This window comes from Xenopus laevis, chromosome 8S (assembly GCF_017654675.1).
Source record: "Xenopus laevis strain J_2021 chromosome 8S, Xenopus_laevis_v10.1, whole genome shotgun sequence".
In the NCBI taxonomy this organism is placed as follows: Eukaryota; Metazoa; Chordata; class Amphibia; order Anura; family Pipidae; genus Xenopus; species Xenopus laevis.
In genome coordinates, this window is record NC_054386.1 from 36056364 (window position 1) to 36178259 (window position 121896).

Here is a 121896-nt window from a genome sequence, read left to right on the forward strand (position 1 = left end):
CACATAGAACTTAACATCCTCTTCCAGAACCTGAAGGATATGGTAGGACAGGTGCTGGTCCTTCAGGCTAAGGAATGCATATTGTCCTACGTCTTCTGATACCCTGCCATGCTCATGTACGTATAGATATCATGACTAATGTGAGTGCCCCACGAGGGCCTGGGCCAAGAGGTTTTTTCCCTGTGTCCTGCGGCCCAGTCTGACCCTGGCTAGACCATGCACTGAATAAAATTTTTTTTATCTGACTGGGTCTAATCACATATCAGCTGGGCTGAGGATCTGATAGAGTCATGAATGCGGTCAGTGGCAGACAGCACTTCTTGATCTTCCAGCGTGATGACCTGTATAACGGCCAAGCAGGCCAAACAAGCTGGTCATTACATGGATGGGTAGTTTAACATAGCTGACTCCAGTTTCCTTTCTACCCAATGCTTCATGCATTTTGTGTGTCTCAAATACCAGAGCATCCAATGTCCCTACATGTAAATGTGACTATTTAACTTTTTAAACTACCCTATTCTTCCATCAACAACAAGCAGGAGGCGACAGTGGTTATGAAAACGAAACACGTAGAGAACTTACTCCCAGAATTCAGTAATGGGCGAGACCTTGTCGGACAGTTCGTTGCAGGTCAAGTTGCCAAAGGTGGAATTGGTGGTGCCGTTGGTGCAGTCTTCTTGCCTGAAGATTTCCACACAATCTGGTGAATTCCAGGTGTTGTTGCAGTGCGACCAGGGCAGGACGGCGGAGAAGGACTTCACAAGGTAATAGACGCCCCATGTCAGAATCAGAATGTAATAGGTGTTACAGAAGAACACGATCACCACCGAGGCAAAGCCAATACCTACAATCCAGAAACACAAGTCGAGAACCAGTACAGAATGCCTACCTTGGAACGTTGTGATGCTTACGCATCCTCTGCCTATGATTAAGTGTCCGTTAACAAGAATTGCATAAGGCTGCCTCTGTTTGCCGATACCAAATAAATGACTGCTCATTGAGTACTTGCTCCAACATACACGGTTCATTCCACTCCCCAAGCTGAAGGCTCATGAGAGAGCACTTTTGGTGAGTTATGGATACAATTGGTTAATTTATAATCATGACCTCATAAAAAAGAAAGCATATAGTTTTTGGCAATAAATGTCACTTCGTGCTGTTCCTATCACTGGGACGTCGCCCAGAACATGCGGGAACACTGAATGTAGTATGACCATTTGTAACACTGAAAATTCCTTGCCTCCTTCCCTTTTTTAGAGGCCTCTAAAATGCAACATATCTATATTAGAGACAGCACTTCTAAAAGGAAAGCTACAAAGGCAGTTTATTGCCAATAGATCAACCACATTAGTGCAAGCTAGAATGCTTTATTTATTCTGTATAATGCTTTACCATACCTGCATAAACAGTTACAGAAACTCTCTCTGTTTATTTAGGATAGCAGCTGCCATATTGGCTTGGTGTGACATCACTTCCTGTCTGAGTCTCTAATAGCTCTAGGCTCAGATTACAGCAGGGAGGGTAGGAGGGAGGAAGGTGAAAGGAGGGAGAGAGTGTCGCAAACTGAGCATGCTCAAGCCCAAGCCCTGGAGGTTTAAGCTGAAAACAGGAAGTCTAATACAGAAGCCCGTGTGCACACAGTAGAAGGAAAGAAATGCTGTGTTTCTTTTGACAGATGATTCAGAGCAACATTACTTTGAGGGGTTATTTATATAGACCTTTTTGATAAAGCTTGCTTACTTTTAACCTTTCCTTCTCCTATAAGCTCATCTAGCTTTTTGCATTACTACCCCTTTAATACTTAACTTAGTCATCAGTAGGATCTGCTGTTCAGCACCACTGACCAAGGTGAACTAGGTATTTTTTTGCAGTTAGTGCACTCCTTATTTCAGGAACATCAAAGGTAATGAGAAAAAAACTATTATGGACATTCAATTAGCCAGAGTGTGCTGGAGGCTTAAATAGCACAACCATGTTAGACATGGGCTGGAATCTAAATTCCTGCTTGACTTGGCAATGAACACTTGAATCAGGTGAATTGGTTTAGGGTCAAGAGGCAGCATGTTGCTTGGCACAAATAGAAGCTCTGAAGCTCTTATCACCCAGTGGGAAACAGGGAGTAAATATGCACACAAACTAGACCTGGTGACACTTCAAATCTGTAAGTAAAGTGATGATCTTACCTTGGAAGAGCGGGGCTATGTTCCACACAGCAATGCTCCCTGCTTTCATGAACTGTCCCAGAGCGATCTCCAGGAAGAAAATGGGGATACCTCCCAGGATAGCGATCACAAGGTAGGGAATGAGGAAGACTCCTGAAAGAAAAAAATAAGTCATGTTACAGGTCTCATCCCCGCAACAAAAACCCAAAACATGACCAGACACAAGGTGCATAATTTGTAGGCCCTGCTGTGGGAAGATGTGAGCAAGGGCCTCCCTGAAGTGATACCTTTCTACCACAGGTATGGGATCCGTTATCCGGAAACCTGTGGCTACATATTACGGGAATGCCATCTCCTATAGACTCCATTTTAATAAAATATTTTACATTTTTAAAATGAATTCCTTCTTCTCTGTATAAAACAGTACCTTGCTCTTGGTCCCAACTAAGATATAATTAATCCTTACTGGAGGCAAAACAATCCTGTTGAGTTTAAGTAATGTTTACATGGTTTTTCTGTAGATTTAAAGGTATTGCGATCCAAATTACAGAAAGACATCTTATCCAGAAAACCCCAGGTCCCAAGCATTCTGGATTACAGGTCCCATACCTGTAGCACTGTTCTCACGGCTATGGTCTGAGGGTGGGTGGCCTGTTAGGGGGTACCACAAATCTGTATCTTTATTTATCCAAATAAAAATGTAATTTACACTGGACGAATGTGGATGGGATAGCAGCTATAGCCAAACAAGAAGGTGACTTTATGACAAGATGGGTAACAATGTGCAGCCATTCAGCTGTCGCTGAAGTACAACTTACAGATCCCGAGAAGGGCTGAAACCATACCTCCCAACATTTTGTAAATAAGAGGGACAAAAGAGGGACAAAAAAGTTGGTGCGCGTAGCGTGGCAAATTTTTAGATCATGCCCATTTTTGTGACCACACCCCCTAATAACCATGTTCATTTTACAAAATTTGGCAGGTTATGTTTTTTTCAGTTATTACAGTTTTGATAAGGTGAATTGCCCTTTAAGCTGTGAGTCTAGCTTCTCCCACGGGACCTCTTATCTTATATTGTTACAATTACTTTACATTATTATTATTAAATGTACTGTATCTTGGTTGTTCTGTGCTCTTTGCCAAAAGCCAAGTAAGTTAGAAACATTGTTTCTTTTTCTGGCTGTTCAGTGCAGAGAAAAGCTGGACTTTTCAGTACAAATGAGGGACTGCAGGTTGAGCTATCAAAAGAGAGACTGTCCCTCTAAAACGGGACAGTTGGGAGGTATGGCTGAAACTGCAACTACTACAGACAGACTTGCCCAGGCCCAAGCCATGAATCGCTTACACAGGCAGCACTGCAATTCCAGCTATTTCAGTCATGCATAGGCTTCTGACATAACAGACTCCATGGTACGAATAACAAACTGCTACTGAGTTGGTCCTGTGCAGTTACAGTATGTATCCCCAGCCCTGCATTGTGCATCCGATGAAGCTGCAAATAGGGTGCTTTTAGACATTGGGGATTTTCTCAACCTAGTAGATTTAGTATAATACCTGAAAGATGCTAAATTCAGTTTTGAATTGGATTAGGCCATACAAGCATAGCAAGCAATGTACTGCCATATTTCTGCTGTTTTACAATGCAATGTGCACAAGATGTCTTCATGGGAGCGAAGGAACAAAGTGCAGCAGAAAATCATGGTTCTTATGGCAAAGCTATATATACAGTGGAATGAAAAGTCACACTGGAGACTTCAGCCCATCTGACCCAAACAGGGCAATTAAGAGCTACATGGATGGGCCTCCTTAACAAGCCAAAGCCTGAATACAGATGTGAAAAATAAAAAATCAGATGGCACAAACTTCAGCAGTTGTGCTACAAATTCAGTGATTTGTTTGAGATCTCCACACGATGTTTTGGAGGTACAACCTTCTTTCTCAAGTGCTCTCAGAAAGGAGGTTGTACCTCCGAAACGTTGTGTGGAGATTTCAAATAAACCACTGAATTTGTAGCACGATCGCTGAAGTGTGTGCCATCTGATTTTTTATTTTTGACATGGAATATTGAAACCTATTTATGCAGCATGGTTTCCGGATACAGCACCACAACATTCAAATCACAGTCTTTTGAACTATTGTATCCTGAATACAGATGCTAAATTAAAGGTGGCCTTAAGGTCTTAAAGCATTTAAATGTATGGATAAAACCTTGCAATTTGTGAAGCAAATTACACCCAAGCGCATAAGCGTCATGTGGGTGCCAAATGGCGCAGTATGAGTGTTCTCTTAGTCAAGCGCCAATTCATTTACACTTGATAGCAGGGTGTTAATGGAATTAGCCAGGTGGTGAAAGGCAGGTGTTATATGCAGGGCTCCCTTGCTCCTAGTGATGTGTCATTATGCCTTAGTTCTTTCATTAAGGCAACAAACCCAGTGCTATTTGTAGCATGCAAAATTGCTCCCTTTTAGCCCCTTGTGCCACGACATAAGTGAGGGTATTTGCTCAGCTGCAATAAGCAAGCACTCTATACTTTAGGTTGGGCTTGTGGGCCTATCAAATAGCTAAACATGAAGATGAAAACATTGAGAAGCCGTGGATTATGCTAGACTACAGATTTCCCTGGAAGGTTGCACAACAGGCAATAGAGATAAACCATTCCTTGTCCTCAATTATCAACAGTCTGGAGGGCAAAGTGCAGTGAAGGTCAGGTACACAGAAGGACTCTCTGGTGAAGGGCTGGTCTTTTTCCAGCCCTGTTGCCTACTAAATCTCTATATGGAACTAAACTGAAGAAGAAGTTTCATTCATTTACACGTCCACAATTATGCAGCTGTTGCAGCCTCTTGCATGGTGACATAAGTGCCAGAGACATGGAGAAATGTAATGTATGCTTGCTGTATTGCTTCCCCTCTCCTGCATTGCTAACTGAGCCTCTGTCTCATTGGTTCCTGAACTGTTTGCTACAGAACCCCCCAGTGTATCTGAGTGTGCACAAGTTGGGTAACCCAGAAAAAAAAATGTCCATACAGGATTGGGCCTCCAACTGTAAGGGTCCCTTGAGCTTTAAGCATTGCTGGCAGCCATTGTAGGGCAGTGTCCCTCAAGGTGACTTTACCGGTTATTAAACCCTTATCTCTCTCCTTTTATCACAAGCATGTCTTAGTTGTAAGACTGGTTAATGATTACATATGCGTCCTAGCAGACCGTGAGGCTGGATACGTGATTCTCACCAATAGATTCATGGATTCTTGTAGTGACAGTAAAAACAATGTGCTTCTGTTGGGTTGCGCAAATACATTAGTGTTGTTTTGTTTTATGATGTCATAGGGACTCAGTGTGCTTTTTAATCTCAAGGACACACGTTAATATTGCAATATATCTTTCTAGTACCCTGTCCATGAAAAATGGGGCCTAAGATTGATGAAGCACTGGAGCAGGGCCGGACTGGCAATCTGTGGGTTCTGGCAAATGCCAGAGGGGCTGCTATAAGGTCCCATAGAAAGTCAGTATTTAGTGGACTGGTGGGGAGCTGTTTTGGCCTCTATGTGGGCTGATTGGGCCTCTGTGTACTTGAAATGCCAGGGCCTATTTTAATTCTCAGTCCGGACCACTGGAGGGTTGCACCATCAGTGCATTTCCACCTGAAGGAGACCCATCTCCATTACCTCCGATATGCTCAAATGGGACGCCTGATAGGAAACACTGCAGGGGTCAATTAGGAACTCGAGTGCAAAGTATTATTCACATAGGAACTTGAACCTACAAACACTCCATGCACCCTTTACCTGGTGCCAGTGTGGCCATTCAGCCCACTTTGACTAACTGCTTGCAAGGTACATAAATAAATGAAAGGAAGCCCTGAGATTAACACTAGCCTTGATGTTACCTCCAGGGTACCCATAGCATGTGAAATTTACATGTGAAACTGCCATCAGCCTAGCAAACTGCTCACAAGCCTGCCACATAAACCATGACGTGGAATAACTGTTGCTGAGCATACTTTACCAAACACAGACAGCAATTTGACCCTGTTTTGGTGAACCACATGCAAGTCATGATGCACTCTATGATACTGGAACTCTGGGGGAAAAAAATTGTTTTGTGGGGAAAAAATGTTGATTTGAAGGCAATCACTATTGGAAATAGCTCTCAATTTTCTGGCCTAGTACATTCAAGAATTCCTCTGCAGCAAATTCCACTTCCCTGGCATCAGGATAAGTGAAGAGTTAATGGTTACTTTCTGGAATCCCATGTGGAAAATGAAGGATAACTTATACAGCTCCTAAGTAGCTAAAGAGGTGGGGCAATGAGAGAGCGGTGGGTATTCCCAGAACACACACTCATACGCAGGGGAGTCCAGTAACTGAGCACTGGCCATAAAGCTCACGCTCTATTTATGTTGTGGTTCATTATTTTGGGTGCTGCACATCAGTGATCTGCTCAGCTATTTACCCCCCCCCTGCACTCCAGCCAGTTCCTGTCTGACACCGATACTGTTGGACACAGAGTCCAGGAGCAAAGTGCAGCTTCCAAGAAAGTGGAGCTAACAGCTCATTCTGCTACAGCATCTTAACCCCCACACTCCCAGGGTCACTTGGACTTCCAAGCAAATATATATATATATATATATATATATATATTTATATATAAACGTGCAGCTATGAGCTTTCTTTATATATATATATATATATATATATATATATATATATATATATATATATATATATATATATATATATATATATATATATATATATATATATATATAGACATTACTGAGCACCATTTATAAGGATTTAATTTTTGTGTACATGCCCTTGTATGATACAAAGGCATCATGGGATAACATACAAATCAATTTAAAAAAAGACTATGTAAGACTTATGTAAACTGCAGGATCCAACCATATCCCAAATCCTAAAGAATTCCCATCGGTCGCAATTTTAGCACGGATACAAAATTCTTTCTCAATTGCCCAGGAAGTGTTTAATGAAATTAATGAATAATTATGAATCAAAACAGATCAAGTGTATGTTAGAGGGTGTTAGAGCTCTGTGGCAGTGTTATGCTCTAACATCTTGTTAATTCCTGGAATAAATAAGCACTATGTTGAATTTAACACAAAGCAATTTGATTGGAGGGGAGAAATACTAATAGTATCAGAGGTGGCAAGTGCTTATTTGTGCTGGAATGCAGTGCAAATTACAAGATAGGTTATCAGAAAATGAAAAAAGTAGATGGCTTTTGTTTGCCATCACCCTGTTGCACGCCTACACATGAGAGTAGTTGTAGAAGGACTACAACTCCCAGCCTACTCTGCAAACAGCTGCTTTACTGGACACTAGTGCTAAACCAGTGATTGTGATCCTATCTAGAGATGTTCATTAAAGATGGCCATGTGGTGAAAAGCAGATTAGCAGATAGGTCGATTTCTCCCAGAGCTGGTTGGGCAAACTATCGGATCTACTTCACCAGCATGGCCCAGTGCTTTTCTTTCCACCCTTCTCTGTCTATGTCTGAATGTGGCTCAGTCAAATATCAGATAGGGAAGAAGCCCATATATTATAAGCTGCTGGTTTCTAGGATCTATCACCAGTGGCGGATTAATAACATGTGAGGCCCCTAGGATATATCCGCACAGGTCCCCCTTCTAGGCTACAGCAGGATTTAGATGCATACATATCCAGACACACATTCACTCAAGGTCTCTCTCCCAGCAGATGCACCCAACCAGACCCAGTAGCACAAATAAAATAAATAAGAAATGAAAAAAACTACATGAGTCCTTGATCACATAGCCTATGCATTATCCAGCCCCTATCACTTTCATGGCACAATAAAGCAGATGCAAATGGTGCATAGATAAATGGTTTCTCCTTTTTAGAGGTCAGCCTGAGCACACACCCCCCTCGCTAACTCCAAGCTGAACCTGCTTGCCTACGTGCAAAAAGCACAGCAAGCAAGCGTATGAGGAAGTGGAGTTTTCTCAGGAAGGGCAACCCATGCATGCAATGACCTCTCCATCCAAGTGGTTGGTATATTAGGTTCAACCCACCTCCTCCATTCTTGTAGCACAGGTATGGGAACCTCCACACGTTGCCGAGACCCACAGCGAAGCCCACACAGGACATCATAAAATCCATCTGGCTGGTCCATGTATCACGTTCTGGGATGCCTTCCTTGGGAGGGAAGACCATCTCTCCTTTGGTTGATCCATTCTGGCACAAATCTGTCTCCTGTGCAGTACCATTTGGTATGAGTTGGTCCTTCTTCTCATCTATGGACACTTTATAGCTACCGTTCTCCAAAGACAAACGCCTCTTCTCCATGGTCTTTAAAATCTCTTCTAATTGTTCAAATAAAATCAAAACTACCCCCTCTTTCCCCTCTCTCTTTTTAAAAAAATAAAAAAAACTTCTGCTCTATTTACAAAAATATCTCCTGTTTCCTTTAAACCCTCAGTCCCCAGTAACCCTCAATGAATAAATAATAATACTATGGATAAAAAGGAGACTAAATTCAGTTTGGCGAACTCCACACAAAAGGAAAGAAAGGGAAAAAAGCAAAAAAAAAAAAAAATTCAGAAACCGTCCACAAAGCACTTAAAGGTGAGCCGGAAGAATCTCATGGGTTACTGCTGATGATGGAGGAGGTTGAAGGAATGATAGGGGAGCACGGTAGTGCCAATGCCCCCCAAGGAGTGGTTAGGAGCACCAAGTGTGCTGTGTCCTAGGTCTGTGGGTCCTGCACTAGCTCCACAAGCTTTAAATCAAGGACCAGGATGAAGTCACAAAGCTTTCCACCCTCTTCTCTCCCCTCCTTCAATGCTTTCTCCCCCCCCCCTAACTGCCTCTTGCACCTATCTCTCCCTCTCCTGGCATTTGCCCTCTCCTGAGTTCTGCACCTTAAAGTCAAATGTGTATCAGTGAGCGTAAATGCCTCCTTCTCTGTTTCTGTTCCACGCCTCTTTTGCCTCTGTGTCTGCCTCCCCTCCCTCCTTCTCAGTCATTCAGCCAGCTGAGTAAATCCCCTTTTCTGTCGTAGCATTCTGTCACTGACACAAGGAGCAGACCTCACATGGCTGCTATTTTGGGATATTCATGATAGGAGTGGGATTCGTCCTGAGAAGGAAGGGGGAGGGTAAAGCAGCATTTGCTAACATAGCCTCTGAAATCAGTACCATTAGAGTGCAAGCTCTTCTGCCCAGATAAGGTCCAACCTTCCGAATCCACGTGTGCTTAGCATAATCATCAGAAAAACAAAAGTCATCTTTAAGCATGAGATATGCCTTATTTAAAGGCAGCAATGTCCATAAGGACAGCTGGTGCTCTGTAGGGCTGCATTGGCTTTAACCCTTTCCAAGCTAACGCATCTCGGACAGCACAAGATGAATATTGAAGCACAAGCATTACTTCTTTGTGCATTGAATTGCTGATTCCCCCAAAGAACCTGGCTATGCAAAAAAAATGCAATTTTAGTGTTATTTTTTAACCCTGTTCTCCTCCCGTGCAACAGAGCAGCACAGATAACAGGAGTTATTTATTAAAGGGGTTGGTTCACCTTTAAGTTAACTTTTAGTATGTTATAGAATGACTAATTATAAGCAACCCTTCATGTGTTCAGTATTTGTTTTCTATATTAGTTATTTATCTTCTTCTTTTCTTTCCAGCTTTCAACTGGGGGTCACTGACCCAATCTAAAAAAAAGTAAATGCTCTGTAAGGCTACACATTTATCGTTATTGCAGCTTTTAATAACTTATCTTTCTATTCAGGCCTCTGCTATTGATATTCCTACCTCTGGTTTAAATTGATGCATGGAAGCTATAGCTTTTTGGATCCTAGCAACCAGATGGCTGAAACTGCAAACTGGGGAGCCACTGAAAAAAAGCAGAACTCAAAAACCACAAATAATAAAAAAAATTAAAACCAATTGCAAATTGTCTCAGAATAGCACTCTCCTTGTCATACTAAAAGTTCATTTAAGGTTGAACAACCCCCCCCCCCTTAAAATTGTACCTATGTGGAAATGGTCCTTTTATCTTTAAATATCTGCTAAATTAGGAGAAAAGAGGAGCAGATTCAGGGAGGGCTGACCCAACTATTAAATGTTATGAATATTGAAGACCCAGTTGAGTTTTAGTCCATGCAGGACTTCTTCCCTCTGGGTTTGAGATTCTAAAAAAAAGAATTGCTATAATGAGCCAGAAATTCTCTTTCCACCTTTGTGGATATGAATTATATACTCCAGACCTGGAGCAATAACCATTTGTTAGCCTAGAATCTACAAACTTCTTTTTGTTGAAATTTGTATGTGTCGGGAGGGGGGTAACGTGCAAGTATAATAAGGGCCTGCATTGATCCAGATGACTTCTATTTTCCTTGTAGAAGTCAGGTTTGATTTTTTCCTTCCAGTCACTGGGCAAATACGTTATCATTGTTAAGCTTGGCTCACGGGACAGAAAGCTTGCAGTGGCTATGTGCCGGTCTGCATGTGTTTGCCTGTGTCTGTGTGCACTCATTTCTGCTCCTGTGCCTCCCCCATGCACTCAGCTGCACTTTCTCCAGTTCCTTGTGCTCATTGGTGAGTCACTAACAATTAAGCAAATAGGATTCTTATGAATGCCAATGGACAGAAATCCGAAAGCAGCTCCATTGTGACATCACTGCACAGTGGCTCTAGTCTAGAAGGACATGAATTAAACATGGACACCCAAAACCACCAACCAAGGACAGAATTCCTGAGCAGGAGTAAAAGAATTGGCTGTTGTGTGAGCCAAGGGGGAGGCAGTCTGGCAATCAGATAATTGATCCTTTGATGCAAGAGAGAAAGAGAGGGCAGAGAAGCTGCATCATCATCGTCGTCATCGTCAGCGAAAGAAGCAAAGTCACTGCACTGCCACCTGCAAGGGAGGCCTGACATCAGCAGGCCAGAGAAGCATTCATACAGAACAAGGAATCTGATAGGCCACTGTGATGATCCAACATCACTTCGTACAACCCAGTCTGTCCTACCCAGCCCATCTATGCCAGGCTGATGAACAACTCTCAATGCAGAGGAACTGCGAATAATGGACTCAATTTATAAGCTGCTTCTGGAGATATAACTAAACTTATTTTTAGAACTCTTAAGATGCTTATAGCTAAGGAACTGCTCCTTTCGCAGTACAGTGGCAGGACAGAAGCCATCAGGGTGCTCTACAGAAAGGATGGGTCAGTCAGCAGCCTCTTTCATAGTGGGAGAATCAGTGTCATGTGTCTGCGATGTGCCAATCACTACAAACCAGTGATCTCTGGTACTGCACAGTACATTTAAAGCCACGTTGGAGCAACCTAGTTGACTTTGGCCTTAAAGGCATACTGTCATGGGAAAACATATTTTTTAAAATGCATCTGTTAATAGTGCTGCTCCAGCAGACTTTTGCACTGAAATCGTTTTTTTCAAAAGAGCAAACAGATTTTTTTATAATTAATTTTGAAACTGACATGGGGCTAGACATATTGTCAGTTTCCCATGTGCCCCCAGTCATGTGACTTGTGCTCTGATAAACTTCAGTAACTCTTTTCTGCTGCACTGCAAGTTGGAGTGATATCATCCCCTACCTTCACTCCCAGCAGCCCATCAGCAGAACAATGGGAAGGTAACTAGATAGTTTCCTGGTAGATATAAGAACAGCACTCAATGGTAAAAACCAATGTCCCACTGAGACACCTTCAGTTACATTGAGTAGGAGAAACAACAGCCTGCCAGAAAGCAATTCCATAGTGCAGCATGGCTCTTTCTGAAAGCACATGACCAGGCAAAATGACCTGAGATGGCTGCCTACAAACCAATATATAATACTTTTTTGGGTTAGGAATGAAATTTTACATGGTAGAGTGAGTTACTTGCAGTGTAATTTAGAAATAAAAATGACACCATAACAATTATGACAGTATACATCATGCTTGAGTACATTTGTAAAAATCGTCAGGGCATATTCAAATTTGCTTCCATTTTAGTGCTTTAATCTTGGCATGTGTGAATGAGCCATTGTACCTTCTAAATGGCAAATAAGGCAGTAATGCTACCAATTGAGCCACTGTACCGCCCTTCCACAGTAAGATCCAAACAATTCGGTCAGGTGCACCCCAATTCATAGGACATATCCTCCACTATACACCAAAACAATGCACTGTTGTGACCCTTGCAGCAGGATGTTCCATTTCCAAAAGCAACCGTTTGCCAAATGGGAAACTGAGGTATTGCAACCCTTATATACATGTCATGGGCCCTTTAAGGCACATTTTAGCAATCAAATATGAATCATGGGTATTAAAAGTATACCCTTCAGAGTAAAATGGGAATGCATTGTAGCCTATGAGGTGTTACAACATATATGATTGCCTGGCAACACTAAACAAGCATTCTACTATTCAACGACTGCCAGTGTTGGACTGGGATGCCAGTAACCCACCAGAAAACCTTAGACCATGGGCCAACTGTCCAAACTATTATTCCACCTCTTCTCACTCAACCTCTTTATTCTCTTAGTCTTTTATCTCTACTTACTATACTCTATTCTTCCATTATTGAGCCCCTTAAGAAATAGGGGATGAAATAGGCCAAATGGTTGGAAGCAACAGTGGCCACTGACACCTGAAGCTTTCCTGGTATCCTGGTGGGCTAGTCCAACACTGACCACTGGTGATGAACAGTATGGCAGCTTCCACTAATTAATTTGTATAAAACATATGCAGAGAAATATGGTATGCTGTGCATAGTAAGCCAGACCAGTATATTTTATATATTTTATAACATCTGTCGCAAAACGTACATTTTGGATTACAATAAATAAAGGCAAGTGATATTTGCAGATTGCTTTGTGCAGTGTAATAACATACTTCTCTGCTGGGTTTCTGTATCCCTGTTTTATCTGTATCTCTGTTTTAGGGTTGTAGCCTGCCCCCTCCTGGTTGCTTTTATCATTGTCAGTCTAACGAGGACAGTTGCACAGTTGGACCAGCAGCATGGAAGCAGCAGAGGCCAGAAAACAACAATATCTACTTGTATATAAGAAGGGGTTTTGGCTTTCTCTTACGATCACCATAAATATTTGCAAAATCACAGGGAAAAAAAAGCAAGACACAGTATATGATACATTACAGGCAGCCATGTAGATACAGATAAACCATGGAACCTCATGCCTATTTTTTAAAGGGGAAATATACCCTACATCTGAGTAATGTTTCACTACTAATTTGGTTGATTGTAAAATCTATGGTGCCATAATGCATGTTGTGTAGCAACAGAGGCCATGGTACAGTACATTTCCGTAAAGAATGTTTGATATTACACAATAGCATAGACAGGTCTGGCCAGATTACATCTTATTTTGGTATCTAGGCAGTGCTGTGTGTATGTGCATGATATAATAACAGAAATCAGATTTCTAACCCAAATTATAGGGTAAAACAGTAATTCTTGTAAATAGATTTAATCTTTAGGACTTTTATAGGACAGTATCAGCTAAGAGTTAATATAGTCAGTAGGGCTTAGGTCAGAGATTCTTAGCATGTGAGTCAGGACCCAAAAATGGCTCCCCGGGGACGATTCCCACTACTAGTGCAGATTGCTTTCTTTGGTTGTAAATAGTAAAGAAAACATTTTGTGGACAGAAGCAGGGATAAAAAATTATCCATGGTCAGACTTTGCCCCGCTGACCAGACCCACTTCCACTACCAACCCCATTGCCACTCTGGTAGTCTCTCCCTGACTGTGGCCACTAGGGAACAGATACAAGCGGACAAGTGGTCTTTGTGGCACTGAGAGTAGGACTCCAAGACTGAGGCAGGGGGCCTTGGGGGTACATGTGGGCCCCTGAGAGCAGAAAGTCTGGTCTTTTCATTAAGTAGTAGTAAGAGTGGTAACAAGTTGACAGGGGTGTTTTAAGCACCACTGTTCTCCCACAGAGAGCAGTAGGGGGCAGATGCCCCCTGTGCACCACTATTCTGTAGATTTCATGTGCTTTGTCAACCGCTTTTATTTATGCAAGACTGTGAGTGACAAAATCTCTCTAAAATGGTTCTCCATGGGAAATAATGTCAAATAGGTGGTAAAACCTACAAATCACAAAGTTGCCTGAAATTTCCTCCAGAGGCAACTTCGAACAACTTCAGAAGAACGAAGCGATGCATCTGTTTTACTGCCGGCGATTTCAATTATTTTCAATGGAGAGGCATTTTCGGGAGATTTGTTTACCACAGTCGTGCATTTTTATTGTGGACGGCAAAGCTCCCGGTCAGCCACTGCCCTTATAAAGGGTAGAGGTTGCAGGGCTAAACTTGATCAACCCATATCCGTAGCAACAAATGCAATATGGCTGTACCCTGCATATAATCTTACCTCCTCCATTTTATAGCACAGATAAGGGAACCTCCATATGTTTCCCAAGCCAACACAGCATCCCACTAAGGACATCATGAAGTCCAAAGACTTTTCCCATGTTTGCCTTGTATCAAGCAGTGTGCTGCTACTGAGCAGCTCTTTGACATCCATTACCAAGTTGGTTCTGCCATCTTCCATGCCAAACACACTTCCTCTATGCTGGTCCTCCACCTTGTGGCTTATTGACTTTCTACCATTGGTTTCCTTCTCCTCGTGATTCCTTTCCTTAAATACGGAGGTAAATGGCTAGTTCTTGGTCCTGAGAGTCCAAAAGAACCTTGTCTATAACATCCCCTACAGGGTATGCTCACAGAACTACTACTGGTACAAATACTCCAACTACTCAAACACACTGACTGTGATACGACTGCCACCTGTCAAGCTCAGTGTAGGCAAGAAGCCTACAATCCGGCCACCAGTGGAACTGGGGTCTTACAGGTACAGCACTGGAAGTCATGCCAAGCACAAGATGTACTGCTAGTACTACTGTGTATATCTTGGGTATACTAGGATAACATCGTACCAGACAGGATTCAGCTTTCCATAAAACATTTAAAGAGTTGCTGGGGTGGGGAGCCACCTTTAATTAGGTATAAGCTCAGATATTGGTGTATTGGGGCTTAGAAACCCCCTTGGGCCATTATATCATATATTTTTTGTAATAGCAGATGTGGATTTCTACTAAAAGTAAAAAAAAAAAGCTATTTGTAGTATAATGGCAATGGCTGAGATCTATAAATGAACAGGGCTACCATTATGCATTGCACCATGGGTATACAAAGCATGGGTGAAGGACAAGGTGCAAAAAGCATAAAATGGGTGCATTGTGTTCTGCACACTTACGCCCTGCCCTTTTCTGCCAAAGCACAGTCATTCATGGGCTCCCCGTGAGTACAGTGCTGCCTACATGGCCACTATCAATAATTATTAGGGATGCACGAATCCAGGATTCGGTTTGAGATTCGGCCTTTTTCAGCAGGATTCCGATTTGGCCGAATCCTTCTGCCTGGCCGAACCGAATTTGCATATGAAATTAGGGGCGTGTAGGGAAATTACGTGACTTTTAGTCACAAAAGAAGATTTTTTCCACTTTTTCCTTTCCTGACCATAATTTGCATATGCAAATTAGGATTCAGTTCGGTATTCAGCCGAATCTTTCACCAAGGATTCAGGAATTCGGCCAAATCCCAAATATTGGATTCGGTGCATCCCTAATAATTATTGGGCCCCATACTACCACAATGACAGGGCCTACTGCCCAGCGCTCCCCAATTATGGCCTGGGCCCCAGATAAAATACATGGTCATGACCTTGTTATATTCTAGCCATTCCCCAGTTATGCCAAAACACCAACCGTGATCCAGATAAACCCTGTTGCTTTCACAAAAAGACCTTTCCTCTTTTCGTTGGGGCACCTTCTGCCATGGGTCCCTTGACTACAGTTAAGTCAACCAGCTGGATGACAGGGTACACTGAGCATTCATTATTACTATACACCAGTGGAATATGCCATATTGCAGTTCAGCTGAATCGTCAGATACAGGTAGAATTCTATTGTTTCTACCTGTTTATCTGACAATTCAGCTCTACACGTGTGTATGGAAACAAACTATCTTTCCTGAAAGATCTTTTCCAGGAAGGATTGTTATATTAACATCTATGGGGTAGCTTTATAAAGGAGTGGAATTAGAGATCTCCACAGTCCGCAGAGTGAAATACCGCCTCTCTACATTCATTTCTATGGGATTTTTAAAAGTGTATTTATCAAAGGGTGATAGTGAAAGTTCACCATTTGATAAAAACGCCTTTAAAAATCCCATAGAAATGAATGAAGAGAGGCAGCATTTCTGTGGACTGTGGAGATCTCTAACTTCACTCTTTGATAAATCTACCCCCCTTGGCAACCTTAAGCCAGTTAGGGTTAAATTTGAGGCGAGTGTTTATTTGTACATTGAGTACCCCAAGAACTATAATAGGGTGATTGTCTAAGGGGTTGTTCGGTTGTTCAGCTTTTAGAGAGTGATTTTCGGAGAAAATTTGCAAATGGTTTTATTTTTTATCAATTGTGGTTTTTGAATTATTTTTCTTCTTATTCAGCAGCTCTCCGGTTTGCAATTCCAGCAATCTGGTTGATAAGGTTCAAATTACCCTAGCAACCATGCATTGATTTGAATAAGAGTCTGGGATATGAATAGGAGAGGCCTGAATAGAAAGCTAAGAAAGAAAATTTAACAATAACTATAAATGTGTAACCTTTCAGAGCATTAGTTGTTCAGATGGGGTCAGTGACCCCCATTTGAAAGATAGAGTCAGAAGAAGAAGGCAAATAATTAAAAAACTATAAAAAAGAAAAAATTAAGATCAATTGACAAGTTGCACAGAATTTTACAACATACAAAAAGTTAACCTTTTTTTAAAGGGGGGAATCACCCCTTTAACAATCACCCTGCTATAGTTCTTGGGGTACTCAGGGCCAAAATAAACACGCACCCCAGATTTTACCCTAACTGGCCTTCAGGGCAGGCCCATTAGCTCATAAAAAGGTTACAATTGTATAGAAACATTGGGGTAACAGTCACCCTGCTATAGTTACAGGGGTACCCAGGGCACAAATAAGCACACACTCCAAAACTCCGCCTAACTGACCTGGAGGGCAGGCCCATTGGCTCATAACAAGGTTACAGATATATAGAAAAATTGGGGTAACAGTGACCCTGCTATAGTTCCAGGGATACCAATGGCACAAATAAACACTCCCCCCCAAATCTCCACCTCACTGGCCTCCAGACTGGGCCCCCTAAGCTCATAACAAGGTTACAGATATATAGAAACATTGATGCCCTATGGGTATTTTAGACCAATGCAGTCCTGTCAGGTATAACTGTGTTGGAAAAAATACCCATTTATGTATACTTCATCTGAACTGGAAATCAAGCCAGTTGAAAGGTGGCATTGCTGGGGAATGAATTTAAAGGATAAAGGCCCTACCAACAGATGTGACAGCCACAGGCCCACACTTCTTAATCAAGATGGAAGGGAAAAAACTGTAAGTGGAAACACATTTATAGAACTGCAGCTATCTAAGGCTAGGGCCACATGGCGCGATTTTGCCGCGATTCTGCGCTGGGCGAGTTGCGAGTCGCTGCGGTTTTTAAGCCGAAATAGCTTTGTTAACTTTGGCTGTCGCCCGGAAACGCCCAGCGAGGCAACTTCGGGCGACAATAGAAAACGAATCGCCGCGTGTGAATTAGCGCAGCGATTTCGCCGCGATTTGCATTGACGCCAGCGCCAAAGTTAACAAAGCTATTTCGGCTTAAAAACCGCAGCGACTCGCAACTCGCAACTCGCCCAGCGCAGAATCGCGGCAAAATCGCGCCGTGTGGCCCGAGCCTTAGATGCCTGGGTGCCTAGAGAAATAACAGTTAGGGTATCTGCGTATTCTGCCTGATATAATCTGGGAATAAACTTACCTCCACCATTTTTATAGCACAGATAGGGGAACCTCCAGACATTTCCCAAACCGACAGCGAACCCCACACAGGACATAATGAAATCCAAAGGCATTGACCAGGTTTCCCTCTCTGGAGGAAGCACTTTCTTACTGGGTGGCTTTTCCACATCCAGTTGCCAGTTGGTGCTGCTATTGTCCTTCATGCTGTTGGTGCCAGGGACTCTTCCTTCATTCTTGCCCTCCATCGTCACCTTGTAACTTATTGTTTCCACCGCTGGTGTCTTTCTCCCCATGATAGCAACACAAGATAAGGTTGATATTTTGATCTAGAACCTTTTCTACTAGAGCAGGCTTAGTACTAGAACTCCAGCTACTCGAACAAACAGGCTACAATATGATTGCCAGCTCCAATGCAGCCCCAGGGTAGCTAGATTGTAGGCTAACAGGTAGCACTAGAAGTCATGCCAAGCACAAAATAGCTTGGAGTCTTGGATACACTGGGAGAGGAGGATTCCAGGCAGTAATTCTGTCCATTCAACTTTCCTTGCAGCATTTAAAGGGCTGTTGGAGGGGTGGGCATTAAGACATAACTCCTCCCATTAGTCACTCCTGCACTCTCCTGAATACATTAATCTAATCCAAAGACCCCAACCATTGTATCTGGCTGATTAAGGTCATTAACAGAATCACAGTTATTATTTGATCTCAAAAAGCCCTGGGGGACAATATGGCACATCGTTTCATAGTAGATGTGGATTTCCGCTAAAGGGAATGGCACATAGGGCTCTTTTAGGCACTTTAAGGCTAATACCAGATGGGGGTCTGACATCGCCTTGCTGAAATATGCAGGCTAAAAAACAAACACCTATGCAGGCATTAGCCCGGTGAAATTTGGGGTGACTGCTTATTTGTGCCCTGGAGACCCCTGGACACATTTTTTGTAACCCCAATGATTCTATATATATGCATTCCTGTAACCTTGTTATGAGCTAAAGGAGTCCTGTCCAGACTGAAGGCCAATTAGGTGGAGATTTGGCGTGGGTGCTTATTTGTGCCCTGAAAACCCTGGAACTATAGCAGGGTGAGTGTTACCCCAGTGTTTATATACTGTATATCTGTAACATTGTTATGAGCTAAGGGAGCCCAACTTGAAGGCCAGTTAAATTTGGGGTAAGTGCTTATTTATGTCTGAAACCTTGTTATGACTTAGGAGGGTCCAGCCTGAAGGCCAGTTAGAGTAATATTTGGGGTGAGTGCTTATTTGTGCCCTGGGTACCCCTGGAACTATAGCAGGGTGACTGTTACCGCAGTGTTCCTATATATCTGTAACCTTGTTATGAGCTAAGGGGGCCCAGCCTGAAGGTCAGTTAGGGGAAGATTTGGGTTGAGTGCTTCTTTGTGCTTGGGTACCCCTTGAACTATAGCAGGGTGACTGTTACCCCAATGTTTCTATAGATCTGTAACCTTGTTATGAGCTAAGGGGGCCAGCCTGAAGGCCAGTTAGGGTGAGATTATGGGTGAGTGCTTATTTGTGTCGTGAATACCACTGGAACTATAGAAGGGTGATTGTTACCCCAATGTTTCTATATATATATGAAACCTTGTTATGAGCGAAGGGACCCAGTCTGAAGACCAGTTAGGGGGAGATTTGGGGTGAGTGCTTATTTGTGCTCTGGGTACCCCTGGAACTGCAGGGTGTCTGTTACCCCAATGTTTCTATATAGCTGAAACCTTGTTATGAGCAAAGGGTGTCCAGGCCAGTTAGGGTGATGTTTGAGGGTGAGGGTGTTTAATTTTACTTATTACAGTCAAGAGAAAGCTAATGAAATATTGAAAAACTTAATACAGTGACATCCGAAAAGATCTGCTGTAAGCATTCTTACTTGGAACATGGGATAAATGAAAGACACGCTATACTGAAATGAGATGCAAGTCAGGGGAAATAGCAAACCTGTATCTGTACAGGGAAAGGTATTTGAAGGAGTAAGTGTTATTTGTCAGCAACTGTGAAGGCAATATTTATCAGGCAAGTGACGAGTGCCAGAAAAATACATAATGCAGCTTTCAATATCTAAAATTCCAATCTATGATTGTTGACTGATTTTATTTAGTGAGTGGGGTAACTACTAAACCCCTTGGATCCAGGTGCAAAATCGAATACAGGGTCTCGTAAGTAGAAAAATGAAATAGAGGCCTGGGATTCAAACTGAACTAAGCACCTGTCATGGAGATCCACATCTGCTTTTTACAGAGAGATTAGTTTGCCACTCTACTAAATATGCTGTTTTATTTGGGGACTTTATAATTCCAATGCTGTAGCAATATGGGAGTAGAAACATGACCAGTGTAGGACTGGGCTGGTGGGACACTGGGGAAAAAACCTGGTGGGCCCCACCAACCCAGACTCGCTTCAGCTTCCTACCTGTTTGCTGCACTGGCGCTCTCCCTTACTTCTTCCCAATCGTGGCACAAGGGAGCAGGTACTCGTGGGGGGATTGCCGTGCTGTGAGTAGGACTCCAGGACTGAGGGTATGTGGAGACCCCCTGATGTGGCAGCCCCGGTGGGACCCAGTCCAATGTTGAACATCAGAATCATGTTCACTGTGTAAAAGGGACTTCACAATAGCTGAATTTATGGAAACTGCACTGCCCATCCCTGGGAGATAATTAATTCTCACTGTATGGTAAAGGCATGCCAACCCCTATTTTAACTTGTAGCAGTCCTTAGCCAGGTTGAAAGGAGGACACAATGGGCATGAAGTGAATATAAACCCCTGGCTGTGCAGAGAAAGGTTAACACAACCCCTTTGATCTTTATACAGAGCAATTTCCTATTACTAGTTAGAACACCTGCCTTCTAGTGCTTTACATAGGCTGAATATAAAGCAGAGCTATTTGCCTTTGTTCCTTCACATGAGCTATACTGGATGCTAAATAAAGCACCGGCACATTCATGGCCGGTGCTATAAACTCAAATACTCCCAGAGGCAAATATTCCCTATTATGAGGCTCATCTCTTCTACTAACCTGTTTATAATAAACAGTTTCAAGGTCATTGATACCTATCTCAAGGCAAATACCTCCCATACAGCACTGATTCTCATTTTAAAAGTAGACCCGATACAACTTTAACCTTAGGTTTACAGATGTTGCAGAACTACAATCTCTACAATCCTCTGTCAGGGCTGGAACTAGGAGTAGGCAGAAGACGAGGCATGTGCCTATGGTGCAATGGTAGAGGGGCTCCAGGCACATATCTCTTCTGTCACCTTCCCATAGTTCCTTCCTTCTGCTGCCTTCTCCTAGATGCTCCGCATGTTCAGTGCGTGCTCTCTTCTGTGCTCGTATGCACGAGGAGGGGGAAGTAGTTGGCCAGGTTGTCTAGGGCACCCGGTCAATTTGGCCCAGAGCTGTCCTCTATATAGGGTTGGACTGGGCTTATAGAACACCGGGAAAAACCTGGTGAGCCCCACTGACCCAGGCTCACTCCTGCGGAAGCCCTTTGTGCTGCCGCCTGACCTTCCCTCTGTCCTGATTGTGGTCGCAAAACAAAAGACGAAGGTACACACTGGGGAAGAGGAGGGTTGCTGCGCTAGGTGGACCTCACAGCTGGGATAGGAGGCGGCAGCCTTGGTGGGCCCTGGATCCCCTAGTCCAACAGTTTCCACTGTCTGGGCCTGCTGATGCCACTCATGTAGAGACAGAATGTTCTAAATGTAATAGGATAAGTCCTTTTAATTCATTGAATGATTAAAGGAAATTTACAATAGTTCATGTTTGCTTTTATCCCTTCAATGCTGATTATAGGGGCTATAACTTTGCAACCATGCTAGAGATGGCTGCAACCTCTGCAATAACGAGTACAGTAGTTTCTGGGCTAGGTGCAGGCTGTGCACCTGTGACACCCATCCCCCTGGAAACATTTTTTGTGCCCCAGCATCTGGCAGGTCCCAAGGGAGTGCGGCCCCTGGTATACCCCCATTAGTTCTGCACCTGATCCTATGATAGGCCTCAACTCCACTAACAAACATCTATCAAACTCCCATAGTTAAGATTTATTTAGGAAAGTTTGCTACATAATAGTATAATGGATTTAAAAGATGAGTGGAGGAAGGAGGTGTTAAAATTGAGAAGGAAAATTACATTAAGGGTAGCTTTAGCCAGCCATTGTTCTAGCAGAGCACCAGGCTCAGACAGAAGTACAAAAGGGATTGTGACAAAGCTGATGTTATATCGGAGGAGACACAGACAGGACAATGACTGTGACAGAAAGGATAAGATTAAGGCACAAACTTGTTGATTGGATAAACCGACAAAGGGACAGCAAATTTGCTTTGATTTCATTAGTGGATGAGACAGAGACACTAGCCTGACTCAATTGGGCGACAAATTAATTAGATATTATATTGAAAGCTCTATTTCTCAAGATCCTCTTTACCTCCTGCACAGAATTTGTATGTCATTTCTGTGATGTATACAATATCACCCCACCTTGGGATGGACAATATTTGGCTGATATGAACATAATGCAGGCCATCAGGACAAGGACTACATCAACCGATAGATGCTGTCCTCAACCCAACGGGAAAATCAAACCTGCCCAATGGATAACTGGACTATTTTCTGACAGATAATGGTCAGGCAGGCCCTTTTGCTGTCATCATACACAGGCCAAAAAGCTGCTGACCAGGCCTGGTAATCTCACATGCCCCCATAGGAAACAGTGAAACGTCACTGCGACATTCAGCATTGGCAGATTTCAGTAGGAAAACACAAAAGTATGCATTTCTGCTTCATAATCCACCCCACCTGTGCACTGCAGAACTAGCCAGCACTAGAAAACCCCTTGTGTGACCTAACTGCTCTGCCACCCCATCACTCTTCTCCCCCACCTTTGCTGGCATGGATCACTTGGCACAAACATGGGATGCCCATAGTGCGCTGCCTTGTTTGTAATGAGCAATAAAAGAATTCCAGGCTAGCATAGAATTTGCTGTCTATGCCCAGTCTGACTCGGGGTCGGACTGGGCCGGTGGAACACCAGATAAAAATCCGGTGGGCCATCAACCCAGACCTGCGTCCGTCTGCTGCCCACACAGGTCCGCGCTGCCCTTTGATCTCCCCCAGTCCTAACAGAAAGAACAAGTACACACAGTACCGAAGGAAGGGTTTGCGGATGGGGCAGGGGGCTCAGAGTGGTGGTGGGGGCCCCTGCGTCTGAATCCCCAGTGGGCCTCAGACCCTGCAGTCTAACACTGGTCTGACTGTTGCCATTTTATCATTCTAAAAACTTTTCCTGCTACTAAACCTCCATTACACCCCTTAAAACAGTTCTGCTAAATTCACTGACACTGATAAACCAAACAAGCCCACTGTACCTTAGCAACATGACATTCCGTGTACCGGCTTTAGCCCCACACAGCCCAACACTGATTCAATGGTTATCATTTGGACATTTCTTCATTGATCTTGTGCTTCATAATCTCAAACTCAGATTGTACATCTCTGATACAACGTGTGTTAGAAAACTAAGATAACATGATGGGGGCATAACAGAACTCCAACAACAATGTAAATAAATCAATACCAGACGGGACGGGTGGTATTAATGATCTTTACAAGGAGACATAATTCCTCAGTCACTAAGCATGGCACAAGAGCAGCCATGAGAAATCCACAAATGTAAACGTGGGGTTCCTGTGTGAAAGTGAACTGGATTTACATCCTCTCAGCAATGAATGAACCTCATATAGTTTCAACTCATAGGCCACATTCCCTGTGAATACAAGAGACAATGGAGTAAAACAATATTAATGTATAAAAGATCTTTCATATGATAATCAGTGTGTATGTGTGTGTGTGGCGGTGTCGGTTAAAAGCTTTGGCTATTGGTTGTCTTGTCTATCAGGCAGGACTGGAAATTGTGAAGGTGCCCGAACATCGTAACTTTAATGCTGAATCATCAGACAGAGCTAAAGAATTCTTTTTGTTTTTACCTGCATGATTCGGCTCTTAACGTTAGTAGAGCGGAAGAAAGATCTTTCGTATGGCCAATGGTTGTGGGAAAGTTCGTAATTGCGTATATGGACTTTAGGATTTCAATGACACATAAGAACCCATTTACTTACTCTTACAAAGGGAAATTTTCGGACACCACATTTCCCCTCCATCCCCCATTAACATACAGTTTTCCCCCCCAGAATGCATGAACAACTTTGCATTTATTTTAACGTGTCTGCATTTTAAGTTGCAAGTGAATGTTAAGGGGTAATTTACCAGACTTTTCGGTGCAATTCACAACCGAGTCACACCCAATTGTCAATTTTGACGCATCAGCCACATAGGGTTGCCACCTGGCAGGTATTTTACCGGCCTGGCCTGTAAAAATGATGGCTGATCCCAATGTTATAAATAGGGGAAAAAGATAAATATATAGGAAAGCTGGTATTTTTTTCCAGAAAAGGTGGCAACCCTAGCCACAGATAGGGTTGCCACCTGGCCTGTATTGCACTGACCTGGCCAGTAAAAATGATGGCTGATCTCAATGTTATTAATATGAAAAAAAGATAAATATATAGGAAGGCCGGTGTTGTCCACTTGAGCTCGGCAAAGGCTCTGAGGGGGGATTAGTTGCGATAACTTATGAAACAAATCGCATTGATCACCATACCGTTACCGTCCCGCGAATCATTGCATCAACTTTTGCATTAACCTGAGGTCTCTAAGTCGCCGTGATCAGTTGCGTTTTTTTAATAGTTGCAGCTACAAATCACCAAATGTGTCTTCACCTTAAAAATACCTATAATTGGACAAATTTACCATTCCACAACCCTAACAGGACAGATGTTCCAAAGCACACAGGTATTCCTTCTGTAACTGAGAAAGCCCACACAACTGTAAAACTGGGCTCCTTGGAAGGAATCTTCTGCAGGGGCCTTATAATGTAATGGTTGATCCCAATGTTATTAATAGGAAAAAAATATAAATATATAGGAAGGCCAGCATTTTTTTACAGAAAAGGTGGCAACCCTACTTCCAGTCAACATAGGGGCTGCCGAAAGCCAAACAGCCCTTATCGGGCACCCCCTTAGACACCTTTTTTATGCCTGTGCTGCTTTGTTTGAATGTGGCTCACAGGTATAAACGATTGGGGACCGCACCCTAGAGGGACTATTCCACTGTCTGGGAGCCTGGGCTTTATTAGCCTGGTTGATATCCCTCCTAAACTGTGTGTTGTGGGAATTTTTGGGACGCTTTGTTGCCTGCTGGGAGTGCAGTTTCCAGCAGAAGGAAAGAGACGCAAGTGTTTAATAATACGCCTTTCAAGCATAAATGTCGCTATAACGGTTCCAAAAATACATATATTTTAAGATATATTTCTTGTGTTCCTGAGTGCAGTCAGGGCCGCCATTAGAAATCAACATACAACAACATTTTCGGGGCCCCCTGAGCACAGCCCACCCCAGCTCCCAAGCCCCACGCTAGACCCACCCCATACCACAGTTAAAAGTCCACACATACATCAGCACAAAAATGGTAAAACTCCCCCCTACACAAGTTATAAAAAGCCATTGATGGTCAGGGCCCCCTACAAGTTAAAAAAAAACAATTGGTGACCAGGGTCCCACTATTAAAGTTTTTTTTAAAAAAAAATCATTGGGTCAGGGCCCCCCCATAAGTTAAAAAAAATGTTGGCGCCAGGACCTCCCATAATTTTTGGCAGGGACATATAACAAAAAATTCATTTCATACTTACCGTAATTTTTGTTTCCTGGTTACTATGGGCAGCACTCACACTTTTGGGTATTCCCTGCCCCCGCTTTCAATAGGACAGAACTATCAATTAACTAATTAATTAACTATGCTTATATATACCCCTCCTTACCCTCAGACTGGTGTCTTTTAAGTCCGAGCTTTAGGAATTTCTTTGGGAGGGTTCAGCGTGAGTGCTGCCCATAGTAACCAGGAAACAAAAATTACGGTAAGTATGAAATGAATTTTTTGTTTTCCCTGGTTACTATGGCAGCACTCACACTTTTGGGTCAGTACCTTAGCAGTCAGACAGGGTGGGAAATTATATAATACCAATAGTCAAGGCAGAGTATCGGTTTTATTTTGCAGTTTTTACTGCTTCCAATACTTTTTTACCAAATAAAGAATCATTTGGAGAAAATAAATCAACATGATAATGCTTCAAAAACGTATTAGCTGAAGACCATGATGCAGACTTGCATACTTGCTCCAACGTGATTTCTGCCTGAAAGGCCCAAGAAGAACTCAATGCCCTCGTGGAGTGTGCCTTCACCCCTTTTGGAGCTTTATGACCTACTGCCTCGTAGGCCATGTGAATACATTTAACTATCCATCTACTTAACGTAGACACGGAAGCTGCTTGTCCTTTTCTGTTCCCTTCTGGGACTACAAATAATTTGTTAGATTTTCTCCATTCCCTCGATCTCTTCAAATAAGTCGAAATACATCTGACTAAATCTAGAGTACTCCATATTTCCTCTTGACTTGAAGCAGGCTCCGAAAAGAAGCTTGGTAAAATTGACTCATGATTCAAATGAAAAGTAGAAACCACTTTAGGAAGATATTCTGGAACCGGCCTTAAAACCACTTGATGTGGTTGAATGAGTGTGAAGGGTGGTTCTGCTGATAGTGCCTGTAAATCACTCACCCTCCTTGAAGAGCTTATCGCCGTAAGAAAAAGAGTTTTCAATGTAAGATTTACTTCTGAAATTTCTTCTATTGGTTCAAACGGTTTCGTTGTAAGAGCCTGTAAAACTAAAGGCAAATCCCATGTGGCCGACAATACTCTTACTGGAGGTCTTAAATGCATTACTCCTGCCATAAATTTTATTATACTATCTTCCTTGGACCATTGCACTCCAGTTAAGGCTGAGATTGCTGACACCTGTAGTTTAAGTGTCCTTAAACCGAGCCCCTTATCGAAACCTGCTTGTAAGAAATCCAGGATTTGGGCCGTCGTCAACTGTTCGGCATCATAACCCTTTGATAATAGCCATTGTGAGAACACTTGCCAGACTCTATCGTAAGTTCTATTTGTTGAGAATTTTCTGGCTGACATCATGGTACTTATCACCAAATCTGAAAATCCCTCTTTACTCAACCTCTTCCTTTCAACCTCCAAGCTTTGAGGCACAATTTTCTTGGGCAAGGATGCCTCAATGGCCCCTGCATCAACAGATCTGCTCTCTGCTGCAGTTGAAAAGGTTTCTCTACTGACATCGACTTCAGTAACGGGTACCAAAATCTCCTTGGCCAGTCTGGGATGATGGCTATCACATTTGCCCTGTCCGCCCTGATTTTCCTCAATACTTGAGGAATTAACGGTATGGGAGGAAATATGTAAAGAAGATCCTTGCTCCATGATTGTTGGAAAGCATCTGTCTGCTACTGCCTGGGGACATTGATACCTGGAAAAGAATTTCTCGACTTTCCGATTGATTGGACTTGCCATTAAATCTACCATCGGTTTGCCCCATCTCTTCACAATTTGAGAGAAAACTTGTTGGTGTAGTTCCCACTCGTGTCTGTCTATCCTCGAGCGGCTGAGGAAGTCCGCAATCACATTCTCCTTCCCCGGGAGATATAGAGCTGTTATATCTTGCAAATTCTCCTCTGCCCAACACATTATGGGATGCAGCTCTGCCATGAGACTCTTGCTGTGTGTTCCTCCTTGTCTCTTTATATAAGCAACAGCTGCCCTGTTGTCTATTTTCACTAACAGCGATGTTCCTCTCAATAGGTGTTTGCACCTCCGAATCGCTCTCCACACTGCTCTCAATTCTAACACATTGGCAGGCAGTGTCTTCTCTCTGTCCGACCATCGATCTTGTAGATATGTATCCTCTATATGTGCCCCCCAGCCCCAAGGGCTGGAATCTGTAGTTAGAATTTTCCATTTGATTTCTTTTAGCACCTGACCTTGTGCTAACTTCTTTTCGCTTAACCACCACTTCATTTCTTCTTTTACTTGAGTCTGAACCAGTATCTTCTGATTCCAATCCTGTAATCTTGTATTCCACTGGTCCAAAAACATTTTCTGTAGGGGTCTGACATGCCATCTCACCCATTTCAACATTGGAAAAGTTGAGGTCAGAAGACCCAAAACGCTTGTTATCTCTCTGGCTGAACAGGATGATTTTCTTATTAGATTCCAAATAGCTAACTTGATCTTCTCTTTCTTTTCCTCTGGAAGAACTACTAATGCTTGGTTTGTCAGAAACCTGGCTCCCAGATATACCAAATCCTGAGTAGGTGTCAACTGGCTTTTTTCTAGATTGAGAATCCAGCCATGTGTCTGTAAAAACTGTATGACATAATCCCTCTGCCGAAGTAACATTTCGGGATCTCGAGACTTCATTAGGATATCGTCTAAATAATGGAATATTTGTATTCCCAGTTTTCTGATTTCTGCAATGAGGGACTGAAGAATCTTTGAAAAAACTCGAGGTGAAGTCGCTAATCCAAACGGGAGGCATATGAATTGATAATGATTTTCTTGGTCTATCACAAACCTCAGAAATTTCTGATGTGAAGTTACTATGGGGACATGGAAATACGCATCCTTTAAGTCTAAGGATAGTAGCCAATCTCCGACTTGAATTTCCTTCACAATTGAAAAAATTGATTCCATTCTGAATCTTCTTATTCTCAAAAATACATTTACCGGCCTTAGGTCCAGTACTGGTCGGAAATCCCCCGTCTTTTTGCGTAGCATGAATAGAGTTGAATAAATTCCTTCTCCCTGAAATTGTTGTGGGACTGGTCGAATAGCTCCGTCTTGTAATAGCTGGAGTATATAATTGTTCATCATCTCCCTCTGTTCCCTGTGCCTGGGAATCCTCGACATTACAAAATGATAGTGAATTGGAGTTTTTTCGAATTCTAGATAATATCCTTGATTTATGACCTGCAACACCCACTGATCTTTTATTGACTTCACCCAAACTTCTGCAAATTGATTTAATCTTCTGGGTATTTTTGAGTTTTGGGCTGTCAAACCTTCAAAATTTTCTAGCTGGTTTGGAAACGACTCCTCTACCTCTCTGCGCCTTAAATAGAGAGTATTGCCCTCCTCTCCAATGGCTACTTTGTTCATTTCCTCTTGTCGATCTTGATTGAATGTGTTCTCTACTGGAAGTTTTATCTCGAAAGGAAGATCTACTTGATCTAAAATCTAAATGTCGAAAAGATCTATTTTCCTGTGGCAAGAACACACTCTTTCCCCCTGTTACAGACTTTATAATTTCATCCAGCTTTGACACAAAAAGCATCTGCCCTTCAAAAGGCAAATTACACAAATTCACCTTTGACGCTTTGTCTGCATTCCAGGATCTCAGCCATAAAGCCCTTCTTGCGGCCACTGATAAAGCCATAGTTCTAGAAGAGGATCTAACTAGATCCACCGAAGCCTCCGTGACAAAATCTGTAGATAGCTTCAATTCATCTAGTGCATCAATAATACTTCTTCTATCAAGGCCTTCCTTTAAAGCCGTCTCGATATTATGTAACCATAATTTCATAGCTCTTGACACCGAAGTCAAAGCAAGAGCTGGCCTACAAGTAGCTCCTAAGGCCAAGTGAGTCTTCTTTAATGAGGATTCCATTTTTTTATCCATGGGATTCATAAATGAAACTACGTCTTCTACAGGTAATAAAGTCTTTCTCGATATTCGCGACACAGCTGCATCAACCTTAGGCAGCTTGTTCCAAATTAGTTCTTCTGCTGCAAAAGGATATAATTTCTGTACTTTCTGTGGAATCGGAATTCTTGCATCTGTCTTACTCCATTCTTTCACTATAACTTCCTAAATTACTTCATGAAGAGGAAAAGTTGCTTTGTCTTTCTTCAAAAATTTAAAAGGATTTGAAGAAACTGGCTGTTTTTCTGTCGTTTCTGGAAGTTCCAATTGTTCTCTTACTGCTCTTGTTAAAGGTTCTACCAGCGTAAACTCAAAAGCTGAACTACTCCCATCTTCCATAAGCTCTTCATCATCTGAATCTATTGGTGATTGGAAGCCTGAAGAAAAGATTGTAGTTGGCAACTGTGAAGAATGCCCAAAAGTATCTTCTTCTCTGACTCTTCTAGTGGCCAGTTTGACTCCCTCTGTCACAGCCTCTCTAATCCATTTCATCACATCTGCCGTATCCGCCGCAGCGTCTCCCGCCAATCTTCTGGTACAGCGATCACACAATTTTGAGTATTTAAGTGCTGGATTGTCGCAAGCCACACAGACTCTATGCTTCTCTTTAGAGATCGCTTTTCTGGGGATAGGCACACTGAAAAATAACATAATAATTATGTTAATAACCCATAAGCACTCTTTTATCCAAACACTTACCAAATAGTGACTCACCTCCTAATATCACTGGCAGCATTTTCTGGGCTACTAGGCACTTGCGGTAAAGAAGTAATTTCTAAAAAAAAATCTAGATTAACTAACAGCATAGAAAAAAACAAAAAAACAATTCTCATGCACAACAAACTCCTTTAACCCTTTAACTGCAAAGAACGTAGCTCCTACGTTCTTTGAAAAAAGGCTTTAAGTGCCAAGAACGTAGGAGCTACGTTCTTTACTAAAACAGCTCTCTCTCTGCACACACTGCAAAATCAGCGTGCAGAGAGGAGCAGCTAGCAGCAGAACCCCCTAGGCAACGAGCTTACCTGAAAAAGATCGGCGATCCTCCACTCCAGAGTCGCAGAGAGACGCAGCAACAGCAGCAACCGATTCAGCAGCTTCCATGTCCCAAGCATCAGCACAGCACATGTTCCTGCTCCGCCCACGCACTTCCTGGTGCTGTGACTCAGCGTGTTTCAACTGAAAAGCACTGAAAAGGACTCCTCTTCATCTAGATTTGGTAAGTGCCCCTTATTTTACTTATTTACAGGTATTTACAGGTATTTACAGACATTTACAGGCATTTACATATACACAGTACACATACTAGTAAAAGTAGTTTTTTTTTTTTTTTTGATTTTCTGATTTTTTTGATTTTTCAAACTTTTGCACATATATTACATACTCAAATACATATATGCAAATATTTATACACTTTTTAGAGCTGTACATCCATGCATACACAAACACACACTTATAGGGGTTTTTTTTTTGTTTTTTTAGTTCATTTTCTAAGTTTCCCTTATGTTATTTCCCTAAAAACTTTAGATTTCACAGCATGACTACTGGATCAAGCATTCTGACCTCTAACCACGCTGTCGGATCAGTTATTTTGTTATTTCGTTGATTTTCCTAATTGTATTTGCTTTTTTGTGATTTTTATTGCAGTTTTATGCTTGCATTGTTTTTCCTTATGTAATGTTTTAGCCTCATTTACACTTTGATAATTTGGGATAGAAACATATTTTTAGCAACTCTGTGTTCGTCAGAATGTGTACTTTCCAAAAATATATGGTTTTGGGGGGTCTTTGTACTGTTAGGGGGTCTTACGGCACATTATATTCAGTCAGAGTGCTATGTTCACAGGAGGCGAATTGACGGCTGAGAAAATTCTTATGCACTGTTTTTATTTGGGGTCCGCACGTGCCCACCTGCTTTGGTTTATCTATGCATATTGGGCATCAAACTGTTCAGTAGACCCTTAGTGTCAATATTTATGGTGTTTTCTAATTGTATGTAAGAAATTGGGTGAGATAAATGCGACCAACTGCAATATTTTTAGGCGATTTTCAGAAATGTCATAAAAACCGCTGCCTTTAGCATAGTATTGCAGTATGTAAGTTTGGAGTAGAAAGACAATTATAGCAAATTTTTATTTAGCAGAATGTGTACTTTCCAAAAATATATGGTTTTGGGGGGTCTTCGTACTGTTAGGGGGTCTTACGGCACATTACATGGAGTCAGAGTGCTATCTTCACAGAAGGCGAATTGACAGCCGAGAAAATTCTTAAGCACTATTTTCATTTGGGGTCCGCACGTGCCCACCTGCTTTGGTATATCTATGCATATTGGGCATCAAACTGTTCAGTAGACCCTTGGTGTCAATATTTATGGTGTTTTCTAATTGTATGTAAGAAATTGGGTGAGATAAATGCGACCAACTGCAATATTTTTAGGCGATTTTCAGAAATGTCATAAAAACCGCTGCCTTTAGCATAGTATTGCAGTATGTAAGTTTGGAGTAGAAAGACAATTATAGCAAATTTTTATTTAGCAGAATGTGTACTTTCCAAAAATATATGGTTTTGGGGGGTCTTCGTACTGTTAGGGGGTCTTACGGCACATTACATGGAGTCAGAGTGCTATCTTCACAGAAGGCGAATTGACAGCCGAGAAAATTCTTAAGCACTATTTTCATTTGGGGTCCGCACGTGCCCACCTGCTTTGGTATATCTATGCATATTGGGCATCAAACTGTTCAGTAGACCCTTGGTGTCAATATTTAGGGTGTTTTCTAATTGTATCTAAGAAATTGGGTGAGGTAAATGCGACCAACTGCAATATTTTTTGGTGATTTTCAGAAATATCATATAAACCACTGCCTTTAGCGTTGCTTTGCAGTATGTACATTTGGAGCAGAAAGATAGTTTTAGCAAATTTTTATTCGGCACAAGGTGTACTTTCCAAAAATATATGGTTTTGGGGGGTCTTTGTACTGTTAGGGGGTCTTACGGCACATTATATGGAGTCAGAGTGCTATCTTCACAGAAGGCGAATTGACAGAGAGGAAATTCTTAAGCACGATTTTCATTTGGGGTCCGCACGTGCCCACCTGCTTTGGTATATTTATGCATATTGGGCATCAAACTGTTCAGTAGACCCTTAGCGTCAATATTTATGGTGTTTTCTAATTGTATATAAGAAATTGGGTGAGATAAATGCGACCAACTGCAATATTTCTAGGAGATTTTCAGAAATATCATAAAAACCACTGCCTTTAGCGTTGCTTTGCAGTATGTACGTTTGGAGTAGAAAGACAGTTTTAGCAAATTTTTATTCGGCAGAAGGTGTACTTTCCAAAAATATATGGTTTTCTGGGGTGAACCTAGTTTTTTGTACCTTTGCCTGTTGCAAAATGCTGTATATGTGCTGGTTATGCAGTATCTGGAATTACAGAACTCGTATGGGGTGTCTTCTTTCTGGGGCCCCTATACGCCACATACTTAGGGGTACCTATGCATATTGGGTATCAAACTGTTCAGCGTACCCCAGACTTTCATGTTTAGGGAGTTTTATATTGCTATATATTGATATGTAGGAGATACAATGCTTTAGAGTTGGAGTATTGAGGAGATTTTTGTATATGTCATAAAAATTGCGAAATGTAGGAAAGCTTTGCGGCTTGGTACTTTGGAGTAGAAAATCGTGCCTACCCATTTTAGATTTGTCAGAATGTGTACTTTCCAAAAACATATGGTTTTCTGGGGTGAACATAAATTTTTGTACTTTTGCCCCTTGAAAAATGCTGTAAATGTGCTGATTTTGCAGTATTTGGAATTACAGAACTGTCTTCGTTCTATGGCCCCTATATGCCATATACTTATGTGTACCTATGCATATTGGGCATCAAATTGTTCAGCAGACCCTTGGCTTTCATATTTAGGGTGCTTTTTCTTGGTATATAATGATATGTGGGAGATACGATGCTTCAGGGTTGCAATATTGAGGTGATTTTCTGTAATGTCATAAAAATTGCCAAATGTAGGAAAGCTTTACGGCTTGGTACTTTGGAGTAGAAAGATGTGCATACCCATATTAGATTCGTCGGAATGTGTACTTTCCAAAAACATATGGTTTTCTGGGGTGAACATACATTTTTGTACTTTTGCCCCTTGAAAAATGCTGTAAATGTGCTTATTTTGCAGTATCTGGAATTCCAGAACTGATAACTCGTATGGGGTGTCTTCGTTCTGGGGCCCCTATACTCCACATACTTAGGTGCACCTATGCATATTGGGCATCAAACTGTTCAGCGGACCCTGGGCTTTCATGTTTAGGGAGTTTTATCTTGGTATATAATGATATGTGGGAGATACGATGCTTCAGAGTTGCAATATTGATGTGATTTTCGGCAATGTCATAAAAATTTCGAAATGTAGGAAAGCTTTGTGGATTGGTACTTTGGAGTAGAAAGACGTGCATACCCATATTAGATTCGTCAGAATGTGTACTTTCCAAAAACATATGGTTTTCTGGGGTGAACATACATTTTTGTACTTTTGCCCCTTGAAAAATGCTGTAAATGTGCTTATTTTGCAGTATCTGGAATTCCAGAACTGATAACTCGTATGGGGTGTCTTCGTTCTGGGGCCCCTATACTCCACATACTTAGGTGCACCTATGCATATTGGGCATCAAACTGTTCAGCGGACCCTGGGCTTTCATGTTTAGGGAGTTTTATCTTGGTATGTAATGATATGTGGGAGATACGATGCTTCAGAGTTGCAATATTGAGGTGATTTCTGTAATGTCATAAAAATTGCCAAATGTAGGAAAGCTTTGCGGCTTGGTACTTTGGAGTAGAAAGACGTGCATACCCATATTAGATTCGTCAGAATGTGTACTTTCCAAAAACATATGGTTTTCTGGGGTGAACATACATTTTTGTACTTTTGCCCCTTGAAAAATGATGTAAATGTGCGGATTTTGCAGTATCTGGAATTCCAGAACTGATAACTCATATGGGGTGTCTTCGTTCTGGGGCCCCTATACTCCACATATTTAGGTGCACCTATGCATATTGGGCATCAAACTGTTCAGCGGACCCTGGGCTTTCATATTTGGGGTGTTGTATCTTGGTATATAATGATATGTGGGAGATACAATGCTGTAGACTGGACACTTTGAGGTAATTTTTCAAAAATGTAACACATTTTTATAAAAACTGCTAACTTTAGGAAAGAATTGCAACTTGGTAGTTTGGAGTACAAATATATATTTACCCATTTTGAACTCGTTGGAATCTGTTCTTTCCAATGAGGGGTAGTTTTTTTAGGGTAAACCTACTGTAAGTGGAATGTTTGGCCTTGAAATCAGATGTATGCTGTTTTGTGGAGCGGTGCTTTGGAAATTTGGTAGTTTACTGCTTCAGAGTTTTCAACTATCGAAGTGAGAAATCTCCATAAAATTATATATATTTGGTATTGGTTTGTTCGGGAGACACAGAACTTTCCAAATCTGCCATGTTCTCATGCATAAAATAAATTATGCTTCTGATATATGCGTTTGTATCATGTGAAACTGTTTTTTTTTGGTTTTTTTATACACTTAGAAGCCCATATCTTTTTACAGGACTGGAATGACAACTAAATTCTAGCATATTTTGAAAGCTTAGGTTGTCCTGAAAAAAACAATATCTTGTTTTCATGGGTAAACTAAAAGACCCCCCCAGGAAAGTCCCCTAAAGTGAAAGAGCAAAAAATGTTCAAAAACGGTCTGGCAATAGAAGTTCCAACTTGGCCAAATTGGCTGGCAGCGAAAGGGTTAAACTACCTGAATAGAAGAAACAACACGATTATTCTTTATCCAATTTCAAAGAAACGATCTGATTCAAAGAAACGATCTGCACAAACGAATTTTCTGCGCCAAACCAGCGCCAACCGCGTCGCAACACAATGACGTCACATGCGGAAGTGCGCCTTTGCAACTGTGCGCACCTAGTTCCCTTCTGAAACGTCACTTCCGTCTGTTGGAACACAAGCCGCAACTTACGCTCACAGAAAGAATCCTAATAGTGCCACCCATAACCTGGTCTGGGACACAGGCAATAATACACACTGAACCCCCGGGCTGCCTAATAACGGGGATTTCGCTGGCTGATCTCCTCTGGGAGGAGACGCTCTGCACAGCCCAACCAGGAAGAGAGGCAAAACTTCCCAGGTAAAGGTCCCAAAACTGGGTCCACGTGAGCCACAAAAGAAAAATCCTTATCCCTAAAAAGGGCTTCAAGAAAGCGAGGACAGAAAAAAGACACCAGTCTGAGGGTAAGGAGGGGTATATATAAGCATAGTTAATTAATTAGTTAATTGATAGTTCTGTCCTATTGAAAGCGGGGGCGGGGAATACCCAAAAGTGTGAGTGCTGCCATAGTAACCAGGGAAAAAGTATTAAAATAATACATTGGTGGCCAGGGGTTTAATAAATAAAAAAAACACACATTGGTGTTCAGTAGAACTGAACTCGTGGCTTCAGGACTTCAACTTCGGCTCCTTTCATGACTTCGGGTCTTTTCGCGGCTTCAGGGCTTCAAGTTCAGCTCTTTTCGTGACTTTAAGTTTGGCTCTTTCGTGGCTTCGGTCTTTTCGGGACTTTCGACTTTTTGGGACTTCGTGGGTTCAGGATTTTGGAAGGGGCAGCACGGCTTCGGCACTGTCAAGGGGGCTCTGGCTATTTTGAAAAGTGCAGCACGGCCGTGCCCCCTTTTAAGCTTGGGCCCGGTACAAGAGTACCCCCTGATGGCAGCCCTGACTGCAGTCACCATCAAGCACCCCAAAAATGAGCGGCATAGTGCAGTTACATTTTCAGCATATATTTTTGGGTCAGTTTTCTTCCTTTCTCAGACCCATAGCCACATGCTACGAGTGTCACACAGTCGTCTTGTTCTAGACTGAAAGTAGTGATGTGTTCAAACTGTGCTAAAGTGCAGGAAGCTGCCATGTGACTCAGAATCAGGTATCACATTCACTCAACCTCTAGACCGCAAGCTCTATAGCTGGTCTGTGGCTGCTCAGAGCAGAGAAGGAACAGGACATACTGTTGTGTGCATATGTATTCCTAGGCAGTGTGCCCTTAGGATAAATGTACTGCATCTGAACACTCCGCCAAGAAACGTTCCTGATATGATTTTTCTTATATAGGCATCAATTACAGTGCTCATAATCCAAAGGAAACAAAAGAGTAATAGGGGCAAGAGCAGCTGCTGGCTGAAAATTTGAGTGAGCACGGTACTAAGGTACTTGTGTCTATACGTGCTACTATGTGCAATGTCGGACTGGGGGGCCCAGGGCCCACAGCCTTAGGGCTCCCCACACCATCCCCCGTGTCCCCCAGCCACAGAGCCCCCTCTCCCCCCCAAGCCACACCATTCCAGCCACAAATCACACCTTCCCCCGAGTACCTTTTCCTGCGTGACGCGGCCGGGGTCAGGGAGGGAGGTAAGCAGCAGCTGTACAGGGAGCTAATATGGGCCGGCAGCGCCCAAAAGAGGCCCAGTGTGTTTTTTCCCGGTGTTCCGATGGCCCAGTCCAACCCTGACTATGTGCAACTTCTCACAAGTGCCAATGTACCCTCCAATCTGCCCTGATGAACTGCAGGCACTTCTTCAAGTTGAACGCAATTTTTTGTTGAAGGTATGGTTCACCTTAGAATAGCCAGTTCTAAACCACTTTTCAATTGGTCTTCATTATTTATTTTTAGAGTTTTTGAATGATATGCCTTCTTCTTCTGACTCTCCCCAGCTTTCAAAAAGAGGGTCACCCCATGTAAAAAACAAATGCTCTGTAAGGCTACAAATTTATTGTGATACTAAACTCTATAATTAATATAGGTATGGGTATATAGAATTTTAATTAAAAGTAGGGAGGGGTGTGTGTATGGATGCTGGGTTTTCATTTGGAGGGGTTGAACTTGATGGACTTTGTCTTTTTTCAACCCAATTTAACTATGTAACTATGTAACTATGTAACTATGTTATTGGCATGGGCAGATCTTCATTAAGGCTTGGGGAGGCTAAGCCTCCCCAAACCTGTATGTCGAAAAACAAGCCCCTTTAAAAGAAATCAAAAAAGTTATATATATATAAAAAAAAAAGAATCAAGTACGTGAGCTGAGCATTGCTCTTACTTGTGCTGGTTTGGGGGAGGGGCGGGGTTGCTGCTGATTAATACCTGTAAAAAGAGCATTGCCGATCATTTCACGTGTGGCTCGTGAGTGATGACGTCATTGCGCGAGATTTCCTATTGCAAATCCCGTGAGATTTCTTAAAGAAACATTTAGAAGCCAATGGAAGTGCCATAGCACTGTGTAGCACTACCGGTTGGGGAGTAGGTGTGAAACCAAGTTAAACTTGGTGTTGTGTTCTGTGGCCAGAGCTAAAAGCAAACAGACACAGCAGCTGCTAATCCTCCTCCACCTGCCTGCTGTCTGGTTTGTAGGCATTGTTTGATATTCAAGTATAAAGCTCTGCAAAGTAAATTACCAAAGTATCTTATATATTACATTACATTTTATGACATGCTTTTTCTGGTTTAGGCTTTCAATGATTATTGGTATAAAAAAATGAGCCAGGGACCCCTAATGTAAAACAGTGCTGCAGGTAGTGTACTTGCTGGGAGTTTCTGTATAATGCAGTGTGCTTGTGGTTCTTATTATTTAGGGTAGTAACTAAAAGAAGTGTGTAAGGGCCCAAATAAGATGCAGTAGAACTCAGTTTGAACAGAGAATAAAGCTGGCCATAGACGCAAAGATCCGATCGTACGAATCGTGGATTCGTATGATTTTCGGACCATGTGTGGAGAGTCCCGTCATTTTTCGTCCGTCGGAGATCGGTCGTTTGGTCGATCGGACAGGTTAGAAAATTTCTGTCGCCTGCTGATAATATCTCTGCGTGTATTGCCGATCGTACGATTTTCAGAGGGAGACTATCACTAGTGTTGTCAGACATAACGATCGTACGATTGCTGTCAGGGGCAGAACATCAGCTGATCTGTTCTTATTTGATCGGAATGGTAAAGACTTTGATCTGAATGGTTAGTGGAGGGTCGGGAGATGGGAAAGTCCGATCGTACGTTGATTCGTACGATCGGATCTTTGCGTCTATGGCCAGCTTAAGGGATGTTGCTGGAGGCAGTATATCTTTAGCTCTTAAAGTTGGCAAAGGTGCCTACATCTAGGGGCACATGCAATAATAGGGATGAAATAGGAGGCAGATTATGAGGGAGTGTCTATTGTAAATGGAATTTAGCAATAATCAATATCTAGGGGCCCCTTTTTGAAAGAAGGTAGCATTAAACAGTGTGCTACAGCATATATATTCTTGTGTGTATTTTTATGTGTAACTGGTACTTTGGACATCTTATAAAATGCCCTACAATGTCAGAAAATGTATGAAGGGACTTCAGAATTCCCCACTCTTCCTTGCATAATCAACAAGGCCCCTCTTGTATGGCCCCTGCACATGAAAGTCTGCCTACTGTGTCTGTTTACCATGTGTAAAATGTAAAAGGTATCACTACAGAGATGAACTGTCCCCTGCATTGTTTACACCTCAAATTCAGACTCTAATCCCCTGTATTGTTCACACCTGTGACACATCTATTGTTCACACCCCTAAAACCCTGTACTGTTCACACCTCAGACCCAGACTGAAACTGCCCACATTGTTCACCTGTTCATTCACAAAACGTGTCACTGAATGTAGTACATTTTAGAGTGGTCCTGATGAATTTCCATGTCTCCTGCTCTGTTCCACTGATGCTCCATGTGTGTGGCAAAAAGGTGCATTTCTTAGAGTAAAAGTCATAATTGCACAAATATAGTGCACTTTAAAGGAGAGCTAAAGCCTATCTGAAGACATATTCTAGAAATGTTGTACATTGTTTTGTGCTTCTGTACCAGCCCAAGGCAACCACAGCCCTTTAGCAGTAAAGATCTGTGTCTCCAAAGATGCCCCAGTAGCTCCCCATCTTCTTTTCTGCTGATTCACTGCACATGCTCTGTGTTGCTGTCACTTACTGAGCTTAGGGACCCACTCACAATATACAGTACACATAGAATAGAAATGTCACAATATAAGGATGATTAGTAATTAATACAGATAATTACTACGTGGCAGAACAGAAACCAGCGCAATAAGCATCACAATTTAATAATCAGCCTTGTAGAATCGGCTTATATTAGACAACCCTCATTTTTGCTTGATAATTAGTGACGAGCCCTAAGCTTAGCTTCTCAACAGCTGCTCAGAGCCCACTGAGCATGTGAGTGTCACAGACACTTTCCAAGATGGTGACCCCCTGTGACAAGTTTGAAGTCCTGGATCATTGCTGCTATTGACAAGCTGAAACTTTAGGCTGGAGCAATAAGTTCAGTATATAAAATATGGCATTTTATCCTTATTCATCTTTAGGGTTTAGTTCTCCTTTAATTGTATCTTAAAAGTAAAAATGCGAGCAATCATCATAAAGTATGCAATATTACATATATGTAATGTACATGCATATTAGATATGCAATGTGTTAGAAATCACCCCAGTGAACATCATCATTTACTTTAGATTCCATTCCCCATTGTGGTATACCTGCTGCACACATCCACCAATGCCCCAGCGATCCTAGACTGGGATCCTGGATACTACACGTGCACAGTAAAGATCAAACCTAAATTTTAAAGTTGCAAATTAGTGTGCATGCACTCTAGCCAGAGAGTGCAAAGGATCTCTGGGGCATCGGGCAAGATGGTGGTGCAGCAGGAGCAGCACCCTGGGCTGGTGCACTTTTCAGCACACAGAAACACTGTCCCAAGAAGGTTAGCAGCGATAGGGTGTCTAATTGGAACCACCCAGTGAATTTCCCTTTCCTTGTCCTTTAATTTTGCACCTGTTTATATTCATTACATCCCTACAAATAGGAGCTCTGGCATAAGGACTGAGGTTAGCAGTTATAATTACTGGGGTGATGCCTAACACATTGGCTAGATATTGGAATATTGGTTGAATTTGTTTCCATTCAGCCAAAATTGCATTAGTGAGGTTGGGGTGGAAACCTGGTTTACAGCCAGGGTTCCAGTTAATATTACAGGACTTCAGTTGGGTTGAGGTTAGGGCTTTGTGCAGTCAGGTTCTCCCACTCCCTGCTCAGCAAACCCATTCTGTTCGGACCTGGCTTTTTGCATGGGGGAATTATTGATTCCATCTTCACCAAACTTTCTAGTTTATACATAGTTTTAGCTATATCATGTGTATATTCTATAGGTTCCTTAAATTACCAATTATGACGTTTTTGGTATTGATTTTTCAACACAAATTCAACATAGTTACATAGTTAAATTGGGTTGAAAAAAGACAAAGTCCATCAAGTCCAACCCCTCCAAATGAAAACCCAGCATCCATACACACACCCCTCCCTACTTTTAATTTAATTCTATGTACCCATACCTATACTAACTATAGAGTTTAGTATCACAATAGCCTTTGATATTATGTCTGTCTAAAAAATCATCCAAGCCATTCTTAAAGGCATTAACTGAATCAGCATCACAACATCACTCGGCAGTGTATTCCACAACCTCACTGTCCTGACTGTGAAGAACCCCCTACATGATTTTTTTTTACACAAAAGAAAGTGTATGATTTCTGCTGGTTTCAACACGTGTGTACAGGGTTGGACTGGGGGGCCAGCTGGGGCTGCTGCTTTAGGGCCGCCACTGCTTGTGTGCGCATGCTTTGCTTTTTTGCTGCGGCTCCCCCCAGCTGCGCGTGTGCACATGCGAGCATATCCGCAAGCGCACACATATACTTTGCTTTTTTGCCGCGGCAGGAAGAGAAGCAGAGACACAGGGAGCGGATCTGGGCCGGCAGGGTCAACCAGGTTTTTTCCCAGTATCCCGTCGGCCCAGTCTGACCCTGCTTGTGTATTTTGTAGAGATTTATACTTCTAAGAAATATTAATCAGACTCAGCCTATCTACTTTGAAGTTTGAATACACCAATATAAATTAGTTGCTTCTAGAATATTGTTTTTAATATATTTGTATGCATTTTCATGCCGGGTTCCACTTCATGTGTTTGCACCCGGCCAAAGCAGTGTGCAGACACACCAGAAAGCAGATCTGAAAAGAAGGGTTGTTTTTCTGCCTGCACTTTTTCTGTGAATTACAACATTTGTCAATACCACATAATATGCAACTGAATCAGCTGTTTCTCCACCAGTGAAAAATTGCTAGTGAAGAAACTGTTCATGTGACACCCTTAGCCTTCCCAAACAAAAAAGTCACCCTCCGCCTATGGTTATTGGCACTTCTGCATACACGCTGCAATCTTTAAAAGCCTTTAGTTCCCCTTGATGGCTGAATTTTTTCTATTTCAATATGATGCTCATATCTTCAAGTCAAGTACAAAAGTGCACAGGGGAGCACTTTCTGCACATAAAGAACTACTTTATACGAGCCTTTTCGTTCCCCATCAGTGGTGGTAGTATTTGATTTTTTTTCAATATGTTGATAATACCTGTGATACAAGTAAGAAGGCAGGGTGCTCCCATGATAGGAGGGGGGACCTAATGTATTGGGGCATTGTAATAAAGATCTTCCAGGAGCTCCCATATGCCTGAATCATTTTGATTGCATGCTCTTGTGAGCTGTTTCATTCTGCAACTGCAGTGATAAGTCCGATGTGGTTATATTATCATTGTATATCTCTGCTTGAGTTGGTGCCGCTATAGAAAATATATGTGTCTGATTTTGTTTATACAACATTTAGTCAAAGAAAAGCATAAATTGGAATAACAATGTTCTGTTCAGGTGTGAGAAAGACAATTTACAATGTTATTGTTTTAGGTTTTTATCCCCCAACAAAAAAGAGATTGTATTTTTTCTGGGCATGGCTATACCACTGTGTTGAAATGCAGTAGCTGTGTCTGTTTGCGAGTATCCCTCCGTACCCCAGACTGATGCAGCAAAAATGCTACTGGCACATTCAAGCTGGTGAAATGTTCTGACATTCCCTCTAATGTCTACAAACCGCCCCCACCCACCCATCCCCTGGACAAAAACACTGCGCTTTTCTGTCTTTTTTTTTTCTTCAAACGTGAGAAGAATTTTACAGAATTGATGAAAACAGTTGAATTATGATTCATCTTGAGCAATTTCTAGTGAGCACATGCTGCTCCCTGCTGGATATAGTGCAAAACCACAGAAGATTGATTTTGAAGGAGTAGTTTAACCAGTGTCGTTTAGATTTTCTTGGAACAAGCTCTCTATGGAGTCCAACATACATCACTTAACGTCTCTCCAGGACATAAAATGAGCAAACACAACAAACTGTAACACTAAGTGGACTTCAGGCTGGATCCCCCTACTACTTCTTTGGAGCTTCACCGGCAGGGGTCAGCCTAACAACTTGGGAATACTGGGTAAAAACGGATATAAATATTGAAAACATTAGTGTAAATTAACAAATACAGTAAACACAGGTTGTCCCTTCAGGGTGGGGTGGGGAGTAAGGCTAGATAAGAATGGGGAAAGAGTAGGGCAAGATGAGAATGGGAAAGAAGTAAAGCTAGATGAAAATGGGCAAAGAGTAAGGCTTGATAAGCATGGGCAAATAGAAGGGAATGGGAAGTATGGGAAAGAAATAAGGCAAGATGAGTATGGGCAAGGAGTTGGGCAAGGTGAGTATGGGCAAGGAGTAAGGCTAGATGAGAACAGACAAAGAGTAAAGCTAGATGAGAATAAGCAAAGAGTAAGGCTAGATAAGTATGGACAAAAAGTAGGGAATGGAGACAATGGGAATAGGGCAAGATGGGTATGGGTAAGGAGCAAGGCTAGGTGAGAATGGGCAAGGAGCAAGGCTAGGTGAGTATGGGTAAGGTGTAGGACAAGTTTGCCCATGGATTCCAGATGCCCTCTGTGCAAGGTTTTAAGCCTGAACTCATGGGGCAAGATGGCATCACTGGGTGTGGCGAAAAAATTGGCATGCCCCAGAATTTGAAGTTTCTTTCTTCTAACTTAACTGCTGGAAAGCCAAAAATGTCATGTTTCCCTCTTTTTCTTCCCAAAAATAAAATGATGCCACTTCCCTGCCAGTGTCTGTTGGCACAGAAATAGCAAGGCATACATAAAAGTCAGGCTTGCATTTTCCACTGGAAATGAATCAACGCAAGGTTTTTGTAAATATTAATGTGATGTAAAATATACATTATTACACAGGCTTGGGATGCTACTGCCTCTGCTGATTTATTCATACTGAGCTGGCATCCATTCACACACATACACTGGCACTATTTCTCCCTCCTGACTCTCAGAGCCGCCACTGACGTCAGCACAGCTCCTGACCTGTTTTACTGCTCAAGCTTCTTTCTGCCATCCGCCAGTCTCATTCATCTTCTAATGCACCGGCTCATGTTTTATCCTTAGAAGCTGAAAGATGAGAGAAAGAGACAACCTGTGCCAATTAAGGCAAATCTCTTAACTAAATATTTTGCTTTTTGGTGGAATTACAGACACACATAATAAAATAAAAGGGGAACTGTTGTAAGAAAAAAATGTATTTGCAACATCAAAGGTACAGAATGTCTTAAATAAAATGTTGCCTAAGTAAAGAACATATAATTGTATTCAACTTTCTTGTATACCAGTGGCATAAGATGAGTCATCCAGGGCCCCTCCAGTAAAACATTTTTGGGAACGCTATGGGGATCACCTCTGCCACTGATCTCCAGCAGTTGTCCCTACCCCTTAATCTCTCCAAGTCTGTCATCAGGGTGATAGAGGGGACTAATGGCAGAGGGGAGGCGCCAATGTGAAAAGAGACAATCTGTGGAAATGGCCGGGCTTGAGCAGGGAAGTATCATGGCTGGGGTTCTGATATAATTTTGCAGTGGCCAGGGCAGATGAAGTGTGTAACCGTGCAGGTAACAGCGCCAGAATTACTGATGATTACAGGACACAGCATTGGAAAGGGCAAATATTTCAATTGTATATATATATATATATATATACTGTATACTATAGTGTAAAGCTGCCTAGAATAACACTGTTTCTTATTAAGCAACAATTTGGGTTTATGGTCCCTTTAAAATGACCCTAATGCCTATGAGCAGCCTTTGAAAGTGGAATGTTTCATTATTTGGGACTTACCTTATTCTTCACCTATAGTAACCCTCTTCTGGTTTCTGCCAGGAAAAGGCATTCCCGGGAAAGTGTCCATCTAGATGCACCAAGGCTTTGGATAAGGCTGTGAGAGCAATAATAGAGCTGTTGACTTCAAAGGGTTCTGTGATATACACACACCCTGTTGCAGTTTTTATGCCTTGAATCCCTTTGCCAGATATGAAACATACACTATAGGGCTAATTAGTAATCAGCAAAGATGGTGCATGCTGCAGGCTACATTAGTATGCATCAGACCCAAACCAAACATTCATATATCACATGGATTTCATACTGGAAGTGCCTGGTATTAGAGAGGAGGTAGCAACCTGGCCAGGGCTTACAAAGGGTCCACAGTGACAGGCATAATGTGTGCAGAGGGGAGTGGGTACTATTTTCTTTATAGTAGTCCTGTTTTGCTTTATGTCAGGGAGAAGATCTGTGCCCAATTAAATATTGTCTCCTTGCCATTTGTGTCCCATCCAGCAGCTTACTGGCCAGTGACCTGGGCCAAAAAAAAAATCTCAATCAATGTTCCACTTAGTCAGATCTCGGGAAGCTGGAAAACCCCACAGGGAAAATGATTCACTGTCCTCTACATAGGCTAACAATGTGATAGTTGGATAGGGGCAGAAACCTAGTGGTGTAATTAGTGTAAGCCCCCCCAGGTACAACAAAAGATCTTCGCCAGGGGTACAGCAATCCCAGAGCTGCCAGAGGATCCAGGCCCCCAAGCAAGTCTGGACTGGGATTCAAAATAGGCCCAGGCATTTCAATTACACAGAGGCCCAAACAGCCCCCACCAGCCCACTAAATAGTGACTGTCTATGGCAACTTACAGCAGTCCCTCTGGCATTTGCCAGAAACCACAAACTGCCTGCCCTCAAGTAAGTACAGGGTTGATCCTCCAGCAGCAGGGCTGCCAGAAGCACTAATGGGTATGGTCTTAAGCCAGAACTTTTTGCCCCTCTGCCCGGGGGAAACATAAATGATCCTTCCATTCATTTGTGCAAGTTGGGATCAATTTGCACCAAATTTCCATGTGAAAATAATAGGTTTACTTTCTAAAATCATGACAATATCAGGTGTTGAGGGCCACACGGCATGGAGAATCCACTGCCCAATTGCTCCTTTTCACGTCTTCTGGCACAGCGGAGTGAAATGTAAATTGTTGCCTTTTTGCTCCAAAATCCACTGCGTCTGTCTGCACTCGAGCGGAGGTAATAATTCCGGGTGCAGTGGAGCAGTGGGGCAACCGGATAGCATTAGGGGCCTCTTTACAAACAATCGAATTTCTGTTTTTTTCACAATCACATTTTTTTCCCCTCTAAAAACAAACCTTTTTTAATTTCTCTTAAACTTCCAGATTAATAAAGCATAAAAACAATGAAAAAACTCTAATGCACAACATTGACAAGTAAAAGCAGTCAAAGTTCTACTGAAGTCAACAGGAGCTACGCTGATCTGACTGTACCTTTTTTAATCCATGCAGACCTTTCAGAGGTTTTCAGGTTAATTTTGGCTAGAAACATTTTTTTAGAGGTTTTGGAATTTTTTTGCAGCTCGTTTAGACTTCTTTTTTCCCCGTTCGTGCTTTTTCTATTGGGATCTTGTAATATCTTTCATGGTATTTGCGGTTTTAGAGACAATGTGCTTTTTCATGGTTTCAAAAATCTCTAAAAGTACACAAGTTGGAATTTTTATATGACCGAGGTATGGGCGATGTTTAGGATTTTAGGGTTTAAGATGACATTGGGATACTTTCCCCCAGTTGTCATATAAAATGTATGGAATGGCATAGAGATGCTCAAATGAGACAGAGAGATGAAGCATGTTGATCAGTGCAACCAATCATTAGCTGGCATGCCATCAGTGACCTCTCATCTCTTCCCCCCCCCCTACCATGAGGCTGTCACTCACTACACGCTGCTACTACATTAAGGGTAGGGACACACTGGGCGATTTGGGGAGATTTAGTCGCCTGGCGACTAATCGCAGCGACTTTTCTCCCCGAATGCCTCCCCTCACTCTGCGCCTGGATAAAATGAAAAGTCGCCGGCGCTAATCACACACGGCGATTCGTTTTCCGAAATCGCCCGAAGTTGCCTCACGAGGAAACTTCGGGCGACTTCGGAAAACAAATCGCCGCGTGTGATTAGCGCAGGCGATTTTTCATTTTATCCAGGCGCAGAGTGAGGGGAGGCATTCGGGGAAGATTGGTCGTGGAAAGTCGCGGCGATTAGTCGCCAGGCGACTAAATCTCCCCAAATCGCCCAGTGTGTCCCTACCCTAAAAGAATCCCATCTCCGCACGAGAACTCTGTCTGCCGCAGCTATTTCCCTCCAGAGATTTTATCTCTTGGAATGGAATTCCCTGTTCCTCTTTCAGCACACACAAATACAGCATTTCCCTTTCACTTCAGAGGGCTTCCTCGGCACAGGGACAAGTGAGATGCTGCCTCTGAACTGGAAATGTACACCTGGCAATTAGATCTTGGCAATATATTAGCTCCATTATACTCTTACAAAAATTATATATAGGGAAACTGAAAAGGAAAGAATGCGAAAAAGTGGATCCAGAGGAAGGCAAGCCTAAAGGTGGCCATAGATGTTACAATTATGATCTTTCCTTGAAAGATCGTTAGTTTCAATAGACACGTGTAGAGCTGAATTGTTAGATATACAAATAGAAACAATAGAATTCTACCTGTATCTGACAATTCAGCACTAACAATGGCTGATGTTTGAGTGGCTTCAAATGCGCCTGATTAAAATGTTATGGCCAGCCTGATGAACGAGCCGACCGATATCTAAGTCTTCTGCCGATATCGGTAGGCTCGTCTCCCACCATACACACACCGAATATTGTATGAAAATTTGTTTGGTACGATATTATCGGTGTGTCTATGGCCACCTGGGAAATTATTTAATTTTAAACTTTTTTTCATTTTTATGGATATCCATGACCAGCAAGGATGGATGCTTACCATAAAGCTGCTTAAGGTTCTTTAGCATATAGCCAGGGCAAACTACCCTACCAAGAGTCTGTTGGTGGACATGGAGCTGTGCCTATAATATACGGCACCAGAAGTATTTGAGGAAATTTTTCCAGCAAGCAGAGTGATCATTCCCATATAGCCAGTGAGCTCCTAAGAGAGGGTTTTTTTTCCCTAGCAATGTCCTTATAAGGATTAGCCCCCTTTAAGGGAGATGGATGATAAAGGGGTGGGGAGAAGAGATGACAGAAGAGGGAGAGAGGGTAAGACAGAAGAGGGGAGAGAGCTACAGTTTGCTGCCCTGAACTGTAGGGGAAGAGAATGTTTTAAATAGCATGGAATATCTGCGCTCACAGTCACACAGCACTGCATCACTACAGAACAGCAACGTATCCTGCAGGCACGCAAGGTTAATGCACTACTGATCACAGGCAGGTAACATATTCTTTTATTATTGTTATTATTATTGACATGTATTTTTAGAGTGTCAACATAGTCAAGGCAGTGCTTTTCTTATGGTTTTATAATGATTTTATTAGAGCAAAAAGCAAGACTGTAATGAGAGGGAAAGTGAAACTGCCTGGGTATGTTATTACCCCTAAAACACAGTAAAAGCACATCTGTTGCTGCCCTGCAAATGGTTAATGGGTAGAAAGGGGAACCCCGACAGCTTTAGCCAGTTTAATGATGTCTTTGGTTATTAAAGGGGGGTGGGGTTGAATATATGAATGACTGCGACTGTCGCTGCGAGTTGCATGGCTTTTTTTTAATGAGCCTTGTTGCAGCTGGTTGTGTGTGTGTTTGTCAGTGGGTAATAGTGCCCGGGTAATGCCACATACAGGCTGCCTGCCTAGCCGTACAACACAACCTGTCTCCTCTTATTAGCACACAGCCAGCTAATCCAAGCTTGGGATGGCCAGGCTCAATAATGGAGATTCCATTCCGTTCACATCGATTTATTTAAAGAGGAAAAAAAAAGCATGCAGTGTTTACACTTCTACCCAGTGCAGAGTGACCCATGAACCACAAGTTATTGCAAGGATAGGTTATTTTGGGTAATTAGACCCAGATCTGGCCCTGAGCTCCACAATTTACTCATAGCAAAAAAATCCTTTAAATATTGTTTTTAATGAACGGGTAATTGGTTCTTGGGCAATTGTCTGTGGCTGAATGTGATTAGAAGCAAATATTAGAGCACATTTAAAGGAAAACCGAAAGCCGTAGATCAATTTTAATAGTCACGTATAGGGCCAGCAGCGCTATTTCACTAAAATCAGAGGCACCAAAACTAGGCTTTTCAAATCCACTGGGGTGGTTCTCTCTCTCTGAGTTTTCAGGGTGCTGCTCATAGTGTACCCTGCACTATTTGTTGGCACATGATACTGCATGCTAGACTTGGGGGTAAATTTATCAAAGAGTGAAGTTCCGCCACTAGAGTGAAATTCCTCAGCTCTCAATTCATTTCTATGGGATTTTGAAAGGTGTAATTTATCAATGGGTGAAAGTGAAATTTCACCCTTTGATAAAAACCCCATAGAAATGAATGGGAAGTGGCGGAATTTCACTCTAGTGGCGGAACTTCACTATTAACTTCACTATTTGATAAATATACCCCTTGGGGTGAACTGCCATACCTGGCAAGCACAAAAGGTACAATTTTGCACCTCTAACTTCAGTGGCATATGGATGCAGGGTCCGACTGGGTTGGGGGGGGTGACACCAGGAAAAAACCCAACCCAGTCCTGCCCCCTAGCAGCCACAAAAATAATAAAGTAAAGGGGGGGGAGACTGGTGGAGGTGGGGTTACTGCTGGGGAGGGGGGCCAGGGAGGCAGAGGGGGTTGTGGCTGGGGAGCATGGGGTGTGAAAGGGTCCCCGAGGCGGCAGCCCCCAGACCCACCAGTCCAACCCTATGCAATTATGATTACAATACTGTACAATTAATATCAAGCTAAGGATTTATTTGCCCTTTGAATACATTTGTTCCAAAGTAATATAACAGGTTTAACATTAACACAGGTACAAATAACAATTTTTGGATGTTGTGTCCCCATACAGGAGAGCTCCATTGGGGAAATTAGACAATGAAGCTTATGTCTTGTTGCTTGTTAGCCATGGGCTTCAAGGAATTGTTTCTCCATCTGGGATATTAAACATGCATGAAATCCCTCAAAGGGTATAGGTAGGGCTCATAGGGTATCTGTGCTGGGCCCAGGGCTGAGCATTGCAGCACCTGGAGCTCCCTAGCCCGAGCACTATATGGGTAATCTATTCTAGAACAACCCTGTGTTAGGGGGAAGACATGTCATTTCTGATTTATGATGACACCCTTTATCATCATGCATTCTTTCACAACCATTAATGATTAGCCTGCTTTATCAACCTGCTGCAGTTTTTGCCTCTCACAGCTGAGGCCACACAGTGTTGGCTCCACTGTTCCCAGACTGCATTTTTTTGCAGGCTGAGAGAAGCGGATCCACTCCCTTCCATGTACCTCAACAGAGCTGTATTTAGGTTCATTACTACCCTAGGCATCAGACCTATGAACGCAACGCTCCCCTGGCAAAGTGAGCATGTGCCTGCGCTTGAGTGACGTCAATTGTGCCGCAGCGTGCCTCTTGGAGACCCAGGTACCTCTCATCCCCCAGCTCTGCCTCTGGATTAGATAGCAAGGTCTCTGGCTATAGCTGGGACATTTTTAACATTTTCTCTGAAAAATGATGTTTTTATATAGCCACAGGCCCTTGGGTGCCTATATATAAATATGGTTCTGCACCTCAGTAAAACTGCACTGACAAGTACAGCTTCTGCCTCTATTTGGCTACACAATGCTGCAGGGGTCAGTGATTCCACATGTGACAAAAAAAATTAAATAGTCACTTTATAATTAATATTTTTACCCTAAATAACAGGATTTCTGTAGGCACATGCTGTCAGGGTTGACAGGGGGAAAAATTCCGGAGGGCACTGCTTACCCCAACCCAGACCTACCTGAAACCTGCGCTGCCCCCTGACCTCCCACCTGGCCAAATTACAGATGCAAGAAGAGAAAACAAGGTACAAGCTGAGGAGAAGTGACAGGGCCCTGAAGAGGCAGCCCAGATGGGCCCTTGACAGTTGCATAACTAGATGTTAATGGGCCCCACAGCGAATACATTTTAGGGCCCCCAAAATCCAGAGGATGTCCTATTTTACCAATATACATTGAAATTCCTCATAAATTAGAGTCTCATAATGCCCTCTTATACCTTCTGGGCCCCCCTGCAGCCACAGGGTCTGCTTCCTCTGTAGTTACGCCCCTGGCCCTGGACCTCCCCCTCAGTCCAGCACTGCATACTGTAAGTGTGCTCCTGTGTGTCTGTGTATTGTGTATCAGCAGGAGCCGTGACATGCCTATAAAAGGGAATGACATCACCCCACAATAGTGTTATCTCTTGCCTCACAAGAGGTTTGTGATGTCACGTGCAGTGGCTCTGATAATAGAAACGTCAGGAAGCCTAAATCCAAATGTTAACCAACACAGTAGATGCAATATGTGTAACGCAATTAAAGGCTCACTAACTAAACATGCTGGCCCTATTTGGGGTATTTTTCATATTCATTCATATTTGATATACTCAACTCCCTATTAAATTAAATTAAAGGGATGTTCACCTTTGAGTTAACTTTTAGTATAACGTAGAGTGATATTCTGAGACCATTTGGCTTTAATTTTTTTATAATTTGTGGTTTTTAGGTTATTTAGCTTTTTATTCTGCAACTCTCCAGTTTGTAATTTCAGCAATCTGGTTGCTACGACCCAAATTACCCTAGCATTCATGCATTGGTTTGAAAAAGAGACTGGCATATGAATAGGAGAGGCCTGAATAGAAAGATGATTAATAAAAAGTAGCAATAACAATACATCTGTAGCCTTACAGAGCATTTTTTTTAAGATGGGATCAGTGACCCCCATTTGAAAGCAGGAAGAAAGGGGTATGCTGGAGAAAAGGGGTATGCTGGAGTCTTCTGTTTCATTCCAATTTGTCAGGCAATGTGAGCCCAACAGGAAGCACTGGGGACCATGGTACTGGGAATTTGGGATTAGGAGACATTCTGTTTTGTTTATAAGGCTACGGCCACATGGGTGATACCCTGCGGCGATTCATCTTAGTTCCTCACTCTCGCTGCCTGAGATTTTCCTGTGGGCTCTCCGGTTATTTCCTGCCCTTTAGGAGCATTTATTGGTTGCTGTGAAAGTTTTTATTACAATGTAGTTTCACTAGAAGCGAGGCTTAATTTAGGCACAAGGATAAAGTTAGCAGTGGCATAACTATAGAAGAAGCAGACCCAGAGGCCGCGGTGGGACCACCAAAAAAAGGGGGGCCTGGACCATGGGGTCAGCCTCCACTATAGCTTAAAATTCTGCCTTCGCAGCAGCTTATTATTTAAATATTTGTGCATGGCTGCCGACTGCACCGGGCCACTCCAATGATTTTTTTCGGGATGGCCCGGGCCGGCACTCGATTGATATGCCATCATGTGACCAGACATGGTTGCCCACACCGGGAGCTCAATCCTGGTTTGGGTGGCACAGCACTCTATTAGGTTGCACCTACGGTTTAGGAAAGACTTCTGTCATTGGTGACAAAAATATATAGTTATTGCTGCACATTTAAGCATGTCTCAGCGTTCTTTAAGGGGTTGGTCACCTTTAAATTAGCTTTCAGTATGATATAGAGAGGGATATTCTAGATTATTCGCAATTGGTTTCTTTTTTTATTATTTGTGGTCAGTGTCGGACTGGAATACCAGGGGCCCACCAGTAAACTTTAGATGACCGTGACCAGGGGCCCACTTTCCAAACTATTATTCCTCCTATCTGAAGTGAACCTCTTTATTCTCCTAGTCTTTTATACCTACTTACTGTACTTTATTATTATTATTACTATACTATACTTCCATTATTAAGCCTCTTTTTACCATAAAGAAATAGGGAATGACCATGAAATAGGCCAAATGGTTAGAAGCAAGAGGGCCCACTGACACTTGGGCCCAGGGAGCTTTCCTGGTATCCTGGTGGGCCAGTCCGACACTGTTTGTGGTTTTTGGGTTATAAAGCTTTCTATTCAACAGCTCTCCAGTTTGCAATTTCAGCAATCTGGTTGCTAGGGCCTAGCCATGCTGGCAACAGGCATTGATTTTAGTGAGAGACTGAATATGAATAGGGGAGGGCATGAAAAGATGAGTAATAAAAAGTAGCAATCACAATAAACATGTAGCCTTACAGAGAATTTGTCTTTTTAGATGGGGTCGTTGACCCCTCACTGAAAAGATGAGAAAAGTCAGAAGAAAAAGGCAAATAGGTCAAAGACTATACAAAAGAAAAAATGAAGGCCAATTGCTTAGAATTAGCCATTCATTAGAATCTGCAGATAAGAATTTTTATTTACTGGCAGAAGCAATCAACATGGTAGCTCCAATTCATAGTAATACATAACACGGCAGCATTTTGCCCTGTTACTTGGGTTTTCCCATTAAATAAAGAAAATAATTGGATGTGAGTACCAGTTGTGGGACTGGAATCATTTGAGCTGCTCGCCATCACAACTTGATAGGATAAAGTAAACTCTTCACAGACATGCCATTTACCTATAAACTATGAGGCCAGGCTCCCTTGTTAATCCGGCTAATGGACTGCTCGCTCCCCTTACATGGTAGTAGTTAATGGTACAAATACACATATATACATGGTGCCAGTCCTCTGCATTCCAGTCATTCTGTGTGCAAGGTTTCCTACAGGGCCAATGTCAACTATACAGAATAAACGTGTTTGCCGGCACCTGGAACCATAAATGTCAGGCTTGACTGTCAACTATAACAGGCACTTGAGGCCTTGGTGGGCAATCAACAAAAGGGCAGGCATTCTCCAAATTGATTGGGCAGCTAGGAAATTGGCACAGGGGCCAAATGATTAGATTTGCTTGATCTGTCTTATTTCATGATCTTGCCAAAAAATGGCTCTTAGCTTGCACATACTGAATTATAGAGGAGGTAACTGGGGCACATGGGCAGTGGGATAGGCCTGGGTGTTGTTGCACCCCCTGCTGCACCCCATAGGTTTTGCCACTGGGAGGTAGAAGTGTTTTATGCGCTATTGCCTTAGGCCTATGACACATGGGTGGAAGGTTCTAAAGCTGAAGGCCCCCTGAACAAAATGAACAAAGGATAGTTGACAGGGACAAAACTAGAGGAGGGAGCAGTGGCAAATAGGGTTGCCACTTTTCCTTCCTTTTAATACGGACAGAGGGCTGCACCAGTGATGTCAGAGGTTGCGGTTGATGACATAAGCCAGTGACACAGAGGGGAGGGCCGGTGACGTGGGGGGCCAGGAGAGATCGCTGCCGCCCCCCTTTTCCATGCGCTCACCTTTTTGAGCCGGAAGGGGTCCACAAAGAAGACAGGGACCAGGGGAGCCAAGACTCTCTTGGCTCTTAAAGTTACCAGGAGCAGCATTTTTGCCTCCCCTAGTGACTAGTGGGGCCCTGCCTCCTGAGGCGAGTTTCATTGGCGCAGCGCCCCTGGGGGGGTGAGGGCCAGTGACTCGGTAGGGGCGGGGCTGGTGATGTGGAGGGGTGAGGGCCGGTGACACGGAGGGGCTGGTGATGTGGAGGGCCGAGGGCCGGTGACGCAGAAGGGCGAGCCAGTGACGCAGAGGGGCGAGCCAGTGATGCAGGGGGGCAGACTAGTGAAGCAGAGGGGCGGGTCAGTGATGCAGAGGGTCCGGTCAGTGATGTGGCGGCTCATCATTGGCCAAATCGCTCCAGAAGCAGGGGACAGGCTTGCCCAGTTTTCAGACTTTTGAAAACCGGGCAGACATTCTTCAACAGGACAGTGGGTGTAAAAACCTAACTGTCCAGTTCAAAACTGGACAGGTGGCAGCCCTAGTGGCATGTGCCTTAGACGCAGTTAAAGGGGTGGTGCAACTGGAGCATAATGTCTGGAAGGTACACGGGGAACTGAGAGAGCCCAAGAGACTGAGGATGACAGGTGGCTTGTGAACATGGGGTGGAGAGGATGGTGCTGAGCAGGTGGATGCCTTGGGTGCCAATACTATTTGGCATGGCTCTAATAAAAGTTAAACATTGAACATGTGATAAACTCTGTCTTTAGAAAAAAGGGACTTCAGCTTCAAAAGAAACAATGAATAATTGTTCCTATTTTTTGGTGTTACCAGACCTCAAAATATTTGCAGAACCTAAAATAGAACACTTTTATGATAGAAAACTTAGGAAATCTCTCCCAGGGGGGGGGAGGAGATAATCACAGATAATTGGAAGGAAGTATATCCTGTTGCACAGTCCAGAAATTAACCCTCTTTTTATTTTCCTTAATAAAGCTATGAGGCCCAAACACACCCAAGGGCACTGGGCAATTTCCCAAATTTCTTTTCCTTTATTTTTCAGTTCAGCAGGAAAGTTCAAACCTGATATCGATCGGGGAGACCCATCGAAAGTAGGGTTGCCACCTCACCCCTTTAAAATCAAATACATCCACAGCCTGCATGGCTAATTAGCAATTCATTTAGATGCATGGCTGCACAAAAATCAGTTCAGTCTGCAGCATGCATAAATGAATTGCTAATTAGCCATGCAGGCTGTAGATTCCATACGTGTTCAGTTTTAAAGGGGTGAGGTGGCAACCCTAGTTAGAAGCCCCCACATACGGGCAGATGAGCTGCTGAACCAGTCTAAATGACCCATCTGCCTGTGTCTGGCCACCTTAAGGGCAGGACTTGATGATGCGTTTTCACCCGACACATCGCAATGCAACTAAACGCATGAGACGTGTCAGATGGTTTACTGAAAACCGAAGTAAAGGAGAAATCGCATGTTACAACTACATTGATCCGACTGCCGGATGAAATCGCAGCTTCATCCGACAGTCGGATCAATGTAATTGTAACATGTGATTTCTCCTTCACTTCCTTTTTACAGTAAACCATCCGACACGTCACATGCGTTTAGTCGCATTGCGACGTGTCGGGTCAAAACACACCATTGAGTCTTGCCCTTGGTTGTAGCATGTTGATATGCTGAAACGGAGGAAGCATTTAGGCAATCAGCCATGTGATCCTATTAGAGGGAGTCTGAAGTTGGCCCAAATGGGCCTGATCTGATTGTTAGCCATAGGGATACCAGTAGCTGTATTGCTATTAACTCTGTAAACTTCTTCCCTTCTTCAGATCTCTATGACTGATTAATTTTTCCCTTTACACAGAGAATACTTGCCTAACAAGCAGAGCATTGCAACAGACACATCGCATGCATTCTTCTCTGGATAATCATTACTTACCAATCTCAGTGAACCAGAGACTGGAGATTCCCCCTTTAATATAACATTCAAGTGAACACACACACATCACATCTGCCACTGATACGGCTCGCTGGCCTTAAATTGCAGTAGTCATTGCAACCAGGCGCTTATAGCATACAAACGAATGGCTTTCCCCATCCTGCGGCACTACCAAAGCCCATTATGCAACGTGGGCTTGTGACTCACAGAAGTATTTGCACCTTGCTCAAGTCATAAAGTAAACAGCCTCCTAACAGTCATGAGAGAGAAAATCCAAATCTGAGATCATTTAGGTGGCACTGAGGTGATGTAAACCTTTAAATTAAAGGGGAACTAACCCTCCTCATTCAGTATTATTATTACAGGCATGGGACCCGTTACCCAAAGAGCTCCGAATTACGTTAAGGTCGTCTCCCATAGACTCCATTTTATCCAAATAATCCAAATTTAAATAAAAAAATGATTTCCCTTTTCTCTGCAATAATACAAAACAGAAGTTGCAGAGCATATCGGCAGCTGAATCATAAAATCTTCATTTATTGGAAATAATTAAAAGCATCAATATCATAGCAGTGACTTATACCCCTACGCTTGACGCCAAGCGTAGGGGTACAAGTCACTGCTATGATATTGATGCTTTTAATTATTCCCAATAAATGAAGATTTTTTGATTCAGCTGCCGATATGCTCCGCAACTTCTGTTTTGTTTCTACGTGGTATTGGCCTGGACCGGAGGCATGCTGCGTGCAAGCACACAGGTTTGCTGAATTTACACGTGCAGGTGAGAGAGGGCGAGTGCTCAATTTTTGAATTTCTACTCTGTAATAATAAACAGTAGCTTGTACTTGTTCCAAAGATATAATTATTCCTTTTTGGAAGCAAAACCAGCCTAATGGACTTATTTAATGTTTAAATGATTTTCTATCAGACGAAGTATGAAGATCCAAATTATAGAAAGATCAGTTATCCGGAAAGCCAGTGGTGTAACTAGATATTACTGGGCCCCACAGCAAATTATTCTTCAGGCCCCCTAAATGTCTAGCCCCTTTACCTTCTGGTCCCCCCTGCAGCCTCAGGGTCTGCTTCCTCTGCAGGGCAGAAACAGATCCCAAACCTGTTTAAGCCCCCTCTTTATGGGAACCTATGGTTCTTAGTCAACCACTAAGAACCCTCGATAAATGCTCTTTAGATGCAGAGCAGGGCTCATCTTTGGCCATGGCACATCCAGTGTTAGGCTATTGCCTATTTTCTTCCATGATTCATCTTCAGTACATAAAACATATATAATATGGTAGCTCTACATACCTAAAATGGTGCATTTTTTCTACCAGTGCAACGAATATCAGCTACCATTACTGATGTATGAATTTAATGATACTGTCACGAACACGATACTTCCAACCGCACGTGACTTTAGGTGTGGCTATCAGGGATCACTCACTCAGTCTCTCACCCACCTTGCACACAGGTTAGACTAACACAAAAGCACCCCAAACACCAACCAACACCCACAAAACTCATTCGCTGCCACCATCTATCATTCACAGGCGATAGAAACCTAATGTGACTATTCCCCTGTTCTCTCTAACAGGTAATAATTCACAATACACCTACTGATTCAACAAGTACTTCAGCATGCAGAGGGTTAAGGCTCAACTCTTTCAGGCTAGGTTCGTTTAGAGCATCAAAGACAATCTTATTAAATTCTCTTTAATATTATAAAAGGTATAACAGTGCAATATACAAAAAGATGTTACAAAAAGAGACATACATTCAATAATACGATTACAAACAGTTGTAAAATAAAAGGGAAAACATGGAAAACCTATACTTAACTCCAAAGATATAGAATTCCTGGTCCTGGAGGCAAGGGGAAACAAACGGGATAACTTCCAATCGCAATTGGTCCTCCAAAGTAAATCCAAAGTTTAGTCAGAAGAGCTGACTATTTATTAGTGATTTCAGGGCATCAGGTAACTGCACACTCCCCCCTCTCTCAGGAATGTAAGGGGGCGTGGCCTAGCAGGACACAGATTGAGTTTTTATGACCTCCTGTGAGTAGGAACTGGACCAAGAATATAATGACCATAACTCTCCATTGGAACATAGGAGAGAGATGATATTATATTCATTGGTTATAGGGATTCCATAGATACTAAACATCAATACTTTGTGACCTGCCCCTGCCCAGATATTCACATCTAACATACAGAGTACCAAACCTAGTCATGTTTGGACTCGTTGGAAAGATGAAATTGCCTTGAACCCATCATCAGTTTTTTATACTGTTGGTACAACAGGTATGGGTTCTGTAAGGATAAATATATTGGAGTATACATTATATGTAACTTTTACTTCACCTTTGAGGGTCTTGCTGGGAACTTTAAGTTCTCACTCCTTGGGCTTCCCCCCCTCCCCATGGAATGGCTCTTATCAGCCAGGGCATGGAGGAGGGCATTACAGCTCTGACCCCTCTGACCATAGTGAACAGAGGCCTGTTATGTGTCTGATTTAGATGCTGGTAGAAATATTTCTCATGATACCTTGGCCTGTTTTATTAACTATTACAGGCCTGTATCATGACACCTCCCCTTTTTAGAGTGAGCAAGGGGAGATTGACTTACAGGTCACTCTTAACCTTGCCACAATGAAAACATAAATCCATAGCCATAGCCAGGTCATTATCGAAATATCCATTCATATTATACAGTATGAGGGATCAGGCTACCTCCCAGGCCTAAAGTCTTGTTCCTTGAGGGCTGTATCAGTATTATCCCAGGTACTGGACTGGTTTGATGTAGGTATACTTCCCGTTTTGCCTCTATCTGCACTGTCTCTGGACAGAGTGCAGGTTTGCATAGTAGGCAATGGTCTATCACTGCTCTCCTCAGGCACCTGACCTATTCCTCCCACCTTGTTCGCTGAGGGGCCCTCCAGCCTATCTCTAATCTCCCATTCCCTGGGCCTAGACATAGAAACTAGCTGGCGGCCTCCCACCCTGTTCACTGAGGGGCCCTCCAGCCTATCTCTAATCTCTCATTCCCTGGGCCTAGACATAGAAAGTAGCTGGAGGCCTCCCACCCCCTTGATGCCACCCTGGTCTCCACTGACCTGCTTAGTCTTGGGTTGGCATAAACCACTGGGCTCGTCCTTAATACTCTGGACTTCTGGAAAAACTACTTTGTTGCTATCTGACTTGGGAGCAACTCCTGGTACTGTCAGCCTTTCCTCCTTAGTACTGACCACCTTAGCCCCCCTCAGTACTGGTTCTGGCATGAGGGCTATTCCTGGCCCACCACTACCATCACTCTCCCCAGTCTGAGTGGCACTATCCACTAGGACCCTACTCTGAGTCCTAACCACCTGTCCCTCATGCTTCTGCACTGACTCCTGAGCTTGGCGTAGCTGCTGACCTCCACTCAAGACCTCAGGCAGTTTGGGTACAGGATCAGGGATTACACGCTGGAAATCCCTCACTGCCGGTATACTACCGGGCTGCACCAGGGAGACTCCTAGGGGAAACCTCTCCTCCCCCTCTCCCTTCTTATCCCTACTTTGGGACAACACTGGTTCAGGCACTGGTTGACTCTGGCTCCTGCCTCCCAGTCCTCCCTCCCAGTTACTTTGCTGCATTGTACTTTTTACAATTACCTGTTGAGGTGGGTGGCCACACTCCAGCGCGGCTGGACCTAGTGAGACCTGGTCATAGGGCACAAAAGCAGTTATCATGTAACCCAAATCATTCCCCAACAAGACATTTACAGGAATTTCATTAGTTACACCCACTTCCCTTAGACCTCTCCCCACACCCCAATCCAAGAAAACTTTTGCCACAGGCACCTTTGGGTGGCTCCCACCCACTCCCTTTATGGACAAAGTCTTTCCAGGAATAATGTCCCCAGTGTTTATCATCTCTGGACGCACCAGAGAAAAATTAGAACCTGAGTCTCTTAGTCCCTGAGTCACTTTGTCCCCCACAATCACAGACTGCATATGATGATGTAGATTCTCAGGCTTACCAGACACGAGCATCACAACAGGCTGTCCAGGTGAAGTTGGTTCCTTCTTTTGTGGACAGTCAGTTCTCACATGGCCCACCTGGTTGCAGGAAAAACATCGGCGGGTATCCTTCTGCCCCACAGCTGCAACAGACCCCCCAAAAGATGAATTCTCACCAGACTGTAGACTGCTGTGTGAGGTTCCTCCTGTTGATCGCTCCTTGTAGCTTGGTACAGATGCTCTGCGGTGCTCTGGCATCCGACTAGCTGCATAAGTATCAGCAAGCTTGGCAGCCTGGTCTGCTGTTTTAGGCTCCCGGTCCATAACAAACTGCTGTACTTCCAATGGACATACGTGTAGAAACTGATCTTTGACCATCAAATCAGTTAAATCCTCAACTGTGGTAACATCCAGTCCAGAGACCCATTGCTTAAAGGTAGTTTTCAAACTACTTAGGATATCTGCATAGCTGTCAGCAGGGCCTTTTTGTAGGGAACGAAACCGTTTCCTATATCTTTCTGGAGTAAGATTGTAACGGTCAATTAAGGCTTGTCTGATAGCATCATAATCCCCATCGAGCTCTGGTGGTAAATCCACAAAGGCTTCCAGGGCTTTGCCTTTTAACCCTGGGGTAAGGTACTTTGCCCATTGTTCCCGGGGCAGTTGGTACTGTCTACAAGTCCTCTCAAACCCACGCAGGAAGGTGTCCATATCTCCATCCTTCTCCATGGTCGGGAATTTGTCATGGGAAATATGGAAAGGATGGGCCACCCTGGGTTCCATGGACGGTAGGTGTGAGTTTTGTTGCTGGAGCTTTGCTAACTCCAGTTGATGCTGTCGTTCTGCCTGCCTTTCAGCTGCTGCTGCATCTCTTTCTGCTGCTGCTGCTGCTGCATCTCTTTCTGCTGCTGCTGCTGCTGCATCTCTTTCTGCTGCTGCATCTCTTTCTGCTGCTGCTGCTGCACCAAGGCACAAATCAACATTTCCTTCGATTTGTCCGCTGCATCAATTCCTCTTTGCTCACAGAGATTGATGAGGGTCTCCTTGGTCTGCCTCTTGTAAAATGCTGCCATCTTGCAACACTTTGCCAAAATAAAAGATAGAAAAGAAAAACAAGAAGGGAAGGGAAACTGTTTGCAAGTATGTCTTAATAAAAATAGTATGCACTGAGTTTGTCTTTGAAGACTGTATACTCCTCGCAAGGATTTACAGATCTTTAGTGCAAGGTTTAATGACTTAACCCAAGCACTAATGCTCTAAATCAAAAATATGCCACCGCTGCCTACCAATCTGTCACGAACACGATACTTCCAACCGCACGTGACTTTAGGTGTGGCTATCAGGGATCACTCACTCAGTCTCTCACCCACCTTGCACACAGGTTAGACTAACACAAAAGCACCCCAAACACCAACCAACACCCACAAAACTCATTCGCTGCCACCATCTATCATTCACAGGCGATAGAAACCTAATGTGACTATTCCCCTGTTCTCTCTAACAGGTAATAATTCACAATACACCTACTGATTCAACAAGTACTTCAGCATGCAGAGGGTTAAGGCTCAACTCTTTCAGGCTAGGTTCGTTTAGAGCATCAAAGACAATCTTATTAAATTCTCTTTAATATTATAAAAGGTATAACAGTGCAATATACAAAAAGATGTTACAAAAAGAGACATACATTCAATAATACGATTACAAACAGTTGTAAAATAAAAGGGAAAACATGGAAAACCTATACTTAACTCCAAAGATATAGAATTCCTGGTCCTGGAGGCAAGGGGAAACAAACGGGATAACTTCCAATCGCAATTGGTCCTCCAAAGTAAATCCAAAGTTTAGTCAGAAGAGCTGACTATTTATTAGTGATTTCAGGGCATCAGGTAACTGCACACTCCCCCCTCTCTCAGGAATGTAAGGGGGCGTGGCCTAGCAGGACACAGATTGAGTTTTTATGACCTCCTGTGAGTAGGAACTGGACCAAGAATATAATGACCATAACTCTCCATTGGAACATAGGAGAGAGATGATATTATATTCATTGGTTATAGGGATTCCATAGATACTAAACATCAATACTTTGTGACCTGCCCCTGCCCAGATATTCACATCTAACATACAGAGTACCAAACCTAGTCATGTTTGGACTCGTTGGAAAGATGAAATTGCCTTGAACCCATCATCAGTTTTTTATACTGTTGGTACAACAGGTATGGGTTCTGTAAGGATAAATATATTGGAGTATACATTATATGTAACCTTTACTTCACCTTTGAGGGTCTTGCTGGGAACTTTAAGTTCTCACTCCTTGGGCTTCCCCCCCTCCCCATGGAATGGCTCTTATCAGCCAGGGCATGGAGGAGGGCATTACAGCTCTGACCCCTCTGACCATAGTGAACAGAGGCCTGTTATGTGTCTGATTTAGATGCTGGTAGAAATATTTCTCATGATACCTTGGCCTGTTTTATTAACTATTACAGGCCTGTATCATGACAGATACCAATGGAGTTTAATGATTACAGCCACACCAAGTCAAACTCCTTTTGACATTGAAGTCAATATTGTGACGTACATGTCAAGATTCCTTAACAGTAGCTTAACTAGATGTTACTAGGCCCCAATGCAAATTCATTTTAGGACCTGCAAAATATCAAGAAGTTGTCATGTTTTATCATTATATGTTGAAATTGCTCTTTATTTGGGCTTCATGGGGCCCCCTATATCTCCTGGGCCCCTCTGCAACTGCAGGGTCTGCTTCCTCTGTAGTTACGCCTACATTTATATAAACTGGTTGGAGGAAAAGATCCATTGAATTAGTGTCGGGTTTTGCCTTTAAGCGAACCAGAATTTTTCCGGCTAATCTGTTTAAAGGGGTTGAACACCGACAGGCTTGGATGCCTCTAATCTACTCTAAATGTCTGTTTTGCAGGGCCGCCATTTAAACTGAGTTATAAACATGCCTCTTGGGAAGAACATCAAGAAGAAAATTGAGGACATCAATATGGTGTACAACATCAAGGAGAAGCTGGGAGCGTAAGTGTCCAACAGAGGAGGATGAATAATGCACCTATAACTGTAGCTTTATTTAGTTCTTAGAACTATACCCCTGGCACCCAAACACTGCTTACTATAGAGTGTAACGATATCTTATCAAATCGGGCTGATCCAATCATTTGCCAATCAGGTCAATGGTCAGATCACAACAGGGGCCTGTAAAGATCTGCCTGATGTAGTCCTTACCCAAAATAGTTTTTGCAGCCAACACTTTGAAAAGCATCTAGTTGAGCCTCAAAATATTAGTCAAGCAGCATTTTAGTTCCATTCAGGGTCCAAAAAAGGTTAAATTGGCAAACAATATTAAACCATGAATGACTGGCTTGAATGATCCATGTGGATGGGTGCAGGCAATACAAAACATTTCTGCTGAACTTAGAGTTACCACCTTTTGTGGAAAGAAAATACCGGCCTTCCTGTATTTTTATGGTTTTTCCCTATAAGTAACATTAGCCAGGCCGGTAAAATATTCCTGCCAAACCGAGCCTCCTGTAGGATGCCAGTCCACATAAGTGCTTACAAATAGCCTGGTTGCTCCCCAACTCTTTTTACATTTGAATGTGGCACACGCAGGGTTGGACTGGGCCGGTGGGCCCCGGCCGGCCCAGACTTGCTCCCCGGCTGCCCCATAAAGAAATGTTGTTACACCTTTCCTGCATGCACGCTGCATCTATTATGCAATGCGCACGGTGCAGGCAGGGGTTTGGAGTTGGGGAGGGGGCTCCCGGGAACTGCCAGAAGGGCCCTTCATTTTGCAGCCCCGGTGGTCCCCCAAGGTTCCAGTCTGATCCTGGGCACACAGGTGACAGGTATAAAAGGATAGGATAACAGAAACCTTTGGGACTGACTGTAGGACTGTGGCACATGTTGCTTTTAAGGCCACAGCTTTTAGTAGCTCTGGAGGCTGCACCAAACACTCCAAATCTCCCTTTGTTACTTGCTATGGAAATTGTAATGACTTAGGGAGTTTAGATGCCAATGATCTACAAAAAATAATGAAACACAGATGCCAATGCACCTGAAACAGTTTACTCAAAGAGTGCCTGGTTAGAAGTGCACCATATTGTAACAATCTTGTTTGTTGTACTCTCACTGGGTAATTTATCCCTCGATTTGGAAAAAGCAAACCCATATTTATGCCAATTAATCCAGGGACTGAAACAGAAGCAGATTTGTTTTCCTGGTTGGTTCAATCTCTCTCCCCAGTCTGAATGTTACAATGCATGAAGATCCAATAGAGGGGGGGGAACAAGAGCCAAAGAATTTGGAAGCAGTGTTTTGCTGGAGCTCCTAACAGAGAGCTGTGAGTGCAATATGGAGGAGTGAAAGCCTGCAATTATAACATTAGTGTGCTTTTATTCTCAAGCACTGCTCTGAAAATAACTGTTTGGCCTGAAAACCTTCAGTCTAAGATTAAAGTAAAATGCGCAGCAAGTAGAGCTTAGCTTCCATATGCCATTACATCACATGTAGGACTACGAAGGGCAAGTAGGGGATTGGGGTTGATGTAGTAGCCCTTCATAGGTTGCACCCACCCCCTCCAAAGCTAATTACCACTTTATTCAGATGCACGCTGGATTTCTATAAAGCTACTCAAACACCAAAATAAATTCTGAATAAACCATGTAGGGTTGGATTTAATATGTCACTCATTATTTAAGGGGATAGGTGGCAACCTTAGAGCAGGGATCCCCAACCCGTGAGCAACATTTAGATGTAAAAGGAGTTGGGGAGCAACACTAGCATGAAAAATGTTCTTGGGGTGCCGAACGAGGACTGTGATTGACCATTTGGTAGCCCCTATGTGGACTGTCAACCTACAAGAGGCTCTGTTTGGCAGTACACATGGTTTTTATGCAACAAAAACTTTCCTCCAAGCCTGGAATTCAAAAATAAGCACTTGGTGTGAGGACACTGGAAGCAACATCCAAGGGGTTGGAGAGCAACATGTTTCTCGCAAGCTACTGGTTGGGGATCACTGCCCTAGAGGAATGAGGATTAGCTAGTTTAGGGATAGACATACTGATGAATCTAAGCAAGGAAGCCAGTTTGCAGAACTTGTGTGGTTAAACCATAAGTGAACAGCGGCAGAGCTAGAAACCCATGTGCCCAGCCCTATATATGCAAGAGGCCCTAAACTCAATGTTCCCCATGCAGACAGCTTCCTGTCGTCGTGCCATGGGCCTCCCAGGCTACAGCAGGCTATCCATCACAGCACCCAAGCCTTAAAGCAGTCCCTTTTGGGTGCAGGCCCTGATTCAGTTGCACCCCTTATACTTAGGCCACTGCAGGTACATTTAGCTGTAGGGAGATTCTTCCTGTAGCTCCAAGAGTGCTCTAGAGAGAGAGGGTTATGGTATTTCAAATGGTATTTGCTTTTTCTGGGACTGTCTATTGAGATGTTGCTGTGACCCCCTTAAAATTAGGGATGCACGAATCCAGGATACGGTTTGGTATTCGGCCAGGATTCAGCTTTTTTCAGCAGGAATCCTTAAAATCATGTCACTTTTTGTCAAAGAGCGAGCGGCTCTTTTTTCCCCCACCCCATCCTCATTTGCATATGCAAATTAGGGTTCAGATTCGGTTCGGTATTCGGCCGAATCTTTCACAAAGGATTCGGGGGTACGGCCGAATCCAAAATAGTGGATTCAGTGCATCCCTACTTAAAATCAGTGCAAAAAATTGTTCATACTTTGGCCCAATTTGGAGCAGCACATCCATAAAAAATAAAGGTCTATATAGAAAAAGCATAATATTTCTACATGGTAGAATATACTTTTTTAACAGCAATGAGCCCAAACGAAGGCCCTCCGGCAGCTGTAGCTTTATAACTCCCAGCAGGCCTTGATGGCCTTAAACTAGTCCCAACACCCAATCCACGGTCCCATTTCAGAGGACTAGATGCTTTTACTGTCTGCCTGCCTTTGTAGGTTGCACCTGCTTCATACAGTATAATGTTGTTTTCTCAATCCTCATTTTTCCTTCCACCCTAATTATGTTCCTCTACCCACACTGTGCCAGAGGAGGGGCGCCCAGCACTTCATGCCTTGGTGCCGCAGAAGGTAGTTAGTGCACAGAGAAGGTTTTCTAAGGAGGCATTTAACGTGAGGCCAGGCAGAACATAGGAATCAGTGGGGATCTCTGTACATGCCTCCTTCCTACACTAAAAGCCATCTGATTAATCCTCCTCCTCTGCCTTGAGCCTTTGCCATCATGTCAGCCTGGCTGGGTGCCGTTGTCACTGCCCTCCTACGCCTACGCAGTGCCACAGTCCGTGGGAGACGGTGCCAGCCTCCTTCTGCTAACGAGAAGCATTGCTAGTTAATAAAAAAGTGATGCTCTGAACATGGTTTTGGGGAGCGGGCGACCAATGCGTGGGAGGCTGTCCCTTTAGAAACACACTCACATGTACCAAAAACATACAGTCTTGGAATATGTCTTAAGCCTTGGGCTGTGGGAGACTGCTGAGCTGTTGTAGTCCAACATCCTTTATATAAAGTTACATCAACAAACAAGAGTATGGTGCAGAGCCGTTTTTCTAACTTGCCTTGATAGGGTAGGAAGTTGTTTTTTTGGCCCATAGATGGGTATAGAGGGGCAGTCAATCTGCCAGTGGGGCTCATTTATAAACATTGGGCAAATTTGCCCCTGGGCAGCAACGCATGAAAACTAATCAAAAATTTGTTTTCATTGCAAAACCTGCAGCTAGCTGAAAAAAGCCAATCACTGATGGGTTGTTATGAGTTACTGCCCATGTGCAAATTTGACCAGTCTTTATAAATAAGCCTCAGAGTATACTTTACTATTGCAGCTCCCTTTCCCTAATATCTGAGCTGAATTCATGAACCTCCCACTGCATACAACTGTGTGGCAACTCAAAGACCCCCCCTTAAGCAGAACAGTTCCCCTGAAGCCTTACACTGCTAAGTGCAATAGTTGCCTGAAAACCAATATGGACCATAATGCTGTTATTACTACCACTTGTTAAATTTATCTTGTTGCCTGGGTGCTCTCTTACTTAATGAAGGTCATGGTCTGGGTGTGCAGCAGCAGCAGCACAGGGATTTTCTGTGTTGGCATTTGGGGTGTGTGGGCCATTATGGGTTCTCTTCTGGGCCCCTGGTACCAACACCGCATCAAGGCCTTCATGAATAAGGATAAGTGGGATATAGAAATGCTGGAGAGATGCCTCTCTCCTTTTGTTTCTCTCTTCCTTGAGGAATTAGCACATTAACTGCATGAATTAAAGATCTGTCAATCAAAGCTTTTTGCAAGCCATTAGTATATGTATAAAGAATAGACTCTGGAGAACCAATTGCTGATTAGTGATTCATTTATTCAAAACCAGTGCACGACATGTTTCGGGCCCAGTGGCCCTTTCTCAGGTGCTTGTACAAATGCTGTGGGTAACCCAAACCCTTTTAAAACCATCAAAACAAACAAGAGTGTCCATTCCCATGTGGCTAGACACATACATATACATTGTAACAAAAATTCTCTTGTAGAGTACTGCCATCTTCAGGCCTACTCCAATATTGCACCACAGATACAGTAATAGAAAACATTCATTAAATGCTGCAAATTACAGTTGTAGGTAGTCTCCTACCTTATAAGTCACTAACAGTCCATGCGGTATTGTAAACACGCTGAAAAAATAAATAAATAGATTACAATTTACAAAAAGCACTTAAAGCTCAGTGCATCATTTAGGCCTAATGGTTCCAGTGTATTCAATGCATCTATCCATTTGGCCTCCTGTTGGAGTAACATTCTCTTCCTATCCCCACCCCTACTTGGAGCAGGGACCTCCTCCAATACTTGCCATCTCAGGCTAGCGCTGTTGTGCTTATTTTCAAAAAAATGTTTTCCCACCGGAGTGTGGGTTTTAATTTCTTTTGAATTATAATTTGTTATCGACCTTTTGTGCTCATTGATCCTTACACGTATTTTTCTAGATGTCTGACCTACATACATCTTGCCGCAAGGGCATTTAAGGCCATATATGGCAAAGTCCGTATTGCAAGTTGCGTATTGTTTTACTTTAATTTTATTACCTCGTAATGGGTGGGTTATGTATTCCCCTTTAATAATGGAGTTGCAGCAGCCACAGTTTAAACATGGAAAAGTACCTACTTTGGGAGTGCCTAGGAATCTCGTGGTTTTCTGTTTACATCTCAGGTCAGACTTGACTAATCTGTCAGCTAGGTTCCTTCCCCGTTTGTAGGAAAAAATGGGGAGGTCTTTGCAGTATTTTCCCAAAGAAGGGTCTTTCTGTATAATAGGCCAGTAATGACAAAGTAGGTTTTGCATTGTTTTACTATTTGGGCCATACGTAGACACAAAAGGGAAGCGTGTTGATTCTTTTTTAATATTTGTTTTGTGAAGTAAAGATTCCCTTTTAACCTTAAAGACTTCATCACGTACTTGGGTTAATGTCTGTCTGTCATAGCCTCTTGCTACAAACTTCTCAATTAAACCATTAGCACTATTTAGATACTTCAGATCATCGGAAGCTATCCGTCTTATCCTAAGGAATTGTTCCTTAGGTATACCTTTCAGGGTGCTAGGTGTATGATAGCTAGTCCTATGCAACATGTTATTCCGTTCAGTAGGTTTGCTATATAAATCAGTTGTCAGGGAGTTGCCTTCTTTGATCACATTTACATCCAAATAGTGCACCATTCTAGTATTGTACTCCGCAGTAAATTTGATGGTTGGATGTTGTGTGTTAATATACTCAATGAATTCACACAGTTTAGATTCATTATTCCACCCATTACGAGGTAATAAAATTAAAGTAAAACAATACGCAACTTGCAATACGGACTTTGCCATATATGGCCTTAAATGCCCTTGCGGCAAGATGTATGTAGGTCAGACATCTAGAAAAATACGTCTAAGGATCAATGAGCACAAAAGGTTGATAACAAATTATAATCCAAAAGAAATTAAAACCCATACTCCGGTGGGGAAACATTTTTTTGAAAATAAGCACAACAGCGCTAGCCTGAGATGGCAAGTATTGGAGGAGGTCCCTGCTCCAAGTAGGGGTGGGGATAGGAAGAGAATGTTACTCCAACAGGAGGCCAAATGGATAGATGCATTGAATACACTGGAACCATTAGGCCTAAATGATGCACTGAGCTTTAAGTGCTTTTTGTAAATTGTAATCTATTTATTTATTTTTTCAGCGTGTTTACAATACCGCATGGACTGTTAGTGACTTATAAGGTAGGAGACTACCTACAACTGTAATTTGCAGCATTTAATGAATGTTTTCTATTACTGTATCTGTGGTGCAATATTGGAGTAGGCCTGAAGATGGCAGTACTCTACAAGAGAATTTTTGTTACAATGTATATGTATGTGTCTAGCCACATGGGAATGGACACTCTTGTTTGTTTTGATGGTTTTAAAAGGGTTTGGGTTACCCACAGCATTTGTACAAGCACCTGAGGAAGGGCCACTGGGCCCGAAACATGTCGTGCACTGGTTTTGAATAAATGAATCACTAATCAGCAATTGGTTCTCCAGAGTCTATTCTTTATATTGTGAAAGTCACTAGGTCTGGCGGTGCCTAACTCTGAAGTTGAACCAAACTAAACAACGAAAGGACTACATCATCCAACAATTCATTAGTATATGTAGTAAGAATGTAATGATCAGAAAGTATCCTCCAGTCATCCTACAATTAGTAATATAATTGCATAGAACAAACCCAGGAATGAATAAGTCCAGTTGTTCCTGCACTCAACTCATTGTTAGCTATGATTTCATCTATGGTGAACATAACATCAGAATGGGGGTCCGGGGCCCACCAGGGATACTATCTCAGGGCCCCCCATATTGTCAGGCCCCTTCAGGTCCTCCCCTTGCAAGCAGAGGGCCACAATTGTGGGAGGCCAGGGAGGAAAGCCGTTAGTCACAGGCAGATGAGGAGCGGGTCTGGGCTGGAGCCCACCGATATTTACCCAGTGTGCCATGACTCCAGTCCAGCCCTGTCATCCAGAGTCTTCCAGCATTGCACAACCCAACCCATACTTTGCATCTCTAGGTTGATTAAGACAATGACATACAGAGCTCCAATTACTGACAGTTCAGGATATTCACCGACTCTAGCATTAGCTCCAACAGTAACTCAAGATATCCCTGCATAGGCTGCTTTAGGAAATCAGCCAATTTCACTTTTATAGGGAACAATGTCCCCTATTTAGAAGTCACAGACTAATTCCCTGCCTGTATAACCTGATGTGCTACAAGTGACATCATAAAGCAGGGGTGCCAAAAGGTAGATTGGGATCTACCAGTTGACCTTTATTTTTGGTTAACAGAGGGGCGTTCTCCGAGGTGGTCTTAGCCCAAGAGAAGAATTCTGAGCGACTGGTGGCCCTGAAATGCATCCCTAAGAAAGCTCTCCGAGGGAAAGAAGCCGTGGTGGAGAATGAGATTGTAGTGCTGAAGAAGTAAGCAATTTTTTTTCTCATTTACTCATTAGAGGCTGGCTGAGATAATGGGCCGTATAATGATAATATGATCATGAAAATGTCATCTTCATTTGTGCCACCTGTTCACTTACTGGGCTGTTTTTGGAATGAAAAAGATAAACATATTCATCAGATATGTTTTATATCAGATTGTATTGACGCAGGTGGAAAAAGATTTTAAACAAATTTTTTGTGATAATGGAAGCCTATATAAACACAAAACAAGCAGCGGTTGTGACAATGAGATGCTGGGCCCCTGCTCGAAAAATATTTGGAGGGGCCAAAGTGCCACAGCCTGCCCACCAGATTCTTACTGCCTTTCTCCACTCCACTTCGCCTCCCCCTCAAGTCTGCCCACTGCAGATATTTTGCAGAAGCCATGAAAATTTTAGGCGATAAAGAGCAGCTATAGATCACGCAGTCTGCGACTGTGGGGTCTGCTTCCTCTATAGCTACACTTCCTACCAGGCACTAAACAGAAGGATAACACATAAAAACGTGAACATTCATAATTCTGAAACCCAGTCATTCTGGGGTTTTTTTGTCTATTGGGTCTTCGATCCTAAGAACCAGACAGTTGCATGCCAGAATAGGCTACCAATTCAAGGACCATTCCCAAATGAAAAGTTGTTTAGTTTAAGAAACTTTAAAGGTGAACGTACCCTTTAATGCTAATGTATTAATTATTGTAATGTAGGAAGGAAGACATCAGGTAAAAGAAAGGGCAGTATTTAGCCTTTCTTCTTTTGAGAATAGTGACAACCCTAGTCACCTTTAGTTCAACTTATACAGAAAAGCCAAGTACCTAATTAAAAAAGAAGTAAGGATTAACAAAGAAGTAGGGTACAAATGCTGCACATTATTTTTCCTGTGAAGATCTGTGCCTCCGAAGATGCCCCCAGTACTTACTGAGCTTAGGGACCCACTCACAATATATAGGCCTGGATTTGTGGGCAGGGCACAAAGACTGCCTACTGTCCACATCTCCACTAGTGACTGGGCTGTAGAATCTGCTTATATAACAGACAAAACTCATTTTCTGCTTGATGATTTGTGCGACCCCTAAACTGAGCTTTCTGCCAACTGCCCAAGCACACACTTACACTCAAAATATGGTCTTACAAGATCCAACATGGGGAGCACCTGTGACAACTTAAAAAGGTCTGGATCATTACTGTTATAGGACTGCCAAACTTTTCTAATAAGGCATTTCTAAATGTATTCCTTTTTAGGGTTGAGTTATGTAATATAATAGAAGTAAGTAATCATATATCTTAAAGGGGACCTCTACCCAAAAACTTTTTTTGGACTAATGAAAGATCATGTGAACTCCCATTGCTCATATTCTGCAAGGTATAGGTGTGGGATCTGTTAAGGTGGCCATACAATATTGTGGTCAAGTGAGGCCACCAAACAACGGATCTATCCACCGATATGCCCATCAAATGCGGGACGATATCGGGCTAATAATATCGTCCGGCCCTAGGGCCAAACAATCGGATTATAACAATGGTAATAGGCGCTGACAGGGTGAGGACCGCATCAACTAGCTAGTGCAGTTCTCAATCGCAGAGGAAAGTCAAACCTACTGATTGATATCTGCCTGATTTTTGGCCAGAAATCGGTTGGGGAGACCCGTTGGAAGGCCCCATACAGAGCAGATAAGCTGCCGATAAGATGACCATAGACATTTTGCTTTCCCTGTGGAGAGAGATCTGACAAATTATCATAAGGTTAGTGGGCACGGACCAATTGTTCATCTAACGATTTTTCTCCAACATCCATCAGAAAATCAATTGGTCCGGTTAGAAGATTTTCATCATTCACAGTGAAATTTATCCACTGTCCAATTGTTTGCAGGGCCAAGCAGGCAGCTACTCACAGATTTCCTAGCATCAACTAGACATTATATCTTGAAATGTTCATTTTTGTTGATGGACAAATCATACATTTAAAAGAAAAGATTTTTTCAAGATAAGCTTGGTCCTACGATGCCGAAAACATCATTTGAAAATCTCAATGTCTATGGCCACCTTAATGGACCCAAATCTGCCAGTGTATGCCACCTTAATTCAGAATTAAGAAGGTTCAGAAGGTTTTCTGGTATAAGGGATCATTCTGCAATTTAGAAAATAATTTAAACGTGGGAGACAGCCTTTTCATAATTATAAGCTTTCTGAATAACAGGTTTCCGGATAATTGATTCCATACCTGTACTTAATGAGAGCAAGTCATACTTTACCAGAAGTGTTCCTTAAAGAGATACTGACATCAGAAAATAACCTTTTTTTATTATCTATCATAACATTGTCTTTGAATTATATTTATAATTTTGCCATAAATGTATTTGCCTGATGCCTTTACATTACCTTTCTTACTACCCTGTTCCTCTATGAGGGGGCTGCCATATTTGTGCAGCAGTAGTAGAGTGCAGGACAGTCAGGTTGGCAAAACAGTCAAGTTTAGGAAATTCAAGTGACAATTACTTACAAAAGCAGAACTATCAGTGAAAAATGATCAGCATGACCTATAGGTAACTTTTAATGTAGATTAATATTTTGAAAAGAAAATTTTTAGAGTCAGTATCACTTTAAGCATGAATCCAAGATGTGCAGCAATGTGAGTAACGTAAAAGACATCTTTAAAATAGCATGTGGATTCCTATCAATATCTATCCTCGGTTACAGTAATAATAGATTGGGGAGTGGTATCACAGCAGAGCTTTATTTTGCACAGGCAGAGCTGCACATAAGTGGCAGGGATAAACATACATAATTACATTTTGTGTGTGTTTTGAAGAGCAGAGTTCATAGGAGGGCAAGGCTTTGTTCAGGGCAGTTCGTTGGGGTTATTAAAATAAATGTCTGAACGCACAAAACTTGGCACTCAGTAAAACCATAATTGCACAGTGAGCAAGAGGGGTAGGGGAGTGAGGTCCAGCCATCTGGCCCATTGGCTCAGCTTATGATTTGTCCCCCATGGTTGCGTAAGCAAAGTGCTGGCTTGCTGTGCTATGGTAACATTGTGATGAGATGCAGGGAAGGTGTCTAGGGATTGTAGGCAGCCATGCTTGGAAATAATTGCTTGATGTGCCAGAAAGATTGCCTATGATACATTCACTTTTTTAGTAGGAGCAAAAAAAGGGAATTCAGGAACATCGGGTACTGCAACAGCAAGCAAATTGTGTGTCATGTAGAGAAGTACAGTCGATACATTAATTTACTAGTTTACAATATAATTGCATCATAGAAATAGAGTTAGGTTGGGGGATGCAGTCTGATTGCAACAATTTATATATTTTTCACTTTCTCTACTCACTTTTTCCATTGATCCATGCGATTATCTTTCTCAATTTGTCTTCTTTTCGACTGATACTCCACCCCCTTTATGCCATCCTTTCTTCTTTAGTCTTTGTTGTTTATTATCTTGTATCCTCTAAAAACGTAGCCTTTGCCTTTTTTACTTTCTTTCTTTCTTTCTCTCTCTCTCTCTCTCTCTCTCTCTCTCTCTTTCTTTCTTTCTTTCTTACCAGTTACCTTGTTTGCTCCTTCTTTCACTATTCTCTCAGTCTTGATGTTGCGAGGTCACCAAACGAGCAGATCTTTTTTGGCCAATTTGACCAATTTGCCACCCACATACTGGGCAGTAGAGGAACACATTAACAAGGCAATGTTGTCTTTGCGCTATGGGATTTTCTAAACGGCCTCATACATATATAGCTGATTTTCATTCAGATATTGTTTGGGCAGACTGTCAGGTGACCCTAGGTCTGGAATGAGATTCAAAATAGGCCCTTGCATTCTAAGTACACAGAGGCCCAATCAGCCCCCCCCCCACACCAGCACAATAAATAGTAACTGTTTATGACAGTGATCCACAACCAGTGGCTCGTGAGCAACATGCTGGTCACCAACCCCTTAGATGTTGACAGGGCAGCCATCAGGTGGGGACAGAGGTGTAGGGGGCCCCGAGGGTAAGGGGGGCCAGGGGGGGGGCCTGGCAACCAATTTTGGCCACCAATTTTTTTTCCTCATGTGGGGTCCTGGCCACCAATATTTTTAAATGGGGGGGGGCCTGGCCACAAATGTTTTTTATGGGGGGCCCTGACCACCAATATCTTTTTATTTTTTATTAACATGTGGGAACCCTAGCCACCAATATTTTTTTTGTTTTTTTAATGTGTGGTGGGGGGCGGACCTGTAGGTGGTGCTTGCAGTGGGCGTAGCCCAGGTGGCCCAGGAAATTTTGTCGTATGGGGCCCTGTGATTTCTGATGGCGGTCCTGGATGTTGATCCCAGTGGCCTCAAAGCAAGTGCTTATTTTTTAATTCTAGGCAAGTTATCGCTGCATAAAAACCAGGTTTATTGCCAAATAAACTCTTTTTAAATCTGAATGTTGCTCATAGGTAAAAAAAATGTTGTAGACCTCTGGTCTAAGGCCTCTTAAAGGAGCCCCAGGGCTGCTATCAGAAATCGACATGACAAAATGTTCTGGGCCCTGCCCTCTTCACTGATGGTCAGACCCCCCCCCGTACAAGTTAAAAAAAAGATTAGTGGCCAGAGCACCCCAGGTCCCCCACACATGTCTTTAAAAAAATTGGTGGCCAGGGATTAATAACAAACAAAACATTAGTGTTCAGTGGAACTAACATTTAAATTAAATTATTTTCATCCTCCTTGTCGAGTGGTCATCTTCAATCTTTTCCGCTGAGGCTTCTTCGTTCTTTTCCGAAGTGGTTTTCTTTGTTCTTTTAAAGAGCTTCTTCTGCAGCACACATGGCTCCCCCTTAGAACGGAAAATTGCCTGTGCCAACAGTCCCTGTCCCCTGTACCCCCCTGATGGTGGCCCTGAGCAGCCCCTCTGGCATTTGTCAGAATCTACAGATACAGATACACAGGCCAATTAGCTACTCAGCAGCTTTTAGCAGCCTGTTTATGGCTGGCCAAATTTATATTACAGTTTCTTTCTCTCTTTCTCAAAGTCATAACATTTACACTTATCTTACTCTTTCTCCCATATTCTCCTGTCAGTCCTGTATTTAATGTCCCTCTCCTTTTTGTTTTTTACTTGCTATGCCTTTCTTTTTATTTATGCATTTAAAGTCCCTCTCTCCTTTTCCTTTTCCACTTCCTATCTCCTTCTCTGTATGTCAAATACCTCCTCAACTCTTCTACCACTCTCTCTTTACTCTCTCTCTTGCTAACTAGGGATGTAGCGAACGTCGGAAAAAAAGTTCGCGAACATATTCGCGAACTTGCGCAAAAACGCGAGCGGTTCGCGAACGGTTCGCGAACCCCATAGACTTCAATGGGAAGGCGAACTTTAACATCTAAAAAAAAAATTTCTGGCCAGAAAAATGATTTTAAAGTTGTTTAAAGGGTGCAACGACCTGGACAGTGGCATGCCAGAGGGGGATCAAGGGCAAAAATGTATCTGAAAAATCTGCCTGTGTGTGCTTGGAAGAGATAGTGTAGGGGGAGAGCTGTTAGTGATTTCAGGGACAGATGATAGTAAGTTTGCTGGCTAGTAATCTGCTTGATACTGCTCTGTATTGGAGGGACAGAAGTCTGCAGGGATTTGAGGGACATTTTAGCTTAGGTAGCTTTGCTGGCTAGTAATCTACTGTTCTCTTTAAACAACTGCCATACGTTGACCTTGTAGGCATTGTTTGCCCAGTTTTTTTGGACGCAGCCACTGAAGCACAGTTGCCAGAAAAAATATGCCATATAAATGCTGAAAATAGTCATTTTTCGCCATACGTTGACCTTGTAGACATTGTTTGCCCAGTTTTTTTGGTTGCAGCCACTGAAGCACAGTTGCCAGAAAAAATATGCCATATAAATGCTGAAAATAGTCATTTTTCGCCATACGTTGACCTTGTAGACATTGTTTGCCCAGTTTTTTTGGTTGCAGCCACTGAAGCACAGTTGCCAGAAAAAATATGCCATATAAATGCTGAAAATAGTCATTTTTTGCCATATACGTTGAGTCAACGTATGGCAAAAAATGACTATTTTCAGCATTTATATGGCATATTTTTTCTGGCCTCTGTGCTTCAGTGGCTGCGGCCAAAAAAACTGGGCAAACAATGCCTACAAGGTCAACGTCGTTGACCTTGTAGGCATTGTTTGCCCAGTTTTTTTGGCCGCAGCCACTGAAGCACAGTTGCCAGAAAAATTATGCCATATAAATGCTGAAAATATAAATTTTTTTGGTTGCAGCCACTGAAGCACAGAGGCCAGAAAAATTATGCCATATAAATGCAGAAAATATGCATTTTTTTGGTCGCAGCCACTGAAGCACAGTTGCCAGAAAAATATGCCATATAAATGCTGAAAATAGTCATTTTTTGCCATATACGTTGAGTCAACGTATGGCAAAAAATTACTATTTTCAGCATTTATATGGCATATTTTTTCTGGCCTCTGTGCTTCAGTGGCTGCGGCCAAAAAAACTGGGCAAACAATGCCTACAAGGTCAACGTATACACTACAACAGCGGTGGATACGGATTACGTAAAATATATTATGGCTGCTTGAAAAAAGTCACTCCGGTGTTTTTTCTGGAGACGGTAATATTATGGATATTTAGACAGAATGTGAACAAGGTCACACAGCTAGATGGCGGGTTGAAGAAAACAGTGTGCAAATAATGCCTACAGGGCAAATAATGCCTAAAAGGTCAACTTATACACTACTACAGCGGTAGTAAAATAAAAAAAAGTAAAAAAAAAAAAAAATGAATATTAAAAAAAAAAAATTAAAGTTGGTGCTGCTGAACTACTAGGAGCAGCAGATTAGCACACCAGTCCCACTCCCCAACACTGCTAGACTAATAGCACTGGGCTCTTATAGTAGTAGTAGTAGTAGTAGTAAAACAACAAAAAAATAAATAAAAGCAGTCCTTACAAGGACTACTGTTATTGCAGCAGTCAGCAGATGAGATCAGAAGCAGGACAGCTGCCCACTGCAGCTACATACAGAGCACTGCAGTAGAAGGTAGATTACTAGCCAGCAAAGCTACCTAAGCTTAAATGTCCCTCAAACCCCTGCAGACTTCTGTCCCTCCAATAACAGAGCAGTATCAAAACGATTACTAGCCAGCAAACTTTCAACTGTCCCTGAAATCACTAACAGGCAGCAGCTCTCTCCCTACACTATCTCTTCAGCACACACAGGCAGAGTGAAAAAACGCTGCAGGGCTTCGGTTTTTATAGGGAAGGGGAGTGGTCCAGGGGAGAGCTTCCTGATTGGCTGCCATGTACCTGCTGGTCTGGGGTGAGAGGGCAAAAAAAAGCGCCAACAATGGCGAACCCAAAATGGCGAACGTCGCGCGACGTTCGCGAACTTCCGGCGAGCGCGAACACCCGATGTTCGCGCGAACAAGTTCGCCGGCGAACAGTTCGCGACATCTCTATTGCTAACTCTATTTCTCCTCTTGCATTCTTTCTTGTGCCTTTCCTCCTTCCACTTTTACTTCTGTTGCTCTTTCTACCCAGCTCTACCAATACCCCAGTGGGAGAGTAGCCCAAGCACATTGAGGGTAGCAGGAGGGGAATCTTTTTGATCAGCCAACATGGCACTTCCAGTTTGTACTTAGGATATTGTCCAGCATGTTTTGTGAGAGCTGAATGGAAATGGCGAGAAAAAGGGTGGAAGGTTCACCAGGCCCATGGCAAACTAGTACTTTTGGTGGCTCAGCAGGTCTTCAAATCCTCCAATAGGATTTAGATGGCTATTTCATAGATGGTTCAAAGATTTGATTAATCCACCGCACTCCCACTGTTTACCTCACTGCAATGGTGGTGCTGGTCATCCGCCGACCCGGCAAGGTCCCATAGCAAAAGCAATTTTGTTCATGGATCCGCACACACACTATTTATATGCAGTTTGTTTAAATGTATTTCAAATATACCACTGTATCAACGTTTTCGGAGGGATTTAACGTCCCTTCATCTGATCTGATCTTCATCTAACCTCCCTGATGAAGGAAGGTTAAATCCCCCCGAAATGTTGATATAGTGGTGTATTTGAAATAAATTTAAACAAACTGCATATAAATAGTGTGTGTGCTGATCCATGAACAAAATTGCTAATTCATAGATGGCTAATCAACAGTGCTCTTGTGCAAGCTCAAGGGGTTCTATTAATGCAGCAAAACTACATCTCTCCCACTACAAGCTTGTTCTTTATACTACAAAGACGAGTTGAAATTTACACAATTTTAAGCACTTACGAAAATATGTTTTTGATGTTTCTTTTGCTTCTTTATAGTTAAAGCCAAAAGGAAAACTTCTACTATTGCTATGGCAACCTCAGAACATCTCTTGTCTTGGTCTCCTAGGAAAGCTAAAATTATTCAAAGCAGTGTCCACCTTTCTCCCACACGCCCACTGTGTAATTATGTGGGTACGTTTACAAAGACCAGGATTGAAGATCGCTTTTATAATTGTCTGTATTGCCGTAGAGAACAGAACTATGGCCCACTTTTTAAGACGTTAAAAGGTGCAAAGTGAAAAGAAGGAGGAAAATTGCACTTTGCCTTGCAGGTTGCACCTTAGGACAGGGTTGGAACTAGAGGTAGGCAGAAGAAACATGTACCTGGGGTGCATAGGTGAAGGGGCGCCAGTCACAGTACCTCTTGTGCCGCCTTCCTCTAGTTGGGACCCTTGTGACCCCCACCTGTGGCAGCAAATCCTGGGTGTGTGTACTCTTCTGCGATTGAGCATGCCTGCATCTTCAGCATTTGCACTCATCTGTATTCTTGTTAGTGCACACACACATATGAGGAGGGGACGGTATGGTCAGCCGTGTTGCCTAGGGTGCCTAGCCGACTTGACCTGGCACTGCCTTAAGATGCAGCTCTTTGCACTCCTAAAATAAAACAGAAAAGCTGCCCCTTGCTCTAAATATAGGGTTTCATGCATTCAGAAGCACTATATTCAAAGGCACTGGTAAGTGGGCATTCCGAAGTAGTGGTACATATGCCAGGCAAAAACCTGCAACTCCCGTGGGATGGGCAGGTTCGCTATTTGAGTAGGTTGCAGGTGGGTCACAGGTAGGGTTGCTACCTTTTCTGGAAAAAAATACTGACCATCCTATATTTTTATGCTTTTTCCCTATTAATAACATTGTCACCAAGCAGCATTTTTACTGACCAGGCCGGTAAAATACTGGCCAGGTGGGTAACATAGTCACGGGCCCTGGACCCTCCCTGCTGTGCCGTTACTTCCCCTCCATGGTCTCTATGACATACTTCCCGGCTCAAGTCCCACTGTCACATTTAATTTATGTGATATATACTTGTGCTGCCTCACTACCCCTGTAGTGACATCAGATAGTGTGTCTTTCACTTGCCTCTAAATCAATAGTAAAAAAGATAGTAAGTCCTTTGGTGTTGCTTATGCCACTTGGAATTTGTGCACAGCAACAGCTTTCAGTAGACATGTGTGATAAAGTTTGTGTACAGGTTATACAGTAACAAGCATTGTTACTATTATTACTACTGCAGGTATGGGACCTGTTATCCAGAATTCTCGTGACCCAGGGCTTACTGGATGAAGGATCTTTCATTAATTTGGATCTTCATACCTTAAGTCTACTAGAAAATCATGTACACATTAAATAAACCCAATAGGCTGGTTTTGCTTCCAATAAGGATTAATAATATATTAGTTTGGATCAAGTACAAGCTACTGTTTTATTATTACAGAGAAAAGGGAAATACTTTTAAATCTATATTATTTGAATTAAACAGAGTCTATGGGAGATGGCATTTCCATAATTCTGAGCTTTTTGGATAAATGGTTTCAGGATAATGGATCCCATACCTGTACAGGTATGGGACCTGTTATCCAGAATGCTCACCACCTGGGGATAAGGGGTCTTTCCATAGTTTGGGTCTAGTAGAAATTCGAGTAAGCATGAAATAAACCAAATAGGCTGGTTTTGCTTCCAATAAGGATTAATTACTGTATATCTTAGTTTGGATCAAGTACAAGGTACTGTTTTATTATTACAGAGAAAAAGGAAACCATTTTTAAACTTTCATTTATTTGATTACAATGGCGTCTATGGGGGAAGGCCTTTTAGTAATTTGGAGCTTTCTGGATAACAGGTTTCCAGGTAACGGTTCCCATGCCTGTACTACATTAAGCTTTATATGTGAATTTTAGGAAACTCATTATTTATGCAGCCTTCTTGTTTAGCTACCTCACGGGCAAATGTGATAAAATGGAATTTGTTTTGCAGGATTACTCACAAAAACATAGTATCTCTGGAGGATATCTACGAGAGCCCCACACATCTGTACTTAGCCATGGAACTGTAAGTATATGGATTAAATCAATGGATATGTATCCTTTCTATTGATACCCATATTAATCAGTCTGAGACGTGATGCATATATACATAAACAGAACTGTGCTTACTTACAGGCAATACTTATACACATTAGCATATAATTATAATAGATTTATGGTAATAGGCGATAACTTGTCTCCCACTACACTCGCAACAATTATCGTACAAAAGATCTTTCGTACGATAATGTCAGTGTGTCTTTAAGCAGATTATTTTTCATGATTAAAACAATAGCCAAAAATTGTGTTTGGCACAAGCCCTATTTGTTGCACTCAGGTGTCCCTTCTTAAACTCGTTTTAATCTCTGCTCCACCATGCAACACAAAGTCTTGGTCAGCTTCCATGTCCGTTAGGTCGTATGCAATGTTATACAAGCTGCCTGTATAAGAGATGTACCTGGACTGACACTGCTTGATAGATAAAAGTCAATGGGAATAATTTAAGATGGCCATACTTTTCAAATGAGCAAATGTTTCCCCAATATGGACCAGAGTGTGGGTTGTCACTCCTCCCCACGCAATGAACAGATCAAATTGTGGGCCGACAGGGACCCCTTTAACAAGGAATGAGTCAGTTCGCTGAAGCAATCTTCACCTGATGGAATTTTCACACCTGTCAATAGCTGGACTATTTCTAACTTTCACAAGTGCCCTATATAGGGGCCAATCAGCTGCTGACTTGGTACAGAAGTGCAGAGTCGACAGGAGACTGGGAAAAAGCCTGGTGGGCCCTGCTGACACAGACTTGCTCTATGACCTCCCAAACAGGCCCCAGTGGTGTTGGCAAAAAGAAAAATCAAGGTGCACGGGAGGCTGGGGAGGGACCTTAGGCATCAACCCCGATGAGCCCTTGGTCCCCAGACCGATGCTGTATTTATCGGTACATGTCAAGTAGGGATGCACCAAATCCACTATTTTGGATTTGGCCGAACCCTTGCATCCTTCACGAATGATTCTGCCGAATACCGAACACTAATTTGCATATGCAAATTAGGGGTGGGAAAGGGAAATTTTTTTTACTATCTTGTTTTGTGAGAAAAATCTAATTACCCTCCCCGCCCCTAATTATATATGCAAATTAGGATTCGGTTCGGCCTGGCAGAAGGATTCGGCCGAATCCTGGTTGAATCCTGACCAAATCCTGGATTTGGTGCATCCCTAATGTCAAGCCAGGTTAACTTGTGATTTACTCATCACAAGTGCTAATTTGCTCTTACTAGTGCTAATAGTGCAGTCACACTTGTCTTCAACGTGTCATACTAGTCAACATGAGTTTTTTTAAGCTATATTAAAGGAACAGTAACATCAAAAAATGAAAGTGTATCAAAGTAATTAAAATATAATGTTGTGTTACCTTGCACAAGTAAAAGTTCTGTGTTTGCTTCAGAAACTCTACTATACTTTATATCAATAAACTGCTGTGTAACCACGGCGGCAGCCCTTCAAGCTAGAGAAAAGGCACAGGTCACATAGCAGATAACAGATAAGATCTGTAGAATACAGTGGTGTTTTATCTGTTATCTGTTATCTGCTGTGTATCCTATTCATTTCTCTTTTTTTCCAGCTTGAATGGCTGCACACAGGAGCTTGTTTCTATACACTACAGTAGTCTTTATGAAGCAAGCACACCAGTTTTACCATTGCAGGGCAGCAGTATATTATATTTTAATTACTTTAATACACTTAAATTTTAAAGAAATCTGGTGTTAAGTTTAGAATCTTACAAATGACAAGCAATAAATCAAACTTATTTATTCATTGTCTTCATGTTAAACACAGGAAAGACCAAAGCATGACAGTAAGGGTTTGTAGCATTGGAGAGGCAAAACAAACAATTTATATGGTAAATAGTTTCAAAGGAATGGACAAAAGAGAAAGCCTTATCTTGGGGGGAAAGGCAGTTACTAGGAGAAGAGATCAAACATTGCTGCCAGATTTATGGGAAAGTATAGTGTATAGTATAGGAAACTTCGGAAAACTAAGCACTCCACGTACCATCTGGCCTGCGATTTAGATTCTAGCCGGTGGGAAGGCATTGCGGGGAGATTAGTCGCCTGTAGAAGAGGCAATTTGTCGTTGGACGACAATATATACGACGAATATATAGGAAGGCCGGTAATTTTTTTTCCAGAAAAGGTGGCAATCCTGTCCCCGACCAGTGGCTCACGAGCAGTGAGTATTGCTCACCCATTGGATTTTGCTCCCAGTGACCTCAAAACAGTGGTTTTTTTTTTTATAACTCCAGGCTTGGAGGCAAGTTTTGTTTGCATAAAAGCCAGTTTTCATACCAAACAGAGCCTCCTGTATGCTCAGAGTTAACTTAGGGGCTACCAAATAGCCAGTCAGAGCCCTCATTTGGGACCCCCAGGAACATTTTAATGCCTGTGTTGTAACCCAGCTTTTTTTTTTACATCTGAATGTTGCTCACGAGTAAAAATGGTTGGGGCTCCCTGATGTAGAGCCATCTTATCCTCCTGCGGAGGAGGAGGATACCCATGCTAGAATAGTTGTATGGTATTATTTTTGTACACAGTATAAAATATCCTAAGGTTATGCAGTGCACCATTTACAGTCTTTTATCTGCTGGTTGCACCACATCTATGGACTTTTAGGCCATACCCCCTGGTATCTTGTTATGGCATTACAACAAAGGACATATGCATAGGACATTGGATCAATCACCAAAACTACAGCTATATACATTTAACTGTAGATTGTATTGAATATTGTATCCCCTGTGCTAATTTATAAGGATATTAAAAGTTTCCTGCAGGCTCATGCTTTTATATAGTCAAGTAACTCCTCTGTGACTTATAATATCTTTATAGATTGCAGTATGGGGTACACTACCCTCTATATATAATACACAAGAGCCATAAATACCCTGTAAATTAAATCCTTGTAAGTGGCGATGTCATTGGTTATAATCGGTGCTTAGTAATCACATGTCCCACCTAAACGTGTGTATTACAATAAAGTGCCCCCTGTAAAATCTAAGGATATTAAAAGTCACCATGGCCTTTGGCCTAGTGCCTTATATAGTGATGGAATAGGCAGGGTGCACTATTCAATATGCCGTAATATTCAAAAATACAGGAAAAGCTGAGGGGTGATGTGACCTTTATTACAAATAAATCTGTGGTTGCTGGATTTCTGTAGTGGTTTAAGACCTCAAATTACATTTAAAAAAAAAATTCAGTTAAATTCAGGATGGTGTTTGCTGTTGCTGTGCTGTGTGCAAAAATAGGGAGGGGGGGGGACATTATTGCTGCTAACAACGAGGCACCATGGGAAAGTCCTGCTGGAATACCTTAGGCACTCTCCTGTCAGAACATATAGATCCTGAGAGCATCTGGATTGTGTTTTTCATTCCCCAGTTATACTAAGCAACCTTTAAAAATACATGTTAATAATAAAAATAATAACCTAGTCTCAGAAACAATTGGCATGGAAAGAGTGATTTGGTATTCACCCAGTTATAAACAATAAACACAAGAGCTGCAGCCGGAGAATGGAACAAATGCAATTAATACATAATCTATAATGCGTGCAGCCGTGCATTACAAACAGAACTGGCATGGAAGCATCAGCACTTTGATAGTGACCATACTTGGACCTGCTCGAATGATTGCCTAAAAATCACTTGTTAGCCATAAAACTCCTAATTATCAGAAGCTTTTGATTTCCCCCCTTAAACAGGTATACGGAAATGCGTTATCCAGAAAGATCCGAGTTAGCGAAAGGCCGTCTCCCGTAGACTCCATTTTATCCAAATAATCCAGATTTTTAAAATTTTTTTTTTTTTTTACTTAAACCCAAATTAGATATAATTAATCCTTATTGGAAGCAAAACCAGCCTATTGGGTTTATTTAATGTTTACATGATTTTCTAGTAGAGTTAAGGTATGAAGATCCCAATTATGAAAAGATCCTTTATCCAGAAAACCCCAGGTCCCAAGCTTTCTGGATAATAGGTCCGATACCTGTAATAAAACTGTACCTTGCACTTGATTCAAAATAAGATAAAATGAATCCTTATCGGAGGCAAAACAATCCTAATGGGCTCATTAATTTTAAAATGATTTTTTAGTAGACTCAAATTACAGGAGAAAAAAAACCTTATCTGGAAAACCCCAGGTCACTAGGATTCCTGATAACAGGTCTGATACCTGTACAGGTATAGGATCCATTATCCAGAAACCCATGATCCAGAAAGCTCCGAATTATGGAAAGGCCATCTCCCCTAGACTCCATTTTATCCAAAAAAAATGATTTCCTTTTTCTCTGTAATAATAAAACAGAGAATCCTTATTGGAAGCAAAACCAGCCTATTGGTTTATTTAATGTTTACATGCTTTTTTTGGTAGACTAAAAAACTACAAAGATTCAAATTACGTAAAGATCCTTTATCTGGAAAGCCCCAGGCCCCAAACATTCTGGATAACGGGTCCCATACTCGTGATCTGATGTTGGGCTAGGGCCAAACAATTAGACCAGCTCATTATTACCCAATTTAACCCTTTAAGTGCCACAGAACGTAGAATCTACGTTCTGTGGAAAAGTAACTTGAAATGCCACAGAACGTAGATTCTACGTTCTGCAGCACTTCCGGGTTCTGGAGCGGAGGAGCGGCTGTTAGAGGCGCTCGCTCCGTTCCGCATCGATCCCCTGCCCCTAGGCAACGAGCAGAGCAGGGGATCGAGTGGCCCCTGGGGCGCGATCGCCCAGGGGCCCAAAAACAGCAGCAGGCACGTGTAACTTACGTGTCCTGCTGCTGCAGCCTACACCGCGCTGGATATCTCCGCCCCCACAGCACAGGCACACAGAGGACGTCGCAGATCTCTTCCTGAGGCCCTTCCAGATCGCCTGCAACAGTCTCCAGCGATTTTTTCAGGTTAGTGCAACAATTACACACACAAACACACCAACACACACTTATTACAGTAATACACACTTAGATTCACACTTACACACACTTACACATACATTTTTGGGGATTGGGGGGGTCACTTACACTCACTGCACTTACACACATGTGCACACGCACACACGCGCACATAACATGTAATTTACCATTTGTACACACGCACACGCACATACATGGCATTGTGGCTTTTTTTTTTTTTCTTATCGCATCGTTTCTTTTTTTGGCTGAAAAAAATGTTTTATTGTCATTACGAATAGCGTATTCGCTAACCGTACTGTGCAATATCTTTTTTTATGTTATTTCGGTGATTATATTGCAATTTTGGGTATTTTGGTGCATTTTTAGCCATTTTATTGAATTTTTAGCCATTTTATTGCATTTTCAGCTCTGCGTATGTTGTGTTCACTTGTTTCTAGCCGTATAACCTGTTTGGCCCAGCTAAAATATTCAAACTGTGATTCTGACGGCCGATAACACTAGTCTGGAAAAAAAACATTGATTTTTGTGGTTTTATTGGATTTTTTGCATTTCACTCTTTACTGCCTTATTTTGTTTTGCCTTGTAAATTTTATTTACTATATATCCATTTGGGGGTCTCTGTGCGCCACATAGTTTGGTATATCTATGCATATTGGGCATCAAAGTGTTCAGTAGACCCCTGGCGTTCATATTTAGGATGTTTTATGCTGATACGTTACGAAATGTGGGGCATATAATGGGGTAAAATTCAAGCTTTGTGACGATTTTCAGAAATTTCATAAAAACCGTTATGTTCAGCATTGCTTTGCAGTTTGGCAGTTTACAGTAGAAACATTTATTTACCCATATTGTATTCGTCAGAATGTGTACTTTCTGAAAATATATGGTTTTCTGGGGTCTCTGTACTGTTAGGGGGGTCTAATGTCGCATAATACACACACCAGGTGCTCAAATTGAAGCAGCCAGCGCGTCAGCCGTGAAAATGTATATACACTATTGTCATTTGGGGGTCTCTGTGTGCCACATAGTTTGGTATATCTATGCATATTGGGCATCAAAGTGTTCAGTAGACCCCTGGCGTTCATATTTAGGATGTTTTATGCTGATAAGTTACGAAATGTGTGGCATATAATGGGGTAGAATTCAAGCTTTGTGACGATTTTCAGAAATTTGATAAAAACCGTTATGTTCAGCATTGCTTTGCAGTTTGGCAGTTTGCAGTAGAAACACTTATTTACCCATATTGGATTCGTCAGAATGTGTACTTTCTGAAAATATATGGTTTTCTGGGGTCTCTGTACTGTTAGGGGGGTCTAATGTTGCATAATACACACACCAGGTGCTTATATTGCAGCAGCCAGCGCGTCAGCCGTGAAAATGTATATACACTATTGTCATTTGGGGGTCTCTGTACGCCACATAGTTTGCTATATCTATGCATACTGGGCATCAAAGTGTTCAGTAGACCCCTGGCGTTCATATTTAGGATGTTTTATGCTGATACGTTACGAAATGTGTGGCATATAATGGGGTAGAATTCAAGCTTTGTGACGATTTTCAGAAATTTGATAAAAACCGTTATGTTCAGCATTGCTTTGCAGTTTGGCAGTTTGCAGTAGAAACACTTATTTACCCATATTGGATTCGTCAGAATGTGTACTTTCTGAAAATATATGGTTTTCTGGGGTCTCTGTACTGTTAGGGGGGTCTAATGTTGCATAATACACACTCCAGGTGCTCATATTGCAGCAGCCAGAGCGTCAGCCGTGAAAATGTATATACACTATTGTCATTTGGGGGTCTCTGTGCGCCACATAGTTTGGTATATCTATGCATATTGGGCATCAAAGTGTTCAGTAGACCCCTGGCGTTCATATTTAGGATGTTTTATGCTGATAAGTTACGAAATGTGGGGCATATAATGGGGTAAAATTCAAGCTTTGTGACGATTTTCAGAAATTTGATAAAAACCGTTACGTTCAGCATTGCTTTGCAGTTTGGCAGTTTGCAGTAGAAACACTTATTTACCCATATTGGATTCGTCAGAATGTGTACTTTCTGAAAATATATGGTTTTCTGGGGTCTCTGTACTGTTAGGGGGGTCTAATGTTGCATAATACACACACCAGGTGCTTATATTGCAGCAGCCAGCGCGTCAGCCGTGAAAATGTATATACACTATTGTCATTTGGGGGTCTCTGTACGCCACATAGTTTGCTATATCTATGCATACTGGGCACCAAAGTGTTCAGTAGACCCCTGGCGTTCATATTTAGGATGTTTTATGCTGATACGTTACGAAATGTGTGGCATATAATGGGGTAGAATTCAAGCTTTGTGACGATTTTCAGAAATTTGATAAAAACCGTTATGTTCAGCATTGCTTTGCAGTTTGGCAGTTTGCAGTAGAAACACTTATTTACCCATATTGGATTCGTCAGAATGTGTACTTTCTGAAAATATATGGTTTTCTGGGGTCTCTGTACTGTTATGGGGGTCTAATGTCGCATAATACACACTCCAGGTGCTCATATTGCAGCAGCCAGAGCGTCAGCCGTGAAAATGTATATACACTATTGTCATTTGGGTGTCTCTGTGCGCCACATAGTTTGGTATATCTATGCATATTGGGCATCAAAGTGTTCAGTAGACCCCTGGCGTTCATATTTAGGATGTTTTATGCTGATACGTTACGAAATGTGTGGCATATAATGGGGTAGAATTCAAGCTTTGTGACGATTTTCAGAAATTTGATAAAAACCGTTATGTTCAGCATTGCTTTGCAGTTTGGCAGTTTGCAGTAGAAACACTTATTTACCCATATTGGATTCGTCAGAATGTGTACTTTCTGAAAATATATGGTTTTCTGGGGTCTCTGTACTGTTAGGGGGGTCTAATGTTGCATAATACACACTCCAGGTGCTCATATTGCAGCAGCCAGAGCGTCAGCCGTGAAAATGTATATACACTATTGTCATTTGGGGGTCTCTGTGCGCCACATAGTTTGGTATATCTATGCATATTGGGCATCAAAGTGTTCAGTAGACCCCTGGCGTTCATATTTAGGATGTTTTATGCTGATAAGTTACGAAATGTGGGGCATATAATGGGGTAAAATTCAAGCTTTGTGACGATTTTCAGAAATTTGATAAAAACCGTTACGTTCAGCATTGCTTTGCAGTTTGCCAGTTTGCAGTAGAAACACTTATTTACCCATATTGGATTCGTCAGAATGTGTACTTTCTGAAAATATATGGTTTTCTGGGGTCTCTGTACTGTTAGGTGGGCTAATGTCGCATAATACACACACCGGGTGGTTATATTGCAGCAGCCAGCGCGTCAGCCGTGAAAATGTATATACACTATTGTCATTTGGGGGTCTCTGTGCGCCACATAGTTTGGTATATCTATGCATATTGGGCATCAAAGTGTTCAGTAGACCCCTGGCGTTCATATTTAGGATGTTTTATGCTGATAAGTTACGAAATGTGGGGCATATAATGGGGTAAAATTCAAGCTTTGTGACGATTTTCCGAAATTTGATAAAAAACGTTATGTTCAGCATTGCTTTGCAGTTTGGCAGTTTGCAGTAGAAACACTTATTTACCCATATTGGATTCGTCAGAATGTGTACTTTCTGAAAATATATGGTTTTCTGGGGTCTCTGTACTGTTAGGTGGGCTAATGTCGCATAATACACACACCGGGTGGTTATATTGCAGCAGCCAGCGCGTCAGCCGTGAAAATGTCTATACATATTGTCATTTGGGGGTCTCTGTGCGCCACATAGTTTGGTATATCTATGCACATTGGGTATCAAACTGTTTAGTAGACCCATATGTTTATATTTAGGATGCTTTATGCTGGTAATGATACATGGACAATACGATGCTGGAAAGTTGAAGCTTTGAGGCAATTTCCAGATATTTCACCAAAACCGACAACTTTGGGAAAGCCTTGCGACTCAGTAGTTTGGAGCAATAAGGCATGGGTACCCATTTTAGATTCTGTAGAATGTGTACTTTCCAAAAATGTATGGGTTTGGGGGGTAAACATATATTTCTGTGTTTTTACCCCACAAAAATGCAGTCAATGTGTTGATTTTTCATTAGCTGAAGTTACCCACGGGACTGTTTGTATGCGCTAACTTCATTTTGGGGCCTCTAAATGCCAGATACTTTGGTAAACCTATGAACAATGGCCACCAAACTGTTCGGAGGAACCCTGGCAATCATATTTAGGGTGCTTTTTCTTGGTGCATAACGATACATGGGTGATATGGTGCTGAGAAGTTGAAGCTTTGAGGCAATTTTCAGATATTTCACCAAAACCGACAATTGTGGGAAAGCCTTGCGACTCAGTAGTTTGGAGCAGAAAGGCATGGGTACCCATTTTAGATTCTGTAGAATGTGTACTTTCCAAAAATATATGGGTTTTGGGGGGTAAACATATATTTCTGTGTTTTTACCCCACAAAAATGCAGTCAATGTGTTGATTTTTCATTAGCTGAAGTTACCCACGGGACTGTTTGTATGCGCTAACATCATTTTGGGGCCTCTAAATGCCAGATACTTTGGTAAACTTATGAACAATGGCCACCAAAATGTTCAGAGGAACCCTGGCAATCATATTTAGGGTGCTTTTTCTTAGTACGTAATGACACATGGGTGATATGGTGCTGGGAAGTTGAAGCTTTGAGGCAATTTTCAGATCTTTCACCAAAACCGACAACTTTGGGAAAGCCTTGCGACTCAGTAGTTTAGAGCAGAAAGGCATGGGTACCCATTTTAGATTCAGTAGAATGTGTACTTTCCAAAAATATATGGGTTTGGGGGGTAAACATATATTTCTGTGTTTTTACCCCACAAAAATGCAGTCAATGTGTTGAATTTTCATTAGATGAAGTTACCCACAGGACTATTTGTATGCGCTAACTTCATTTTGAGGCCTCTAAATGCCAGATACTTTGGTAAACCTATGAACAATGGCCACCAAACTGTTTGGAGGAACCCTGGCAATCATATTTAGGGTGCTTTTTCTTGGTGCGTAACGATACATGGGTGATATGGTGCTGGGAAGTTGAAGCTTTGAGGAAATTTTCAGATATTTCACCAAAACCGACAATTGTGGGAAAGCCTTGCGACTCAGTAGTTTGGAGCAGAAAGGCATGGGTACCCATTTTAGATTCAGTAGAATGTGTACTTTCCAAAAATATATGGGTTTGGGGGGTAAACATATATTTCTGTGTTTTTACCCCACAAAAAATGCAGTCAATGTGTTGATTTCTCAGTAGCTGAAGTAAAGTCCTGAACAATTTGGATGTGCTAACTACATATTGGTGTCTCTAAATGCCAGATACTTTGGTAAACCTATGCATAATGGGTATCAAATTGTTCAGTGGACCCCTGGCAATCATATTTCAGGTGCTTTTTCTTGGTACCTAATATAGTTTGGGATATGCGGAGCAGCAAAATAAAACCTTTGAAATGATTTTTCCGAATTTTGAATTTTTTGTTGAAAAACCGCTATGTTCAGACAAGCTTTTATGTTTGGTAGTTGGGAGTAGAGAGACATAGTTACCCATTTTGTAATCGGCAGAATGTGTACTTTTCAAAAATGTATGGTTTTCTGGGGTAAACCTACGGTTTCAGGATTTTTTGCCTTGGAATCTAAAGCATGCCGTTTTCTGCCTTAGTGCTTTCAAAATTCGGTAATATACTGCCGGGAGTTTTTGCTGTACAGAAATCCTAAATCTCCCTAAAACTATACATATCTGGTATTGGCACGTTCGAGAGACATAAGGCTTTCCAAATCAGTTGGATTTTCATCCGTAAAATGAAATATTTTTCTGGTATAAATTGATATACGATGAAAAATGCTAATTTTTCATTTTTTTTTGGTATTTAGCACTATAAATTTTTTTGCACAGGTGGAAATACATGAAAACTCAGGCAGATTTAGAAAGCTCAGTTTCTACCGAAAAAAACAATGTATAGTTTTCCTAGGTAAACTATAGGTTTCCCCTCAGAAAATGCCCCTAAAGTGAGAGAGCACAAAATGTTTCAAAAACGGCTGGCATTTCGCGTAACCAAAATGTGAAATTCTGCTGGCACTTAAAGGGTTAAGATTGCCATATTGGGAGAAGATCCTCTTGTTTGACGACCTTTTGTTTGTAAACATGAGATCATCTGTATAGGGCTAAAAGATCAACATTTCACTGTCCTGTGGTACCCTCTAGTGGTAATGTGTAGTAAAATAACAGGAGAACAAGGTTTTTGGAAAGGCAATTTAGTTTAATTAGCCTTAGCCCATTTCTTTCTATTTCTGGACATTTTGATAAAAATGCACTTTCTTTTTTAAAACCCTGCAGCACAAAAAACAAAATAAAGAATAGCTGGGGTACTACCCACGGTAGCAACAAGGCTATGGGGTGCCGTTTAATTGTTACTTTTCATTACTCGTTTTTTGATTACTTTTCATGTCGTTATTACTACAGCGAAACCTCAATTCTTACGTCCCCTGATTTTAAGTTTTCCCTGACTTTACATTGTTTTTTTTGTGGTCCCACCTATATATTATGCAGAAATGGGGGTTCTACTGTATTGATTACTTGTCTTTCTATTCAGGCCCTGTCATATTCATCTTCCAGTTTCTCATTTAAACAACTGCCTGGTTGCTATGGTAAATGGAACCCTAGAAACCTGGTAGCAGCAGACATTCCATACTGGAGAGCTGGAGAATTAGCTTTTTTATTTAAAAGTTTTGCTCTAAATTTTCTCGGGCTTCCCAACAAATCAATGGGCTGTAGGGTTGAAATACAGGAAAACAAAAGGGAATTCAGACCGCTTCTTCTATTTAGCAAGAATGTTGGCTCTAACTTTTTTTCCAGACTTAAAATACATGATGAACCTCATTAACTAAACCAAGCATATATTCTCAGACACAAACACTGTTTATTCTGAATCTAATGTCCCTATAATTCCCCACAAGTGATACAGCATGCGTCTTTCCCAACAGGGTCACTGGGGGCGAGCTTTTTGACCGCATCATTGAGCGTGGATATTACACAGAGAAAGATGCCAGTCAGCTCATACGACAGGTCCTTGATGCTGTGCAGTACCTGCACAACATGGGGATTGTTCACCGAGACCTAAAGGTATTCTGGGAACAAGTGTTTTATGTATTTAACTCTCCTACAAGTTACTGGGCCTCAACAGCCCACTATGGGATGGCCCATGCAGTTGTCCCTGTTTACATCCCTACTAAAGACAGCCCAGTGTAGAGGCATATGGTTAGTGTGGGTATAAGGGGAATTGGCATTAATAGCTACCAGAATTTGGAGTCGCATTAGCTAGTTTTTACATTGAAAAGACAAGGAATGAATTGCAATTGGCCCTTTAAAGGATAAGTAAATCTTAAAAATTAGTGAATGTAAAATTGATGAGGGTGCTATAAGAACGTTTGCAATGTACATTCATTACTTATTTATCTATTTTCATTCCAAGATATTAAAGCAGGGGTGCCCAACCCTTTTTACCTGTGAGCAACAGATGAAAAGGGTTGCGCACCCCTTTTCACCTGTGAGCAACATTCAGATGTAAAAATAGTTGGGGAGCAACACAAGCATGAAAAATGTTCCTGGGTGGTGCCAAATAAGGGTTGTGATTGGCTATTAGTAGCCCCTATGCTCACTGGCAGCTTACAGGTCAGTCTGTTGGGCAGTACATATAGTTTTTATGCAACCAAAACTTGCCTCCAAGCCTGGAATTCAAAAATAAGCACCTGCTATGAGGCCACTGGGAGCAACATCCAAGGGGTTGGAGCGCAACATGTTTCTCACGAGCTATTGGTTGGGAATCACTGTATTAAAGGATACACTGTACTCTAAATATGAATTAATTTTGTTACAACAGCACCACCTGCTGGTCATTTTCCAGCAAGTCTGACCACCAAGTAGTCAAGAAATTTGTCAGTAGAAAGAAAGAGGCTGCTCTGATGTTGTTCTGCCTACGAAAGATTTGAGAAAGGTTTCTAATTGTTTTGCTAAGCAGAAGAACAACAGAGCAGCCTCTTTCTTTCTCCTGACAACTTCCTTGACTACTTGGTGGTCAGACTGGTCTGAAAATGACCAGCAGGTGGTGCTGTTGTAACAAATTTCATTCCAGTACATGTAACCTCTAATATCTTGGAATGAAAAATAAATAAATAATGAATGTACATTGCAAAAGTGCTTAGAACAACCCCCTCGTCAATTTTACATTCACTTATTTTTAAGGTTTACTTATCCTTAAGAAAACCAGTCTACAAAAAAGGAGGAAAAATGTGACATGTACAGAAAGGTAAAAAGAACTGACAATTCACAGTATTACAGTCATGGAATCCCGTTATTCGGAAACCTCAAAATTAACCCAAAAATTGTAATTCTTTAAAAAAAGATTTTTTTCCTGTAATAATAAAACAGAACATTGTACTTGATCCCAACGAAGATATAATTAATCATTATTGGAGTGAAATCAATCCTATTGGGTTTATTTCATGTTCAAAATATTTTTTTTTAGTGAGCTTTAGGCATGGAGATCCAAATCCAAGCCTTCTGGATAACAGGCCCCAAACCTGTAATAACTGACAAATATGCATTGTGGTATATCAGTTCAATCAAACGTCTCCTCTTTAGAATACAAGCTTTAGCCCTTGTTTTGAGCTAATGACAATAAACCACTGCATTCACCGGGAGTTCTCTGCCCTGCAGATATTGCAAAAGTACATTTAGTAGCTTCTTATTGGCTGTGTAAATTCAGGGAGTTGTTATTCAGTGCAGCAAAGGCTCCTCCTTCACTTTCACTCACTTTGCCTTTAAAGCCAGAGAACCTTCTCTATGCCACCCCATTTGAGGATTCCAAAATCATGATCAGTGACTTTGGCCTGTCCAAGATTGAAGATGGTGGAATGATGGCTACAGCGTGTGGGACTCCCGGATACGTTGGTAAGAAATATCACTAGCAAGTAAGACGCCAGAACATGCTTAAAGGTAGTGGTTCACCTTTACGATAACTTTTAGTTCGTTATAGAATGGCTAATTCCAAGCAACTTCTCAGTTGGTCTTCATTATTTATTCTCTTAAGTTTTTGAATTATTTACCTTTCCAGCTTTCAAATGGGAGTCACAGACCCCATCTAAAAAACAAATGCTCTGTAAGGCTACAAATGTATTGTAATTGCTAATTTTTATTACTAATCTTTCTATTTAGGCATCTCCTATTCATATTCCAGTTTCTTATTCAAATAAATGCGTGGTTGCTAAGGTAATTTGGATCCTAGTAACCAGATAAATAACTCAACGACAATAAATAAAAAAAAATGAAAACCAATTGCAAATTGTCTCAGACTATCACTCTCTGCATCATACTAAAAGGGGATTTATTATGTATGCACACATACTGTTGGGTTTTCTGGTTAAGGCTGTGTTCTAGACAGACGGTATCAAAACGGGTAATTTGTTCCAATCTGAATCCAATTGCCATAATATATAACAAGCTCAGATATAAGAGGCTCTTAATGGCAGGCTTTGAAACAGTGCAACTTTGGTGAGTGTATGTTCTCCTTCTTTCTCCTTCCCAGCACCAGAACTCCTAGAACAAAAGCCATATGGAAAAGCTGTAGATGTCTGGGCAATTGGTGTCATCTCTTATATTCTGTGAGTATCTTCTCTTTTCATCTCTTACAAGTTTATTCCTAAACAATTAGTTTATCCCCTAGAAGACATCATTCTGCCTTAACAGCAAAGTACAGGTATGGGATCTGCTATCCAGAAATCTCGCAATTACTATAGCCATCTCCTACAGACTCTATATTAATCAGATAAATCAATGTTTTTTTAAAAAAAAAAAGTTCCTGAGCATTTTGGATAACAGAATCTTACCAAACTGGTATATATATGTAAGAAAGTATTGCCCTTTTAGATCTCTTGCCTTGAACCACCATTTCGTGATGGTCTCTGTGCTGCCTCAGAGATCACCTGCCCAGAAATACACCATTAACTGTAACAGGAAGAAGTGTGGGAAGCAAAACACATAAACTGTTAATTGGCTCATGTGACCTAACAAGTATGGCTTGTTTGTGTGCACCGTGAATCCTAGGATCCCAGGGGGCGGCCCTTATTTTTTAAAATGTCAATTCTCTATTTAGGAATACCCAATATATATTATATAATTCATATATTTTTATGAAAATAGTTTATTTACTTATGACCTGTTTTATTTAATATATTTTTAGAGACATACATTGTTTTGGGGGTATAGTTTTCCATTAATTTGTTGTTTTTGCTTTACATGACAGGGATCATTTTCAAGAGTTACTGTATTGCCTTAAAAGGGAGTTTCACCTTTAAATTAACATTAAGTATGTTATAGAATGGCTAATTCTAATAAACTTTTCAATTGGTCCTCATTTTTATTTCGTTTAGTTTTGGAATGAATTGCCTTCTTCTTCCAGCTTTCATGTGGGGGTCACTGACCCCATCTAAAAAATGCCGTGTAAGGCTACAAATGTATTGTCATGGCTACTTTATATTATCTTTCCATTCCGGCCTCTACTATCCATATTTCAGTCTCTTATTCAAATCAGTGCATGGTTGCTATAGTAATTTGGATCCTGGCAACCAAACTGCTGAAACTGCAAACTGGAGAGCAAAATAACTCAAAAACCCAAATAATAAAAAATAGAAACCATGTGTAAATTGTCTCGAAATATCTCTCTCTCTAGATGATACTAAAAGTTAACTCAAAGGTGAAAAACCTTTGTAACAGTATGAGGCTGACGTCAAATGGGTAGTTTTTTCTAAAATATGCCACTGGCCTCTGCTGCCTTCCATTGACTTCAATGGAAACGATATGACACGGCTTGTCAATGTGGTTCTTTGGTCAAAAAACACTCATTAGTGCACCCGTAGTGGATCGATGTCTATGTGTGGGTGGGGAGTGTGGCAGGGACATTACAGAAGCTGCTCAAAATGATGTGACGTAGAACAGTTGACATTGCTTAGTTGATGTATTTCAGTCTTCAATAGTTCTGACATTTTCCAGGCTCTGCGGTTACCCCCCTTTTTATGATGAAAATGACTCGGAGCTTTTTAACCAGATCTTGAAGGCAGAATACGAATTTGATTCTCCATACTGGGATGACATTTCCGAATCCGGTTGGTACATTTCACAGCTTTCTGTACCGTCAAACGGACCTTTGTGAGCCAAAATCTGTTCCATCCCCCTCTTCTAAATCGAGAGGCTAACTGTCAGATAGTGTTCTGTTTTCCTGGTACAGTGAACAGGTAGATATTATATCCCTTTCATCTAATGGGCCAGAGGTTTTTCCATGCCAGGAGTGATTTAAATACTCAAAGAGTGCAGAGAAGGTAACCTTTCTTTGCTGCCAGAAAACCGCATAAGAAAGAAGACGTTTCAAGGGTGGGGGGATGCCCCAAGAGAAAAAAAAACTATTAAATAATGAGATCTGCTGGGAATATAGGGGTCCAAAGTGTTCTAGTTATCAGCATTAGAAATTATCTTTAGACACGTCTTCAGAAGATTCATCTATAGAAGATAACATGGGGCTTTGAGGAATAAATTCTAGGCACAGGCATGAGACAGGATTTCTAGTTATTTCAGTTTTCCTAATCATTATCTCTGCTATATTCTCTGTAGCAATGGGATCTATTGTTGTATTCAATTATTATTTTTGTGTAAGCACAGGGTCGGCCTGAGCCGGCGGGACATGGGGAAAAAACCCGGTGGGCCCTGCCAGCCCAGATCTGCACCCTAAGCTGCTTCTTCCTGCTGCGACCCCACTTCTTCGGGCCAGTTGCGGCAAAAACACAATGCAAACAAGCACAGTGGGGGGGGGGTAGTGTCCAGAGGGGGCCCTGAAACTGCAGCCCCGGTGGGCCCTGGGCTCCCCAGTCCGACCTTGTACAAGCACACCGCAAAATTTGGTGATTTTTGTTGGTACAGCAGTACAATTAATTTTTGGGGTTTTAATCCACTAAAACAATTATCAGCATTGGACTGACTAGGGTTGCCATCTCAGGGGCCCAGACAGGCCCCCAACTGCAACCCCCCTCCACCTTCTTAGGCTCCCTATCCCAGCCGCAACCCCCCCCCCCCCGCATACCTTATTCTTTTGCCGTTTCAGTTGGGTCTGTGCTGCCAGTGTCCAGAAGGGCCAGGGCCCACCAGGTTTTCTCATGGGGTCCCACCAAACAAGTCGGACCCTAATAATGATGGTGATAACTGTAATTTCTGTAGTTCTATCAGTCAACTAAATAACATAAAATGTTAATGCCCTGGAAGCCAGTACCAGAGTACATGTATGTACCCATTCACTGGGTGCACACAGGTGCTACCCATTAACAAAGACTCCAAGTTGTGATGTGCTGCAACTCTTCACATGGTTACTGTGTTTAGATGAGACTGTTTTATTCCAGCCAAGGATTTTATACGCCACTTGCTGGAGAGGGAGCCAGAGAAAAGGCTTACGTGTGAGCAGTCACTACAGCATCCCTGGTAAGTAGAAAATGTAAAAATGTACCCACTACTACAGTGGAAAACATAAACATCAGAATGCCGTTAGAAAGGTTTATATAAATATACCAGTAAATAGGGATGTAGCGAACGTCGGAAAAAAAGTTCGCGAACATATTCGCGAACTTGCGCAAAAATGCGAGCGGTTCGCGAACGGTTCGCGAACCCCATAGACTTCAATGGGAAGGCGAACTTTAACATCTAGAAAAGACATTTCTGGCCAGAAAAATGATTTTAAAGTTGTTTAAAGGGTGCAACGACCTGGACAGTGGCATGCCAGAGGGGGATCAAGGGCAAAAATGTATCTGAAAAATCTGCCTGTGTGTGCTTGGAAGAGATAGTGTAGGGGGAGAGCTGTTAGTGATTTCAGGGACAGATGATAGTAAGTTTGCTGGCTAGTAATCTGCTTGATACTGCTCTGTATTGGAGGGACAGAAGTCTGCAGGGATTTGAGGGACATTTTAGCTTAGGTAGCTTTGCTGGCTAGTAATCTACTGTTCTCTTTAAACAACTGCCATACGTTGACCTTGTAGGCATTGTTTGCCCAGTTTTTTTGGACGCAGCCACTGAAGCACAGTTGCCATAAAAAATATGCCATATAAATGCTGAAAATAGTCATTTTTCGCCATACGTTGACCTTGTAGACATTGTTTGCCCAGTTTTTTTGGTTGCAGCCACTGAAGCACAGTTGCCAGAAAAAATATGCCATATAAATGCTGAAAATAGTCATTTTTTGCCATACGTTGACCTTGTAGGCATTGTTTGCCCAGTTTTTTTGGTCGCAGCCACTGAAGCACAGTTGCCAGAAAAAATATGCCATATAAATGCTGAAAATAGTCATTTTTTGCCATATACGTTGAGTCAACGTATGGCAAAAAAATGACTATTTTCAGCATTTATATGGCATATTTTTTCTGGCCTCTGTGCTTCAGTGGCTGCGGCCAAAAAAACTGGGCAAACAATGCCTACAAGGTCAACGTCGTTGACCTTGTAGGCATTGTTTGCCCAGTTTTTTTGGCCGCAGCCACTGAAGCACAGAGGCCAGAAAAAATATGCCATATAAATGCTGAAAATAGTCATTTTTTTGGTCGCAGCCACTGAAGCACAGTTGCCAGAAAAATTATGCCATATAAATGCTGAAAATATGCATTTTTTTGGTTGCAGCCACTGAAGCACAGAGGCCAGAAAAATTATGCCATATAAATGCTGAAAATATAAATTTTTTTGGTTGCAGCCACTGAAGCACAGAGGCCAGAAAAATTATGCCATATAAATACAGAAAATATGCATTTTTTTGGTCGCAGCCACTGAAGCACAGTTGCCAGAAAAATTATGCCATATAAATGCTGAAAATATAAATTTTTTTGGTTGCAGCCACTGAAGCACAGAGGCCAGAAAAATTATGCCATATAAATGCTGAAAATATGCATTTTTTTGGTCGCAGCCACTGAAGCACAGTTGCCAGAAAAATTATGGCATATAAATGCTGAAAATATAAATTTTTTTGGTTGCAGCCACTGAAGCACAGAGGCCAGAAAAATTATGCCATATAAATGCTGAAAATATGCATTTTTTTGGTTGCAGCCACTGAAGCACAGAGGCCAGAAAAATTATGCCATATAAATGCAGAAAATATGCATTTTTTTGGACGCAGCCACTGAAGCACAGTTGCCAGAAAAAATATGCCATATAAATGCTGAAAATAGTCATTTTTTGCCATACGTTGACCTTTTAGACATTGTTTGCCCAGTTTTTTTGGTTGCAGCCACTGAAGCACAGAGGCCAGAAAAAATTAAACCAGTAGGGTTTGCACCCTAGTTTGTAACGGTGGCGGAGGGAGGAGGAGGACGCTAAAGGACAGCTGTGTGTGGAGTCATGAGGCTTGAAGAGAAGGACAGCTGCATAGAAGTCAGAACAAGTCTTCCGGCGTGCAGTAACCCTCCGAGATCCACCCCTCATTCATTTAATAAAGGTCAGGTAATCGACACTTTTGTGACCTAGGCGAGTTCTCTTCTCAGTTACAATCCCTCCTGCTGCACTGAAGGTCCTTTCTGAGAGCACACTTGAGGCTGGGCAAGACAAGAGGTTCATGGCAAATTGTGACAGCTCTGGCCACAGATCAAGCCTGCGCACCCAGTAGTCCAGGGGTTCATCGCTCCTCAGAGTGTCGATATCTGCAGTTAATGCCAGGTAGTCCGCTACCTGCCGGTCGAGGCGTTCTTTGAGGGTGGATCCAGAAGGGTTGTGGCGCTGCCTTGGACAGAAAAACATTTGCATGTCTGACGTTACAGACTGGCCAAAGGGCTTTGTCCTTGCAGGTGTGCTCGTGGCAGGATTACTGGCACCTCTGCCCCTGGAATGTTGATGAGTTCCTGAAGTGACATCACCCTTAAAAGCATTGTACAACATGTTTTGCAGGCTGGTTTGTAAATGCCGCATCTTTTCGGACTTGTGGTATGTTGGTAACATTTCTGACACTTTATGCTTGTACCGAGGGTCTAGTAGCGTTGCGACCCAGTACAGGTCCTTCTCCTTAAGCCTCTTGATACGGGGGTCCTTCAACAGGCATGACAGCATGAAAGACCCCATTCTCACAAGGTTGGATGCAGAGCTATCCATCTCCGCTTCCTCATTATCAAGGACTGCATCATCCACGGTCTCCTCCCCCAGCCACGTACAAGACCAGGGGTCCCCAAAAGGTCACCACTAGCCCCCTGGGAAGCCTGCTCCTGTTGGTCCTCCTCCTCCTCCTCCACAAAGCCACCTTCCTCCTCTGACTCCACTTCTGGCACCTCTCCCTGCGTTGCAGCAGGTGCCTGGGTTCGTTCTGGTGATTCCGACCAGAAATCGTGCGCTTCCAGCTCCTCGTCACGCTGGTCTACAGCCTCATCTGTCACTCGTCGCACGGCACGCTCCAGGAATAAAGCGAAGGGTATTAGGTCGCTGATGGTGCCTTCGGTGCGACTGACCATATTTGTCACCTCTTCAAAAGGTCGCATGAGCCTGCAGGCATCGCGCATAAGCACCCAGTAACGGGGGAAAAAAATCCCCAGCTGTGCAGATCCAGTCCTACCACCCAGTTCAAAAAGGTACTCGTTGACGGCCCTTTGTTGTTGCAGCAGACGTTCCAACATAAGGAGCGTTGAATTCCAGCGAGTCTGGCTGTCAGAAATCAAACGCCTGACTGGCATGTTGTAGCGCTGCTGAATGTCAGCAAGGCGTGCCATGGCTGTGTAGGAACGTCTGAAATGGGCCGACACCTTTCTGGACTGGGTGAGAACGTCCTGGAATCCTGGGTACTTGGAGACAAAACGTTGGACTATTAAATTTAACACATGTGCCATGCAGGGCACATGTGTTAAATTGCCTAGTCTCAACGCTGCCAACAGATTGCTTCCATTGTCACACACCACTTTTCCGATCTGCAGTTGGTGTGGGGTCAGCCACCGATCGGCCTGTGACTGCAGAGATGACAGGAGTACAGATCCGGTATGGTTTTTGCTTTCCAGGCACGTCATCCCCAAGACAGCGTGACAACGGCGTACCCTGGCACGTCGAATAGCCTAGGGGGAGCTGGGGGTGCACAGGTGTGGAGGAGGAGAAGGAGGACCCAGCAGCAGAGTAAGAAGAAGAAGAAGACGAGGTAGAGAGCGATGGAGGAGTAGAGGTGGTGGCAGAACCGCGTGCAATCCGTGGCGGTGACACCAACTCCACTGTTGTTGTTGAGCTACCCATTCCCTGCTTCCCAGCCATTACCAAGTTCACCCAGTGGGCAGTGTAGGTGACATACCTGCCCTGACCATGCTTGGAGGACCATGCGTCAGTAGTCATATGGACCTTTGGCCCAACACTAAGTGACAGAGATGCGGTAACTTGGCTCTGCACATGTTGGTACAGGTGTGGTATTCCCTTTTTAGCAAAAAAATTGCGGCTGGGTACCTTCCACTGCGGTGTCCCAATTGCTACAAATTTGCGGAAGGCCTCAGAGTCCACCAGCTGGTATGGTAAAAGCTGGCGGGCTAAGAGTGCAGACAAGCCAGCTGTCAGACGCCGGGCAAGGGGGTGACAGTCAGACATTGGCTTCTTACGCTCAAACATGGCCTTCACAGAAACTTGGCTGGTGGCAGATGACTGGGAATGGGAACAGGTGGTCAAGGTGGAAGGCGGAGTGGAGGGTGGTTCAGACGGGTCAAGGAGAGCAGAGGTAGAGCAGTAAGATGCTGGACCAGAAGGAGTGTGGCTTTTAGTTTGCCTGTTGCCTTTGAGGTGTTGCTCCCAAAGTGCTTTGTGCTTGCCGCTCATGTGCCTTCGCATAGAAGTTGTACCTATGTGGCTGTTGGGCTTACCAAGGCTCAGTTTCTGACTGCACTCATTGCAAATTACAATGCTTTGTCAGAGGCACACACATTAAAAAAATCCCACACTGCTGACTTTTTGGAAGTGTGCGATCTGGCGGTAACAGTAGAAGTTGGCGGCATTGGCGGCAATGGCGGGTGCGTTGGCCGGCTGAACACAGGTGCCGATACATGTTGTTGCCCTACTGATCCCTGCGGGCTGTCCTCCCTGCTTCTTCTAAGTCTTATTCTCCTACTGCCTCTCTGACTCTCCGTCTCTCCATCTGAACTACCCTCCTCTTGCTCTCTTCTACTAGGCACCCACAAAACATCAATCTCCTCATCATCATTCTCCTCAGATGCATCAATTTCTTCTGACACATCACAGAAGGAAGCAGCAGCGGGGACCTCCTCCTCATCACTCATTATGTCCATCTCTATCGTGTTCTCTGCCAGAATTAAATCTGGTGTAAGGTCCTCATCTCCTTCATCTTCTTCTGGCAATAATGGTTGCACATTACTCAGTTCAAGAAACTCATGGGAAAATAACTCCTCTGACCCCAGTGAAGAAGGGGCACCGGTGGTGGAGGAAGTGTTACGTGGGGTGGCCATAGCAGTGGAGGATGAGGAGGATGTTGTGGTAAAGTTAGAAACGGTAGAGGATGGGGTGTGCTGTGTAAGCCAGTCAACTACCTCTTCAGCATTTTGGGAGTTCAGGGTCATTGGCTTTTTAAAACTGGGCAATTTGCTAGGGCCACAGGATTGCATAGCAGCACGGCCCCTAGCACGGCCCCTAGCACGGCCTCTGCGTGGCGGCCTGCCTTTGCCTGGCATTATTTTTAAAAAAACAACAACAACAACAAAAACTCAGTTGGTTTTTCTGGAAACGATAATACACACAGATGGCGGGTTGAAGAAAACAGTGTGCAAATAATGCCTACAAGGTCAACGTATACACTACTACAGCGGTGGATACGGATTACGTAAAATATATGAATGCTGCTTGAAAAAAAGTAACTCAAGTGGTTTTTCTAGAGACGATAATATTATCAATATTTAGACAAAATGTGAACAAGCTCACACAGCTAGATGGCGGGTTGAAGAAAACAGTGTGCAAATAATGCCTACAAGGTCAACGTATACACTACTACAGCGGTGGATACGGATTACGTAAAATATATTATGGCTGCTTGAAAAAAGTCACTCCGGTGTTTTTTCTGGAGACGGTAATATTATGGATATTTAGACAGAATGTGAACAAGGTCACACAGCTAGATGGCGGGTTGAAGAAAACACTGTGCAAATAATGCCTACAAGGTCAACGTATACACTACTACAGCGGTGGATACGGATTACGTAAAATATATTATGGCTGCTTGAAAAAAGTCACTCCGGTGTTTTTTCTGGAGACGGTAATATTATGGATATTTAGACAGAATGTGAACAAGGTCACACAGCTAGATGGCGGGTTGAAGAAAACAGTGTGCAAATAATGCCTACAAGGTCAACGTATACACTACTACAGCGGTGGATACGGATTACGTAAAATATATTATGGCTGCTTGAAAAAAGTCACTCCGGTGTTTTTTCTGGAGACGGTAATATTATGGATATTTAGACAGAATGTGAACAAGGTCACACAGCTAGATGGCGGGTTGAAGAAAACAGTGTGCAAATAATGCCTACAAGGTCAACGTATACACTACTACAGCGGTGGATACGGATTACGTAAAATATATTATGGCTGCTTGAAAAAAGTCACTCCGGTGTTTTTTCTGGAGACGGTAATATTATGGATATTTAGACAGAATGTGAACAAGGTCACACAGCTAGATGGCGGGTTGAAGAAAACAGTGTGCAAATAATGCCTACAAGGTCAACGTATACACTACTACAGCGGTGGATACGGATTACGTAAAATATATTATGGCTGCTTGAAAAAAGTCACTCCGGTGTTTTTTCTGGAGACGGTAATATTATGGATATTTAGACAGAATGTGAACAAGGTCACACAGCTAGATGGCGGGTTGAAGAAAACACTGTGCAAATAATGCCTACAAGGTCAACGTATACACTACTACAGCGGTGGATACGGATTACGTAAAATATATGAATGCTGCTTGAAAAAAAGTAACTCAAGTGGTTTTTCTAGAGACGATAATATTATCAATATTTAGACAAAATGTGAACAAGCTCACACAGCTAGATGGCGGGTTGAAGAAAACAGTGTGCAAATAATGCCTACAAGGTCAACGTATACACTACTACAGCGGTGGATACGGATTACGTAAAATATATTATGGCTGCTTGAAAAAAGTCACTCCGGTGTTTTTTCTGGAGACGGTAATATTATGGATATTTAGACAGAATGTGAACAAGGTCACACAGCTAGATGGCGGGTTGAAGAAAACAGTGTGCAAATAATGCCTACAGGGCAAATAATGCCTAAAAGGTCAACTTATACACTACTACAGCGGTAGTAAAATAAAAAAAAGTAAAATAAAAAAAAAATGAATATTAAAAAAAAAAAATTAAAGTTGGTGCTGCTGAACTACTAGGAGCAGCAGATTAGCACACCAGTCCCACTCCCCAACACTGCTAGACTAATAGCACTGGGCTCTTATAGTAGTAGTAGTAGTAGTAGTAAAACAACAAAAAAATAAATAAAAGCAGTCCTTACAAGGACTACTGTTATTGCAGCAGTCAGCAGATGAGATCAGAAGCAGGACAGCTGCCCACTGCAGCTACATACAGAGCACTGCAGTAGAACTTCCGGCGAGCGCGAACACCCGATGTTCGCGCGAACAAGTTCGCCGGCGAACAGTTCGCGACATCTCTACCAGTAAACCCACAAAGTAATGCTGCTCTGAGTCCTCTGTCAAAAGAAACAACTTTTCTTTTTCCTTCTTTTGTGTATATATGGGCTTCTGTATCAGACTTCCTGTTTTCAGCATAAAACTCAAGGGCTAGGACTTGAGCATGCCCAGTTTGCTCCTTTCTCCCCTCCCTACTCCTCTACCTGCTGTAATCTGAGCCCAGAGCTATGAGTGAGTGACTCAGGCAGGAAGTGATGTCACACAAAGCTGGGTAAATATTTTTTCTGGCAACTGTGCTTCAGTGGCTGCGACCAAAAAAACTGGGCAAACAATGCCTACAAGGTCAACGTATGGCAAAAAATGACTATTTTCAGCATTTATATGGCATATTTTTTCTGGCAACTGTGCTTCAGTGGCTGCAACCAAAGTGCTTTGTGCTTGCCGCTCATGTGCCTTCGCATAGAAGTTGTACCTATGTGGCTGTTGGGCTTACCAAGGCTCAGTTTCTGACTGCACTCATTGCAAATTACAATGCTTTTGTCAGAGGCACACACATTAAAAAAATCCCACACTGCTGACTTTTTGGAAGTGTGCGATCTGGCGGTAACAGTAGAAGTTGGCGGCATTGGCGGCAATGGCGGGTGCGTTGGCCGGCTGAACACAGGTGCCGATACATGTTGTTGCCCTACTGATCCCTGCGGGCTGTCCTCCCTGCTTCTTCTAAGTCTTATTCTCCTACTGCCTCTCTGACTCTCCGTCTCTCCATCTGAACTACCCTCCTCTTGCTCTCTTCTACTAGGCACCCACAAAACATCAATCTCCTCATCATCATTCTCCTCAGATGCATCAATTTCTTCTGACACATCACAGAAGGAAGCAGCAGCGGGGACCTCCTCCTCATCACTCATTATGTCCATCTCTATCGTGTTCTCTGCCAGAATTAAATCTGGTGTAAGGTCCTCATCTCCTTCATCTTCTTCTGGCAATAATGGTTGCACATTACTCAGTTCAAGAAACTCATGGGAAAATAACTCCTCTGACCCCAGTGAAGAAGGGGCACCGGTGGTGGAGGAAGTGTTACGTGGGGTGGCCATAGCAGTGGAGGATGAGGAGGATGTTGTGGTAAAGTTAGAAACGGTAGAGGATGGGGTGTGCTGTGTAAGCCAGTCAACTACCTCTTCAGCATTTTGGGAGTTCAGGGTCATTGGCTTTTTAAAACTGGGCAATTTGCTAGGGCCACAGGATTGCATAGCAGCACGGCCCCTAGCACGGCCCCTAGCACGGCCTCTGCGTGGCGGCCTGCCTTTGCCTGGCATTATTTTTAAAAAAACAACAACAACAACAAAAACTCAGTTGGTTTTTCTGGAAACGATAATACACACAGATGGCGGGTTGAAGAAAACAGTGTGCAAATAATGCCTACAAGGTCAACGTATACACTACTACAGCGGTGGATACGGATTACGTAAAATATATGAATGCTGCTTGAAAAAAAGTAACTCAAGTGGTTTTTCTAGAGACGATAATATTATCAATATTTAGACAAAATGTGAACAAGCTCACACAGCTAGATGGCGGGTTGAAGAAAACAGTGTGCAAATAATGCCTACAAGGTCAACGTATACACTACTACAGCGGTGGATACGGATTACGTAAAATATATTATGGCTGCTTGAAAAAAGTCACTCCGGTGTTTTTTCTGGAGACGGTAATATTATGGATATTTAGACAGAATGTGAACAAGGTCACACAGCTAGATGGCGGGTTGAAGAAAACACTGTGCAAATAATGCCTACAAGGTCAACGTATACACTACTACAGCGGTGGATACGGATTACGTAAAATATATTATGGCTGCTTGAAAAAAGTCACTCCGGTGTTTTTTCTGGAGACGGTAATATTATGGATATTTAGACAGAATGTGAACAAGGTCACACAGCTAGATGGCGGGTTGAAGAAAACAGTGTGCAAATAATGCCTACAAGGTCAACGTATACACTACTACAGCGGTGGATACGGATTACGTAAAATATATTATGGCTGCTTGAAAAAAGTCACTCCGGTGTTTTTTCTGGAGACGGTAATATTATGGATATTTAGACAGAATGTGAACAAGGTCACACAGCTAGATGGCGGGTTGAAGAAAACAGTGTGCAAATAATGCCTACAAGGTCAACGTATACACTACTACAGCGGTGGATACGGATTACGTAAAATATATTATGGCTGCTTGAAAAAAGTCACTCCGGTGTTTTTTCTGGAGACGGTAATATTATGGATATTTAGACAGAATGTGAACAAGGTCACACAGCTAGATGGCGGGTTGAAGAAAACAGTGTGCAAATAATGCCTACAAGGTCAACGTATACACTACTACAGCGGTGGATACGGATTACGTAAAATATATTATGGCTGCTTGAAAAAAGTCACTCCGGTGTTTTTTCTGGAGACGGTAATATTATGGATATTTAGACAGAATGTGAACAAGGTCACACAGCTAGATGGCGGGTTGAAGAAAACACTGTGCAAATAATGCCTACAAGGTCAACGTATACACTACTACAGCGGTGGATACGGATTACGTAAAATATATGAATGCTGCTTGAAAAAAAGTAACTCAAGTGGTTTTTCTAGAGACGATAATATTATCAATATTTAGACAAAATGTGAACAAGCTCACACAGCTAGATGGCGGGTTGAAGAAAACAGTGTGCAAATAATGCCTACAAGGTCAACGTATACACTACTACAGCGGTGGATACGGATTACGTAAAATATATTATGGCTGCTTGAAAAAAGTCACTCCGGTGTTTTTTCTGGAGACGGTAATATTATGGATATTTAGACAGAATGTGAACAAGGTCACACAGCTAGATGGCGGGTTGAAGAAAACAGTGTGCAAATAATGCCTACAGGGCAAATAATGCCTAAAAGGTCAACTTATACACTACTACAGCGGTAGTAAAATAAAAAAAAGTAAAATAAAAAAAAAATGAATATTAAAAAAAAAAAATTAAAGTTGGTGCTGCTGAACTACTAGGAGCAGCAGATTAGCACACCAGTCCCACTCCCCAACACTGCTAGACTAATAGCACTGGGCTCTTATAGTAGTAGTAGTAGTAGTAGTAAAACAACAAAAAAATAAATAAAAGCAGTCCTTACAAGGACTACTGTTATTGCAGCAGTCAGCAGATGAGATCAGAAGCAGGACAGCTGCCCACTGCAGCTACATACAGAGCACTGCAGTAGAAGGTAGATTACTAGCCAGCAAAGCTACCTAAGCTAAAATGTCCCTCAAACCCCTGCAGACTTCTGTCCCTCCAATAACAGAGCAGTATCAAAACGATTACTAGCCAGCAAACTTTCAACTGTCCCTGAAATCACTAACAGGCAGCAGCTCTCTCCCTACACTATCTCTTCAGCACACACAGGCAGAGTGAAAAAACGCTGCAGGGCTTCGGTTTTTATAGGGAAGGGGAGTGGTCCAGGGGAGAGCTTCCTGATTGGCTGCCATGTACCTGCTGGTCTGGGGTGAGAGGGCAAAAAAAAGCGCCAACAATGGCGAACCCAAAATGGAGAAACGTCGCGCGACGTTCGCGAACTTCCGGCGAGCGCGAACACCCGATGTTCGCGCGAACAAGTTCGCCGGCGAACAGTTCGCGACATCTCTACCAGTAAACCCACAAAGTAATGCTGCTCTGAGTCCTCTGTCAAAAGAAACAACTTTTCTTTTTCCTTCTTTTGTGTATATATGGGCTTCTGTATCAGACTTCCTGTTTTCAGCATAAAACTCAAGGGCTAGGACTTGAGCATGCCCAGTTTGCTCCTTTCTCCCCTCCCTACTCCTCTACCTGCTGTAATCTGAGCCCAGAGCTATGAGTGAGTGACTCAGGCAGGAAGTGATGTCACACAAAGCTAATATGGCAGCTGCTATCCCAAACAAACAGAGAGAGCTTCTAGGGCTGTTTACTCAGGTATAGCAAAGCATTCTGCAGAATAAATAAAGTCTTATAGCTTGCACTATTGAGGCTAATCTATTGGCAATAAACTGCTTAGGTAGCTTTCCTTCTCCTTTAAAATGTAAAAAGCATTAGGGAGCAACACAAGCATAAAAAGTCCCCGGGGATGTCAAATAAATGCTGTGACTGGAAGGCTACACGAGGCTCTGTTTGCCCGTACATCTGGTTTTTATGCAACCAAAACTTGCCCCCAAGCCAGGAATTCAAAAATAAGCACCTTCCACTAAGAGCAAAATCCAAGGGATTGGTGAGCAAAATGTTGCTCGTGAGCCACTGGTTGGGAATCACTGACATAGGGCATAGGGAGCCTGATGCCTGGGAGGTTTACTGTTTTCAATGCATTACTTTACATTACGTTAATGGAGATTTGTAGATAAAGTGCCTTAGACCCTAGGTGCCCTGGACTGCTTCACTCCTCCTAGTAGATATTCCAGTTGACCCAGCAGGTGCATTCCTGGCTTCATTCAGGATGATTATATTATCACGTGACCACTGTGCAGTTATGTGTTTCAGTTTTGCTGCTTCTGGATTGGGTATGTTGGATTTTTAGTTAGGTTAAGGGTAAGAGACAGCAAATTATTTTCTCTCAAGACTTGACTGGCCCCTGCAATAAATCAATATTCCTGCATTACTGTTCTGTATGTATATATCTTAGATTTGTATCTTGGTATACCTTCCTTGGAAAGGGTGCCTAATCTCTGTGGTTGTTTCCATTGTTGCATGTAGGATATGTGGAGACACAGCACTAGAAAGAGACATCCATGGTTCAGTGAGTGAGCAAATCCAGAAGAACTTTGCACGAAGTCAGTGGAAGGTAAGTACGGGCTGTGAAACTATAGAGATTCCAGTATTGTACAGGCTGCTGGAAAAAAAGGGGAGTAGCTCCTAGTAGGTGGATACTGATTCCTTCTTTAACGCCAGTGCAAGCACCCAAAGCATAAAAACCTCCATCATACCTGTATGTGGCCACTGGTGAACCTGGTAATTGAACTAGGTTATTGCTGAGGGGTTCAAATGGGGGACATTGACCCCAACAGCTAGCACCCTAGCAATCAAATAGCTGTCAATATTCCAAACTGGAGAGAATCTGAACAAAAAGTGGAAATTATTAAAAAAAAAACGTAAATTAAAAGAAACCGATTACAAACTGACTCAGGCCCGGATTTCCTTAATCTGCGACCTTAGGCCGCCAGGTTCTTGAGCCCGCCAGCTTTGCCCCCACTGCGAGTGTGAACATGCATGGATGTGCTCGATCGCTGGGGAGCTACGTCTCCCGGGTGCTCCCCATAATGCGGCTGGGTGGCATGCTGCCCCTGTAATTTTGCCGCCCTAGGCCCGGGCTTTTGTGGCCTTGCCACAAATCCAGGTCAGAACTGACTCAGAATAGCACACATAGTACACCATACTAAAAGTCAAGTTAAAAATGAACCTTTAAGGTTTCAGTTGCGCTTGAAAATACATCACCCTGCTATTTATCCATCCAATGCAGAGAGCTTTTAATGCAACTTCGTTCCTCCGTCACATCACCAAAATGGGGCAAAGTGCAGAGACAGAGGAAAACCAGGGAAAACCTACCCCAGAAGAGAAGGACAAGTGGTGACTGGAGGTAAGAGATGTTAGCTTTGTGTTGCATAAAATTTGTTAAGACTGGTTGGATTTACAGTTCCATAGTGCTTGCCAAATTATATCTCCTGCAGGTAAGATTGGCAACATCCGCCATTAAAAGGGGAATTGCTGGTGGTTGTTTGTAACCCAACTTGCCATTTTCCTGTGTGGACATTTCAGCTGTTTGCCTTAATGTCCCCCTAAATCCACTGACTGAGGGAAGGCATGTACAAAACTTTTTAGTCAGTGAAGGTACAGAAGGAAGGTCTCTAAGGAAAGGATTATGTTAGTAGGTACTTTGTTTACATGAGGCAGCACTGGCTTTTACTAGCAAGTACCCTCTACTTCTCTCTGAAGATGCACAGAAACCCCCAACTCGTGTGAATAGCCACAAGGAGGCATGTGAACAAGTTAGTAGTTCGGCAATGGTGAATAATCCACCAGTGTGCCATAAAACAACCATAAAGAGCTGCAAAGCGGGCATATGTATGTGCCATAAAAATCTTCCCTCGCTGACTGATATCTAACCAAGCATTCTAGAATATACTGCCAGCTGCAGAATACATGGAGCCATGCATGCAATGCACAGCAGAAAGATAGTTGAGCCAATCATTAGTCTGTTGTAAAGTGGGTGCCAGGCTTGTTTGGTTTTCAGACAGATTTACATACAGTATCTGAAAGATTTCCAAGAATGAGGAGAGCACTCATAAATAGCAATTTATGCTGTGATGTGTTTATTCAGGCTACTACACGACATGTTTCGGATCCATGTTGGTCCTTTATCAAGTGTAACTAATACAGAACAAATCAGGCTTATATAAGCCCTCCCATAACGTGACTAATTAGCCCTCATAAGTTAATAATATAAAAATATAAAACGACATTTAGCCATTGAAACCATATTCAACATCAAGTGAATGAAAAATCCATATTGTCCAAAATATAGTGCTTAATATTCTTCGGTATTCTGAAAGTGCTGTAAAACAACATATAAAAATATGATAATCTATTTAAGAATATTCAACATACAATTAAAAACACAGAATCTTGACAGGATACTTTCATTATTTGTCTAGCGAATACTAGTAAACCGGTACTAGACAAATAATGAAAGTATCCTGTCAAGATTCTGTGTTTTTAATGTTGTATGTTGAATATTCTTAAATAGATTATCATATTTTTATATGTTGTTTTACAGCACTTTCAGAATACCGAAGAATATTAAGCACTATATTTTGGACAATATGGATTTTTCATTCACTTGATGTTGAATATGGTTTCAATGGCTAAATGTCGTTTTATATTTTTATATAACTTATATTATTAACTTATGACACGCCTGAGGGCTAATTAGTCACGTTATGGGAGGGCTTATATAAGCCTGATTTGTTCTGTATTAGTTACACTTGATAAAGGACCAACATGGATGTCGTGTAGTAGCCTGAATAAACACATCACAGCATAAATTGCTATTTATGAGTGCTCTCCTCATTCTTGGAAATCTTTAAGTATATATCGGGATAGCGGTGTACCCGTGGAGGATTGGATGCATTCTATTATCCAGCTGAGGCAGTGCGGGGAACGTTCCTAGAAATACAAGATTTACATATCTGGTCTGCAACTTTTCTATGAAACTAGGCCAATTCCATGTTGCAAACTGGTGCCCAGAAAACTAGCATTAACTAACACAGTTCTGGGTCCACCATGGGGACACAGGTGTGTGTATTAAGCATTCTAGCTACTAACTTATTGACATGTTGGAAGGATAGTCCATGCAGCAGAATGGCACTGTTTCCATCTACAAATGATGGGAATTAATTTGAGTATAGCAAAGAATCACCGTTGTCCCCCAGCCTTTTTACATTTGTACCTTCTTACCCAAAAACCAACTATGATTAAAATAGCACAGGCAAAGAACAACTTATTTTTGCAGCATTCAGTAAAAAAATGCATGAAGACAATGGTCTGTATGTATGTATGGTGTTCCCAACCGTTAACACTTTCTCTCCTTTACTGTTCTGCAGCTTTAAATGGAAGACTTGACACCTGGGGGTGTCCATACCTGGGACCTCCATGTCAGGCACTACACCCTTGCATGAGCTTGTGGTGACACCTGTCTGCATGATGCCTTCAGTGGCCAATGGCTGTTTTTCCCTTAGCCCACCATGGCCCTCCTTATATTCGTATCCCTTCAGTCGGCCTCCGTTTTATGAGAAGTTTCCTGAGATGTGCTTCAGATTTGTTGGATCTCTAGATTTTACTTATTCCAAAGAGCCATAAACAGAAAGAGAGAGACAGAGAATTTAACTGATGAACTCTACTTTATTTTTAAAAACATTTTTGCTGATTGATCCAGCATGGTGGACAGTGATCTACAAGGTGACCTTGGTCTCCAGATTGGATGATGTACTACCTCATAGCAAAATCATCCCCTCATCAGCATTTACAGACTCTTATTCAACTCAAAGTTTCCACAGCTATAATTCTACAAAAATTACCGCGCAGATACACAATCCCAATAACCATGACATCGTAAATTATATTTATGTAGCCATCTCAAGAATCTGACATCAACTGTGCGAATTCAGTTAAAGGAGCTTGACAAATGAAGATGTTACTTCCAGAAGTGGAATCAGTAAACTTGGAGGCCCATTTATCAAAGGTCGAATTTCGAATTCATGTGAATTTTTTTCTAATTTGAATATACAATTCGACTGGGAGGTTACTTAAGAAAAAATGTGAATATTTGATATTTGATCGAATGTTCCCCTAAAATTTGAATCTAATTCGTATAAATAAGAGTTTTTCTCCAAAAAAATGTTAGGAAGGCTATTAACATTTCCAAATGGCTCAATGGACCTCTGCCCATGACTTGTACAGGTTTTAGGTGGTGAATAATTGAATTACGACTGTTTCCATGGTCGAGGTGTGATAAATCTCAAATTCGAATTTACATTCCAATAGGGGGATTAAAAGTTGAATGTGTGAATTTTGACACTCAAAAATTAGAATTATAATTTACTATTCGACCCTTGATAAATCTGCCCCATAAGCTCTAAATGGTATTGAAAAGATATGAGTGGTTTCTTCTCATTGGTTTTACCAGAAACCCATTTGATATGATCCATTTGATACCCATTTGATATATATATATTTTAATTACAATAGCCTTGAGTGCTCACTTTAATATTACCCAAAAAAGTTATAGGCCCATATTTAAATAAAATAACATTTATAAGAATGATTTCTGTTCCTGTAAATGAATGGTAAAATGGTTTATTATTATATTATTTTTGTTTATTAATAGTGGTTGGTGATACCATAATTCTCCTTATCATGGGTTTCATACGATACACTTGCCAAATAGCAAAATGTTTGGATTTTATGTTTTTGAATGAAGCAAATCCCTGACTGCAAGAAAAAAGTTATACAAGTATACGAAGAAAAGTAAATAAAACTCCGATTTGATCACAATTATACTTTGAAAATCTATATTTAGGATCAACAAAGCTCTGATAGTGAGACAAGGCAACAGAATAAAATAAAACATATTAAAAGAATCAAATAGGAAGCAGGGACTTGGGAGGCAGGGAAGCTAAGCTTGAGGTTATATCTATGGATGTTTTGGCTGTGAACCTTTAAAGTGAAAAACCTACCTTGTTTCAGCATGAACTTGTGCCTCTGCCTAGCAAAACACAGATTCCGTGATCGTTGATGTCATTATGCCTACCCTTTATGGTGTAACTGCTCCAGACCAAGAATGAAATGCTGGTATCCACCTGCACAGATCCAGCTCCACCTCTGGAAGGATTCATTTCTGTGGATATGAAATGCAACCCCTGATCACTGTTAAGATCAATATTCCTACAGTGAAGAAGTGCCAGTGTTGAAAGTGTGCTTAGGCTTCTGGTGTCATTTTGAAACTAAACATTATAAGACTGTGATTTCTTTTTGGAAAACTGTACTCTTACTGTGATTTGGTTGTTATACATTAAATACAAGTGCAGACGTGCTAAAGCACACATTGAGAAGTCTTGTATTTCTTTTTACACCATATTTGAGATATATGGGGGAAATATTATTTTATGCATCTGACATTTCACAACAGTTTCCTTTACAACCTCTTCCAAGTGTTGGGCATCTATATAATACAGTGCCAGCAGACCCACAGCCACTTTTAGAAGTGGAAGGGCTTATCTGAACTGAAGTGTAGTTGCCTTTACTCTTGCCACTGGCCCTATGCTCCTTTAGGGTAAGGCCAGACGAGGAGATTCGGGGAGATTTTGTCGCCTGGCAACTTATCGCCACGTCTTTTGCGCGACTATCTCCCCGAACTGCCTCAGCGTCTTTTCCCCATAGGCTACAGCGCAAAATCGCCTACGCTAATGCACACGCGGTGATGCGTTTTCAATAGTCGCCCAAAATTGCCTCTTGTAGCCTATGGGGAAAAGACGCTGAGGCAGTTTGGAGAGATAGCCGCGCAAAAGACGTGGCGATAAGTCGCCAGGCGACAAAATCTCCCAGAATCTCCTCGTCTGGCCTTAGCCTTATGCTGTACGCACGTTTGCGCTTACTATTTATTACACTAGTGAGCATAAGTTGTGGTGCACATAGTAAATTTTGTATGCAACCCATTATTCATTATACATTTCCTTGTACCCAACCATGGCTCTGTGCAGAGCAAAACAAAACAACTGTGCCAGTGCCCCCTCCCCACAGAAAAAAATTTGGTGTGGCCCGGTTCGCAGGTGTGGCCCAGTGTACGGCCCAACCTAAATTCTGGAATGGTTAGATCTAACTTGGATTAATTTAGTGGCTATTATCAACAATGCCAGCGCAAGATTGATCTTCATATAAATAAAAGCCTTAACATCAATTTATAAACATGAAGACAGTGGCGGAACTACCGGGGGAGCAGGGGGTGCGAGCGGGCCAGGGCCCACACCCCCTCAGGGGCCCCCGGCAGCCCGCGCCCCAATGAAATACGGGCAGAACGGAGGGGGGCAGGGGCCCGGCTGCGCGTCACGCACCAGGGCCCGCCCTCGTCTAGTTACGGAACTGCATGAAGAATTATATTGCCAATTGGCAAGAAGTGCCTGGCTAATACAGTCGGCAATGTGGCAAAACTATAAATTAGATTAGACCTCCACTCTTCCCATCTAACCCTGTAATCATGAGACATCTTGTGGTCCATTTTGGTTTTGCTGCAAAACAGCTTGTAAAGCCAAGACACAAAGCAAACCTACTTTATTATAGATGAAATAACATGTTATCAGATGATATGAATGACCAGAGGCACTTCATTCAATTGCTATCAGGGCAGCACTACAATTCGCATGTGTCAGTGCAATCGATACTCCAAACCATCATGCCATGCAGGGATTGCCTGTTCTGTACCCATTAAATGCCAATGTGTAAGCCAGTTACAGAAACAACCAGACCCATAAATCCAATAATGTTTTATAATAGGCAAAAAAACAAAAAGGCGGCATCCACTGGCAAATATATAAGATGCAAGAGGCTTCTTATTACAGAGGCCATTATAGCTGAGCAGTGATGGAGTGATAAAGAGAAACCATTAGAATTCAGCTTCACGTTTTCCCCACGACACAGCTGTTCAGCCAATCAGTGCTCAACATGCTCTGTAAAGGCTTTGCAGTTGGAGAGAGACAGGCTTTGCGAGAGAGAAAGGCGATGCGAGAGAGAGTGGCAACGCAAAAGAGACAGGCAATGTGAGAGAGACAGGCAATGCGAGAGAGACATGCGGTGAGAAAGGGGCAGGCAGTGAGTGAAAGACAAGAGGTGAGTGAGGAGGCAGGAGGTGAGTGAGAGATAGGAGGTGAGTGAGAGACAGGAGGTGAGTGAGAGAGAGATACAGATGGATGTGCTTAATTCTAAAAAGAAAAAAGACGTGGACTCCAAAAGAAAGTCAAACATCAGCATGACAAGCACGTGACCTGCGTTCCTGTAGTGGTGGAACCAACACCAGTAAAGGACCAATGGAACACCTTCAAAAAATGGATAATGGCCTTGAGACATTTGGTGAGTATGGACAAGATGCCTATCTGTTTAATCAAGGACTAGAAAGATACTTTACACCATCAGATTTTCTAGCAAACCATCAAGATGTAGCCACCTGGCAGTAACCAACATCTTAATTAAAATGCACAGACATTTCTCCTTGGACTTTTCCATCCTGTACCTTGCCATCAACTACATGGCAAGGTACATCTCCTGCAGGCAACTGAAAGCTACCATCCTGAAGCCACTGGAAGCTACTTCCTTGTTTTTGGCCACAAAGGTCATGGATAGAAATTGTCCTTCAGCAGAGGAGTTCCGGAGCCATTTGGAGAAGCTTCTTATACACCAGAATACATTGCTTACGTGGAGAAGCACCTTATCAACCAACTGGAATTTTGGCTGCAAGGACCCACCATTGATTTCTTTCTTGAACATTTCTCCCTAATCAGAGTTTCCAGCGAGAAGTTTTCAGAAGGCAACATCATCACAACAGCCAGTAGCCTTACAGCCGCCAGAGGCATTGCAGCACTGGCCATGACAAAGTATGACTTCCATCCATACTCACTTATGCCAGGAGTGTTTCCAGAGATGCTTCCACAACACAGTCTACATCACCCACCAACCATAATGGAAGCCAGGCAGTGATTATTTGTGCTCCCTAGCATATCAGTAACTGAGTGGCAAACAACAGCTCTCCTGCTGGTCTACCATGCATTCAGCCTTTACAGGGACAGGTGAGAAGATGCTTCTGTTCACAAAGCCTGTATCTATCCCTGAAGGGTTACCCAATTAGCCAAACTAAGGTATTCACCTGGTGTTATTTTGGGCTGTAACAGTCAATTACAGTCAGGAACTGGAAGGGCCAGCAAGATTTTGTCCTCTATTTAACTATGTTGCTTTGGCTGGAGGGGGAGATCATTGGGATAGAGTACCAATAGATTTCTGTATTAGAATCAGGGGTGTTCATATATGATTATAAACGGGTATACAACAGCACACATATTTCAAAGAAAGAAGTCATTTTTCCTTGAAACTTTTCCATTCCCATGGAAACTGTTTTGTGGTTGGAATCGGATCTGATCAGAATATTTCCAAGCCGTGCTTTAAAAATCAAGTGTAGGTGAGCACTAACACCTAGTATATTGCTTGGTTTCTATGACAACTAACATCACGGTCTCCATGGAATTGACTCGACAGTCACTTTTTGGGATGCCACAGGTTATCTCCTCCCATGCAAATGTCACCATTGGTTTTCGTAATGATTATCCAAAGACGCCTCCCAAAACCTACTCATTTGCAACTGTCATAGTGAGAGAAGTGAACTCCATAGATTCTCTTTCCACTTTGAAATATTCCATATGATTTCAAATTACTGAAGAATAAGAGCCACCCAAGGGTGTAATAACATGTGCATAATGCAGGTGGTAAACAACGATGCACAAAACTCAACAGGACCTATGGACTAGGCAGGTTTGGGTCAAAAAATGGAGCGGCAGGCTGGTGGCAGGTTAAACTTTTCTTGGGTGGGTGGCAGACCAAACTTCTCTTGGGTCAAACATCTAGCAGTTACCCTCCCCTTTGGGGATGTACCTTTCCCAAAAGATACCCACAAAAGGTTAATGCCACACCTCCTTGACATCATTGGAAGGGAGTTGAGCCACATGCGAGTCATAAAATAGTAGTGGCCTTTGGCTGGAATACACCAGGACTGGGATAGTTAACTACAGATTATTAAGGCAAGTTGTCATAGAACACCCAATTCTGTCGTTAACTGACTCCTGCTGCACAAATATGGCAGCACCCTCACTGGTAAATATGGGGATCAAATAGGTAAGGTAAAAGCATCTGGCAAATACTTTGCATGCTATTTATATTTTTTCCATAAAAGACAATTATAGATGTCAAAAACTTGCTTTTTGGTTTCAGCATCTCTTTAATGCCCCCAGAACCCAAAGCAGCATAGATGCGTTTTCAAATTGCATTTGGGGGGGCTTCTACAGATATAAAATCAAGTTACAGATAATAGTAAGATGTACATGCTCCACTGAATTGTAAATTACTATAATTATGGTACAGTTATGGGATCCTTTATCTGGAAACCCATTCTCCAGAAAGATTCGCATTACGGAAAGGCCGTTTCCCATAGACTCCATTTTATACAAATAATCCAGATTTTTTTTTAATGGATTCCCTTTTCTCTGTTATAATAAAACAGTACCTTGTACTTGATCCAAACTAAGATATAATTAATCCTCATTGGAAGCAATACCAGCCTATTGGATTTATTTAATGTTTACATGATTTTCTAGTAGGTATTAAGATCCAAATGATGTACAAAATATGGGACCTGTTATCCAGTACAGGTATGGGACCTGTTAGCCACCTGTGATCCAGTACGGGTATGGCACCTGTTATCCAGAATGCTTGGGACCTATTAACCAGAACAGGTATGGGAACTGTTATGCAAAATGCTCAGGACCTGGGGTTTTCTGGATAATACTTCTTTCCATAATTTGGATCTGCATATCTTAAAGGAATTGTTCAGTGTAAAAATAAAAACTGGGTAAATAGATAGGCGGTTCAAAATAAAAAATGTTTCTAATATAGTTATTTAGACAAAAATGTAATGTATAAAGGCTGGAGTGATTTGATGTATAACAAGTCAGTCAGAGCACTACTTTTCAGCTCTCTTGGTTTACACTGACTGGTTGCCCTGGTTACCAGGCAGTAACCAATCAGAGACTTGAGGGGGGGCCACATGGGTCATATCTGTTGCTTTTGAATCTGAGCTGAATGCTGAGGATCAATTACAAACTCACTGAACATAAATGTACCATGTGGCCCCCCTTCAAGTCGCTGACTAACTCAGAGTTATAGAGCTGAAAAGCAGGAAGTTGGATTCTGGCTGTTTTAGTAGACATCTGTTCACTCCAGCCTTTATACATTACATTTTTGGCTAACTAACTATATTAGAAACATTTTTTATTTTGCACAGCCTATCTATTTACACAGTTTTTATTTTCACACTGAACTATTCCTTTAAGTCTACTAGAAAATCATGTAAACATGTAAATGAAGCCAATAGGCTGGGTTTACTTCCAATAAGGATTAATTATATCTTAGTTTGGATCAAGTACAAACTACTGTTTTATTACTACAGAGGAAAAGCAAATTATTTTTAAAAATTTGCATTATTTAAATAAAATGGAGATGCCCTTGCCATAATTCAGAGCTTTCTGGATAACGGGTTTCCCGATAATGGATCCCACACCTGAATACATTTCACTCTTCATAATGGAAATTTAAAATATATTGTAAGGTTTGCTTGAAGGCACTTTCTCTGCTGGCTTATTTCGAGATTTTCTGATCTCTGATGCCAACTAATGGGCTAGCAAGGGGTTATTCTCGTTACTATATTTTTCATTATTTTTATTGGTTTTGTGACATATTAAGTTACAATCCTTTTGATTAAATTGCGTTAACATAAGAATTGTTATCAGATGCTGCAGTCAGTTCAGTGTTGGCTAAAATAAATGGTTGTAATCTAAACAAAATAAAATGTAAGAAAATTAGTAAATCAATATACCATAATAATGCTAACAGTAGGAAACTATAGGTATGGGAACTGTTATCCAGAATGCTCGGGCCCAGGGTTTTCTGGATAACTGATATTTACGTAATTTGGATCTTCAAACCTTAAGGCTACTAGAAAATCATGTAAACATTAACTAAACCCAATAGGCTGTCTTGTTTCCAATAAGGATTAATTATATCTTAGTTGGGGTCAACTACAAGGTAATGTTTTATTATTACAGAGAAAAAGGAAATCATTTTAAAAATCTAGTGGAAGATTTAAATTATGAGGGCAGACTGTTATGGTGACGGTTTTATCTTGGGGGGGGAAGACACTTGCGAGGGGATATAATTCTTCTTTACAAGTACTCAAGTGCAATATAGACAGATACTGGGGGATCAGCAGCTGGGCTAACCTGGTAGGGGATTAAGGCCAGTCTTTGCTTGTGTGACTGCAGGGCTGTGATCGGCTAACTACTAATTGGATGTAAATATACTGGGTAATGGGAAACAACCTATAGCAGAAACTTGTACAGGTATTGGATCCATTATCCGGGAACCCATTATTCTGAAAGTTCCAAATTTCGGAATGACTTTCTCCCATAGGCTCCATTTTATCCAAATAATCCACATTTTTAAATATAATTTCCTTTTTCTCTGTAATAATAAAAAGTACCTTGACATTATCCAAACAAAGATATAATGAATCCTTATTTGTGCTACCGTGGTAAGTTAACAGTTTACCGCTGTCGCACACTCAACATGCGGCCAGCAGTTGCGAGGCCTGTATAGATATCCCAGGCAAGACCGTGTCGCAGCAAGATGATTCATTATGGTCCTTACCGCGGTAGTACACTCAAAAAAAGAGAGAAGCCTCCAGAGACCAGCTGCAGCAGGTGCGAGGGCTATAGACATGGATGTGACGCATATTTT

The 121896-nt window shown here is 42.2% G+C and overlaps 2 protein-coding genes across 5 annotated transcripts in view; one reads left to right on the forward strand and one right to left on the reverse strand.

The window, feature by feature from the left end:
• Window positions 1–20537, reverse strand: part of slc6a8.S (solute carrier family 6 member 8 S homeolog) — a 43888-nt gene extending 23351 nt beyond the window's left edge. Inside the window, exons 1-3 of one of the 3 annotated variants that reach the window (XM_041575328.1) lie at window positions 20462–20537; window positions 2184–2315; window positions 583–844 (exon numbers count right to left, since the gene is read on the reverse strand). In XM_041575328.1, coding sequence (XP_041431262.1) covers window positions 583–844; window positions 2184–2232 — 311 coding nt within the window. In that variant the 5' untranslated portion in view covers window positions 2233–2315; window positions 20462–20537. Of the gene's footprint in view, window positions 1–582; window positions 845–2183; window positions 2316–8218; window positions 9523–18058; window positions 18586–20461 lie in introns of those variants that run through there. The other 2 variants (XM_018232776.2, XM_018232777.2) reach the window with 2 other exon arrangements.
• Window positions 20538–48162: 27625 nt separating this feature from the next.
• On the forward strand, window positions 48163–113591 carry pnck.S (pregnancy up-regulated nonubiquitous CaM kinase S homeolog). 2 transcript variants are annotated; one of them, XM_041574803.1, is made up of 12 exons: window positions 48163–48316; window positions 63150–63253; window positions 70606–70737; window positions 81009–81083; window positions 93042–93180; window positions 94884–95007; window positions 95642–95717; window positions 97105–97217; window positions 98499–98577; window positions 110491–110578; window positions 111254–111370; window positions 113394–113591. In XM_041574803.1, the coding sequence occupies exons 2-11, from the start codon at window positions 63177–63179 to the stop codon at window positions 111362–111364; spliced, it is 1014 nt and encodes a 337-aa protein (XP_041430737.1). In that variant the 5' UTR covers window positions 48163–48316; window positions 63150–63176; the 3' UTR covers window positions 111365–111370; window positions 113394–113591. The 2 variants fall into 2 exon arrangements, with proteins under 2 accessions (XP_041430737.1, XP_041430736.1); XM_041574802.1 differs by having other exon boundaries at window positions 48164–48320.
• Window positions 113592–121896: the final 8305 nt, after the last annotated feature.

Bases quoted from the DNA above. Each gene is read 5' to 3' on its own strand.
- pnck.S (XM_041574803.1), top strand. From the start codon at position 63,177: ATGCCTCTTGGGAAGAACATCAAGAAGAAAATTGAGGACATCAATATG. The intron at 63,254-70,605 runs GTAAGTGTCCAA...TTTGGTTAACAG, and splicing joins ATCAAGGAGAAGCTGGGAGC to AGGGGCGTTCTCCGAGGTGG. The intron at 81,084-93,041 runs GTAAGTATATGG...CTTTCCCAACAG, and splicing joins CTGTACTTAGCCATGGAACT to GGTCACTGGGGGCGAGCTTT.